The 137,855-nt window shown below is 34.0% G+C and overlaps 8 protein-coding genes, 1 long non-coding RNA gene, 1 other non-coding gene and 1 pseudogene across 16 annotated transcripts; 7 read left to right on the top strand and 4 right to left on the bottom strand.

Annotated features, from left to right (window-relative positions):
* Window positions 1-26,247: 26,247 nt before the first annotated feature.
* LOC147399673 (transcriptional activator DEMETER-like) lies at window positions 26,248-37,580 on the top strand. Of its 2 annotated transcripts, none has more exons than XM_086445128.1 (20): window positions 26,248-26,407; window positions 26,937-27,596; window positions 27,769-30,204; window positions 30,288-30,674; window positions 31,794-31,884; window positions 31,989-33,459; window positions 33,568-33,647; window positions 33,756-33,840; window positions 33,943-34,034; window positions 34,113-34,181; window positions 34,318-34,354; window positions 34,454-34,536; window positions 34,944-35,387; window positions 35,673-35,709; window positions 35,805-35,862; window positions 36,124-36,263; window positions 36,360-36,425; window positions 36,533-36,647; window positions 36,735-36,773; window positions 37,107-37,580. In XM_086445128.1, exons 2-20 carry the CDS (start codon window positions 27,026-27,028, stop codon window positions 37,241-37,243), a joined length of 6,438 nt encoding a protein of 2,145 aa, XP_086301254.1. In that variant the 5' UTR covers window positions 26,248-26,407; window positions 26,937-27,025; the 3' UTR covers window positions 37,244-37,580. The 2 variants fall into 2 exon arrangements, with proteins under 2 accessions (XP_086301254.1, XP_086301253.1); XM_086445127.1 differs by having other exon boundaries at window positions 26,256-26,407; window positions 26,924-27,596.
* LOC147399672 (uncharacterized) lies at window positions 32,871-41,697 on the bottom strand. 2 transcript variants are annotated; one of them, XR_015179108.1, is made up of 3 exons: window positions 41,564-41,697; window positions 40,797-40,878; window positions 32,871-35,408 (listed from the first exon to the last, which is right to left on the bottom strand). It is a non-coding gene; the product is annotated as an uncharacterized LOC147399672 (long non-coding RNA). The 2 variants fall into 2 exon arrangements; XR_015179109.1 differs by having other exon boundaries at window positions 40,797-40,875; window positions 41,564-41,687.
* A 2,680-nt stretch (window positions 41,698-44,377) lies between these two features.
* On the top strand, window positions 44,378-46,394 carry LOC147399671 (S-adenosyl-L-methionine-dependent methyltransferases superfamily protein). Its single transcript, XM_086445126.1, has one exon. It carries the CDS (start codon window positions 44,451-44,453, stop codon window positions 45,852-45,854), a length of 1,404 nt encoding a protein of 467 aa, XP_086301252.1. The 5' UTR covers window positions 44,378-44,450; the 3' UTR covers window positions 45,855-46,394.
* Window positions 46,395-64,590: 18,196 nt separating this feature from the next.
* LOC147399670 (serine/threonine-protein kinase CTR1-like) lies at window positions 64,591-74,517 on the top strand. Of its 2 annotated transcripts, XM_086445124.1 has the most exons (17): window positions 64,591-65,482; window positions 66,260-66,561; window positions 66,656-66,800; window positions 67,316-67,419; window positions 68,196-68,404; window positions 69,797-69,832; window positions 69,906-70,346; window positions 70,513-70,553; window positions 70,715-70,783; window positions 70,921-71,021; window positions 71,146-71,230; window positions 71,441-71,539; window positions 72,133-72,201; window positions 72,311-72,442; window positions 72,795-72,889; window positions 72,994-73,199; window positions 74,076-74,517. In XM_086445124.1, exons 1-16 carry the CDS (start codon window positions 64,853-64,855, stop codon window positions 73,100-73,102), a joined length of 2,667 nt encoding a protein of 888 aa, XP_086301250.1. In that variant the 5' UTR covers window positions 64,591-64,852; the 3' UTR covers window positions 73,103-73,199; window positions 74,076-74,517. The 2 variants fall into 2 exon arrangements, with proteins under 2 accessions (XP_086301250.1, XP_086301251.1); XM_086445125.1 differs by lacking the exon at window positions 69,797-69,832 and having other exon boundaries at window positions 64,593-65,482.
* A 2,595-nt stretch (window positions 74,518-77,112) lies between these two features.
* Window positions 77,113-81,152, top strand: LOC147399669 (heat stress transcription factor A-3-like). 2 transcript variants are annotated; one of them, XM_086445123.1, is made up of 4 exons: window positions 77,113-77,887; window positions 78,729-79,704; window positions 80,113-80,219; window positions 80,871-81,152. In XM_086445123.1, the coding sequence occupies exons 1-3, from the start codon at window positions 77,228-77,230 to the stop codon at window positions 80,136-80,138; spliced, it is 1,662 nt and encodes a 553-aa protein (XP_086301249.1). In that variant the 5' UTR covers window positions 77,113-77,227; the 3' UTR covers window positions 80,139-80,219; window positions 80,871-81,152. The 2 variants fall into 2 exon arrangements, with proteins under 2 accessions (XP_086301249.1, XP_086301248.1); XM_086445122.1 differs by lacking the exons at window positions 80,113-80,219; window positions 80,871-81,152 and having other exon boundaries at window positions 78,729-80,088.
* A 1,699-nt stretch (window positions 81,153-82,851) lies between these two features.
* On the bottom strand, window positions 82,852-84,453 carry LOC147399668 (putative phytosulfokines 6). The gene is made up of 3 exons (XM_086446609.1): window positions 84,272-84,453; window positions 84,107-84,174; window positions 82,852-83,144 (listed from the first exon to the last, which is right to left on the bottom strand). The coding sequence occupies exons 1-3, from the start codon at window positions 84,375-84,377 to the stop codon at window positions 83,037-83,039; spliced, it is 282 nt and encodes a 93-aa protein (XP_086302735.1). The 5' UTR covers window positions 84,378-84,453; the 3' UTR covers window positions 82,852-83,036.
* An 8,293-nt stretch (window positions 84,454-92,746) lies between these two features.
* Window positions 92,747-94,332, bottom strand: LOC147399667 (arogenate dehydratase 1 pseudogene; annotated as a pseudogene).
* Window positions 94,333-97,761: 3,429 nt separating this feature from the next.
* LOC147399666 (U6 spliceosomal RNA) lies at window positions 97,762-97,860 on the bottom strand. Its single transcript, XR_015179543.1, has one exon. It is a non-coding gene; the product is annotated as a U6 spliceosomal RNA (small nuclear RNA).
* A 3,014-nt stretch (window positions 97,861-100,874) lies between these two features.
* Window positions 100,875-104,011, top strand: LOC147399665 (factor of DNA methylation 2-like). The gene is made up of 7 exons (XM_086445119.1): window positions 100,875-101,028; window positions 101,258-101,447; window positions 101,988-102,169; window positions 102,648-102,869; window positions 102,969-103,181; window positions 103,321-103,567; window positions 103,731-104,011. The coding sequence occupies exons 1-6, from the start codon at window positions 100,945-100,947 to the stop codon at window positions 103,558-103,560; spliced, it is 1,131 nt and encodes a 376-aa protein (XP_086301245.1). The 5' UTR covers window positions 100,875-100,944; the 3' UTR covers window positions 103,561-103,567; window positions 103,731-104,011.
* Window positions 104,012-104,161: 150 nt separating this feature from the next.
* Window positions 104,162-114,313, top strand: LOC147399664 (PGR5-like A protein). Of its 2 annotated transcripts, XM_086445120.1 has the most exons (7): window positions 104,162-105,853; window positions 105,957-106,019; window positions 106,112-106,198; window positions 107,268-107,505; window positions 108,506-108,579; window positions 108,736-108,834; window positions 113,951-114,313. In XM_086445120.1, exons 1-7 carry the CDS (start codon window positions 105,620-105,622, stop codon window positions 114,041-114,043), a joined length of 888 nt encoding a protein of 295 aa, XP_086301246.1. In that variant the 5' UTR covers window positions 104,162-105,619; the 3' UTR covers window positions 114,044-114,313. The 2 variants fall into 2 exon arrangements, with proteins under 2 accessions (XP_086301246.1, XP_086301247.1); XM_086445121.1 differs by lacking the exon at window positions 106,112-106,198.
* Window positions 114,314-119,971: 5,658 nt separating this feature from the next.
* On the top strand, window positions 119,972-127,329 carry LOC147399663 (telomere repeat-binding protein 2-like). Of its 2 annotated transcripts, none has more exons than XM_086445117.1 (10): window positions 119,972-120,382; window positions 121,660-121,878; window positions 121,969-122,686; window positions 122,803-122,985; window positions 123,092-123,154; window positions 123,254-123,333; window positions 125,123-125,364; window positions 125,635-125,907; window positions 125,990-126,053; window positions 126,935-127,329. In XM_086445117.1, the coding sequence occupies exons 2-10, from the start codon at window positions 121,798-121,800 to the stop codon at window positions 127,115-127,117; spliced, it is 1,887 nt and encodes a 628-aa protein (XP_086301243.1). In that variant the 5' UTR covers window positions 119,972-120,382; window positions 121,660-121,797; the 3' UTR covers window positions 127,118-127,329. The 2 variants fall into 2 exon arrangements, with proteins under 2 accessions (XP_086301243.1, XP_086301242.1); XM_086445116.1 differs by having other exon boundaries at window positions 119,976-120,382; window positions 122,803-123,003.
* Window positions 127,330-137,855: the final 10,526 nt, after the last annotated feature.

Here is a 137,855-nt window from a genome sequence, read left to right as displayed (position 1 = left end):
CTTTTGAAAAAAATTTATTCGTCTCTAGAGAAGGGTTTGAAAGTTTTTTCTTTTCTAGAGAGAGAATATCTGTCTTCTCATAGAGATTGATCCAGATCCCCTTTAAATGAGGGAGGTTTTGGTATTTATAGACTTAAGTTGAATTACCTTTCCAACTATACCCTTGACTTAAAGGATATGATTGGTTGGTTTAAAAGTTAAATTTGTTCAAATCCTATTTTAAGGATTCTATGGATTATTGGTGGGTCCAACTTATTTATTTGGGTGTAGGACTCAACACTTAATATGTGAATCACTTGATTTTCTTTAAATCACGGGATTTATCCGTGAAAGTCCAAATTCAAACCATATAAGGTTCGTCTTGATCAATGGGTCATAATTAAAATGTGCAGCCCAAGTCTGATTTTAGGGACTTTTTGATAATTTAAAGAGTTATAAGATCTCTTTTAATTTTTTATGCCTGCAGGTGGTATCTAAACTTACATCTGACTAGTGGGTCTAACTGGTCTCGGACCCTCAACATTCAAACAAGGAATGATTTTTTAACTCAATTTCATGACTATCTATTATCTTCTAAAGGAAATTTTGTCTTCTATATCATTTTTACGCTTATGAGAAACTCGTTTTAGGGTTTCTATGAAGGACTTTCAACTTTCTTTAGAAAAAGTGAGATTAAGATATTGAAAGATTCTTATCACCCATGGAAGTGACAATCTTGCCGAATCACGTAAATTCTCTGTACTGTTCTTTCTACTTTTTAAGTACGATTTTGATTATTTCTCGTAGACGATTTTCTCACTTATAAATTGACCTTTCTTAAAATAAAATTAAAAAAATTGTCTTAAAAGCCTTTCTAAATTCAAAGGAATTAGAATTTATTGCCTCACTCATCACACTTGAATTGAAAAAATATCCACATATATAACACATGGTAGATAGGTATGAGTCAAAAAAAAGATAAAGGGGCAACTCCTTCATTCCTTACTATAGTTTATCAAAGTCAAGGGTGAAGGGAGGTAGTTATACTTCAAATCAAAGGAGGCACATATAATTCACCTAATTAGGAGGAGGTAATTCTAAATAAAAAAAATCCTAAAATAGGGTCTACTTGGTAAATTGTATTGGTTGTTTGTGTGGAAGGTTTGACTAATCCTTGCTTAGATATAATGAAGAAATAGTTGGTCACTCTTTATAAGGATTCCGGTTGGGAATATCTATCAATTTAATAAAATCATAATTTGTTTGAACCAATGTTATAAGAATTGGAGTGATGATTGGACCAAAAATTTGTCAAATTACTTCAATCGCAGCCCTGGTTTATTTATTTATTGACCAATTTATATCTACTAAAAGAATAAAAATATTACCTTCATTTATTTGTACAAAAAAAAAATCACAAAAGCTCGTGGTTTACAAACCAATCCAAATATGGTCACTAGATGAAGCATGGAGATTGTCATTTTGTAAAAAGAAAAAAAAAATCAACTATTTTGCTACTTTATATCAGTGAGATTGTCCCTTTGAATAAGTGTGATCTCACATTTCATGTTTTGGGAATTAAAATCAACAGTGAGTCAGAATCGAAATTTCGTCATATTCAACTCATGAAATGGTAATTTACCTTTTAGAGTATTGTAAACCCCTAAAGAACATATCCAAAGATTATACCTTTATTGATGATTTATGTGATTTACAAGATTTCGATACAATCATTTATCATTGCAATTCAATTCAATTAGTGCTTGAGTGTATCTCCATGATAATATGAACTTTGAGGTGATAGATGTACGTGAGAAGAGTAAGCACATTTTAAACTCATAATGTTACTAAGCTCTTAATCTTTCTTTGAAGCCCCACTTGGGAGTTCCATATGGTTATCATGTCAGATGATCTAATTATATTGTGACTTCTGTTAAATATGATAACTATTATTCATGAAAAACAGTTCATTCTGATATTACTAACTATACAAAATAACAATTTAAATGATAATTTTTAATTTTAATTTAATTTTTCAAAGTCAGAATATTAAAATAATTTATTCTTTAAATAAATGGACTCCCAATCCTCCAACATCAGATCCATGCATACCCTACAACAAAGAATACAATACTTTTTAGCAGCAATTCTGACTGAATTAGGGAATGGGTCTCCACATCTTCTCATGGGCTAATAAGAATCCATACTCTCCATCATCATAACCTTTTTCCTCCCAAGGGGCATTCTTATGTCAGTTGTGGAACCAATGGGCTTCTCTCTTTCTTCAAATCAACCAAAAAAAAATTCCCAAAAGACAAGAGTACTCTATTTTGTAGATACTAGGCTTTTTTGCATTCAAACTCAGGTGAATCATTTTATATATATTTTTCATAGATTTGGCACACAAAAAATGGAACATAAATAGCATGCCAATGATTGAAAGCATCTTTTGATTTTAAATTGTAAAATATGAAATAAAAACAATAACTTTTTTTAAAACTTTTCCAAAAGATTTTGCCTCTTTACTTTTTGTCCCAAGTCCTACTTTTTCGATAATTTTTAAGATACCTCGTAGAAAATGCCACATGTTTTAGAAAGAAGAGGGTTCTACCAAAATTTTCAAGTAGGATTGCAACTTCAAAGTTATTTCCCCGAGTCCAAAATGAAGGAGGGTTACGTCAAGTTGACTATATGTCATCTTACATGAATCTCGATCCTTCTTTCAAGATTGTTTAATTGACTTCCTATAAAAATGTTACAGTCATCAATAAGTGAGTGTCTGACAATCAACCTCGAGAATTGATTACGATGGTTAAGATACTAATGAAAGTTGACATGTGTCATATGACAAGATTTTTTTATATTGGATCATCATGCCCCAAATATGGGGCACCCTCATGGCATTAGAGGGCCATTAAGATAAGGACTTTTCTAGTGTCCAATATCCTGTTGTTGGACACTATAAATCTTTTTTGAAATAAAAGAATCCCCAGAGAATATCTTCTCGTTTCAGTGATCCATTGGTATTTTGGTGTTTTATATTTGTTTTGGGAGATTTTTTTTTTTTTTTTTTTGATAACCGGGTATCCTTGTAGACAATAGGCCGAGTTCGTATCTTTGCCCAATCCATAGACCATAATTTTGATCAAGGACTGGTCCTGGGGCACATGCAACACCCATGCATCACATACAACAGGTAAGTGAGGATGCGCCCTTGCGGGTGGCCCTTGAGGAATTAATGCTCATATTGAGGTAGAATTATGAAAATGTAGATAAAATTTTATCAATTTACATAATTGATTATTTTTTGAAAACATTTACATAAAAAGACACGGACACACCTATATATACAATGTCAATTTAAATTTACCTTAATACTCCTAAACACAAAAATAAATTAAATTTTGAAAAGTGCAACATTTTTAGATGAAATTATCAAAAAACCCTTATGCTAACTTATAAAAATTTCGATTATTGGGTTAATGATGATTATGAAAAAATGTCATTGCAAATGGTATTTTTGTAGTTAAATTGAAATAGTGCTCATTTAGTCTAATTAAATGATAGGGGTATAAAAGTAAATTCATATTTTTTACAAAAAAAAAAAAATTATTCTACAAACATTTTCAAAACATATCCACATATGTAATTTTTAAAAGGTTATATCCCTTTCTCCACTTCTATAATAAGCTGAATTAAGTAATTCCCCCAACCACCTTGCAACTTCTTTTTTTTTTCTTGTATGTATTGGTCCACTTAAAAATGGGCCTACATGAGTAGTGGAAACAAAAACTATATGTATGGCGTTGTTTTGACAAAATCCTAGACAACATTCTTAACAAAGTTTTTTTGTCTTATATGAGTTAAAAATTTCATAATGGGCCGAATTTTTGTGAGGATGATCTCTATGATAAGAAAATCATCCTCACAAAAAATAGCAAATTCTGAAATTTCTAACCCTAGTTTATAAGATGAAGAATCATGAACCGTCAATTTTTACCATTAGTTTGTAATCACTTTTCATGGGGTTAGATGTTTCAGAATTGGCTGATTTTTGGTGAGGATGATCTACTGACTATAGAGATCATCCTCACAAAAAATCATTCCATTCCGAAACTTTTTAGCCATATAAGACAAAACTTTATCTAGAATGTTGGCTAGGATTTTGTCAAAAGAACGCTACCCGTATATATGTGTGTATGTACACATATATTTACAGCATGTTTTGTCTTATGTAGGCTAAAAATTTAGGATTGAACTGATTTTTTGTGAGGATGATCTCCTCATCATAGAAATCATTCTCACCAAAAATCAGTTCAATCCGAAACTTTTAGCTCACTTAGGACAAAACACATTATAGAGATAAGAGTAGATATATGCGTACATAGATCCTGATCCTATATATATAAGGTCGGATTATTTATACAAAATCCTAGACAAAATTTTATCTTATATGACTAAAAAGTTTCAGAATAAGCTGATTTTTTTATGAGGATAATCTTTATAGTTAGTAGATCATTCTCACAAAAAATCAACTAATTCTAAAACTTCTAATCCCATTAAAAGTGGTTAAAACTAACGGTAAAAATTTGATGGCTCACGATTATTTAGCTTATAAATTATGGTTAGAAATTGTAGAATTGGTTGATTTTTTATAAGGGTAATTTTCTCACCATAGAGATTATCTTCACAAAAAATCAACTCATTCTGAAACTTTTTAGTCATATAAGATAAAATGTTTTGTCTAGAATGTTGTATAGGATTTTGTCAAAAGAACGCTACCATATATATATGGATTATGGAATACCCACAATCTCAGGTAACATCTTGGGGAAGATCACTGGGATCATTTGAAATCTCTGGAATCCCCCAATCCCAATTGAATTTGGATAGATGGTATGGATGGTGTGAAAAAAAACCAAAGCAGCAAAGAGAACAAAAATAGTACACAACACAAGAATTTACATGGGTCAATAGTTTGCTTACATCTATGAATCAAATTAAAACCAACCACTATTTTCTTTCCTTGGTTTTATAACCCTAGACATTTCTATTTATAAAATTGGGAATTGCTAAATGCATCTATCTCCCCAAAAATGGAAGCAACCTTTAAAAACAATATTACATAATTGTTTTTTTTTTTTTTTTTTTTGTAATCCTAAAAAAATTGGTTATGGGGCTCTGCTCTCAAGTCCTTGGGAAGGACTCAATCTACCGTCACCAGAATACAAGACATTTACACAACATATGGACAATTTTGAAAAGACCTGCAATTCAAAAACGATCAATATACTAATGAGATTGTGATCATAGGATGGTCATTAGAGGAGCTAATGCTTTTCCCTATACTATGATCGACACGTTTATGATTATTGGTATCTTGGCCACATAAGGAGTAAGCATGGATCAACCTTGGCATAGTAAGGTTGGTGGAGTTAGCTTTCTAATCCACCATCGTTATCGAAGCCTCATTATCAAATCCTTATCCCAAAGATTTGAGGTCAGCTATTTAATCATTAGGACGCACGTTAAGAGGTGGCGGATTTTAACATTGGCTATCAACCTAACGCAACCATCCTCCATGAAGGGACTGTAGTCTTGTCCTTCCTTGACATCGACAACACCTGTCAATGGCTTGCCCAATTGGTGTACTCGCCAATGCCATCCCACAGAAGATCTTGCCATGCATTGCTCGCAAATCCATATCCTTGTATGGGTTTCCAAGACTTATCCTTGATGCCTTTGTCACTAAAAGGAGATAACGAGCTCACCCTCTCATCACTAACAAACACCCCAACATTATTTTTTTCAGTAAACTCCTTATTTTTCTATGGTGGTTGTTGCTAGTTGGGCATGTGTACCTTATAATTAGGAAAACTTCTCCATTTCCTTTTTGCCCATTTCACCAAATGGTAGACAAGTAAGTAAAGGAGGTGGGCCTTTGTCACCATAGCCTTCATGTTCTCTCTCTCTCTCTTTCTTTGTGGTCCCCTCACCTTTGAATGCCTGTATAGATAGAGATAGGGTGTGGACTCAATTGATGGTTGGGTGCAGTTTTTGGGCCCCACCCAACGTGGGTGTACTATCCATGATTTAAGCTATTACTTGGACCAAACCAACTAAGAAGATTAGAAAGTGGTTGTTGCCCACATACTATGTTGAATGAAATATCTTAAGAGTCGTGAAAATATGACTCCCACATGTGTCATATTCAAAATACTCTCTTGACATGACATGTGTTAGAACCATAGATTTTATGTTTCGGGATACACATCTGCACATCCTTATAAATATATGCAGATGTGTATCCCGAAGAGTAAAGATCTCCGATTCTGGCACATATCACATCAGGAGAGTATTTTGAGTATACCACATGGGGGAGTTAGAAAATCATTACTCATATCTTAATCCTAAATCTTTTTTGAGGACCACCTATGTAGTACTAGGGTGTTTGTGAGACTTGTCTTCTTTCTTTTAATTTTTTTCTTTCAATTTTCAATTTTTTTTTGTTAGGTTGGATAGAATTAATTAGCTCTTCTTTAAAGTTGCAATCCACTTTATTTACTTTTTGGTTTTTGGGTGGGAATGTGGAATCAAATCCATCTTTCTCCCAAGTAAAATCACATTCACTCCAATATATAAATAGTACCAAAAGTATGGTTGTAATGAACCACCCATTTGTCCTTCATCTTATATCAATGTACTTGTTTTTAGATATTTTACAACAATTTCGATCACACGTGCTTCAACAGCTGAAATCCATTTTCCGTTTCTCTTGGAAATTCTTTTGGCTCCCCCTTCAGTGGCCGACTAGTTTTCTGAATCAACAAACATAAATAAAAAAAAAAAAAGAAATTCAAATTTTTCTATGAAAAAATATACTTTCATAAATCTCTTAGTTAAGCAATTTTTCTATCATTGTCCACTAAAAATAAATTAATGAATAAAGCCATAAACTATTTACTACATAATTTTGGGTGATTAAGCAAAAAAATGTGCCTAATGGTCTAGAGAAATACATAAATATTTCATGAATCGAGATTTTCTGACGCCCCTGATGTGGCATGGGCTAAAATCATAGATTTTTTCTCCCGGGATACATAACTGTACATCCACATAAATATGTGCAATTGTGTATCCCAAGAAAAATAATCTATGGTTCTAGCATATGACACGTAGGGGGCGTAAAAAAAATCATTATTCATATTTCATAAATTAGATGGTAAAGATCACTTTACTATGTAGGTTTCTTTTCTTCTCTCTTTCTTTGTGTTAGATGAAGCAAATCACAAAATATAAAATGCCTCTTTGTCAATGGTCTCTCACTTTTGACCACTTTCCTTTCATCGGTAGTATGTGATGCTCTTGGACACATTAATTCTGATATTTTATGCCTCATGTCTTACATGTGACCCACCAAATCATCAATTTGGAGTTCAATCTGGACTATTCGATCAATCCACCTCATCTGGGAGATTGTTCTGTTCCCAAAGACCTAACAGAATGACTTTGACCATCTTATGACTTTGACCATTTTTAGGATTTCTTTTGTTCTCTCTACAAGGTCAAAGTCAAAGGTGAAGGGAGATAAGTGTAGTTTTTAAATCAAGGGAGGGATATTTAATTTATCCACATGAATGAGGAGGTGGGTTCAAGAACCGATAAAAGGGGTCTACTTGTAAATTATGTTCGTGGTTGATAAGGAAAGGTTTGACCCATTCTTGCTTAGGTATAAAGAAGAAATTGTCGGTCACTTTTTATAAGTATCCCCGTGGAGAATATCTATCAATTTAATTAAATCATAATGGGTTTTAACATTCAAAGATAATATTATCAAGAAAAATAAAAGAATTCATCTAAAAACCTTAGTCAAGACTCCATGATTACAGGAATGAAAGGTGTTTCTTATTTGATTTGCTTTGGTCCTTGCCCACCTTGATTTTAGCTATTAAATTTGACATTATCCTAGTGGACAAGTTCTAGTATTATATACATGAATCATGATTCTCTGACTCCCCCCCCCCCCCCTCTCCTAACGTGACATGTGCATAGAATCATAGATTTTTTTCTCAGGATACACAACTATACATATTTAGGATGATGTGCAATTGTGTATCCCGAGAAAAAAATCTATGTTATGTGTACATGCCATGTTAGGAGAGTATACGGGAATCAGATTATCACAACTCAATCTCTCTCTCTCTCTCTTGATCTTTCTCGACGTGGCATGTGACAAAATTGTATATTTTCTTTTCTCAAGATGCACAACTACACATCCCCATAAACATGTGCAGTTGTGCATCTTGAGGAAGAAAAATCTATGACTTGTCCCATGCCATGTCAAGGGAGTCAGAAAATCATTATATATATATATATGGGAAATGTTCAGCACCCTAAGTTTTACCACACATTTTAACAAACGTTTTTTGTCCTACATGGGTTATAAGTTTTGGAATGCGCTGATTTTTGGTGAGGATGATCTCTATGATTAGAAGATCATCCTCCCCAAAAATCAGCCCATTCCGAAATGTTTAGCCCCATGTTTACACGTTGAAAAATCGTAGACCGTCCATTTTTTGTAAACCATTTTTTATGGGGTTAGAAGTTTTGGAATGAGCTGATTTTTGGTGAGGATGATCTCCTCACCATAGAGATCATCCTCACCAAAAATCAGCCCATTCCAAAACTTCTAACCCATGTAAGACAAAACACGTTTGTTAAAGTGTGTGGTAAAACTTAGGGTGCTGAACGGGACCCTATATATATATAGGGTCGGGTTCCTGCCAACACACATTGTGACACACATATAGACAACGTGTTTCTCTTATATGGGCAAAAATGTTTGGAATGAGCTGATTTTTTGTGAGGATGATCTCTGTGATGAGGGGATCATCCTGGCAAAAAATCATCCCATTCCAAAACTTGTAACCCCATCAAAATTGATTTACAAAAATTGGACGGTCTATAATTTTTCAATAAAAATTGGACGGTCTAGAAGTTTTGGAATGAGCTGATTTTTGGCAAGGATGATCTCCTCACCACAGAGATCATCCTCACAAAAAATCAACCCATTCCAAACATTTTTGCCCATATAAGACAAAACACGTTGTCTATATGTGTGTTGAAATGGTTGTCGTTTGAACCTGATCCATATATATATATATAATTTCTTTTAGAAAATGTGCGTTGAAAACATCACATTGGAAATAATTTTTGAAATCCCCTAATTCTCCTCAATTATTAAAAGTTTGATATTTTATAAGGACAAAAATCGTTAGTTTCTCACTTTTGACATTTAATTTCTTTTTTTTCCGAATTATAGACTGATGTTTCCTTGTAACAAGTATTAACATCTATCATAAATACATAAAGTTTTTAATCATAGTTGTGGGTCTATTTTTTTCTTTTCTTTCTTCCCCAAGAGTTGAATCTCTCAAGTTTTTCAATGTTCACCTCCCCTAATCTACTGGGTAGATGTTGATCTTCGGAGAAGAAGTCCCTCCAACGTCAAAGTTCTTTGTTACATATGGTTTCTTGCATCAGAGGGTAAGCTAAGCTTTATTTGCAATATAGTTGGAGTAATTTTTTCCCTACAATAGTAATAGTAGTTGAAGTAATAGAGCTAACAATTATAGTAACTATCATTTCATCATTTTTTTTTGGACATGATAGGTTTTATGGTTTGTTACTAGTTTTACATCAAGTAACTTTTTTTTTTCCTTTTATAATGTAATTCTTGGCTTATTGTTGATTACATGAGGTGTTTGATGACAATAATACTATTAGTAATGTAATGTTATAGGCTTGGCCCATTATTGCTATTTTCTTTCAGAAAAGATGATATTTTTTATACAAGTAATTTGATTGGATGAAATCTTTGAAATACACCTATAAATATAGTTCAATGCCTTCGATAATATAAAATGTACATGACAATTTACATCCCCCTTCCTTTATCAAGGTTCGCTTGTTGACTCTCCATGCTATTTTCCCAATCGATTTTGATTTATTTCAACTAGCTTTATCTTTGGAGGTGGAAGTAATGACTCCATGGTGGTAATGAAAATGGCCTAGCCTATCTTGAGGGCTCGCCTCAACATCACCCACTTCACTCTTTGAGTAAGAGATACTTTAGCTTTCGAAAATAAGTCATCTGCAGACTACTACGCTTCGCCTGCTTGCCATTTACCTCAAGGATCGCCACTCATGGCAATGTCCTCTTGTTTTTCTGGTCATTATGTAAATTGACTTTGAATCTCATGCCATGTTGATCGTCTTCAAGAAAAAATTCCACAATGCATTAAAGATGAGTAGTTTTAACTCTTATAACTCGAGATTCACTGTTCAAATTGTGGAAGTCATTTGATTTTTTTTTACTATTGCCTTTACTCTTTATCAATGAAATACTTGTAAATTTCATTCTAACGCTCAAATTAATTTTTAGAGTAGCAGAATATTAATTTAAAATGAGAGAAATCACATATCTCCCTTCAATATCACTTGTTTTTTATAAGGGGTTTACTATTAACATCCATAAATTAAATTGAGTTCAAAGACCACATCTTCATTCTAGTTTTATGATTTTCGAGATTTGTTATGGTCACTTACCTTTACAATTCAAGTTGACTAATTCTTGAGCAAAAACTTGATTTGACTAGTGCTTGGTTGTATCTCCATCATTTGAGACACAACCCATATAGGGAGTACGATCTCAATCATGATTGCATGCCAACTTCAAGGTTGATTTCAGATTCAAGATCCACTTACGAGACAAGAGATGATATTTTGAGAATCTCAAGGTGACTTGCACGTTGGGAGAACTCATTCTACACGCTTACATTAATTATGTTCGTAGTCTCTATTTGTACTTTTGTTTTTGTGGTCCTTATTTGTACCCCTTCATGTGAGGTCCGCATGGACATTATGTAAAGTAAACCAAGCAGATATTGAACCAGGCACGCCATGATGATCACTATCCTTAAATGGGCAATCTAAAATTTTCAACATGTCTCCAAAGTTTTAAAATGATAAATTGTATTGTGTCTACCAAGATAGCCTCTTAAGTTATGGATAATTCATTGTACGACGAAATCATCCAATATGATATCTATATGGACCCTACAAGTAAAAACATAAGTATAGAGTATCAAGATACTTTTAGCAGTAATAACGAATCAAAATGGTGCCCACATCATTTCTTGGACTTACAAGAATCCATTCTCCCCAGTAATATAACATTTTCCCAAGAAACATAAAAAGATTGGACCCCCTATTGCACTTGGTTTAATGATAATCTGACACTTTTTTTTTTCAAAAGCTCCCCAACCTAACAGTTAAAGAATTATAATTTTTTTTCTTGTGTATCCCAAAGCAAAGGATCAACGATTCTGTAATGAGAACATACAAAGAACATCCGAAAAAAGAACGTCAAATTATCATAACTCTTTCACTTGTTATGGCACCAATAAGGGTCTCACCTTCTTCCAATCACCAAAGATAAAATAATATAAAATCTCAAAAAAAAAAAAAAAAAATTTAATACTAATAATTAAATAGAAATTAACTTTTTTTACATTAAGATCAATCATTTTAGAGTCATCTTGAAGTGACCTGAAGATTGTAACTCATATCTCACTTTTCTGACATGGAAATATGTAGGAACTATAGATATATGAGTAACAATCTCGAGGTCACTTCAGCATTATTCATCATTTTTATATATTTTTTTTTTGATAGATTTTGCCCAAACACAAAAAAGAATGAATATAGACATACTTGAATGATTGAAAGTATCTCCTTTTAGTTTTAAATGATTAAATAAAATAATTAGAAATAGCCCAGGAGAAAAAGTTCACGTTTACCAAGAGATTTTGCATTTTACTTTCCACCTCGAGTCGAATGTTACATCAAGTTGATGACACATCGCCATCCTACCTTTCATTTTTATTTATTTATTATTCTCACTATTGTCAAAATTTTCTATTATCATTATATAAAAAAAAATTTGCAGAAATGTTTAAATCATCAATTACTGTTTGTCAGAAAATCAACCTCGAGAATGGATTGCAACAGTTTAGATATTGACGAATGAAAGCTGACATGTGTCATATGCCATCCATGGGGCCATTAAAATAATGATTTTTTTTTCTCACTCTTTGATCCGTGCCACGTCATGCAAGTAAGGGTAGTTTTGTAATAAAAAAGGATAGTCTAAAATTAGGGATGCCATTCCGTACACGTGGATAAATGTGATTGGTGGATCCCAAATTTCTCTAAGCTATGTGAGCAAAAAGAAAATTTAGTAAAATAAGAGTGATTTTTTTTTCTCATAAAATCCTTGCTCGGGTGCTCATAGATTGTGATGGATCCTGGATTTTGAGATCACTCTGAGCCACAAAAAAAAAAATCTTTAATTAGGGATTTTTCAAATAGGCAAAACTACCTTATTGGATACTAAAAACATTCCTTTTGAAACCAAGAATCCCTAAAGAATCTCTTCCCATCTCAGTCATTCATTGGTGTGTCTAATATCATTAGACATTTCCAAAATCAATTTGAGTGTTGATAGAGTTGATCTAAGAATAGATCCCTTGCAATAGAAAGAACACACCTAAATTTATTGAGTCATTTATATTTTTAGTTGGGCAAGTAAGATTATTGATAAGTAATTAGTAGTTGATGTCGGGTTACACAAAAAAGAAATGTAGATCTAAACCAACTAAATCGATCGAATTTTACAAAAATCAACCAAGTCGAATAGAATATTGATTGAGTTATAAGAGTCGATTTTTATGTGATTGGGTTGTTTGGACTCCTCGAATTCCATTCTAACTTGGCCAAATCAAATTGGGCCTGGCCGAGTTTTATAATCAACCCTCCCCTCACCCCTCATTCCCCCTAAACTTGTCTACTATCATAGGCTGGCTTGAGTGAGAATAACATAAGACCAGTGGGTGTACTTTCCCTTTTAATTGGGTTGGCTTCTCTGTCTTTATCTCACATTTTCAAATTTTTTTTTGTCCCAAAGTTAAAAGCAGACCAAAATGATGCCCTCATTAACATATCGAATTATAAAATATCTCTTATTCATCCAAATGAATTACTCAGATTCTACTTGATCATCTCTCTATTTCATTTATTTAATATAAGTATGACCTAAACCAACCAAATATTTCAGGTTCAATGACTCGTCGAGTGTTTTAAAACAATCATATAACTCCATCAACACCAAAAAGCTTCATATCCCCCATGAAAAATGGATTTTTCACTTTCTTCTTGTACCCACCTCGTCATATCATTTAGTGGACTTATAATGGACCTATAAAACAACAACAACAACAACATCATCAATTTGGGTACTGCATTATATATGATCAAGACATGGTCAGAAATCAACCACTAATAATGTACTAATCTAAAATTAGAAATCACTAATCATAATGATTTTTTATGCATTAATTTACTATAAGATTGATGAAGCATGTAAGTGATCCTTACTACAATGCAGAGGGTTACATCAAGCTTTTGCAATAAGGGGAACAACAAAATTTGCTCTTAGGATGTATTGGTTAGTGTGATTTTAATCCATACAGTAGTTTTATTCGAATCTCTTTTTACGCTTAGGGTATATGGTAAGGGTGTTAATGGTTGCCCCTCTAATTGAAATTTGAAACCAAACCAGCATCAATAGTACGATTCTGGATCCCTTTTTATTGGAATTGATTATAATCAATTCTCTTATAAATGAATCAATTGACTATTAAAGCTATATTTGACTCGAATCAGGATTTTTTGTTTCAAAATTTATGTGCTAAGCTAATGAATCAATGGAATGCTGTCACATGTATTGAAAAGAAGTAAATTCTCAACACTTAAACAGTTAAATTCCTCGAAATGTTTCTCTCCACTAATAAATCATTTTTGTATTTTCAACATGTGTGGCACCGTGCCATTGGTTCATCGGTTTAGCATATACAAATCATAATAGCAAATATTGTTCATTTGACTCATGTCACAGCGTGACTTACATATTTATATAAGCTTTAGTATTATATAAGTGTAATGATTTTGTAACTCAACATAATAGGGTAACTTAAAAACTCAACTGACGTGTACCCTACAAGAATTGTAGATTTTCCCTCGGGATACACAACTACACATCTCCATAAAACATGTGTGATTGTGTATCCCGAGAGGAAAAATCTACGATTCTTGCACCTACCACGTAAGTGAGTTTTTGAGTTACCCTATCAAATTGAATTACAAAATAAGCACTCATTATATAATGAAAGAAATTGGAGTAGAAGTGGTTGGACACCGAAATTCGAATTTCAAAAATACCCCCTCCTTAACATTTAAACTTAATATAATCAATATCATTTTCGTTTTTTTTTTTTTATTTAAAAAATTGCACATTTAAACCCTTGAGATACATGTCCCTTTAATTAAATTTAAGTCAAAAATATTAAAAATGCAAATATCCTTTTAAAAATGACATCATTAATTATTTGATGCAGCTAGACCTGATAAAATGACGAGCTGTGAAAGAGGAATGAATTCAAGTCAAATCTTTGACCACATGTCTTGTCCATTAGTCAAACAAGTTATTTGGGGTGACAATTAAACCCTAATATCTTTTAGGAGTAAAAACATATAAATTAATGAGACTTATTTACCATTCAAAGCAATAAGATTTATATAGGAGCTGCAGGTGGAGTACAGCCATGCAAAATTTCCAATATGACCCAACGATCACGTGGTTAATTTGAGATACATGCATCCAACTTTCACATTTGCCATTATTTTCAATATCAGTTACGAATTTTCCTCAAATTTATCATTATTTTTTTACTATTTATGAGAAATAGATTTTCAGTATATCATGCTATATTTTCTTGTAAATGCTAAAATCGTCCTCCATTTAGAAATATATATATATTCTCCTACTAATTGGGAGGAAACTCCACACAATCATTTCTAAAATATATAATTAAAAAATTGTTTAATAAAAAGGAGACTCGTTTCAACACCTTCGATCAAGCTAAAGAAGGATTTTGTTTTGAATTTTTTTCTTTTGAATTTGAATTTTTCCAAGGAATCTAGAGGGTTTTGGTGTTGATTGCCATTTTGATAATCCATGTGGGCCCCAACAATCCTTAGTAAGATTTGAAATCTTACTAAGTTAGTCATGTTAGCTTGATTCATAAAGTAAGATTTGTTCATTAACAAACTTGATATAGCAAGGGAGTTTTTGTAATAAAATTGCAACATATAGGTTTGCCTGCTAAATCTCTCTCTCTTTTTTTTTTATTACGAAAATTATATACAAAATTGTTGAACCAATGGAATGATGACACATGTATTAAAAAAATGGAAAAGTGATTTGTTAAGTTGAGAAAAAATTGTGGGAGAAAATTTCTTAATGGTTTAAGACAAGTGTTTGGGTTTTACTTTATCTTTATATGCATGGTGTCTTGATATTGAATCATCAGCTTAGCACAAAATTTTCATAACAACAAATCCCGTTATATTTATAAATTAATGGAAAATGCTAGAAAGTCCATGTTTTTCTTCCCATTTCAATCGTATGTCTAATGTTAGAGATCAAACTTCAATGGAGGTTATAAAGAAAAATGCTAAATTGACCTACTACAACACTGCGCTGACGTGGTGGCATGCACAAAATCACAAATATTTTTTATTCTTCAAATACAAGTGAAAAGCATCTATGATTTTGTGCACATCACCATGGCAATGCAGTATTGAAGGTAATGCTATAGGAAGGCAGTGTAGCACGACTCATTTATATAGAGTTCAGATCATATGCGCCTAGGGTGAAGGTTTAAAATCCTACTCCCAAACCTCAATATATGCCACGTAAACTATATTTTTTTAATAAATTTTAAAAAGGAGATTCTTTAAGCATTAATTACTTGTATTGTGACTTATGTGGCATGTATTGACATGTGGAAGGAGAATTTCAATCCTCCACCCTAGGTGCATAAGATCCAGACTCGATTACAAATGGTTGAGATAAAAAGTTATAGAACTTGTCTAACCTCAAAAAACAAACATAACAAATGAGATGGGAGGCAAAACACTAATTTTCTCCCCATCAGTATATGTTTATAGGGATTTGTTTGAATTGGGAATCCTTAATGTTAGCAATCCGAATAATGTGGATGTGTAGATACAATCGAAAGAGAAAAAAAAAAAAAAAAAGCAAGCTATTGAGGTTGGATTTCACAACCCCATCGAAACATTGACCTAGCAACCCAATAAAAAAAATTATGCTTAATTATGAACCTAAATGCAGCCGTTCGTTTGATGGAGAAACTCAAATGTAGTAGATCATCGACTAGAAGTTTTGCCACATCATGAAGATAATCAATATAATTGTGGTGTGTAATTTTTCTTTATCTTGGTATTCAAAACACCAACAATGAGAAGAGCTTTCTGACTATCTTCTCAATCGTCTTGGTTTCGATTTTGATGGATGCTGGCAAATTCAATTCCTATGTCTAATCAAGTTTCTTTTTAACTAACTCAAGTTCTCAAAAATTGCATGTCTTTTTTCTTCCCCTAATTTATAGAAGCCCCATAGTCACTTATGGATGCCATGCCCTGGTGGTTAGGACATGTCACACATGTGTGAAAGATATTGTTATGGAAAATTATTTAATGGTCTTTGGCACTAACTTTTCTTTCTTAATAGTTCTTGACTTTTTAGTTTGAGTTAAATAGACCATTTACTAAGTCCCTCTTTGGTGTACAAAGTGCCGCTCAACCAATACAAAAGGTGTTAGGAAATATAGATTAAGGATTCAATGTGACATGCGTACACTTGTAGTTGTGTTCACTTCCTTACTCTTACAATAGTTTAAATTCTAGATTTAATAGAATAAGTCAAGCATAAGTAAAATAATATATCCTAGATACATAATCTAAATAAAACTACATATATTTAAACAAACTACTAACCATAATTTATATACTTTCTCAAATTTTGTCTAATCAAACTCCTATAAGACATGATCGATCCATAACTGATCCGATAGGTTATCAAATTGGAATCTTATTGGATCAAATCCTTATATGCATCCGAACCCAAATCACTAATCCATAACTGAAGTTATTGGGTGAGAATGTATTAGAATTCGGGTCTGATCACGATCCATTAACACCCCTAATTATATGGATCATCAGATAATTACATAAACCACATGTATCCTATAATATAAGAAGGGATATTTCCGTCATTTACGAAAAAAATTGAGGGTTAATTCATAAATATTAGTACAATTCGAAACAAATGATCTCCACCTAATAGAAACGAGACACGTTGGCATCCTTGGTTAGTTTTCAACTAGCTTCCTTGACCAAGTCTATTCAACTTGTAACTCACGCAAAACTTCTAAATCGTACGGTCAAAACCGAATAAAAAAAATGGACAAAATTAAATATTTGTAATATTATATAATAATAATGACAATGATGTTCATATTATAATTATAATTGGGTAAAGTTAAAAGCGTCAGAAGCAATTTTACCTTATCTAAATGGTACATCCTATAAGGGGGTCTATGTTAAATTTGTAAAAGTTAAAAGAGAAAATTAGATACTTTTAAGAAACACTTTATATTTGGATTTCTTTTTAATATTCAAAGGTCAAATGTATTTATTTGTTTTTTTATTTCTCCATTTCTTTTTTTCTGATTTATGACATTGAGAAATAAGGCTCTATAATTTAATGCATTAGATGATTTTATTATTTTTCTTTCTAATTTATTTTGAATTTATGAGAGACTGCACTCCTTTTAAAGTATGCCATTTGGATTGATTATTGGAGACATTTCCTAAAATTATTATTATTATTATTATTTATATACATTAGTCCATGATTTTCTCATGATCAACTAGTTGCACATCATCTTGTACTTGTTGCACCCCATTTTTTAAACTCTCCACGTTCACCCCATTCTATAATTGTATTAGAAAAAGGATTTTACGTTCTTTTTTAGTCTCCTTTTTTCTTTTCGTGACACACCACGTGAGGAAATTTTCTTCTTTTCACTTATACAATGAGATATGTGATGTTGAATAATAAGGTACTATCTTCCTACTTAGAATTCTGGCAGTGTGTTTATTTATTTTTTTAATTTTTTAATTTTTTTTTAAAGAATTATAGAAAATTACGCACCTTAAGACTCAATTGTTACTCTTTTAATAACCTAATGGAGGGTTGTTGACATTTCATCACAATCATTATGTATTTTACACATGTTTCGAAGTTAATGAAGTCATGTCAATCCTCGCAACTTATTGGAGTCGTTTCTTTATTGGCATAATTGATATCGCATTGCTTTGTATTCCAATGCATTTCTTGAGATGTTATTTCTTTATTAAGTTTTCCTACATGTTCTATGCAATCACAATCTCTCTATTAGATATTTGTAATGTTTTGAACATGCATGATGCATCATCCTAGCGCTAGAGTATCCAGAGCTTATCTCTAGAGTTGATTAATAGCCGTAAAAGCTATCTTCGACTTATAAAACTATTTCTAATGTCAAAAATCGAAAGGGCAATCTCCAAATTAATCAAGTCAGGAATAAAATAAAATTGAACTCGTATCTCGATATACCACATCTGAAGGTAATTACTATTTTCTTTACTCTTGAACACAATATAAATATACTCAAACTATGCCGAATCGTTTGGTGGACCATCTTGACTAGTAATGACATTTAATATAGGCTTACTAAAAAACCTCTACTCTCATATTTTAAAACTTATAGTTGAACAGTCCAATCGATGATTTTGTTTAAATTGCATTTGATGTGAACATTGAACATAAAATTCAAATAAGAGAAAAAAAAATACAAGTTCTACAAATTATAATAAATATAAAAATAAAAATAAAAAATTAAGATTTATTTTTATGAGGATCTTTATAAATAACTTTTCATCTAAATTCTATTTTTGCATCAATCATCATTTGGGACTATAATGTTCCCTTTGTTTAATCTTCAAGAGTGGTAATTTCTCTGGCCCATATGTATGAAAGAGTACAACACTATCTTCAAAAACGCTATAAATGACATACATCAATGTTGTCAGATTTACTTCTTTTTACCTTGAAAAGAGGTGGATCTAGATAGATGGAAGTGGATCCCTCTTTCCATATCTTTAAATTGACCAAAATACCCATTTATCCATTGGGAGTTGAGCGAAAATAACGGCTTTTCCGTACTTTACCGGTTTCCTAACTGTAGTAAAAAATATATTTAAGATGAGTAATTATAGTGTCCTGTGGTCCAACACCATTAAATTTGAAACGACCATTCGAATCAGAAAATATTTTAAAAAACAATTATGCAGTCTTGGTTATATGACTCCCCAGGTTGCATACTCAAATGACTCCCATGAAGAGATAAATTTGGATACCGTAGATTTGAACGCCTCGAGATACACAGTTACACTTCATCGTAAAAATGTGTCCCAAGGCATATATATCTATAGTTCCCAAACTTGTCCATGTCATGGAGTCATTTGAATATGCCACCCAAGTCATTATTAGGACTCATAATTATAACATCCAATGGGCAATGGTGTTGGTCAAAAATATTACATAGCACCATTAGTATATATATTTTCAAAGAACAAATCAACTTAGAATTCAATATTGTTAAAATTAAATATAATAAATTTAGGAAAAAAAATACATGATATATATATGAGATCAGTTGACTCGTGAGAAAACACATGATCCTTATAGTTTATATACAAAATCCAATAGTTGATAGTTATGCGTATCTTGATAAATTTCAACCATTGGATTTTGTATTAAAATAGTTGGCATCATTTGTTTTTTCCATGAGTTATTCTTCACCAGTCAAGGGATCTGGTCCTAAAAAAAATTAAAAACTATGAAAAGGATGACTTTATCATACACTTGGTGGTGTTGGATGTTTTGTGTTCGACGACATTAGACAATATAATTATTTTCTATAAAATTAGTTTATAGTTGGATTCAAATCTAGCACAAAGACCATTATCTTGACCCAATTATGACAAAGAAAGGGTATTATTATTATTCTAAAAGTAAATGATATTATAGGATTCTTTTTTTTTTTGAGTGATAAGCATTTTTTTAATGAGTTTAGTAACTCGGTGTTGGTAGGATTTGAACCCAGGTCTCTAGTATTATCACCCAAAGATTTTACCAACTAAACTAACTGGCACCTGCAATATTATTGTGGACTCTTACTATTGCATTTTTTTTTATTATCAATAAGCTTATTTTTAATGAGTTCATTAATTTGGTGTTGATAGGATTTGAACCCAAATCTCTTCTATCATCACCGAAAGACTTTACCAACTAAGCAAGCTGACACTTGCTTGTTGCATATATTGTTACTCTTCAAAATATATATTTTATTTATATTATTATAAATAAATGATTTTTAAGTATAATAACGAATCAATCAAAAGGTATTTGTAGAATTTGTAAGTTTTTATTTAATATGAATTTTGGTACTAGTACTCACCCATCTTCTAGAATAACGAATCTATTAAATTCTCATCATGGTTTTATTTTATTTATTTTATTTTGTAGGATGATGGGGGAGGGTACTCCCCATCAGCTTACAAAATAATCAAAGAAAACATCTCTAAACTCTTTAAAGACTTTACATTAAGAGAACATAAGGGCTAAAATCGAGACCATAATCTCTGGAAGATTGTGCTCCTTTCTTTCAAATACTCGATTGTTCCTTTCTTTCCAAATCTCCCAACAAAAAGCAAAGGGATTATGCTCCAAAGCAACCTTCTAACCCATGCAAACACGAAACCTATAGGAAGCCAAGACTCGGACAAATTGTGAACGAATCTTGAGAAGCACCATTCTTAGAAAATGCGACCAAATCTCTTGAATTATCATATAATGGGGAAAGAGATTATTTATAGACTCGTCATTCCGTGTACACATCAAGAAAAAGTTAGATCCATAGATTCTCCTTCAAGTCAAATTATCCATAGTCAAACTTCTTCTCAAAGATGTTTGTCCAAATGAAAAAGGAGATCTTAGATGGAACCCTCAGCCCCCAATTAGTCACTTTTCGGAATGTAGTCGATATGTCACTCAGTAGGCCCCAATCCCAAGTACCATTTAGATATTCTTCCCTAAAGTTCAAGATCTTCTCTCCAAACCTTATTTTTTCAATTTAATTACAATTTTTTTTCCTAAGAATTTATTATTTTTAAGTGATGGTATGATTACTTAAATGGTTTCAGGTATACATTGCAAAAGAATAATTATAATCTCAAATTATATTGAATACAAAATATTGAACACCATTAAAAAATCACTATTTTTAAAGACAAACGTGTCCCTCATTTTTAATTGAAACACTAAGATTGTGTTATTTATATGAAGTAAACTTGAAAATCCTACTGGATGTATGACCATGAATTGAGATCCCAGAATAGCTATTGGATTCATCTCAACATATACCATTTTGATGACCATCCCCGGGAGCTTAGAAAAAATTCCAAAGGATCATAAGGCGACCCACGAGATGTTGAGCTCTGACTTGGGGATCACTACAAGTTCAAAACGCAAGATAAGCCCAAATTCTTAAAATCATGTAAAAAATTAAGGGTTTTGATCATGATTGAATTCGACCAGGAAATAAATCAAAGAAATGTAGAGGAAAGATACCCAAAAAGAGGATGATCCCAAGGTATACAAGAGGTAAACTTGTTAATTTTAAGATTGATTGATTTCGGTTGAAATTAAGTTGTAAAACCAACTTAAGCATCTAAATTTCTTTGCAGGTATTGTACTGATACTTAAACAAAGATTTTGCAGGTTAAATAGAATGCATTGTGAATCTCAAGGTGGCATTGTAAATTTTTACACCTTACTGCTTTTTCTTAATTTTATTTATCTTTGTTTTTTTAACCATTGCATTCTAAAACACTGAAAAGAGTGACAAAATTTTGTCTTAACTAATTTTATTTTTTAACGATTAAAAATATAGTTCTTTAAAAAAAAAATATCAAAATAATTTTATTTATGTAACTTTAGAACTTGATTTTTGAAAAAATAATAAGCCAAAAGCAACCAAATATAACCTGAATTTTTATATCTACATAATAAAACACAACGGTGGTTCCTACTCTTTTTTGTCTTTAAATTTACACCCCGTAAAGAAAATATCCCGATAATAGATGTTAATTTTTTTTTTCATTTTCTCTTCTTCTTCCCAAAAATCTATCATTTTTCAATTTTACCCCCTCCTATTTTATTATCTTTCCTCTTCTCCCCTCTCTTTAGAGGGGTTTGTTAACGTGTGCCTTAACAAGTTAAAGTGCAAATAAGCACACTTTGGGAATAAGCATTTGGGAATATTTAGGGGTACAAAATCAATTTTTTTTCAAGTGTATTTGTATTTTAACGCGTGCCCTTAGACACATGTTAACAAAACCCTTCTTAATAATACCCATCTAAAGAGCACATGTTAATAATACCTATCTAACTTTATTATTTTTCCTCTTTTACTCCCTTAACCCCAATGAGGATGATCGTAGGCACGGACAAACTCTAGTTTAATATACTAATGGCAATACATTTGAGCATTATTACTTTGCAATGCTTCAATGGTATTCAATATTATGAGTTCTACCTTGTACACAGTTATTAGAGTAATGATTTTCTCACTCGCCCATGTGGCATACTCAAAATACTCTGATGATGTTGCATGTGATAAAACCATAGATCTTTTTTACCTCGGATACCCAATTGCACATATGTATAGAGATGTACATGTGTATCTCGAGACATAAAATCTATAATTCTAACACATGCCACATCAAGAAAGTATCTTGAATATGCCACGTGGGAGAGTCAGATTATCACTACTCTAATTATTATTTTGTAATTTATTTTAAATCCTTAAATGATTTTACCGACTAAAGTGGAAAAATAATATTTAAAAAGAATTATAATTAGATTTGAGGTCTGTCACTAAAAGATTCGTAAAAAAAAAAAAATTAAATAAAAAAGAACTTATGATAACGCAATCTTAACAGTAACCGTACTTTCCGTACATGTTATATTAGGTCATCACCATTGGATGCGATATCAGACGATTATTACAATGTACTAATCGAACGAACACCATAAACACTCCAAAGCAAAACGACAATCCGTATCAATTCTCTAATTTACTAACGACCACTACTGTACCATAGTGGGGGACCAGTAACGACAAAACAAACCCCTCCGTTAAATCCTTTAACTCTCCCTTTAAGGCGGGAAAACTAAAAACAATAAATGTACCCCCCAAAAATAATACATCTCAGTAGTACAATAACAAACGGCGTCACTGATTCCGTTATGATAAGTGAAACCCTAACGTGAACCAAATTTCGAAACTAGTTCACGAAATTAGTAGCTTTTAGTCCTTTGTTCGATCACGTGTTTTAGTTTCATCGCTTCAACGCTTCACACGCCGCGTCCTTTGGGCTGCTTCTCTTACTCTATTATTATTCTCTCTCCGTCTCTCGTAAAAAAAACCCTTACGTTTCAAAAAAATTACAAATCAACCTAAATACTACTTCCACGTTACTACGAAGCTCTTCTAATATTATACGATACCTTATTCATTGTTTTTTTTTTATTTGATTTAACGTGATTTATTCATACACCTTTAGATTTTGGTTAATATTTAAGACAACCCCTTTTAGTTACCGATGACATATGCCCTTTGACTTCGGTCTAATTAAGAGATTATAAACAATGACCAAAATACCATCACCTTAGTTGCTAACCAAGGAACTTTTGACTTTTTTATCCAAAATTCTTGTTGACTCTCCAAAAAAAAATTTATTTTTATGTAGATGCAAAAAATCTTGCACTACCTAGAGATACTTAACATCTTTGTTGATACTCTCATGCTCTAACGTATCTTCTTAAGAGTACCTACACCACAGAGTCTCTGAGTTCTTATTCATCTTTGCTTAACCTATGAACTCGGTACATCCCTACTACCACTGACCTCACAAAATCTCAAGGTGACATGTGTTGTAATCTTGTGGCTTGCAGATCCGAACCTCCACATTTTTCATTAATAAACTAATCATTTTAAAAAAATTCGAAAAATCATTACGCATTCATAACAATTGAAAGTTAAATGAGACAGAATCTCAAGGTTGAAGATGAGAGTAAAAAAATTACCATATTTGAAAGGGGGTGAGGTTTGGGGATAATAAGAGGTTTTTGACTTGAGGTTGAAGGGTTTCTAGTTAATTTTTTTTTAATTTCAGATTTGACCCTCCACATTTTTCATTAATGAATTTATCATCTTTAACTTTCCCGAAAAATCATTACACGTTCATAATCTGTGAAGGTTAAATGAGACAGAATCTCGAGGTTGAATATGAGAGTAAAAATATTACCTTATTTGGAAGGGGTGGGAGTGCGGGTGGAGTTTGGGGATGATACGGAGGTTTTGACTTGAGGGTGAAGGATTTTTAACTAATTTTTTGTTTGAGATTCAACCCTCCACATTTTTCATTCATAAACTTATCATTTTTTACTTTCCTAAAAATCATTACGCGTTCATAAAGTGTGTAGGTTAAATGAGACAGAGTCACAAGATTGAAGATGAGAGTAAAAATTTCCTAATTGGGAAGGGGGGGGGTGCGAATGAGGTTTGGGGATAAGGTGTACTTTCCCGAAAAATCATTACGCGTTCATAACGTGTGAAGGTTAAATGAGACAGTCTCAAGGTTGAAGATGAGAATAAAAATTTTCTAATTTGGAAGGGAGGGATGCAGATGAGGTTTAGGGATAAGGTGTACTTTCCCGAAAAAACCATTTCGCGTTCATAACTGTGAAAGTTAAATGAGACAGACTCTCAAGATTGAAGATGAGAGTAAAAATTTCCTAATTTGGAGGGGGGTGGTGATGCGGATGAGGTTTGGGGATAAGGTGCACTTTCCCGAAAAATCATTACGCATTCATAACGTGTGAAGGTTAAATGAGATAGTCTCAAGGTTAAAAAATTTCTAATTTGGAAGGGAGGGGGGTGCGTATGAGGTTTAGGGATAAGGTGTACTTTCTCGAAAAATCATTACGCGTTCATAATGTGTGAAAGTTAAATGAGACAGAGTCTCAAAATTGAAGATGAGAGTAAAAATTTCCTAATTTGAAAGGGGGTGGTGGTGCGGATGAGATTTGGGGATAAGGTGTACTTTCCCGAAAAATCATTACGCGTTCATAACGTGTGAAGGTTAAATGAGACAGTCTCAAGGTTGAAGATGAAAGTAAAAAATTTCTAATTTGGAAGAGGGGGGGGGGGGGGTTGCGGATGAGGTTTAGGGATAACGTGTACTTTCCCGAAAAATCATTACACATTCATAACGTGTGAAGGTTACATGAGACAGAGTCTTAAGGTTGAAAATGAGAGTAAAAATTTCCTAATTTGGAAGGGGGTGGTGGTGCGGATGAGGTTTGGGGATAAGGTGTACTTTCCCAGAAAATCACTACGTGTGAAGGTTAAATGAGACAGAATCTTGAGGTTGAAGATGTGAGTATAATTTTTTCCTTATTTGGAAGGGGGTGGCGATGCCGGTGAGGTTTAGGGAAAATAAGGTGTTTTTTACTTGAAGTTGAAGGATTTTTAACTAATTTTTTGTTTCAAAGTCGACCCTCCACAATTTTAATTAATTAACTTATCATTTTTAACTTTCCCAAAAAATCATTACGCGTGTTCATAACTTGTGAAGGTTAAAGGAGATAGAATCTCGAGGTTGAAGATGAGAGTAAAATTTTTTCCTTATTTGGAAGGGGGTGGCGGTGGCGAGTGAGATTTGGGGAAGATAAGGTGTTTTTCACTTGAGGTTGAAGGACTTTTAGCTAATTTTTTGTTTCAAATTCAGCCCTCCACATTTTTAGTTTTCCCGAAAAATCATTACGCGTTCATAACATGTGAATGAAGGTTAAATGAGACAGAATCTCGAGATTGAGGATGAGAGTATAAAATTTTCCTCATTTGGAAGGGGGTGCGGTGAAGCCAAGGTTTGGGGGAAATAAGGGGTTTTTGATTTGTGATTGAAGGGTTTTGAACTAATTTTGTGTTTCTTTTTAAGAAGACCGAGGTCAGGGTTATGTCCTCAGTTAAAAACACAAGGGTATCTAAAATAGTCACCAAACCCGGAGGGGTTTATCTGAATAACCGTATTTAATTAAATTACTATGTTATCAGTTCAACTAGGAGAAGTTGAGAGTTAATAGAAAAACAAAGACTTTTATTATTTTACTTTTCTTCCTTCCTTTCTCTTACTTCTCCTGCAAAATAAATTTTTGTTTCGCAGTGAGGCCTTCAAAGATCGACTCCAATGGCATTGACTACAATCTCCGGTACGTAACGGCACTTATGGGAACCTCTAGTTTCGGCTCTAGATTTGTTTCTTATTTCGTTTTTTTTTTTTCTGTTTCTTATATTTCTAATTTGTTGAAGAACTTCAGACGTTGTATATATTTTGCTAGATCACAAGATATTGTGAAGATTCCGGGATTTTTTCTCCCACATTCCTCTTCAAGATTAAAAACCCAATTTCTCTTTTGCTGAAATTCAGCAAAATTAAAGACCTTTTTATTGTTTTTCTAATTATATTGGTTTCTGGGTTTTATGATCTTTCTATATTTTTCTGTTTTTTTAATTTTTTCTCTATGATTTCCAACAGTAGTGATAGCTGGTGTTTGATTGTTGAAGATCTGTTGGTTTAAAAAGGACTTTTTGAGTGATTTCTCAACACTCTGTTCTGCTGAAAAAAAAAAAGGCATTTTTTTCCATTCTATGTTTTAGCTTCAGAGCTTGTATTTGTTTCTCTACCCAAATTGGGATTTGATGTATAGGGAGAAATCATAATTCAGGTGGAAATTGTAGGGCGAATCGATTTCTGTTGTTGCTAAAGAACAAGTAGAAGCGAAGCGGAGGAAGAAAGATCCAAATTTTACAGGTCTTGAGAGCCAGAGATGGACATCAGAAGGGGGGCTTCTCTTCAAGAAGAGAACGGGTTGAATTTTCAGGGTAATTGGATTCCTGTGACTCCTGGAAAACCCGTTCCAACAACAATCTCGGGTAGAACAAATTGGCACGAAGTAAACGGACTTGGAGCTCAATTCAGCCAAGGCAATCCGATTTCTAATGGAGCAGTTTCAGTTCTTAATTCGATGAGTTCCGTGGATCAGAATACGGGACTTAATAATTTGGGGGCAGTTTTGACTGGGAAGAAGAGAAGCTCGGATCACATTGTTGGCTCTAATGCACAAGCGGTTAAGAATCAGAGTGCTAGGTGGAACCACAAACGTTACGCGGATTTATTAGCTCTAACTAACACCATGGTTTCTGAAGCTTCGGCAACTGCTTCAAGTATAGCACAGAGAGGGAACAATAATGCTGCAGGAAGCCCCCTTCCCATGTCGTATGCTCAGATTCAAAGCAGCCGACAACAGTTCAACTCTGGTGGAATGCCACACCTGGATCAAAATTTCTCGATGAGCTCAAACCTGAGTAACCGAAGCTGCCCACCCCAGATTCCGTACTGTAAGTGATAAATCATATTACCTGCTTTTTGATTCCTTGATGATCACTTATGGAGGACTTATCTTGCAAATGAAATCTGGCCGCACCAAATTAAAAACAAAAACAAATGTCGATTGTATATATTTGATTATTTCTGTGTGATTAATTAGGACGAAATATTGTAATTTTACAGATGGATTTCCTGTTCCTTACCATTGCAAGTACAATGATAATTCTTCAAATAGAACAATAGCTGATGCTGTATCAAATGGTACTATATCATTCCAGCTTACACCAGTAACACCGGATAAGAGCAAGGAAGTGCAGAACAAGCAGAAGTCTGAAGTAGCGAATGGTTTCCTGAATCAAAGATCAAATCAACAAACGAATATGGTGCAAGATGGCATCGAACTCAAGAGAAAGAATGCTATCAAGGTTCATTGCATAGAATCTCTCGTACAAACAAATGTGAACTCATCATCTGCCCCATCGGAATCAGTCTCACAACCTGTGATGGACCCGTCGTCTGCTGTTCTATCAACCCCATTAGAAGCAAATCAAAACCCTGAAAAAGGAGAAGAGAATGGGGTTGACCCGAACAAGGAAGCAGAACATAAACCTAAGAGGAAGAAGCATAGGCCAAGAGTTGTTAGAGAAGGCAAACCAAAAAGAACTCCGAAGCCAAAAGTCGAGAAAGCAAATACAAAAGAGAAGAGGAAGTACGTTCGGAAAAATGGAACTAAAGCCTCAAACACTCCGTCGGCTGACGTAGTGGGGGTGAGTACTGATCCAACGCCTCGCACTAATGTTAAATCTTGCAAGCGGTCTTTGAAATTCAATTTAGAAGGGGAAGTGAGAGATGAAGGCCAGGAGGGGCTACTCCACGGCTGCGTTAACAGCTCTTCGTGCAGGTTGGCTTGTAATTCCAATTCAGCAACCCAAGCCCAAGATTTGTGCAATGGAACTAATGGAATGTCTGGACACAAATCAACCGTGACGCTCACCCAAGGACCAGAAGTGATAGTAGAAAAATCTCCAGCGGGCATTGTATTTGACCTAAATCATTCCTTTACTCAGATGCCGGATGACATCTCATTGCCAGAAAAACAAGCCCCTACCACCCCACAACCGGCAAGGATCGTCCTGCCAAAGATAATCGCCTGGAATGTAAATGACACGGTGACAACAGATGTCCGTCAACATAGTGGAAAAAAAGATTATCCTCAAACACTTCAAAACATGAATGTAGAGGGAGTAAGACATGCAGTTTTACAAGCTGAAAATGGCTACGACCATAAGAATGAGGTACACTCGAAGTTGCAGAGCAGTGGTCACTCAATATCCAAAAGCCTAAACAACTCAAATTGCAACCAACATGTAGTGTTGGTTGAGGATGAACAAGCAAAGGGATCTAAGAGGGGACACTGTCATGTCACGGGTGATACAAATGTCCGGTCCATAAATCTGCTCAGGTCTCATTTCATTTCTTTGCCAGAAAATGGCTACGACCATAAGTACGCGGTACAATCGAAGTTGCAGAGCAGTGGCCACTCAATATCCAAAAGCCTAAACAACTCAAATTGCAACCAACATGTAGTGATGGCTGGGGATGAACAAGCGAAGGGATCTAAGATGGGACACTGTCATGCCATGGGTGAGACAAATGTCCGGTCCATAAATCTGCTCGGGTCTCGTTTCATTTCTTTGCCAGAAAATGGCTATGACCATAAGAATGAGGTACTACCGAAGTTGCAGAGCAGTGGCCACTCAATATCCAGAAGCCTAAACAACTTAAATTGCAACCAACATGTAGCGTTGGTTGAGGATGAACAAGCAAAGGGGTCTAAGAGGGGACACTGTCATGCCACGGGTGAGACAAATGTCCGGTCCATAAATCTGATTGGGTCTCGTTTCAATTCTTTGCCAGTCTACCAGGAAATACTTCGGGGAAATGAATACCAGAGAAACAACGGCAATGTTGGCCTACACTTTTCAGAAATTTACAAGAAAAGGAAGACTGAGGTGGCTCAAAATAAAGTCATGTCTAGCACACCATCTTCGATGGCAACCATGGAAAATGGTGCAAGACAAGCAACAGCATACAGAGAGAATCACACCAATCCAAACCTTTGCACCAAAAACCTTAAAAATGGGGCTAGTAACTCCATACATGAACTTTACTCTCAGTCCATGGCGGCAGGACACCATTGTCGAGTGCAAAGTATTCCTGCTGAAGTGCTTTCACGGATAGAGGCACAAAGTAGGGCCAGTCTTGATAAACTGCAAGCTTCAGAGATTTTGCGAAATATTGGTCAGACAGGAATAATGATGAAGAAAATGCCAAAGGGACCAACTCAGGTCCACGACTTGGCATCCCTAACAACAAATGCAGATCGCAACACAATTCCCTCGACTCCACCCAAAACAGCACCAATATCCGGTTATAGGCAAGGAATTGAGATTTTCCGGAGACCTCAAGCCTTGGAAACCCTAGCAGTAGATAACCATGAGGCATCAAGGAAGCAGTGTAACGGGGGACTTGCTCTTGTCAATAAAGTGTCACACTACAGTGCAAATGAAGTGAAACTGCATGGACGTGATCATTGGCAATCCTTAACCAAATCTAGAGGCACTTCCCTTGCGCAGAAAAAATTGGCTTCACTTTTTTATATGAATTCCTATCTGAATATCAAACTAATTATATCTTTACAGGGTCATCTGATGCAGGTCCATTAAAACTAGCACGACCATTCAACATTTCCATTGTTGATGAGATAATTCAGAGACTTAACTGTCTAAATATAAATGGTGGAACCAACATGATTTTGGCACAAGAGCAAAAAGCACTGATTCCATTTGGTGGAGATAGTCGAATGGTTCCTTATGAGGGGCCATTTGATCCCAGCAAGAAACGGCCGCCACGGCCGAAAGTCGACCTTGACCAAGAAACAGAGAGAGTATGGAAGTTTCTGATGGGAAAGGAAAGCAACAATGGTGATGAAGGAACAGACGCAGTTAAAGAAAAATGGTGGGAAGAAGAAAGGCGTGTTTTCCGTGGAAGAGCAGACTCATTCATTGCCCGCATGCATCTCATCCAAGGTATGAAAATATTAAGTTTACATATTTTTGAGGGATATAGAATTTGTTGCATCTAGAATGGTGGCCCATGCCTCCTGTGTGAATTATTTGAACTAATATGGGATTTGATCATTCAAGCTTAGAATAGGGTTATAACCATTTAGTCTCAACTCTCAACCAGCCAAAAAATATTAACACTGCCAATTTCCCAGGTCATCTGCATTAGAGTATATATAAAGAAGAAAGAAAAGAAAAATGAGGGAGACAGAATCCGACCTCACAAAAGTAATAAGGAAACCCAATTAATTTCAAAAATTATGGGTGTCATTAGGAAGGGGAGTATGGGAACTAAGACCTACTTCAATATCCGCAAATGAAACATTGAACGTCAGACTGGTAACTTACAGAAGTGGAATGACAGACTCCTTCCGGTTTGTAATAGACCTGAAGGCCAACATGAAAACATAAAATCAAAATAATCGTAAACCTAGAGAAATGACCAAATTTTTTTTTTTTTAAATGACAAAATAGCCAGGTCCCGAATTTTTATTTTATGAAATTCTGTTATATTTTATCAGAGCAAAGTTGGTGTCTATCTGGGACAAAAGGTCTAAGAAGAACAATTATGTTAGGACTCTACATGTAGCTAAATACAATTTGTTAAAGGTTGAGAGAGGAGGGTGACAATTTAAGAAAAATCACCAGGATCTTTTAGCCTCATTGTAAGAACCAACACAGGAGAAAAGTTCAGTTGAAGTGGTAGCCGGGGTATAAAAGTTTTCAGATCCTTTACAGTTCATTGTTTCAAGCTAATTCTAAAATAAACCAAACACATGGTGTAATGGAGGATATGGCCCTCGATGGACTGGAATAAAATAGGAATTTCTGTGTAGACAACCCAAAAGAATGGATAATGACAATGAATTTAATGCAAGAAAACTCATTGATTCATGCTCTTCATGGCTATTTTAGATGCATCCTTTCAACTACTTTTTTCTTCATAAGTTTGGGGGGAAATTGCTTTGGATCGCATCGAGAAGCACAAAACCATCAATTTCTTATGGGATTTGCATTCTTCAGCATACCTATAAAGTAAGTTATAAATATAATTATTAATATAAAAGTATTGCTTCTTAGCAGGGGATAGGCGTTTTACAGAGTGGAAGGGATCCGTAGTGGATTCAGTAATTGGAGTCTTCCTTACTCAGAATGTCTCTGACCATCTCTCGAGGTAAACTCAAGTTTCTATAGTAGATTGTTGGAACTGAATTGCCTTCAATAATTGTAGAAGAAAGTCACTACAACCAGAGCTTCACTTTTATCCTTTCTTCACAGCTCGGCCTTCATGTCCCTTGCTGCACGATTTCCCCTCAAGTCCACGGGCAACAACACACCGTGCTACAAAGAAGGGACCGACATGTATGTTGAAGAGCCAGAGGTGTGTATACTAGATTCAAATGATCCCGGTGGCAGCCCGGAAGACAATCCAAAAAGCGAGAAATTAGACATCTGTGAAAACGGGCTTTCAGAGTGCCATGAATTACAGCAGAACAGAAAAGACGACAAAACCACAGGTGCAGGGTGTGCAAGCTTGGTAGAAGCTGACAGGATTGCAATAGAAGATTTAGTTTCGTCTCAGAGCTCTGATGTTTCATCTCAAAATTCCATAGACTCAACCATTCTTCGAACAACTGAAAGGACCATGAACGCAAGGATGGGAAATGCAAATTCTGCAGACACTAAGGACAGGAGTGAACCGGAAGATGTAGTTTCATCACTAAACTTCGTTAACTCATCTATCCCTCCGACAGCTGAAACAATAAGATCATGCTCAGATTCCTACTCAGAAACCGAAGATCCAGTGTTTGAGAGTATATCAAATAGTTTAAATGGTTCTACTTCGTTTATGGAGCTTCTACAGATGGCAGGCACCACCATGTTGCAGGAAAATTTCGGTTATGGAAGTGGGGGCATTGGACTCCCTTTTACACAGGGGCCCATTATCCCTACCAGTAATTATAGTTTGCACATCACTCCCAACACTGGCGTACTGGAAGTGGAGTTTCCAGAGGTTCTGGAAGACAAAAGTAGATTTTCTTTGCCATTAAATGCTTCTGGAATCACACAGATAGACGATGTGGACTGTATGAACAAAAGAATTGGTCTAGTTGCAGGAAGTGTAAGTGAACCTACAACTCAACAGAAAGTGAAATTGAGTACTAACCACTCCTTATCATCAAGCAAGCAATCAGTGCAAACATTAATCGACTCAGGACACCAAAATTTCCATGAAAAACAACTGCACTCTTGCAACAATCTTCATGGGGACGTGAAGGCCTTCCAACATGAAGACACTCCAACTGCAGAACCTAAAATCTCTGTTGATAAACTGGATCAAAGGGGTAACAGTAGCATACAACAAGCCTATTTGAATTTACCTAATTTTTCAGTAGAGACCTTGGATGTGTTGGAAAGCACATGTTTGGAAGATAAGCAAAAGCCCATAGAGAATAAGGTGGTCGAATCATCAAATTCAAAACAGCAAAAGTATTCTTCGGAAAAGGCACGCACTGGGGAAACCACCGAAACTTTGAAAGAAAAGGGAAAGTTTAATAGGGAGAAAAATAATGCACCTGATTGGGATAGTATAAGAAAGGAGGTGTTCCGCAAAAGTCCAAAAAAAGAAAGAAGTAGTGACAGAATGGACTCACTGGACTGGGAAGCAGTGAGATGCGCAGATGTTAATGTGATTGCTGATACAATCAAAGAACGAGGAATGAACAACATGCTTGCAGAGAGAATCAAGGTATGTCCCCCACAAGTTAAAAAAAAATTTCTTTTCAGTTGATCTCACAAATCTGGAAACACTCCTTAGATGTCTTCAAAGATCTTAATGTATCTGTATTCTCTGCAGGCTTTCCTCAACCGATGTGTTAGAGATCATGAAAAAATTGACCTTGAATGGTTAAGGGATGCCCCCCCTGACAAAGCAAAGTAAGTCCCATAAACATTTTACATTCCATACAAACATACACAACATACCGAATCGGCAAAGTTACAAAAAAAAAAAAGCTGATCTTCAAAGTGTTTTGTTGTTTGTAGGGAGTACCTATTAAGCGTACGAGGGTTGGGATTGAAAAGCGTGGAGTGTGTGAGGCTTTTGACACTTCACCATCTTGCTTTTCCAGTAAGATTTAAATTGAAAGAAACCAAACAGTTATATGCAGTAAGCTAAATACATGAAAAACTAAAACTTACACTTAGTATCACTGTTTGTATCTTCATTAAGGTTGACACAAATGTTGGACGCATAGCTGTGAGACTGGGATGGGTCCCACTCCAACCACTACCAGAGTCCGTTCAGCTGCATCTTCTGGAAATGTAAGTATTATGTGCCAATAAAAAAACGACAAAATTTTCCATTATATGAAACATGCTAATCTTATAATCCTTGTATAGGTACCCAATACTGGAGTCCATCCAGAAATATCTTTGGCCACGGTTGTGCACACTTGATCAACGGACATTGTAACCCCATAAATCTTTTAAATTATTTGTGTTAATTGCCAACTGCATTTACATATAAATTAGCAAAGCTGAGAACTACATGAACGGTCTTAACTCCATATATGTTTTACTGATTTAATATATCATGTAATCACAGGTACGAACTACATTATCAAATGATTACATTTGGAAAGGTATGTTACCATACGAGAATTATAAGGGACATCTTCTACTAACATGTGATTGATCAAAAACAACACTAAAAGGGAATGGCATGCTCGATCTTAATGCAGGTATTTTGTACTAAAAGCAAGCCGAATTGTAATGCCTGTCCAATGAGAGCAGAATGTAAACACTTCGCAAGTGCTTTTGCAAGGTCTGCTTCTCCTCCACAACCTTAAAGTTTCAGCTTCTTTACAGACAAACCAGTGTGTGTGTGTGTGTGTGTGAGGGGAAGACCTGGGTATTATTGATGGGAAAGGTGTACTGGATGAAAAATCTTCCCAATAGGGTGATCATATAATCACAGTTAAGAAGTATACAAGTAGTAACGAGGGGAAAAAAATTGTGTATCAGATGATTAGGATCATCAAATCAGATTGGTATTTGACCTTGGAGATTTATCTGGAAACTGTCAAATGGAGGGTTCTAAACCCTCTAGATGAGCCAAGTGAGGGCTTAGGGAAATGTGAATTCTCACTCTCTCAAATATACCTCTTGTTTCTTGACATACATGATATATTCTCATAATTTAGATGACTAATGAACCAAGTTGGGATACAGTGCGAGGCTTGCCCTGCCAGGACCAGAGGAAAAAGGTATTGTGAGTTCAACCGCTCCCATCGCAACGAATGAAAACCCAGGAGTGGGTATCAATCGAGTGCCAATTCTTCAGCTAGAAGCAAACAAGCACTTAGAAACAAGGTCCATAATCAATAAGAGTGAACCTTTTATTGAATTACCAGCGAGTCCAGATCCTGAATGTACAGAAATACCAGAAAGTGATATAGAAGATGCATTATTCTATGAGGATCCTGAAGAAATTCCTACAATCAAACTCAACTTTAAAGAGTTTGCATTGAACTTACAGAGTTACATGCAAGAGAACAATATGGAACTCCAAGAAGGTGATATGTCAAAGGCTTTAGTTGCTTTAACTCCAGATGCTACTTCCATCCCGACACCAAAGCTGAAGAACGTGAGCCGGCTTCGAACAGAACACCAAGTGTAAGTAGCCCTGAGTGGACACTCCATGTTCACATAATTAAACTAAATTTAGTACTAGGATCAGAACCAACTCTCTCATACTCAGATGATGCAACTGACCATGTTCAAATACTGTACCCTGGGAGATGATTGTTTACTACAGAAATAGCATATAAAATCTTGTCCTAATAATTATATATCAACAGTACTTATAGCATCAAAGAAGCTAAGACTCTCAGGAAATTATAATATAACTAATCAGCAATAACATATTGGTCTTATACTAACTTTTCTCGCTGATTGTAGGTATGAACTTCCAGATTCACACCCTCTATTGAAAGGGGTTAGTTATTCTCCCAGTTATTGGCCACAAGAATAGTTCTTGACTATTATTTTACAAATCTCTCCTAACTCGTTTACATTTTCGACAATTTTCAGGTGGAAAGACGAGTACCTGGTGACATTTGTTCATACCTTCTTGCTATATGGACACCAGGTAAGCATATATTTCACAGTAAGCCCGATTTGGTGGCTCGCAAGCTATATCACCCCCTCCTATCCAGATGAAGATGACAGTCCATGGTATTTGAAATATGGCAGACAAAAGCAACACAAATTCTGGTAGATTATGATGGCATGATTCCATCGGTGTGATTAGCAGGACTATAGAATCATCAGATATTATTCCAGGATTATAGAATATATAATTTTGCTCAGTATTTTTTGCTGATTAGTAATTTCCAATGCTCAATTTCAGGTGAAACTGCAGAATCTATTCAACCGCCTGAAAGATGTTGTAGTTCCCAGATTTCGGGTGACCTATGCAAGGAGAAGACATGTTTCTCATGTAATAGTATACGAGAAGCAAATTCTCAAAAAGTCAGAGGAACACTTTTGGTGAGGAATTACAACTGATAACTATCCACTAGAGAATCTAAATACAACTTGCTAGCCATTAGATGATGATTGATACTTAAAACATCCTATGAACAGATACCATGCAAAACGGCTATGAGAGGGAGTTTTCCGTTGAATGGCACATATTTTCAAGTGAATGAGGTAAAATTTTATTACTACTTTGTACTCTCATTCGTATTCTCCCCATGCTATAGAAATTGGATTATCAAGTCCAGCGGTACCAAACTGAAAAAATCATTTCTACGTAGGTGTTCGCTGACCATGATTCTAGTCTTAACCCGATAGATGTTCCAAGGGCCTGGATATGGAACCTACCAAGACGAACCGTTTATTTTGGAACCTCCGTAACAACAATATTTAAAGGTGAAAAGGTTTTATACATGTGGTTGGTTTCATAATCCACTAGGAGAGATCAAAACAACTGACTTAAACCATTGTTTTGTGTGCTAGGTCAATCAACAGAGGAAATTCAAAGCTGCTTCTGGAAAGGTATGAAATCGCACCAATTATTAGTCATCTTAATTGCTTTGGCTAACCTCTAGATCACATGGGTATGATGCAAAAAGATGCACTGAAATGACTGGAAACAATTGAAAATGGGAAAGATAATGATGAGCATCCTTACACTTTAGAAATTATCTGAGACTGCTCCTATTTAAAGTGGATATTTTAGCATGGATACTATCAGGTTGCAACTAACTCATAAGATATGTTAAACCACACATTTGATGGCTCAAACCTCAGACCTATATTAGTATTACCCATCTAGAAGAAATAAGTCTAGAAGTTTTTGCTGACATTTCCTCTAAACATGTCTTGCAGGATATGTTTGTGTACGAGGATTCGACCAGAAAACCCGTACACCCCGTCCACTCATGGCTAGGTTACACTTTCCAGCAAGCAAGTTGGCCATGGCAACCAAGTTGGCCAAGAAGAAAACAAAACCAGCTGAAGTGTAGGCCATGGTGCAGAGAAAACAGCTAACACAGTCCTGACTGGGATCTCTGTTTCAAGAACAGATCATTGGTCGACATGTTGCTATTCATTTAATGATGCATCCTCTAATGCAAGAGGCATTCACCAGTTGTGACCAACGCAGGCAGCTCGGAAGGCAAAAAGGGAAAGGTCAAGTTAAAATGTAAGAACCCAGGAAAAATGGGTTGTAGTCTGTACATGATTAACATTATGATTTATTTCATTTAAAGCTCGAAATTGAGCCATTCTTACAATAACCAAGGTTACATAATGGTCAAAATCAATCAATAAATAAATATACACAAGTAAACCTTATCTGCATGCTAAGTTCCATTTACATTAGTTCTATGACCCAAATATAATTGCATTTGACTAACCCTAATGGTTTTGTCTAATGGTATTCCTATCAGCATTATGTTGTATGTATAAGTTGACGAAGGAAGATTCAATTCAGAAATTAGTAGGGCTAATTCTATTTTAAAATAAACTTTAGTGTCCATATAACGTAATAGTGACTATTACAAATAACTTTATCCACTTAAGCTGCTCCTGGAAGAAAGAATAACAAGACACTGGTAGCAGCCAAAGGGCTTTCTTTCATCAATTTCAAAACTACCCACATGAAGTAATCACAGGATGTGAGATCAACAGTTTATAAGGCAAAAGACTAACATGACAATTGCCACTATCTGGTGAGCTGTTCAGCCATTTCAATCCTGACCATATGCAATAACCGCAGGATGTGAGATATACAGCTTATAGGACAAATGGCCAAGTTAAGTGTAGATAAAAAATAAAAAATAAAAGGAAACCCGACAAGAATCAAGTTACCCCACTTAGTTTTGACACAGTTGCTTCAAATATTCCCCAACCAATGAATATGTCTTATCTTTTTAATCCAAGGAGAACAGCTCATTCCACATTGCAACTGATTGATTTCTTTCTTTACCAGCAAATGTTCAACACAGACCCATTAGTCTTACCAACGGCCATTGTAATCAAGCATGTCTGGGTTCCCATGCATGGCGTCACATGATTTTTGATAGGCAACATAACAAAATTAAATGCTCAAGAAACTGCCCCGAGTGAAGCACAAATCTTATGGATGATTTTCATTTTTTTTTAAGACTTGGTCAATTACACCTAAACTTGGGCTTTATCTAGTTTTATGACTCACCATCATCTATGTCATCAAAGCTTTATCCCAAAATCTGGGGATGGCTGAATAAATCAAGAACTTGCATTCTGTTATATCTGACGTCATGTCAACTGTTATCCATTTTCAAATCTACCTCCACTACATCAATTCATATTCTTTTTGTACTTTCACGGTTCACAATCTACCTCCACTACATCAACTTGCACATTTCTTGTAATTAGGATTGTAAGCAGTCCACATTACGCATGACCAAACCATCTTAATCAACTTTATTTTAGCTTATTAGCACCTATCAAGGCTATTACTACATTTTCATGAAGAAGTTCATCTCTAATTTTAATTTCTTAGTCTTTCATTCGTCCATCTCTTGAATTCTGCCACACTGAATATCTGAACATGTTTCTTGATAGTCCAAAATTCAGCCCCATAAAGCATAGCTGGTCTTACTACCATATTATACTTCTCTCCATTTAGTTTGATTGGGATATGTCAATCGCATAGCCTTTCAAAAGCACACCACCTTAATTATCCAACTACAATTCTATGCACAATAGTCATTTCAAGGTATTCCCTGGCCATAAATTTATTGCCGTTCCTCTCAATATGTATCCTTATTAAAGCTGCACAATACACATCATAAGTTGTCACTGGTTAAAATTATTTTGAATTAAAAATTATCAATACTCGCAATTATTAGTCTATAACCATTGGGCGTAACTGTTGTATCCTTCAGTAACACCTTTTGTGATTTGTATCTTTTTTTAAAGCACCCCTCCATAAAAAATGGTACCTCTTTGCATTTAGCACCTCTCTACAAATTCCAATAAGTGTGTTTTCCACTTTGCTTTCAAAAATTATGTTTTTCTTATGTTTAAAGGTTGTGTTTCCTTTCTTTTTCTTTTTTCGCATTGGAGTCGTTCCACCCATACTCAAAATCAGGAACTCCCACATACAGCAATACTACATCAACACATGCCTGATTGTCTATTTATCTTATAGTCATAAGTTCTTTAAGACAGAACAATACCCAATCTATTTTCCCTCTGTTGTGTTACACTTCTACACTCCAATGTTTAGTATTTTTGAAAATATTGTTCATCTTTGGGGAGCCATACTTATTGTTTGTTCATTCTAAAATTGAAACCTAGTGTTGCCCTCTCAAGGTTGGGACCATTGAATCCTGATAGAGTGATGCCTAGACATTGTCGGTACACGAATAGGGGCAAATTCTACCTTTAGGATAGCGTGCATAGTAAAATTATGAAAAAGGTAATTGTGTGTATATATATATAATTCATTCACACACACCATTGAGTATTGAATATCCATACCTGATAACATGTTGCCACCCATAATCATATATGTTATGATGCTAAAAAAAGTCTATTCATCAAGATATGAAAATAACACACTGTCGAAAAATCTATAAATCATAACGTCAAGACATTATCATTAAATTCCGTAGTAAACTATATTTATAAATCATCAAATCATAGGATTTGTGTATCAAATCTCACACAATTCATCAAGAACCAAAAGGCCACAACAATAATCACAAGCTCACAAAAAAAAATGTGTTCTTTTATATATATATATATATATATATATGGGTCAGGTTCAAGGGCCGTCTGAGAAACCGTCTAAGAAAACTTTCGACGGTAAATAAAATTTTAAAATATGGGTTAGAAATTTTGGATTGAGCTGATTTTTTGTGAGGATGATCTCTATGATGGGAAGATCATCCAAAAAAAAATCAGCTCAATCTGAAACTTCTAACCCCGTTAAAAGTGATTTAGAATGTGGACCGTCGATTTTTTACCACTTTTTATCACTAATTTGTAAATCACTTTTGATGGATTTACAAGTTTCTGATTGAGCTGATTTTTTGTGAGGATGATCTTCTCATCATAGTGACCATCCTTGCAAAAAATCAGCTCAATCCAAAACCTCTAACCCTTATTTTGAAAAACGAAAGTTTTCTTAGACGGTTTCTCAGATGGCCCTTGAACCGCCCCCTATATATATATATATATATTAATTGTTTAAAACATAAAAAATTGCGACTTTTTGACAAAAACGAGATTTTTATCAAAAATAAATAAACACATTTTTACTTGTTTTAATCGAAAGAGGTATAAAAATCATTTTAAATGCGAATTTAAAATTGTGACTATGGTTTAACTATCAGGCAAAAGAGAGATGCAAGCAGGTGTTACAGGTAAAAACATGCAAAATATTATACTTACATACTTAAGACAGCAAAATGAGGACTTAAGCATTTAAATGGGGCCTTTATAAAATGATATCAAGTGGAATCCTAAGAATTCAGAAATTACTTAACATAAATGTATAATAATTTGCTAAGGTAGAGAACATACGATAAAATCTGTATATTTTTGGCTCAACATGAATTTCACCCAATTCCATCCACGATTTCGAGCATGTATCAACATCAATCTACTGCAAATAAAATTCCAAACACCAAAATTGTGTTCAATGAACATATGCAATAGCTTGTGAGCAGTTTGAAATCTCATGTAACGTTCACAAATATAATTGTCAAAGTTGCCATGAAATTTTACAGGGGAACAGTTAGAAAATGGATACAAGTTTCAGTTATTTTATATAATTTTTCATGGACAAGTTTAATGGTGAAGGGAAATAATGACAAAACAAACCCATTACCAATAAATCTTGAATAAAGAATTAGAAAATTACACAATCAAGCTTTAATTTGATACTTTTATTGAGGGTTAGCTCATTCAATTCCACCCAAATCCCATAAATATTCGAATGATTAAGAACACATTAGTCAGATTTGTCACTGGCTGATTCAAATTAGGGATTGTGACTTTGCGATTGCAATAAACAGATTCTAACAGTTATAAAGTTTGGAAAACAGATAAACCAGATTAAAATTTTCGATATCTACCCAATATACATTATTTCATGATCCATCAATGAACCAATAAAAATAGGCAGAATTTTAAACAAAAATAATAAACATATATGCAATCGCAAGAGACATTTCTGTATGAAATATCAATTACGGAACTCAAATCTTCAATGGAAAAGAACATAGAACTAGTGTTTCAGAATACGATCTTGAGTAGAAACCCTAATAAAGGTGGGTAACGAAGCATACCTGTCACTTGGATTGACTCCGAAAATGAGAAGAGCGAGAGAGAGCGGGAAAGAGAGGTTCTATGGAAGTCGAGGGCTTTCGAAATGCTCATGTGTGGGTTTCAACTGCGTTTCGCCATTTTGCCGCCATTTCATCTTCCCTCCTTTTCTATTCTATAGGGGTGATTTACACGTGTCCTCCATGCTTTGGCGAATATTTGAGATACCCCCTTGTGTATTTCAAACTGATGGCACCCCTTGACCTCGGTCTACTATGGAAGGTTCACAAAAATTAACTTAAATGCCCACATCTTTTGACCTCTCACCCTTCAAATTATTCGAGTTCTTCAACCTTGATCGTATCACGCGCACCCTAGACCTGGTGTGTGATGTGCGGGCATTGCACATGCCCCAAGACTAGTCTTTGGACAAGACCATGGTCTAACTTAAATGCCCATGTCTTTAACCTCTTTACCCTTCAAATTATTCAAATTCTTCAACCTCGATGTATCACATGCAACTTGGTGTGTGTGACATGCCCCAAGATTAGTCCTTAGACAAGACCATGGTCTAAAGACTGGGCAAAAGCTAGATATGTGCTTGATCCACTGTCTACAAGGATACCCAGTTATCAAATAAATATATCATTTGACCTAAATTTTAATCCACCATTTTTCAACCTTATTTTAATCTCTTGTAGAAACCCTTGAGTTTTCTAACCAAAAACCATATCTTTCTTATTGAGGATTGAAGGCTAAATGATGTGGTCCTTACACATTTATCCGTGTTTTAATGGAACATTTGAATTTAGAGGGCCCCTTCTTAGAAGAATCATAAGGCCTTATCTTAGAAGAACGAAGAATGGTAAATTATTTCCTAACTTTAGTCTTTATCATGATTATTTCCTACATTTTAGTTATATATTAGTAATGAAATAAATCATAGTTATCTTTTAGTGATTCATTTTTGTTTTTCCCTAAAAAACATTTTTTTGTTTTATTTAGTTTTTTCTAAAACGATCCATTGGGATCATATCATTTGTTTCGTTCGTGGGTACAATGGTTGATGGTATACGTCTCCAAAGGATTGAAACAAATATTTATTCCCTTGATTAAAAGGTATGAAGATACTATACAAATTAACAATGATGAAGGGGACAATTCCTAAATCAAACTCCTAAAAGTGCACTTTAAACTTTCAATGCTTCGTCGAACAAGATTGCAACTAACAAATAGTGTATAAGAAATGGGGAGAATCCTATAAAGGGAGGGAAATCGGATGGGAGAAGCAAACTTTTTTTTTTGTGGGGTGGGGGGGTTGGATTCACTTTCCAAATACATTAACTTGGTTTCTATCTAATTTGAGTGTCGGAGGATTTTTTATAGATACCACACTGGTGCAATCGAGCAATTGGAGAAGCGAGGAATCATCATCGAAGATGCATATCAAGTTGATAGAGAGGTAAGCTCTGAATTACTTCTACAGGTAGATATCATATAAAGATTCCAACCAAATGCTTAACGATTTGATGGTGGAGTTTTTATGGATGCACTTAATAGGAGATGCAATCATTTTTGGCCTTTTTGAAAATGAAGAGTTGAGTAAGGCATTGTGTAGGTTAAGACAAATTGCGAAGTTTGAGATTATCAAGTTCGATCAATTCGTGATTAATAGCACAATTCGACTATCCAAAAGCTTTTCCTTTTGATGGGTGAGCTGGGCTTGATCCCACGATTTCAAAGTAATTTTTGCAACGTGTCAAAACAATTGAGCTCTAAATCTATATGCCTAACCACTCAAAAACTTTGTAGTTCAGTATTTATATTAAACTTAAAAAGACTACATAAAACTTGGTACGAAGATGTTTCATGTTGTAAATTGGGCAAACCTTCCAACTAGCATCGCTTCAAGAGGAATCAATCACAAACAATTGATAATTCAATCAATCCTTTATTATATGCAACACTAACATTCACATCGACACACCATACTACTACAAGTAGGGAAGATCTCATGTTTTGGAAGAGGGGAAGTAGAAGAAGATCCCAAGATAAATGAATGAATGATTCAATTACTTATGCTTTAATTACAATGAGAAACATATTTTGGACCATTGTTGTAAGGCTTAATTAGCTATTTTCTAATACCCTAGAAAGGATGAAAATAGGATGTCGATCCTATGAAGAAGACTTCCATTCTCGGGACAACAGTTCTTAGCTGGGTCAGCTTTTGGTGGAATCCCTAACTCTATCAATGATAATTTTTTTATATTTTTTTAAAAAATAATGCTGAAGTGAACGTCAAGTTTAGACGTCATTCTGCACACTTTGGCGTAAAAGTGCATGGAACCATAAATGTTTTCCTTTAGATATGATTGAAAAAATATTTATAATTCATATTCACTTTCATGTCAAGATGTGCGATATGATGTCCAATATCGAGGTCACTCCAGCACTACTGTTTTTTTAATTAGGTTATTTCATGTATTTTGGTTGTTAGTCATGCTGGAGTGACGTTGACTTGTTTTGCACATTGGTGTGCACACAGTCATATATGCTTTTAACCTGCATTTATATGAAAAGTATCTCTGATTTTGTACACATCCAAGTCAGCAATGTGTAAATGATGTCAATGTCAATGTTACGTCAAAAATTTTCTTTATTTATATATCATATTAGTTGCAGGATTGGTCGTAGTTACAAGTGGCAGATACTGAACACGCAGCTGGATCAAAGTTATTCAGCTTAGCAGGAGTGCACATTTATCCCACTGTCATAACTCACAACCGTTGGATTTAGATCTCCATCGCAAATCATCTGCTCAAAATCAACGGGCCTCTGGGCTCGACTCAAACCCAAATCTATAGGGCTTCTCGTCTCCCCTCACAGAAGCAGAGAGAGAGAGACTCCATGGCCATCGACAGAGGTACATTCGAAAACCTAAATCCTTTACAATTCATCTCCTTAACTTACCCAAACCATTTCATCAATCCCTATGGCGATTTTCTCAGAATCGCCATCCTTGACGCGCCCATACAAACAACCGATCCACCACAAATCGCTGCGATGTTAGTCCCAAAAGATCGCGAGAACGATTGGATCTTCAACACGGAAACTGGACACCTCCAACTCCTCTACAACTCGCCTGGAATTTCTCGGCTAATCATCATTGGAAACCCCCCTCAGGACGCCGATAATTTCCCCACGATTTACACTCGTCCGATATGTGACGATACGACGTATCGGAAGGAATTCGAGGACAACATAACCCCTCTCCTTTTCGCCTTATCACCAAAAGCATCGTTCGTTAACGGTGTTCCCGAAATACAGTTCGTAACGTACGAAGATAACGTGGTTCGTAGCGTACCGGTCGAGATATTCGTAGGTTCTCCTGTCGGCGAAATGCTAGTTGAAGATGTCGAACTTGAACTAGAGCGTGACGATAAGTTTGAGAAATCTCCGGTACGAGAGTTTCGGAGAAGATTGAGATTTAAACGAATGCCTAATTTGGTTCAAACGGAAATTCGTATCGTTCCCGATACATTACATTCAGACTCAGAAGTGAAGTTTCGGCCTGATATGAGTTGTTTGGTTCATCCTTACTTGCCACCCATGGTGGCTAGTCTATCTTTGATTGCACCATATCTCGAGGAACAATTTAATTCCAGTTCTAGGCCAAGGGTTCTCTGTGTTGGGGTTGGTGGTGGAGCCTTGCTTACATTCTTGCAGACCCAATTTGGGTTTAAAGTCTTTGGGGTGGAGTGTGATGAAACGGTTCTAAAGGTTGCCAAGCAATACTTCGGGTTGGTTGAAGGCGAATTACTTCGGGTTTATGTCGAAGATGGTATTAGAGTTTTGGAAAAATTTGCAAGAAAGGGTATACGTGGAAATGTGGGTACTGAAGATGTAGAGGTTGATCAAAATCTGGATATTGTTGATGAATGTAATTCATCTGTCGATGTTATCATGGTTGATTTGGACTCGAGTGATGCTAGAAATGGCCTAGGTGCCCCACCATTGGAATTTATTCGAAAACCAGTGCTTTTAACTGTTAAATTGGCTCTTAGTGAGAGTGGGATTCTTGTGGTGAATGTAATCCCCTTGGACAAATCGTTTTACAACTGTTTGATTCATGAATTTCGGGAGGTTTTCATGGAATTGTATGAAATAGATGTCGGGAATGGTGAGAATTATGTTCTAATTGCGACTGTTTCACCTATTAGAGTTGGTTTGGATGGCAATCGGAATTCGATTCTTGAGAAGTTGAAGCTGATCATTTCGGGGGAGTACATTGATCTTATAAGGAAAATTTGATTGTATTATTGGAAGGCGAATTACTTCGTCTTTGTGTTTGAGATGGTATTGAAGTTCTAGAAAATTTTGTAGGGAAAGATATTTGTGTGAATGGGTTCATGTATAGATTGATCAAAATGTGGATGTTTTGATGATCACAAATTCACGATTCTTGGTTTGACATTTCAAAGTTGATTTGAACTCTATCTATGCTAGAATTTACCTAGACATCTCACCATGGAATTTGTTTGAAAGCCAAATTTGTTCTTTGTGTGTTTGGTATTCTTATGGTGAATGTAATTCCCTGCGATAGATCTTCAGTTTAATTCATATATTTTGGGAAGTTTTCTTAGAACTGCGTTCTTATCGCTGCCTTGTCAACTATAAGGGTTGCTTCAAATGATAATGAGAATTATGTTCTTGAGAAGTTGAAGCTGACCATTCCAAGGCAATTCGTTCAATGCTAATGGGAACGACATTCAATAACATTGAACTTCTTAAATTTTCAAGTGTAGTTCTAGTTCAATATCAATTGATGATTCCATATTGTATGAAACCAAAATGAACAAATATCCTATTGTGCCTAGCCTATGCTTTATATCTTAAGAGAATTGAACCAGTTTTGCTATACGGCTTGAAGATTGTAAACCCAAAGAATAGGAAAAGCTTAGGTTGGTTTGACACATTGCCAAGCAACTTTGACGGGTGGGGTTCAAGTCCAGCTTACCCGTCTCAAAAGAAAAAAAGAAAGATTAGCGATCTAGAGCAGTGTCCCAATCTGTCTAGGGCTTAAGAGTTAAGACCCATAGCTCACTTGGTTTGACACATTGCAAAACAACTTTGAAGTTTGTGATATTTGTATGGCATGTTTTGGCTGGAGATTAAACACATTGGGCTGCACAACTTTGAAATCGTGGTTGTTGACAATCATTAACCCAAAGGATCGATTTGATGGGAAAGACCCAACTATGAATATAAGAGGGTCATGGATCAAACTGAAGCACATGACACCTAAGAGCAGAGGCGGATAACACAACACTTAATAGTAGTGTTTACGTGGCATGTTTTGATTGGAGATTAAACACATTGGACTGCATGCAATGTAAAAAATGGCTTGGTTAGGAATCTAATGTGTTTTAAGCTCCTACCAAAATGTGTCACGTAGACCTTACTTAATCTTGATTCTTAAAAAGTAAAAAAATGCCTGATCCCAAATATCAGTGTCATGTGGAGAATAATTCTACCTGACATTAGAGGCAGGGGTGCCTCTCCCTATTTCTTTATGTGATTCCATGGGATCCTAGAATGATCATCTAGTGTTCTTCTTTTTAAGGGTCAGCAAGAATCAAGCCTCATCATTGCCCTCAAGTGATTTTGTTATAAAATCACACCATAAGAGCATCTTATAAATCATAATTTAAGTGCATATATATATATATATATGGGGTCAGGATCAAGGGACATATGAAAAAACAATGTAACATTAATAAATTTTCAAAATATGGGTTAGAAGTTTTGGATTAAGCTGATTTTTTGTGAGGATGATCTCTATGATGGGAAGATCATCCGAAGAAAAAAATCAGTCCAATCTGAAACTTCTAACTCCATTAAAAGTGATTTGGAATGTGGACCGTCAATTTTTTACCAATTTTTGTTAATAATTTGTAAATCACTTTTGATGGATTTAGAAGTTTCAGATTGAGCTAATTTTTTGTGAGGATGATCTTCTCATCATAGTGACCATCCTAGCAACCAAAACCTCTAACCCATATTTAAAAAAAATATTGTTTTTACATATGTCCCGTGAACCGCCCCTTTTATATATATATATGCTGTTAAAATGTGTCCTGACACCTAAATTATACATGCTGAAGAAGATGGCATGAAAGGACATAATGCCCTTCTTATAACTGAATTATACATGCTGTTATATATATATATATATATATATATAGGGTCCCATTCGGCAACAAACATTTTGGCAAAACATTTTTCAAAACATGGGTTAGAGGTTTTGGAATGAGCTGATTTTTGGTGAGGATGATCTCCAGAGCCAAAATGTTTGTTGCTGAACATTTCCCATATATATATATATATATATATAGGGAAATGTTCAGCACCCTAAGTTTTACCACACACTTTAACAAACGTTTTTTGTCTTACATGGGTTAAAAGTTTTGGAATGGGCTGATTTTTGGTGAGGATGATCTCTATGATTAGAAGATCATCCTCCCCAAAAATCAGCCCATTCCGAAATGTTTAACTCCATGTTTACAAGTTGAAAAATCGTGGACCGTCAATTTTTTGTAAACCATTTTTTATGGGGTTAGAAGTTTTGGAATGAGCTGATTTTTGGTGAGGATGATCTCCTCATCATAGAGATCATCCTCACCAAAAATCAGCCCATTCCGAAACTTCTAACCCATGTAGGATAAAATGCGTTTGTTAAAGTGTGTGGTAAAACTTAGGGTGCCGGGACCCATATATATATATGCTGTTAAAACGTGTCCTGACACCTGAATTAAACATGCTGAAGAAGATGGCATGAAAGGATATGAATGCCCTTCTCATACCTGAATTATACATGCTGTTAAAATGTGTCCTGACACCTGATGTGAGTGTCAGAATGTGCTCCAACAGATAACCTGATAATTTGTTACAAGATGTGCACTCTAGTAGATACTTTCCCCATTGTCCACTCTTTTTCGCTGTGAAGTAGTTCTGTAGGAACCTGTTCGCAATGGCTTCTCCACCACTTGGCCCGGACTTTTGCTTCCAATTATTCTCCATTGTAATGTTCATTGATTCATTCATTTGGTGCCATGTGGTAAATGTATTTCATGTATCCCGGAGTTTTGGGCGAGATAATAAGATATGGTGTTGCCAATAGCCTTGCCCTGGCCTATAGGTTCGGACACCTTATCATAAATAAAAAAAATTCTTGATCAATATATATATATATATTTTTTTAAATTTAACAAAGAAAAAAATTGTAAAGAGGTATATAGATAAATGAGATTTTTCTTAAAAAAAATTCTTCCTACCTCAATTTTGTATTGCCATATCTTCCTTATTCTCCCCATATATTTTATGGCTTCACCATCAAATGATTACCATCATCCATCATCTAAAAGCAACTCCAGTGGTAATGCCCTACTTGCCTTTTTCAATTTCATTTTTCAAAACAGTAAAGTGAAAAAATGCTGTATTTGACACATGTTTCTCCAATACTTCATCTAAAAAATAATGTTGTTAAAAAAAATAAAATAAAATAACACTTTTTTCAATGCAAAAAAGACAATTTGGCAAATTTTGAGATATTCTGATAACAATACTAAATATAGCATTATTTTTAGTATATTTCATTTTTGAGAGTGCATGTGACATTTTTCTCATTTTTCTCTTCGTCCTTTTGACAAAAATTTTAAATGAATTGTTGAATGCACATTCCAAATTATACCTGAATTTATCCAGCGAATTCTCTCTATATACCAAATTGCTAACTATGATCGATAATAACATTCGACTAAGTAAAGCAGTGTTGCATTCACATGGCCCCTCTTTCATGGGGCATTTACCCATCGTTGCTGATGACACGTGACAGTTGATATGTCATCCACATGGCAATTCATCTGTCTTCATCTAGGGTTAGTAGTGCCATGCCCAGTCAGAGGGTAAACCTCCAACAAGGTGGCCATTCCTCATGCAATCTTGAGTGGCATATACTTTGAGTGCCAAAAATTCAAGTTATATATTCTGATGATTCAGTCAACCTATGATAAAGTGTGCCCCAAGTGAATGAGACAAAAATGACTTCAGTTCTATGAGTTGAGGTTCAAATGGGCCTTAAAGAGTAAGTTATTGTGCTTCTAGGGAGAGAGGCAATGACCACCTTGGCATCTCAAGTGCGCAAGCATTAAAACCATAAAAAACTAAGATATAAAAGCGAAATCATCCATTATTCCATGCCAAATTACTAAAAATAAAATGAAAGCAGGCACATAGGTCCCCATCTAAGATGATGATTCTGTAGCAAAATCAAAATCCCAGTTGGTTGTAAGACCACAAGATTATAAATATGGGGAGGATCACTGGTCAACTATATTAGATGATCATTAGAATAATAAATAAAAAATCTCCAATTTTTTCAAAAATTCGATAAAATTCATTGAACAAGAGACCCCACGAATCAACAATTTATCAATCAATGGTCATGTATAGATATTTTTTCAATCTTTTGTGCGGGTAAAAAAAAAAATGTATTTGACACGTGGCATGAACAAGAAAAATCACAATGATTAGTTGTATAGCAGATTCAATGCGTATCTTGAGCCATCATCGATATATTTAAAAAAATATTGAGATAAATATGTAATTTTGTCTAAATAGAAAATCTCCTCATTAGTTAGGGGCTCTCTATTTTTGATTAATGACAGATTGTAAATCCCTTGATTTGAGGGAAGATAATGATTGATTAATTTTTAAATTAGTTTTGTCTTTTTCTATTTAAAGAGGGGGTTATCATGTAGAGGGGAGGGGAGATCATGTATTGTAGATCTTGTAATAACTTCAAGACCAATAGAATAATTCTTCAGAGTCTAAGGGTGTGGTTTGAATTTGGGATGAGCCTCAAGAACAAATCTTGTGTGATCTCTTCTCTTCTTTTTGATCATTTTTTATGTGTAATATTGGTTGCTTGTATTAGGGGTGCAACTTGAATCGGTTTGAGGTCAAATTGGAACCAAACCAACTCAAACCGAATTAAGATCGGTTCAATTATATCGGTTGCCAATAGTTTATAAATTGGAAGTAACATATTTTTAATGAAAATATATATATAATAATAAACAAAAAAATTCATGCAATAAATCATTAATTTATATATCAAAAAGTTAAAATATATTTGAACTCCTAAAATAGTTCATAATATATATATACTACATAAGGGTTGGGTTCTCGGTTTGTTTCAATTTTATCTATACAAGCTTGATTTGATAACCGAATCAAATTGACCAATTCTCCATTTTCTTAACCCGGAATCAAATTGCAACTTGTTCCAAACTGAACCAAACCATTACAAAACTATCGGTTTGGTTTGATTCTCTATTTAAACCAAACCAAGTTGCACCCCTAGTTTGTGTGCATCAATAATAATAAAAGTTTTATCATAATTGTAAAATTTTATGTTCTTCAATCTTCAAATCACAAATTAAAAAAAAAAAAAACCCAAAAATATCATTAGTATAATCTATGAATTTGCTTATCTGAGTTAACCAAAACCGAACCCTGGAACAATAGTGGAATTTGAACTTGGTTACTAGCCATTAGCAAGTTATAACTTATAAGTAATTAATTAATTACTTACCCCCACCCCCCACCAACCTCAACAAAAAAAAAAAAAAAAAAAGGAGAAAAACCTGATATATATATATATATATATATATATATATATATATGTGGGACTAAGAACTGAGTTGACTCAACGATTCCAAATTCAATTCCAGCTACGCCTACTCCCCCTTCTACTACCAGAGAAGCCATAGTCAAGTTACTATCAGACACGCAGAACAGGCAACAAACTTCCCTAAATCCATCTATTTATAAAATAAAGCATAAAAACCTCATAAAATTATTATTAAAAAAAAAAAAAAAACTTCATCGTCTCTCCGGATTAAAACATAGATAAAATACGTTAAATAATATGAGAGACGGAATTTAAAGAAAATTCCATCTCACCCGCTCCTCCATTCTCTTACTCACGACTCTCAGCAAATATTTTCAGCTCTGAAGTTTCTCTTTTTCCGCCATTAATGGCGAATTTTTCGTTTCTGCATGGAGGTTGGAATCTCGAAAAAAGAACACAGAAAACATGTTCACTGCGTCCTTGGTTTTACAGAAACTCTCGATGATCTCTGTCTAGTAAGCCTTTTCCATGGCTCCATAACTGAATCTCTGTATCTGTACGGCAACACCTGACTCCTTCCCCGTTTCGATCTTACGATCGGAGATATGTCCTCGAAACCTCCGCAGAAATCCAACATCCAACATCGATTCCTTTTCGATCTGCTAGGCATCGATTCGTTTTCGGTTTTCTTCTGAGTTTCCTCTTTTGCTTCGTGTTCTGATTCGTCTTCGAAGTTTCCAGAAATCACTCTTGCAGCTTCGACGAGTAAACCTAAATATCCTTCACTATTAAACTCTCTCGTCTCGGATTTTATTTCTTGGATTTCGTCGTCTTCTTCTTCTGATTTAATCTCGCTCAGTTCTCCATCTTCGATTTCTTGTTTAGTTTCGATTTCGGTGCTTTGGATTTGTAGATTTGTGATCTCAGAAAATTCTTTAGTTTCCTCTTCGATTAATTTTCCTTCTTCTTGTACAACGTTTGCTTCGATCGCTGGAAAATCTCCAGATGAGTTCCCATCCTCCTTTGGATCGCATTCACTTTCAGCACTCTTTTCCACCGAAGAACTACAGTTAACGATGATTCCACAAACCCTACCATCTCCATCTCCAACGCCACTACACGCACTAAAACCTATTTTCTCTGTCTGATTCTCCGATTCTTCAGTTTCAGCCACACAACCTAAACTAAGATTCAAATCGATATCAAACCCCCGTTCTCTAGAACACAAATCACTCCTTTTCTCTTTCCAACCTTTCACTTCGGATTCGAATTTCGGATACAGAGACAATCGTTTCGAGTTTTCACAGGGTTGAATCGAAGAAGGAGAGGAGATAATATCTATGATCTTTTTCAAGCACATTTGAGCTTTGGAACGACTATGATATTTATCAGAGAGAGAACGACGTACCTGATTCGGATTATTGAAGAACAGAGACGACGCCATTGTTGCAGAATCCAAGCTTTCTTCAGTTCTACCTTTGATCTTCTCTGTTGGCCATTGAAACTCTGAAACCAGGGATTTACACGGATCTCGATGAATTGAGAGGTAATTAAAAAACAAAAAATAAAAGTATAAAAACAGAAGAAAAAGCAGAGAAAGATAGGGGGAAAAATATTAGATGAGAGAGACAAGCCAAAGGACACCCGCGATTCCTTGGCTTTTAATTATCTTTCTCTCTCATCATCGATCATCAAATGCTGCTACTCTTGATGACGTGGCGTTTATTTCCACGTCAGTATTCGGGTGTTGAGTTCTGGTTGGGTGTCGATGAAACAGTTTGCTACGTAAAACCCTAGATTAAAGCTCTTGCGCCGAATGGTGTTTTCCTGTTAAATCAATAATAAATTGCCACGTGTTAGAAAAAATGTAAAACTGTTTCCAAATGAGAGAAAAAAAATTGTGGGTAGAGAGCACTGATAGCCGACTCGAAAAACGATCCTCTTGTATCCCAAGAAGAAAATATATGCTTCTTTCATCCATGCCTTATCAATAATTCAGAATATGATAAAATTTAATACATGAAAATTTTGAGTACTATTCGATTTTGGGTGGGATTAAACAAAAGTCGTAATAAAATTCAGTAAAAAAAAATTGATAAACAAAGATTATGCGATTTATACTTCATACGTGTATTATTTATCTCATTTCAAAATTTTAAAAATAAAAAATTCTGTAATAATATAATGATGTTAATAGTTATAATGAAAAAGTGATGATAAGGGCATTGATGTTATTATTCTATTAATTTATATAAAAAAGACCAAAGTCAATAGAGATTTTTAATGTACATGTGGCAATACTATGTTAATTTTTAATATACACATGACAGTATTATGTTAATTTAATAACTTAATAGGATTATTTATTAAAACATATCTCTACTCTCAGTCAAGGAGACCTCTCTACCAAAGCCCAGGCCAATATCCAAAACCAACCCGATACGTGGTCAAGCCTAGATGGTGTGCTCAAATCAATCACAAAAATTGTCAAATTTTGGAAAAGTATCAGCGCCAACTAGTCAAATAAGTTGAAAATTTTCCAAAAATCTCAGTGTTTAAAAAAAAAAAAAATTGGTTATTTAAAATTAATTATTAATTATTTAAATAAAAAAAGATAAATTTTTTTAGGTATATCCCTCGGCCCAATTTTTTTTTGCCTATCCATCCCTCTATCCAAGATTTGTCAAGCTTCTTCCAGAACTTCCTTAAATTCATCCAAATTGACCCTGCCAAATAATTATCGAATCCAAACTTAATTACTTTCCTTAGCACCTGTAGAGTGAGGTCGACTTGGGATGTTGGGTCAAGTTTATTGGATTGATCAAAATTTGTCCAATTATATTCTAGTAAGTCTACATAAATGTAATTATTGATGTATTTAACGATAAATACAAGGTTAAACTTGGGTTAGTTGGGTTGCCTAAGATCTCTGCCAAAATCGAATCCAAAATCTCATTCCAAGCTTCAATCCTATAGGTTCAAGCTCGACCCAAGGCCATTTACAATGTGTTTGGATTAAGAGAAATGGAGAGAAGAGAAAATAAATGAGTTTCTCTCCATTTCTCATTTTTGAATGGTTAAGTGAGGAGAAGAGAGAAAATAATTTGAGAGAAAAAAAAAATGCAAGTTTTCAGTGGAGAGAAGAGGGGAGAAATCCTTTTTAAATATTTTATAATGCCAATGCTACTCCTAAATATCTTTTAAGATATTTTAAAATTTCAAAGTTGTCCTAAATTCTCTCTAATCAATCCAAACATGGTGGAGATAAATTGAGTTTCTCTTCTCTTAGAAAAATGGAGAGAAGAGAAAATAAATGAGTTTCTTTCAATTTTCTTGTTTAGATTGTTAAATGGGGAGAGAAGAGAAAAGAATTAGAGAGAACATGAAAGAAAAGTAGGTGAGTTTTATTTCTCTCTAAAAGTAGAGAGAAGAGGAGAGATACAGAGTGAAAGTCTTTTAAAATATTTTATAATTTCAACTCTGTCCCTAAATCTCTTTTAAGATATTTTGAAATTTCAAAATTGTCCCAAGTTCTCTCCTATCAATCCAAACACGGTGGAGAGAAATTAAATTTCTCTTCTCTTCTTTTCTCTCCACTTCTCTCAATCCAAACATAGCAATGAGTTTCTCTTCTTTCCATTTCTCTCAATTCAAACACGGTCGGGTAAGGTCGGTCCAAGTTGCAGCCCTGTTTCAGCCACTTACTTTGTTTCACATTAGATGAAAACTCTATGGGTGAAAACTGAGAGAGAAAAAAACTAAGTGGTCCTCGTAGCTTTGATACGTTACAATAGTACATATAGACGTGTAGTCTTGTCAGCTTAGTGTTGGACTTGTTGGTCCCATTTAAGAGACCAATCTAATAGTTTGATCAATATCTTCTAAAAGTTCGATAAGTACAACTGTTCTATAGTTTTTTTTGGCCCTCTAAAACAATACAATCGATGGTTGGTTGAGATTATTTCTACGGATGATGATCTAAAAAAACCTCGTTGATCAAGATCATCATCGTTGAAGCCTTATAACAATGATTTGGGGTCGATACGGATTTTGTAAAGAGCCAAGTGTTTTGTCATTAAAGGGGTGTGTTCGTATATGTTTTTTACTATCCTCATCTACAAACTTTTGGACCCACTTCTCGTTCCTTTAGAATATTTAATTTGATTATTTCCTTGACTTGGGACCATCGTTTTAAAACTCATTTTAACGTGTCATCTCGTCCATGGTTTGAGTCGTCTCGTTCAACAGTGAGAAAAATGAGCTGTGATTTTAAATCTCGTCTGATATGTTTGACTTGTCTATCCGTCTTGTTGGTGGACGATACCGAGATGTATCGGACGAATCGTACCACAAATTGTCCCAAGTGTTCCCAAAAGGGGCGATCGGTACGTATGAGGCCTTGGCAAGTAACAAGTAAAGATGTCGTGATTAGACATCGTGTGTTTCAACGATTAAATGAAATATAGAAACTATATCTAGACATTGACACATCATGTGTAGAAGAACTTCCACAAAATCTCGAAAAAAAACCAATGTTGTAATTTTCTTTCTTAACATGTTATAATCAAAGATTTCCAGGAACTATATGACTGAAGAAAGTAAAGCTAAGTAAATTTACTTAAATATTTTCAATTATTTTACCAAAATTTTTATTGACTTAATGATGTAGCATGAAACAATAGAAAAATAAGAAAATTTGAATCCACAAAAAAAAAAAAAATCTTTCAAAAAGATATTTTATGAAATTGAATATGATTTTTTTCTTTTTTGCATTGCAGTTACAATCCTTTTATAGAAAAAAAAAAGTTTATAATCTTAGTAAAACACAAAAATAGTTAAAAATAAAATTTTATTAAAAATAGTAAAAACTACCCAAACATAGAAATAGATACTATTAAATCTTAGAAATAAGGTAGAATCAACAATGTGAGATTCTAACTTTTATAACTAGAGTTATTAATAGAAAGAAAATTTTCTAAAATAACAAAATCTTCTAAAAAAAGAGTTAAACAAAGGAATCAGACCAAAAAATGAAAAATTCACAATCTTCCTTAAATCTTAAAGATTTCGACGTTTTGATTTAAGAATGAGTCTCCATGGATAATTCTGACTCCGACACCCATCCAGATCCCTAGGATCACATGATTTGAATTATTCTGCAATTTTTCATACATCACTCGATCAATAAAATGTAATCATAATCAAACTGAGAAAAAGGAAATTGAAGATGGATGAGAATTTGCATCCTTAAACATGTACATAAGTGGAAATGATAATAAGCTGGAAGAGTCAAACTGAGGGGAATTTACCAATCAGGCCTAATTTTGATGTGTACTCCCCACCGAAGAGAGTGGGTCAGAAATTGAAAAGATATGCCAAGTGGCAAAAAGAATATATGGAGTCGAACAATGTCACAATAAACCTGGAGTACAGGATCATGATGTATATGGGTGGCCAGGTGGGGTGCCATCCCATTGAGGGTCCTTTTTATGGAAGTGCACATCAATCCGTAATTCGTTAATGGAAACAGATACGGAGATAAAAAGTTCATGGGAGCTGGGCCACGTGTATGGGTGGGTGAGATGCAATACTGGGATGGACTCGGTCCTGGTCAAGTTTTCTTGAGCCCAACTTGATGGATATGTAACCCGGCCAAAATGCTCAATCTTGGCCCAGTTATAGGTCCGTTACATTCCATTAGTTTTGGATCAGGACCAAACTTAGTTTATTGAAAATAAAGCCCAAACTCTATCCCTCAGTCTTTGTAAGACGTGAAAATGATTTTTTGTGGAAAATGTGATTTTCGGGCATATAGTTGCATTTTTCCTAGAAAAACAATCTTCCTCCCTAAAAGGATTTTTCCTCAGGACATGAAACCAACCCAATCCATTTGGAAAATTATTTTCCCAAAATTAACAATGAAGTACAAAGTTTATGACTGGGACAAAAATTTTGTTTTGTATGATAGACTAGCGGATGCCCGTGACTACGGCATGTGTGCACACATATTCCTCACCGGTTGAATATTCTTTACACATTGAAAATTTAATTAAATAAATAAAATATTAAATTAAATAAATCAAACTATTAACATTAAAAAAGCACATCCCTCTTAGATTGAATGGAAAAAATAATTTTTTTTTAAATAGACGTAAAAAACAGAAGAAAAAAAACACTTTTTTTTTTTGGTGTTTGACCAAGTTTAGGAGTTAACTTTTTCATAATTATTTCAAAAATCATAGCTAATGTTCAAAAAATTCCAACAAAAAGAGAGAAATTACTATTGAAAATAACATATTATTATTAAATTATCATATGTATGCTTGAGAAACAAATGTCTCTGATAATTACAAAAAGAAAATATAAATATAAAAAAATCACAAACAATCGCACTCACAAATAAAAATCACAACCCCCCTCTTCCCCAAATAAAAACAAAATGAGAGAGAGGCATTTCCTCCCTCCAACAATTTTCATGTGATCATTTTTTGAAAAAACAATTTTGGGTTTAAAAAATGGAGAGGATGGTTTAAGATAAATGGAAGGTGAGGTGGTTTCAGGTAGTTAGTTGGTTTTAGGTAGTTTTTTTTTTTTTAGAGTGAGAAACAATATCCACCTTAGGATCTTGCCAAATAGATTTAACACCGTAAATTATGTTTATGATTGGGACAAAAATCCCACTTTATATAATAGATATATATTATCTTAATGAGAAAGAATAATGATTTTCTGATGCTCCCCTCTGACACACGCCCTCACAAGCCCCCTGTACAATTGCGTATCCTGAGAGAAAAGTCTATGATTCTAGCCCAGGCCACGTTTGGGGGGGGGGGGGGGGGGTCGCCCTTTTTTTCATGTCTAGTCTTTACTATCATAATGAGAGAAGGCCAAAATTGGGATACTAATAATGCCCCCCATCTTAACATTCATGTCTAGTCTTTACTATCATAATGAGAGAAGGCCAAAATTGGGATACTAATAATGCCCCCCATCTTAACATTTAAATTTAATATAATCAAGGTCATTTTGGTAAAATAAAAGAAAAATCCAATCACACATCTCTAAGAACATGAGTTTGTATTGTTGCGCATGGAAAGTGAGAGGAAAAATGACTCACCAGGAAAATATAATTTTCTGCCATATAATTGCATGTTTTCCCAGAAGTCCAAGAGAACCATCTTCTTACCCAAAATAATTTTCCCTCAAGAGAGGAAAATATGTTCTCTCCCATGATTACCCTTGCCCACAAAACTAAAAACCAATATTTCTTTTTCTTTTTATGGGCAATCGAACACCATAATTCATTTCTCGAGAAATTCATATTTTATTTGAAAGTGAATTCTCTGCAATCATAGAGATCCTAATTTCAAATTGGAAGCAATATATTAAGTTTGTGCCATCTTGAGACTTTAGTAAACTGAAAAATTAAATAATTCAAAAGTCATGATCATTAGAAATTTAAAAATAAGAGATGTACATGCATACTCACACTTTTAGAAACTTTAATAAAGAAGTTGAAACAATCCATTATAATGGAATAAAGCAAGAACAACCTATGGGTATTAACTTGATTTTTCTTCCCCCAAATTATTATCTTTGAACTCCTAAACCGTGTTTTCAATCTATCCATCCTTCAACATCTTGTACACAAATTTGGAATTTTTTTCCAAAAAATTCCATCGTGTTCTACGTTCCAGAGAATCCTATCCTTTTTCTTGAGTTTTGAAGCAGAAGGAGATGGACCTTATGGTTGACGAGTGAGGGAAAAAGCAAGTACCCCTAGAGGTCTAAGACATTTTGACGAAAAATTTAACAAATTTTTTTTAGGTTAAAAGATGAAGACAAGGGTATTTCAAATATTTAACAATTATCACTATGTGGATTAGGATACATGATAAGAAAACAAGTGTAATCGAAACAAGAAAATATATCTAAAAACTAAATATAAGATGCAATCACACAAAGATTTTACTTGATTCCCTCTAGATTGAGGTACATCCACGGATCACATTGATTCCACTATGAAAGAAAAACTCGTAATTACAAATTTTCACCTTTTCACCAAAAACGAGAAATATAATTCCATTGTGAAGGTGTGGTTTGATTTACAATACCTCTTTGTTGACCAGTACCATCTGGCTCCACAAACCACAATAATACATATAAATTACCAATAACTAGATTTCATATTTAACGATCAAAGATTTTTTCATGAATCACTCTTTCCTAACATTTTCCTAATTATGCATCTTTGTTCACTTTTGAATCTAAAGACAACTTGTAGATTCATAACTAACATGTCGGAATTAGTGACTCATTGAAAAAAGACGTATTCAATGATCATAATTTATATGTATCTTGATACATTTTCCTATGATAAATCTTAATAATTGGATTTCTTGAGTCACCCAATCCTTACCCAAAAGGAAAATGATGAAATAACATTGAAATTGATATTGTTTCAGACATTTGCTGACGTGGATGCATCTATAGAATCATAGATGCTTTCATCGAGATACAAGTAAGAAATATCTATGGTTATGTGTACACCAATGTCTCAAACGATGTCAATTTCAATGTTACTCTAGAACGGCACTACCCAAAACTATAACCATTAAGAAAGTTTTGTAATGTAAATCCGAAAGGAAAAATGAGACTTGTGTTTGTATGATGAAAAATATTTGCAACCACTTCAATGGAGACAACTAAAAATTTAGGGTACCCTACAACATAATGAAAGGTTGGATGAGAATCCACACCAGCTTATGTATGATTGCACAATGGATGGTTGAGATCAATTCAATCTATTATATCTCAATTGTCACTAAGTCAACTATGATATAATAATTAGTGATAAATAAGAAAGATTCCTCGACTCCTCCTAATGATGTATCACGCAGGCCCCAAAGATCACCACTATACAAAAGGTTCATGTATCGCAGCCACTTCACTACACTTCAATCGCTCGCTCATACTTGAATAACTAAAGATTTAAAATGTGGGGTCGACTTTATTCTTACCCAACAACGAAAATACTTTATTTCATTTTGAATTTTTCACAAGTTCCCACCAAAAAAGTAAAGTTCCCGTAAAAAAAAACAAAAAAAACAGGAGTGTTGCGAGTTGAAAATAATTTACAAAACATCAAATTAAATATACATTATTTAAAAAAAAAACTATTTCTCTGAATAGAAAATGTTAAAGATACATTGTTTTTATATTAAAATAAAATATAATTACTTTAAAAAAGATAGAATTTATGAAATAAACGGGATTTTAGAGATTCTTAAGAGTTGGTGAAATGGCCAAGACCACATCGGTCTTAGGAAGCTGAAGTCTTGACCATGATTGATGCAGTAGTTATTTGAGTGAAGGGATCATTGTTTTGAAATTCATCAAGATGGTCATCGTGAATTCTCCATTACATTAACTCATCTTATATTTTGAAAGTAGCGATCAAGTTTAAAACTCAATTGCAAAAGCCTAACTTTGTATTTTGAAATACCTGACAATGTGGCAAAATGTTCATTAGTTATCACATTTGGGTGGCATTGACACATGTCATCGGTATCCTATTCAGTCCAATCATCGATCCCATGCCAAGGTAGTGTGGGCCTTCATTAGTACATCGATTTACACATTTAGAATCTGTTAAATAGTTCAGTAGGTCAATCACTTCATGTCAGGATCTATCAGATCGTTTCTTAGGCCGATTCCAACCAAATTATTGTGTGCCTAAGATCCAAGATTTGATTAACCGTTTTTATCATTCGATCAAGTTAATCTAACATACTTCATCACCACAAATCATCAAAAGTTTGATACATAGACAAGGTAGTAAACACGATCGTGCAATTTTTCATGGCCCGCAGCCTCATGAGATTTTAGGCACACAATAATGACACGCACGGTGGCGGTTCTAAGACAATTAAAAATATTTTTTGAAGTAGAATAATGGCACTTGGTTCTGGCCCGTACGGCACAAAGAACGACTTTTGAGGACAATTTGAGATTCATCGAACATCCCCTTCTCTCAACAGTGTATGTCGGCCCCAAGTGGCTGTTTTACTCTTTACTTTTCTCGTCCAATGCTCCCATTTCAGGAAACCAATCTTTATTTATCCAACCTCTTAATTGACCAAATCCTATGTCTCAAATAAATATTTTAAAATAATTTTAGAGAATTACTATCACCACACCAATTTTTACTAATGCTAAATCAATCGTGTGCAATTCTCTAGTGATTTACATAGGAATTGGTGTGGTATTAGTAAAATTTGGTGTGGCAAAAACAAATCTCTAATTTTAATGTACATTTTTTTTTTTATATTTTATTTTGTGAGTGTGGGTGTGGGTGTGGGTGTGGGTGGAGGGGGGGAAGCTTGTTTTTAACGGATTCAATAACTTAGTGTTGGCGAGATTCATCACTCAAAGACTTTATTAATTAAGTTAGTTGACACCTGCAATTCGTATTAATTTAGAATTGTATTCTTTTTCATTTTTCGAAAAAAGAGTCACATTTCATAATGAAGTCACATTCCTATAGCAACAAATAGTGTCTACATGGCATTTTTCGATTGGAAATTAAATACATTGGGCTTCATGCTATATACAAAATGATTTGGTTAGGAATCTAATGTGTTTAAATACTAACTCTTAAAGAAACTTCACACCCCATCTTATGTGACGAGGATGGATGTGTGAATTTATAAGTTATAATCACTTTCATCGATGTTAAAAAAACATGATTGGTTCAATCATTTTTTTAAAAACACACACCCATTTTCATAAAAACATGATTTCCTATAGTTATTATTGTATAATTGAGCTTTGCAAATATAAAAATCCCGTGCAAGTAAACTCATAAATTGAATTTGTAATCATCCATATGTACATCTAAAAGTCTACATAATCTTAAAGATACTTTTGCGACACTAGAGCTTTTTTTATACATAAGAGGTTGTCATTATTTTCTGGTTATTGAATCAATCCATCAATTTAGTGATGAGATATTGACTTTATTAGAGTGTTTTGGATCGAAGGGAACTATCCATACTTGAGGAATGACAGAGACAAAACTAAAAACCTAGATGTTCTGATACCATAAAAGATGCGGAGAAGTTGACTGCTCAGGAAAAGAGATAGAACACCTCAATTATTTATATGTAAAAATAGAAACAAAAATAGAAAACTATAGAATAGATAAAAGACATGACGCTACTCCAATACACTCTAATAGACTTCTCATTGATTTTAACTTTGTTTTCCTCGTAAAATCATCATCATTGAAGGTTTATTTCAAATATTTACGACTAATTGAAAAAATAGCTAGAGATAATCGATTCATATAATTTTTTTGTTCATATCTACCAAAGATTGTGAATTTATATATGAGTGTCTCTCCATAAGTGTGAAGATGTCAATCTTTTAAAAATAATTTTACTATTTTAGATTGAGAGTTGTTATTGGCACCTAACTTTACTTATTATACCTAATGACAAATAAAGAAAACAAGTGAATGATTGAAAATAAGTAAAAGTTGGAGTGTAGATAGAAACTCTCTCATTTATTTGTTTGTTTTTTTGTTGTTGTTGTTGTTAGATTTATATTTTTTGAGTTTAAAATTTTATATAAATCTAATTATAATTGTAAGCAACTATTGAAATTAACGAGTATTATAATGTTGAGGTTATAATTTGAGCCAAGCCTTTGTAACATTTAAAGAGCATGTTTTAATTGTAATTAAAGTATGATAAATAATTTAAGAAATTGAGGTATAATAATTAAAAGTTGTGGTGCCAATACCATCTCTCTTTAAATTAAATAAAACATTTATTTTGATTCTTAAAAGCAAAAAATACATATAACACAATAACTTGGTCGAGGGAAGTGGAGAGAAGAGAAAGAATTGATAAGAGAGAAATTGCGATAGTTTAAAATTTTTAAAATGTCTTAAAAGGATTTTAGGGGTAGAGTTGGAATTATAAAATAGAGAAAACTCACATTTTTTTTTCTTCTCTATTCGAGTAGGCCCAACGAGCTTTAAAACGTTTTTTCACGCAATTATATGCATACGTGGGTGTGTATTTTTTCTAAATATTTTATAGAATAATTTCTTTTGCCCACCTTACTAATGAGACAGACTTCCACACTTTTCCAAAAATTGACTTAAAAGACTCTCGCACTCAGACTATTTCAAAACCGTGAAGTTGGCCCCAATAGTCAGCATTTGCTCCTATCTTAAATGACAAAATTGCCCTTGGATTCGGTGAAAATGATATTTTTCTTTACAACTAGGTTAACCCATCAATTGTACGATATTACTTAGTCAACGGTAGTCTTTATACTTCCAATAACTGCTAAGGTCCATCATAAAGTTTCATTTTATATTCCCTATTTATTAATTTGAATTTTTTTTCTCATTTTTTAAAATTATTATGTCTCTTTGAACCATTGTTTGAACATTATTTTTATGTATTATTTATTTGATAATCAAAAATCCCTATGAATAGTGGATCGGGTCAGTAGTTGGGTTTTGCCCAATTTATAGATCATGGTCTTGTCCAAGGACTAGTCTTAGGGCACGTGCAACACCCTTACATCACACACGCACACAAACACACATTTCAAATAAGTGAGGGTACACCCTCACGAGTAGTCCCTAAGAAATTAATGTCCATACTGAATATTGAACTCACGACTTAGAAATCATTAGTACTGAAGATTTCTTTATAAGAACATTAGGTGTCTTTAGCCCTAATATGAAAAAAAAAAAGCTAGATTCTTCATCTTTCCTTATTATTTTTTTTTTTGTTTTTTTGCTTACATTATGACAATTAGATTTGAGAAAAAATAAAAAAAATATTTTGTTTTTGCTACGATGTTAAAGAAACATGCATTAAGTTCAAATTTTATTGGATAGTAATAGAAGATTAAGTTCAACCTGGTTATTATTCGAATCCGAATAAGATATAATGTTTTACATTTACTTGACGTCCAAGTTGAATTCAGATACCAAATAATTTTTTATTACTTGGAGTTTAATTTAGATATCCATTGACAACCCTATTTTTAATATCACGTCCTTACAAATCAATCTTCTATACATTAATTTTGATGTACTTTGCATTGGATGTATCTCATAAGAAAAAGAAACTCAATTAATTAATTAAAATTAAAAAATGTCGAATCTAATATGTATTAAGTATTTGTAGGATCGACCTAATTTCATAATTCATTTATACAAAACCAAAATCCTAAGCACTAGAAGGAATGTTTTATTTAGATTTATATTTTTAATATATGTATATAATATCAAAATGTAATCTAATATTTGTTAGAAATTTATTTTAGCTGACAGAGAAGAAATTGTCTTACGGACGAAACGTTGGTTTTATTTTCATATTTGTGGGACAGAAGACTATTGCGCCGGACGCCAAAATTTTGTAAAAATTTGAGAAATTTTCGCCATAGGAAATAATCGAACCTGAATCTCCCACTCTCTCTCTCCGACAATACAAAGGTCTGTGAGATCAAGACTTCAAACGACCTGTAAAAATGGCGTTTTTTTAGGGTTTCTAGGGTTTAAATTTAATAAAAACCCTAAATATTCTCCATGGAGATTCCCGGGAGACGATCCGATTATTCTCCTTTAAGCCAATTCCCTGAAGATCATCAACAGCAACACCAACAGCAACAGCAATCGAAGTTCTCTGGTGGAGCTCCATCTTCTCTTTATGAATCTCTGTCTGCAGAGAAGAACAAAGGGAAATTTGATAGGGGTTTTGATTGGGATGCTGATCATCGATTTCAACTACAAGGACGGATGGCGAATTTGTTTCCTTCGATCGGATTGCAGAGACAATCGAGTGGCAGCAGCTTTGGGGGAAGCTCATTGTCTGGAGATTACTATGTGCCTACGTCGTCGATGGGGGCGGCGAATGATCCAGAGATGTTTGGTTATTTACAGGAAGATGGGTTTAAGGTTGGAGGTGGAGGAGGAGGAGGAGGAGGAGGAGGAGGAGGAGAGTTGATGGTGAGGGCGAGAGACGCGGTGGGATCTTCGTCTTCGAAGAGTTGGGCTCAGCAGACAGAGGAGAGCTACCAATTGCAGCTTGCGCTGGCTCTTCGGCTTTCAAATGAGGCTACTTGTGCAGATGATCCCAATTTCTTGGATCCGATTCCAGACGATTCGGATGTTAGATCTTTGTCTGCTTCGCCCAAAGCTTTGTCTCATAGATTTTGGGTAAGAGTTATGTTCATTTTTGGCTTTTAATTGATTTAGTTCGTTCTTGCTTTGTTTGAATTTCAATTAGTAGAGATTAGTTGTTTGGTTTTTCAATTATGGGTATGGAATTGTCTTTCAGCCAATTGAGATTGCGAATTCATTTAGAAGTTCTTAACGGAATGTTGTTATCTAGATAGTTCGATCTTTCCACTTGTTTTCTTTCTAGTCAAGCTTAGTTTTTCAGTATCTAGAATTGCTGAAATATTTGATGTTTAAAGAAGATTGGATTCGGTATATAATTTAAAAACACGAGAGTTCCCAACAGGTTTTCTTAAATTGGGTTATAGGTTGATTGAGGTTGTGAAGGTTTTCATTTTAGCTTACTGCATCGGAGGTTCATCACCTTACATACATCTACAGACATGGCTAATGACATTTTTTATAACGCCTCCTCACCCTTGATCAAGTAACAATATTGTCTGCTTTTGATTTCCCCTTATGACTTTAAAATGCGTTGTTACGCGGTAAGGGAATTGGACTACCTATAGCCCAGAATCTCGAACGCTCTTTGGTCGATGTGGGACTAACTTCACCCCCTCCCTGCTATTCCACCCCGCAAACACGAGCCCAATCGACCATGGGTCCAGCTAGTAGTGCACTGGCAAGGGTGTGACGTTTTTTCAGCAATGTAATCAGCATTTGTAGATTTTCTTTCATGTTTTCTTCTTTGCCGTCCATCTTAACATATAGTTTGAGTTTGACATACATTTTTTTTTTAATCTTCATGTTTACTAGGTGAATGGTTGCTTATCTTACTTCGATAAGATTCCCGATGGGTTTTACTTGATACAAGGGATGGATCCATATGTGTGGACCCTATGCACTGATATCCAAGAGTATAGCCGGGTCCCATCAATTGAATCATTGAAGGCCATTCATCCTCGTGATGATTCATCATTTGAAGTGATTTTGATTGATAGACATAGTGATCCGGGATTGAAGGAGCTTCATGATAGGGTAATAAGCCTTTCTTGTAGTTGCATTTCCACAAAAGAAGTGGTTGATCAGCTGGCAAGGCTTGTTTGCAGTCATATGGGGTGAGTTTTCTACACCCCTTAAATAAAAAACTGAGCCTGGATTTATCTGGTCGTTTGTGCTTCTGATAACCAAACTTTTTCTTACTATCACAAGGGGTGCAGCTTCTACTGGTGAAGATGGTTTGGTTTCCCATGGAAAGGACTGCATTGAAGTTTTAAAGGATTGCTTGGACTCAGTCGTTCTTCCAATTGGAAGCCTATCTGTTGGTCTCTGCAGACATCGTGCTCTGCTCTTCAAAGTAAGCGTCATAACCCTTTATATATTTATTTTTTGTGGTCAGCATTTTAAGTTGTTCCCGTTGAGGTACTTCAAATCTGTTTTCTCACTGGTTGCTAATTCGTTTGTGCATGGACAAGCTGCCATGATCCCAGGATTCAATGTTACCATAAGTCCATGACCCAAAAATGCCACATGGAACACTTTTTTTTAATGTTTATTATCAAAGAAAAAACCTGAACTCCTGGTCCATGATTTCTCAAATCCGATGGCTAGAAATAATTTATCAGGCTAAGCTTTTTCTGTAGGTCCACCTTTGGGTCAGTGGGCCCAGCAGCTCTCAATATGACATTTTTTGAGATGTGGGTCCATTAAATATTCAATGACCTGGGGTCATTTTAGGATTGGCCACACTATTCAATATGTTGTTTTTGAAATCTTATTTAATCGATCATATATAAATCCTGTAGATTAAATAAGTTCTTCTTGTAAAGTTTAATAACAACAATTGCTTATATTTAACTATACTTTTCACAGGTTTTAGCAGACGCAATTGATTTACCTTGCCGAATTGCCAAGGGCTGCAAATACTGTAGGAGAGATGATGCTTCTTCCTGTCTCGTTCGTTTTGATCTCGACAGGTATGCTGTATTGAACTTTTGACTACTTTCAAAAAAATTAGAGGCATTATTTCATGGCAATGCCTTTTTTTTTTTTTTTTTTTTGTCATTGTTGTTCCATTATCTTACTTTGAATTCAATGGTCACAAATCATTGTGACAATCTACTCCCTCGAGGAATTTTTAGTGTTTTTTTTTTGAGGTGGGCAATTAGTTCCTTGTGCAACTGTCTCCCGAAGAGAGTGACCCTGAAATTGTGCAACATTTGCATTTTGTGTTACTGATATCATAGGTGGATTTACCATACTGCAATTCAATTTTTTTATTATCTAATAGTATAAGCTTGCAGAGGTGAAAAGCTTTGTTTTGACCCTGTTGTCTGATTTATAAGTTTGAACTACATTATTTGCAGTTCACCCTGTACAAGTTAAATTAGGTGTCATCCACACTGGCTTGTTATTTTTTTGGCTTGGTTTTTTGTTTTGTTGTTGTTTGAGTTTTGAAACTATTTTCTAGAGTTTTTTTTTTTTTTTTTCATTCCTTTTTTTTTGATTAATTTCTAGCAAAGGCTTGTATTCTGGATAGGGGAATTATGTCGAATTGATTTGTACTTTATGACTGGATCCATGTAGAATAAACAACTGCCTTACTAATTTGAGTTAAATATACTTCAATGCATTATTTTGCAGATTCTGACACTGATGCATACATTCTAGTCTTTATTGAATTTTATTAGTATGATATTATTAAGGAAAGCCCCGCTTTTTTAGGTCACTGAATACGCTTATACTTTGGCAGGGAATACGTAGTTGATTTGATTGAGAAGCCAGGGTGCTTATGCGAGCCTGATTCCTTACTCAATGGTCCATCTTCCATCTCAATTTCATCACCTTTGCGTCATCCAAAGTTTAAACCAGTTGAAACAACTGAGAATTTCAGGTCATTAGCCAAACAATATTTCATGGACTGTCTATCACTCAATCTGCTATTTGATGATGGTTCTACAGGTGAGTCCCTGGTTTCTTCATGCAGTCTCTCCTAAAAAAGAGAAATTAATATCCATTATTAGAAATTTTGTCTTAATTGTTTGGAACATGCATTTCTTTATTGGTGCACTTACTAATTCTTTGAGCAATCTGATAGCATCCAATTAGACCTGCAACTGTTACATCCTAATATACCATTTTGATCAATGTTTGCATGATTCTAATCGGTTGGTACTCTTTTATTTATTTATTTATTATTTTGGATGGCACTGGGCATTCAGACACACAAAAAGAAGAAAAAAATGAAAAAGAATTCATTGACTATAACAAAGACAACTCTTCAAACTTCATATATGTTTTCGAATTTGGTGATGTGCGACTTGCATATGATGTGTGCATATGCGACCTTTATAATAATTAATTATATTTCCAGGTTTAACAAGTATGTAAGAACACATAAACTCAAAGAATTTGGAAATAAAACACATGAAATCTTGCTTGTTGAATGTTGCAGAAGCCTTTGAAGCTTGCTTCTTGAGCTTGATGCAAATGATTTGAGGAATAGAAAATGTATAGAATGTCAAAATAAATAAATAAACTAAAACTTAGAAGAGAGCCAAAATGAGAGTAGAAGTGAGTTAAAATTAGAATAGAAATATGTTATTGTTTTTTTTTGTGTGTGTGTGTGTGTGTGTGTTGTGTTGTGGGTGAGATAATGGGATATTTACAAAAAAATGTTTTTGCCAAATAATCAAAATTTTGACCATTTAACACATAAGAGACCGCATACTTACAAATGCAATGACATAATGACCTGATCACATATGCAATTATATGATCCAAGTTGTTTTGATGTTGATGGTAGTTGGGTCTATGGATTGTACTTTTTCTCACATTAGATATAACACATATGTTATCAAGTATTGTATTATAAAAGAAACTTGGTCTCTGATGTATGAGGGGGGCCTTGGGCACATGTAAAAGTAGGGTACTACATCTGTCATCGAAGGAAATATTGGCTCAACGAGCCTGGGGATGTAGGTGACGATTTGAACGATGAACCCAGTAAAAAATGGGTATTTTGTCTCTATTTCATTCTTGATGTTCGTTTTCGTTATGCTCGATTTAATCTTGAAGACTCGGGATGAACCCCCCAACAGATTATTCAGCCTAACTATTAAGCATTACTCAGTATCCCATCAATGAAATCCACCATTCTAACTTGAAACACCCATGTCGTATTAAAGACGGGTTGAGGAAATCATTTTGGCAGTGAAAGAAAGATGGTTTTGTTGTCTCCTCGTGTTACACATCATATAAATGTTATGTGATAATGAGTTTCTGTCCATGGTTAACGTGGTTGCACGTCAAGCTTTTGTCCAACAGTCTTGAAAATACTGCTTGTTTTTACAGTTCAAATAATGGATGAACCATGGATCAAATTACAAGGTTTGTATTATCATTTTGAACTGATTTTGTTTAAGGGTTTTGATTCTGAAGTCATTTGTTTTAATCATGACAGGTATAGCTGGTGATCAAGAAGATGCGGCAGATCCATTGTTCTCTAAACGTTTTGATAGGAAGAATGCAGACATGAACGTCCCAATGCCTGTTTCGGGCAACGATGATTCTCTGACACCTTTGGCCCAAAGAGTTGCTCAGTCAAATGACCGTGATAGAGATTCCCAGCTGCCACGCTCTTATAGTCCACAGAATGCAATAAATCCAACACACTTGGTCAAGGATCCCGTCCCTAAAAAACGCATCCCACCCAATAAGCATACAGATCAACATTTTTTAGCATTGTCCAATCGAAGGGCTGATATGAGTAGAGATCTGCGGTTCATTGAGGGAGGTCAAGTGGTATCAAATAAATCAACATCAAGTAGTGAACTTTCTCTTAATGTGGAGGATTTTGTCATTCCATGGAGTGATCTTGTTTTAAAAGAGAAAATTGGAGCAGGTATTATTATTGTTATTATTTCAAAAATATATGAAGAGCATTGTAAATTGCAACTATCATTCTTGTTTTTTCTGGTTACATATTTTTGTTCTCTCATGCAAACTATCAAGTCCCATGATAATCTTGAAGGATATAACTGAAAAGGTATTGATGGAATGTGTTTCAGGTTCTTTTGGAACTGTCCATCGTGCTGATTGGCATGGTTCGGTAAGCATTTAATTATTGTTGTGTATGTTGTTTTCCATTTTCCCCATGTTTATCATCCAGTTTCTCGTGGTTCACTGAAGCTGAACTATACTGGTTAGGTCTATGGTTGTTGGACTTTGTAATACATTTGTTTATAATCATATGGAGCCTGTAATTGTCAGGATGTTGCTGTGAAGATTCTTATGGAGCAAGACTTCCTTGCTGGGCGCTTTAAGGAATTTTTGAGGGAGGTATGTCTGAGATAACTTCTGTCTTCAGTTTGCTACTAGTCTTACCCCTTGTATATTAATGAAGATCTTGAACTAACTTGAGAAAATATTTAGGTTTTTTTTTTCTCCCCTTATTTTATTTCTTCTGTTTTTTTTAGGTTGCATTAATGAAATGCCTTCGGCATCCCAATATTGTTCTTTTCATGGGTGCTGTTACTCAGCCCCCAAACTTGTCCATTGTCACGGAATATTTATCAAGGTCTCCCTCTGATTCTTGCTAGATTTTTGTTTTGTTTTGTTTGGAGCAATGAGTTCTTTTACATGACCAAAACAAGTGAAATCTGTTGTGAAAAAGTAATCAGCCTATTGGCTTCGAATTGCAGGGGCAGCTTATATAGGCTATTGCATAAATCTAGTGCAAGGGAAGGATTGGATGAGAGGCGTCGGTTAAATATGGCTTATGATGTGGTACTCCTTCATAACACCGTCCCATATACTCTTCCGAGTTTTTGTATATATTTTTACTATCACGTATTCTACTACTTATCTTAGGTTAGAATTATGTCCAGAATTCCTACACTACATAGGCATGTGAGCTGGATATAGTTATAATTTTTCTATTTGGATATGCAACTTTACATTTGGGTCTCTTTATTAGCTTGTCATTGCTCTCTACAGGCAAAGGGAATGAATTATCTTCATCGGCGCAATCCTCCCATTGTTCATCGAGATTTGAAGTCTCCAAATCTTTTGGTTGACAAAAAGTACACAGTGAAGGTAAGATTCATGAATTTTATTTATTTATTTATTTTTTGATAGATGTATGTGTGAAGGTAGTGTTTTGCCCCCCAGATTTGTGGTTTAAACGCTCAAACTGTACTAACTTGGCAAGTTGGCACCTTAAAAAAAGTGTCGTTAAGACTGTAAACTTCATTCTTTGAAGGGATGGTGCATGATTTTCTAATATTATGAAATAATGTTGCACAACTCCTTTACTTTTACACATATTAACACAATTTCTTGTACACAAAAAGAAGCTTCTCCAAATGTTGATATCTTTGTTATGCAAAAGGATCTAGATAATTCTGATACTTTTACCTAACGTAACCTTTTTAGTTTAAATTACTCCAAGAAGCCCACACGTAACCTTTTTAGTTTAACATCTGGCATATTTTGACCAAGTTGACTGTACAAATTTGAATTCTACCATATAACCTTTCATCATTCACTCTAAACATCGGTATTTATTAGTTGAAAATTTTCTGTTTCCAAGTTCTTGCGTTCTAAATTTTATGGTGAGCTTCAATTGGTGTTCGTGTGTCCCTACTCACTTTATCATTTGTATTACAATCTTATTTGTGATCATTTAGGTCTGTGATTTTGGCCTTTCTCGCTTAAAGGCAAACACTTTTCTCTCCTCTAAATCTGCGGCAGGGACTGTAAGTTTTGTTTCTTTAGTTATGATCATTATTCAGTTCTTTCCCAGTTTATCGAGGAAGCGTGGGATGCTTTCTATTGCATATTATGATTTCATTTTTCTCTCATTAGCCTGAGTGGATGGCACCAGAAGTTCTTCGTGATGAACCATCAAATGAGAAGTCCGATGTTTACAGCTTTGGTGTAATTTTGTGGGAACTTGTGACTTTGCAACAACCTTGGAGTAATTTAAATCCAGCACAGGTCTGCACACTGTTTCTTTACTGGAAGTTCTCTAGTGAAATATAAAATGGAAAAAATACATAAAACGACTTAAATGTTTTAATGCTTTGCTTTCAGTGTACTTGTGAAAGCTTGACAAGTATATATATATATTTTGAAGGCAAATAATAACTGAATTTGAACTAGTTTTTGTGGCAAAGACCGAGGGATAATAATGGGTTTACACATATGTTCATTCATTACCTATATATTTATCTTTTTATTGTCTTTTTTTTCCCCCGTTAAATTTGACATATGGATATAGCTCCATTCATTTTAAATACTTTCACTTGTTTAACTGTTGAATTATAGCTTAATAACCCTTCTCTTGTAGGTGGTAGCTGCTGTTGGTTTTAAGAACAAAAGACCTGATATTCCAAGCAATACCAATCGTCATGTGGCTGCATTAATTGAGGCTTGCTGGGCAAAGTGAGTGGAAATTCTGAATCCTTTTTATGCACTGTCATGCTCTGATTTTACCTATCAATGTTTTTCGTTTCTTACGAAAGTGAAAATCAATGGTTAAACTGCAGTGACCCGTGGAATCGGCCTTCCTTCTCCGATATCATGGAAGCCTTGAAGCCTTTGATAAAACCCCCGACACTTCCGCCGGTTCATGCAAACATGCCACAACTAACCTGAATGGGTGGAAGACCATTGAAAATTGTCACGTGCATACCTGGCATTCTTTTGTTTTTCCATTGATTGGCAGGAGCCCGAGTTGCTCAAATCATCTCAGGTACGTCTTTCTCAAGTCTACATCATTAACCTTCGCTTCTACTATCTAATGTCAGGTTTTAATCATCCAAGCTTAAAATGTGCCCTGGTTTAAAGGAAAATTCGTTAAAATTGGGAAACCATGGAAAAAATTCGGGAAAATCGAGCTAGGTTAGGGCTTTGTAAATGTTCCTATTGATGGGGTGTTCTCATAGTATATCATCAAGTTCCATATTAAACTAGAATGATAAATGAAGAATTCTCATTTTGATATCATTTATGCATCCACAACAAGTAATCACAGATCTACAACATATTCAAGGTTTATACTATTCAAAATATAAAAAAGATCATAATCATGAGTCCGAATTAGGATTTATTAACAGATTATAAACATTAAATCAATGTCATTCTCATTTGCATACTCATTATTTCGCATTAATCATGAAGTTCGTGATTTGATCGCGAAGTTCATAAAAGTCACGTATCTTAAAAAGTTGTGATTAAATCAGTGAAGGAAAAAGGCACGATTTAATCGTGATTTTTCCAATAAGTTGGAGACCTTGGCTGACTATGGAAACCACCACTGTTTAACTTCTATGAAAGAGAAGCAAATGAAATGCTTTCATGAAAATTCTCGTAGAATTGAGAATAACGTTTTCATTCTGCACATGCCAGATCATGAATTAGTAACTGCATCCAATTTCCAAAAAACTCCCAATTGTCTCGAACTTCCTATTTTTGGAATGGGATATTTACAGAAGGACGAAACATTGAGGAGCAAGTGTGCAATTACTCTGTGCCTTCAAACCTAGAAAGTTTCAATGTACCATTTCCTAACTGGGACTTATCACATGTACTCAAATCCTAACCTTGGTGCGCATATGATCCATTGCAGGGTCTTGTACATACTAACTCCTATTGCCGATCAAGATTACAGAATTTTAACACACCACGAAATCGCCATTGGATTTCGCAAAGTTACTCCTTTCCCAAGTCTCTTATAACTTTGTCATCTCGCCGAACATTCTGAAATCCTCTCCGGGTTTGCCATCTTCTCCACGTAATTTTGTATGTATCATCACCATGTTGTAATTCAAAGAGGTAGTTTAAGGGAACAAGTGACTTCACCAGCTGTACATACAGCTTGAGCATTGCTTTAAATTTAGGTCAAGTGATGAGGTTTTTTTTTCTTCAGTTGGTTGCCATTGTTTAGTGGTTCCATTATTTGCAATTAATATCGATCGGATTATTGTGGTTATTAAATAGTCTTGACATGGTTTCGCTGACTGTATATGTGACATTGATTTATTCAATATGAGGAGGGAAACTTTATGTGATGATATTGGCTTTGTTGATATTGTTCATTCAAGTTTACCTTAAAAAGAGGGTTGGATTAGTTCTCATGTATAGTTAATAACACATCTCGTCTTTACCCTGCTTTTGAACACTAATAAACGTGGGCAACAAATATTTGTTATGAGAATCATGTGTTCTTCCCAAACAAACATCTTTGGGTCTTTTAAGATTAAAATTTTGCAGATTGCCATTTTTTTCAAAATCGAAAGACAAGCCTAGTGAAATATTCGAGTTTTATTTGATTTTGGGTTTCGAAAATCCAGTAAAAAATCTGGTAAACCGGAAATACGTGGCATATCCTTTATACTTTTCTTTTAAACGTACGAACATAAAAATTTCTAAAACAAATAATTCAGTATGCTTCAAAAGAGAGTCGATCTATATAGTAAGATAATTATTATAAGAATAATGATGAATGCCTGTGATCTTGGTACGTGGCAAGGGTACATCTTTTTCCTGTTTATTCAGATGAAAACGATCTATGATCTATGATTCTGTGTCCTTGCCACATCAGCCGTGTACCCAACCGTGTGCATTCATCACGACTCTTATTCTAATCCAATGGTCAGTGGCCCTAAAGTTTGCCAAACATTTTTCAAAACATGGGTTAGAAGCTTTGGAATGAGTTGATTTTTTGTGAGGATGATCTCTACGGTTCGGAGGCCCTAAACGAAATTCACTCCAAGTGTTAGTTTTCGAGGCCGTCAGATCTGGATACATCCGACGATTCAGGTTTAATAAACCGGAGCGCAAGACACTTTTGCGTACAGATTGTTAAAAATTAAAAATTAAACTCTTAAAACCCCTAAAAATTAAGAACTAAGCCCCTTCCCCTTTCTTGTTTTAAGTCTTCTCTGCGATTTCTCTGTCGAAGCAGCTCTCTATCTAAGAAGTGTGAGTAAAGAAGCCGAGACCCAGCTTCCGAACCTCTTAGAAACAAACATCAAGTTTCCCTTCTTAGATTCTTCTTAAGAATCTGAGTTTCCATTGAAAGTCTTTTGGTTGACATGGATAAACTTGAAAAAAAAAATCATATAATTCCTTGAAAATATTTGAACAATCAGAAACAATTAAATTTAATTAAAAAAATTATTACTAAGATTTCAAACAATTATCAAAAAAATCCAACACATAATAAACTAAAAAAAAAATTCAACAAAATGTATGAATGATCCTTAAGTTTCTCCCAAAAAAAAAATCTTTTGTTTTTGACCTCAAAAATATTTTATTTTTAAACCTCTTCAATCCATCATCTTCAACCTCACTCACTTTTGTTTTTGAGTTCTTATTATTAAAGAAATATATTTTAGATTAATAACTTTTTTTAATTAAACTTTGATATTAATGTGATGATAAAATACTTAGAAAAAAATAAGTTACATACATAAAGCACGTTATAGGGATGTATTAGAGATTTTCTACCAACATGCCAACTTTTACTTATAACACACCAATTTATATGTAAATGATCATTTAATTAGTGGTGTGTTATTAGTAAAAATTGATTATTTCAATTTCTGCCCTAAACTTATATTACTTTATGTCTAACAATGATATATTACTAGCACATTCTAGCTTACTCGACAATCAAATGACTTGTCGGCCAACTAAACCGGTCAATTTTGACTTCAACATCCAATGCCATGTCGGTTCAATTGTCTAATTTGACCTGTTTGACCGGTTTTTCTTAATAAAGCAGGTTATTAACGGAGTTAAAAGGATCCACACAACGACACTCACACATCCATAGTAATTGAAAAAAATGTTGAAAATGATAAAAATATATATTAAAAATTATAAAAAATATATAAAAATGATGAATGCATGCGGTCTTGGTAAGCAGTTGGTACAAGGCTGACATGGCTAGGGCATAAAATCGTGCATCTTTTTCCTGTGTATCCCGATGAAAATGATTTATGATTCTGTCTTTATCACGTTACTCTCAAAATATATACATCTAATGAAAATTCATAAAATCAAGTTATTATCATCAAATCTCATATTTTTACGTTTATGATTCATCTAATTCTATTATATATCAAATCCCACATTGAAAAAATAAGAAAGTATTTAATTTTTTTTCCTGTAAAAAAATGAAAAAAATCATGAATAAAATGGTATTTTTTTTTTTTTTTTTTTTCCGGTCACAAATTTAAAACATCACGTTTTAATCGTCAAAAATACAATATAAGACGCGTTTTAAACGTTTTTATTAAAAAAAAAAAAAAAACCTACGCACACATCCAAGTAAGATGACCGGTTCAACCGTTTTGTGATGGTCTGGTTTTAAAATCACGTTGAATAAAGACAGCTGATATGCCAAAAATGGTAGGTCACGTGCTTGCAAATATCCTAGAAAAGACAAGAGATGTTTCAAACAGTGAAACGCGTTAATTGAAATTCACCGTTAGATTCAATAAAATCAACGGTCAAATAACCTCCAACCGATATAACTGTCTTATCAACCAATAGCATTTCCGCGGTTTAACAGCGCCAAAACCCACCGCCTTTAACCTTTTAGGAAAAGATCTCGCAAAGGCGGCAAAACCCCCCAAACTATAATATAATTATATAAATACCCTCTCTCACTCTCTCCACCGACTAAATCCCCCCCTCCCTCTCCTTCGAATCTCTCGCTCACTCTCTCTGTAATTCAACCAAACATAAATCCTAATTTCATCTTCTGTACCGATGGATTCCAGAGATAAACGCCCAATTCATCCAATTAAATCTCCATCTTCGCCTTCAAATCTTCCATCTGTGACAGATTTCAAGGGATTTTCTGCTACTGATGTCTCCTCTGTTCCATTGGAGTCTGAAATTAGCTCTCCCCATGAAAAAATAGGGTTTCCTTTAATGAAATCGGCTGCATTGTTGGTATGTCCACCTTCTTCTTCTTCTCCTTTAATGGAGTTTGAATCGTTTTCTACTGTGAAACCTTCGTCTTCTATGCTTATGGAATCTAACGGTAGTTCTTTTGGAGAGAATTTGAGTTTTGGGGGTCCATTAATGAAGTTTGAACCGTCTTCTTCTATAATGGTTGAATCCAAGGAAAGCTCTTCTGGAGAAAAATTCAATCTTTCCTCATCTCCTATTTTATCTGTTGAAATTGGAGGAGAGAACACAGGGGTTCCTCAGCCACTTGAATCCCTACATGGTACTCCAATTCCTCCATTCCTTTCGAAGACTTACGATCTGGTCGACGATCCTTCGCTGGATTCGGTGATCTCGTGGGGATCGAACGGTGAGAGCTTCGTGGTTTGGGATACCGTGGAGTTCGCTAGGGTTTTACTTCCTCGGAATTTCAAGCACAACAATTTCTCCAGTTTTGTTCGACAGCTAAATACTTATGTGGGTATTGCCGTAACACAACCGGCCATGGCTGGTTGTAATTTGTAATGTGTTCTTGTTTTTTTGTTTTATTTCTTCTGTTATTCTGTAATTGGATTTGAACAAGACCCATCACTTGTAGATTACTGAAGAAGGCATTTTTGTGGAATCTCCATGTATAATGTACAATTTCTTGAATTGGGAAGAATTTAGGTGTATTCTTCCCTCTCAATTGTAAAAGTTTTACACACTTTTTTGTGTTCATTTATACTTATGTTCTTTTACTGGGATGTAATTTTGTATTACAATTTAATCTTTAATAGAAAGGTTTCCGCCATTATGTGTCGTATTTCTTGCAACGTTTCTAGTTTGGGTTTGAAATTCTTTGGCCACTTCCCCTGTTTCTTAGTTTTCTATGGGAAAACAGTCGATAAATGTACTATTTATCTAATGTAATTTTGTTCCAAGAAACTTCTTTTCGTCGTAATAAATTTGGGTTTCAGATGCTCACATTATTTGCTGTAAAATACTTCCCATCTGCCACAGCTCTTCTAATTATGACAGGAGGAGCGGGCAGTCTCATTCTTTAGCAGGAAGTATTTCAGGTTCTGAAGAAAGGTCTTGAATTTTGGTAATATCGACCTTTCATAGTATATTAGTACTACATTGTCTCCCCTCATTTTGATATTTTCTTTTGAAGTAATTGGTTTAGTAGTTTACAGATTTTCTCTATAGAGCCAAATTCTTGGGGAAAAGGCATTTTATCTATATCGACAAATCTATATCATGTGAATTTTATTTAGTTTCTATTACGATCCTTCTTGTTCCATATTCATTCTTTAGTTTCTGTTGGCTTATTCAGGGGTTCCGAAAGGTTGAGGCTGATCGATGGGAGTTCGCCAATGAAGGTTTTCTAAGAGGGAAGAGACATTTGTTGAAGAACATTCATAGGCGAAGGTCGCCTCAAGGGCAGCAGACTGGGAGCTTTGCCGGGTCTTCTGGTGAAATAGCGAAATCTGGCTTGGAAGGCGAGATAGACAAACTAAAAAACGATAAAAATTTGCTGATGCAAGAGCTTGTAAAATTGCAGCAGGAGCACCGTGGGAGAGCTCATCAGGTACAAGCAATGAAAGAGCGGATGGACACAGCGGAGCAAAGACAGAAACAGATGGTCGCATTCTTGGCCAAAGTATTTCAAAACCCGATGCTCTTGACCCGTCTTCAGCAAATGAAGGAACAACGGGAGATTTCTTCTCCAAGGGTGAAAAGAAAGTTCGTCAAGCAGCCGCAGCAAGTTGATCCAAGTAAATCCGGTTCATCCATGAAAGCTCAGCTTGTGAATTATAAACCCGATTTGGGTAGCACATCTACGTCTTTGGGAACACAGGATTTAGAACCTGTTGCAGATGAACAACTTTCCGACTGTCTCTTAGAAGATATGGTTGGGAAATTAGGACTTGGTGTGGCGGGCATCCAAGGTCAGGTTGCATTGGATGAGTTACAACAGGAAATTGTGGGATCGGGCTTGGAAACTTTGGGTTATGAGGATGCCTTCAAAGGAAAGAATGAATATTTTGTTTCTTTCCCGGAGGATTTGGGGAAGGAGGAGGCTTTTCCAGACTTTATGTTCCCAGGAGTGGAAAGTGTCGTTAAACAAGAGGATTTAGGGAACATGGGTTTCGATACGAGTGTCTGTCTGGATACTTCTAGCCACGATATATGGGGTAATCTCATGAATTATGATGCTCAAGAGCTGGGAGTCAACGTTGGATTATCCAATCTATGGGATGCGGGATCACAACAAGCAGCTGAAGGTTCAGGAATCGACAAATGGCCGGGTGATGAATCCTTCTTCGACGATTTTGAATTCCAACCAGGACGGCTAAAAGATGATAACTCTAGGAATTCGGGTGCATAGGGCCTCATTTGCTTCAGCAGTTGATGCCCTTGGAGATCATCTTTTCCTATTTTAGTTTTATAGTCAATGGTTTCCTTGATTATGGATGATTTATTATAATATATTCAGTGTTTGGTTCTCATTCTTTTTTAACTTTTTATTAAATTTCATTTCTGTGTTCCTATGAGAACCCATTTCTTTTTATTAATTCTATCAATTCAAAAGGATTTTTTTTTCCTAATAATTGTGGAGGATCCTTAAATGTTTAACTAGATGGGTCATCTCATCTTATTAGCTATGTCCATCTTGGAGTATTCTAACACAAACTTTGGAGTGTTGAATTTTGCAGGTTTTTGTGTGGTGAGATTTACGTGACTCTTTCCTTTGGGATCTGTGGACAGGCGTTACAGCTCTTCTCAGCATTCCAGCATCAATTTTCACGGAACGAAGCTGCTGGTAAGACTTTATTGGTTTGTATTGCAGTTTTTCATGCTTGTTAATTGAGTCGTGCTGGAGTGACATTGAAATTGACATCGTATCACACATAGGTGTGCACATAACCCTAGATGCTTCTCCCTCGTTTCTTGATGAAAAGCATCTATGATTCTGTACACACATCCATGTCAGCAATGTGTGAAACGATGTCAATTTCAATGTCCCTTGAGCATTTTCCTTGTTAATTTTGGAGAGTTGCATAAAAAACTTGTTTCAATATTTGAAAAATAACAAGTTAAACTCTTCTACTTGATGAACAACAAATCTCCTCCACTAGCATATCGGTGGGCTTACCTAATGAACTTCATATGTGGATTTTGTCGTTATTTTGGGTCTTACTATTTTAGCATCAATCGTAGTAATGTAAATATCGTTGGTCATCTTAGTTTTTATATTCCTCTACATCTCATTAGTGAACTTAATTTCTGAAAATTTGGATGCACTCGGCAATTTTTTTACCCGAAATGAACTTGTACGCATGCCAGTCCATGTCTGTTTGATTATTTTCCTTTTACTACTATATGTGTCGCGTGTGAACAAAGCATTTAAATCCAAAAACATGTGTAAGCATGTGTGTACATGAATATGATATGTAAAATCGTGGTTTTGCAGGCATCTATACTCCCTCTACATACTTTTTGTTGGATATCCTTCAATTCTCTGTAAGAGTCAGCGGGAACCCATGTTGAATGCTAAATGAGGTTGTTTGGCATCCCGTTGATTCAAGGGAGAGAGATATGTGGCACTGATTTATGCCCCCTGGTCCAATGGCTTACATGTTCTTATGTTTAATTGTCACCTAACTTACCATGTAATTGGCATTTGATAGTAATTTTCTTTTATCCGATTGCCATCTATAAATTTTAGCAGGAACGTCGCAAGTTATAGAATCTATTCCTTGATACATCAAATTGCATTGTGTGCATGTATTGGAGTTCAATTTCCTGAGTTTGAATGTTAATTCTCCCACTTTGGACAATTTTGAAGTTTGCTATTCTGTTATATTATAAATTTGAGTGTGCACTTAGCAGAGCAGCAGAGGTACAATACATGCTGGGTTCCCTGGGCCTAAAGAAGGCTCTTCAATGGATGATCAAAGAGTCTTACAGGTCCATCTGTTCCATTGGTTTGGATTCTAGGATCCAATTCTTGCATGTTCATAATCCGATTATTAGCATATTATTTTTTGTTAGGATTATAAAAATGATTCTCATCCAAAATCAGGAATCAGCTGAAATCAGAAACAGAAGGATCAGTGCAAAAAAAAAAAAAAAAACAAAGAAAAATGTCATTTCTAATAGGAGTCGATGAATGCACATTGTTGACATTGTAAAAGCACAGAACCATAGAACTTTTTCATCGGGATACACAGGAAAAAGATGTGTGGTACTGTGCCCTTGCCACGTCAGCCGCGTACCAAAACCTCATGCATTCATCATTATTCTTCTATTAGCAATGCCATCAATTCTGGATTAAATTCCGCTATTAGATCTTCACATATACACGTGATGTGAACCATTTTGGAGAATTTGGGCACTCACTGAGGCTCAAATCATGTCATGGAATGCCATCCAAGGATTATGAGAATCTAGAAGATGCAACAATGGTCTGGTCTAATGCGTAAGAGTAGTAAAGTTATGGCCTCATAGTGGGCTGAGCCTATAATTTCTCTTTATGTTAAGATGGGTTTCAGCTTTCAATTGCTACTTTCACGCCTACAAATATTAATTTCTTTCGATCACAACATAAGCATATTTGGTTTGAGGAGAGCTTCTCATAGTCGATTACGCGCATAGGTCTGTTTAAGATATTCATGATGAGATCGCCTAAATCTGACAATCAAGCTGAGTTTTAGAATATTTTAAAAATCATTAAATAGTTGTTGTAGATCTCTGCATGATCTTTCTAAAGCATCTACTACTGGTAAAAACGACTTCAGACATCACTTTTTAAATGATGTCTATAAGAAAAAGTGCTGCCGATTCGACGGTTTTTAGATTCTGATTTTTTCAAAATCAATGTTTAAGGATAAAAAAAAAGTCAATGTTTAAAGTTCCGCCCCTTTTTTGTACGATCCCTCCGCTCACGAAAAATACACTTTAGATTTAAAAATTGATGTTTATTTAAAAGAAAGTGATGTCTAAAGTTGTTTCATAGTAGTACGTAGCGACTTCCCAATTGAATATCCAAGTAAAGAAGTTCTGTTCTTTTTTTCCTTGTTTTTGGATTGAAATAGATTTAAAAAATTGTATAAGACCAAAATGACTTGCCCGAGTTATCTTAGTATTGTTCGTGAGCAAGACGAGACGTGAAACTGGAATTTAAAACCATGCATGATGGACTAAATGAGGAACTGTTAGTTATCTACTCCAACAACAGTACCAATTCTCTTAAACTCATGATTGTTAATAAACTCAAAATTTTATAGTCTGATCGACCCATCCTTATATTACTTCCCCCACAAAAGCAATTAGAGTTTCCAAACTTGCCCATCTAAAAAAATATGGAGAACCATCTAAAATTTCCAAGTTTAAAGTCTTTTCATGCATATAAGAAAGCCATACCATTTAAATTAAGTCAAGATCACAACAAATTGGAAGAAACAATAACATTTATTATAGTATCTAATATCTATATTATGGTGCCACACTTCCATTTTAATACAAATAAAACTCTATTCATTTCCATCCAACATAGTAACCTATTGTATTTAAGTATTTCAAGGGGACCTATTAAAACCAAAAAGAGTACTATTGGGAGGAAAATAGTTGATGAAATCTAAGGATTATGCTGTTGGGTGTAAATGTAGTCCAAGTGAGCCTCTGAAATCATTCTCCTCTTTAAGCATTTTTCATCTCCATTGTCACAATCCTCCACTCCCATCAGCTGTAAAAAAAAACAAAAAAATCATGAAGAAAGTCATATAGGGTTTTGGAAGAAGCTCAAAAAGCGCTTCTAGGTTTAAATTGATGTTTCATAACGAATACGAGAAGTGATTCTTGATGACCACAAATGCTGAAAATGGACAAGAAGTGAGAAAATGCCCAAACCAACTTTCCACTTCAGATGTATGACGGAATCAACTAAAAATTACAATTTTTTTCAGCTGATTATACTTCTTACTAATTTTTATTTAATAAATAAATAACTTCATAGTGTTGCTTAAATATTAAACTAAAATTTATCTAATAATTATCAAAATGTTCAAAGAAACTCATTCAAGCAATTAATGGAGAATTTTTTTTTCCTGGAAAATTACTAAAAGAGGGTTTTATATTTTAATATTTACAAAAAAAATCTACTTTTTAGAAAATTATCAAAAACGAATTAAGTATCTGTACCATCTAACGTTTTAAAAGGAGACTAAATTGTTGAGGTGTTAAAGCAAGCTATTAAAATGTTGGATAATTCAACTTTCAATGTTTTAAGTGTTCAGAAGGCATTTTTGTTAAATCAATGTATTTTAATACATTAAAATGCAAGATAGTCCGATGAGCTACTAAAATGCTGAACTGACTTAATTTGTTTTTGGTAATTTTAAAATGCTGAACTGATTTAATTCCCTCTTTTTCTTAGTCACGAAAGTCAACCAGGATTTTAAAGAATGTCAAATGACCAATGGCATCAAACCTAACAATGAGGGTAGTTTTGTAAATTGGGAATGGTCTTAATACATTACATGTGATATTGTGTAATTGGTTCATTTGAGATTCTGTGAAATCTTGAATTGACTTTTCTACGAATAAATTTTATCTACGAAAAAAAATACTTCCATCGGAAAAAAATACAACCGAGAAGCACTTTGTCAGAACCCAAATAAGACCTGAATGTCTCAAAGTCCATCATACCACTTGTTCTACTTCCAATGTAGGAACTGTCAGAGGAAACCCATCAGCATTCACCATGTCTTCTTCACCTGTAAACAACACAACACACCATTAGTCTCGTAGGAAATATATGAGAGAGAGAGAGAGAGAGAGAGAGAGAGAGAGAGAGAGAGAGAGAGATTTCACCTAGTTTGGGTATCAAAAGACGAGATGCTGTAATTGAGTAGGAGTAAAGAAGGAAAAGGAAGAGAAGAGAGAGTAGAGGTCCATGAAAATGAAAACTTTGCTTCATGGAGCCTTGCTTGAATTTTCAGGTAGAATAGAAGAGAGAGTGAGTGAGAGAGAGAGAGAGATGTAAAGGGAGGGATAGGTGGCGTTGGTGCAGGTGGCAGCAGATATAAATACATGAAACGAGGCAACAACCAACTACCAATCACTAAATCACATGAAACCCTAAAGTACGCAGCTACAACAACTCATCTCGTGAGCCGCCCAACACACCACTTCCCCTGTTATGCTCGTGAGTCCAACTATCTTGACGAACTTAGTAAGATTTGAACTCTTACTAAGTGTTGTAACCTCACCTTGTGGCATCCAAAAACATGATCTGATCCAAAGGTGGCAGAGGACAAAAATTATATGAACTTTAAAAGAAAAAAATCAATATATATATATATATATATATAAATAAAGAATGCTAACGTCCAATACTTCTTAGGGCATCAGCATTATCCAACCCTTTTTTTTCTTCAATATTACTCCTCATTTTTTTTAATAATATATATATATATATATATATATATATATATATATATATATATATATTTGTAATTTAAATTTAGGAGCTCATTGAAGTTTCGTAGTCGTTTAGTTTCAAAAATCTTGGATGAAGCCAAAAAAAAATTTTGAATATTTTTTTTTGGTATGAGTTTTTCCATTAAATCTATAAGAGTATGGTGTTGATTGCCCGTGAGATAATCCATTTAAACAAAACAATCTTTAGTAAGACTTATTAAGTTAATAAGGAAAGTGTTTTTCTTTGATATCACACGCACATGCCAACACTTCCTTAAGTTATTATTCTTTTTTTCTTTTTTATAGTGACTCTTAAGCTATTATTCTAGTATGCAACATCAATGGAGCTTAGAAAAGTCCTATAAAAGCATTTCTAATTTCGTGTTGAACTCAGTCATGGGTCTTTACTATTTAGCCAGAAAGTAAATGTACCGTTACATGTCAATTAACCAAAAGAAGGGCCCATAGTCCCAAATGTTAGAAAACTTTAAATATTTGGCTTAAATCATTAACTTGAAGCCCAATTAAGAAGTTGTTTATGTGGCCTAGATGTAGATGATGATCGAATGGTGTAGCTTTTGACAAGTAGAATATTTTTTGGTCTTTTTTTTGGAGTATGTAACATGTCAACAAGGAGATGGAAAATTGATACTTTTTACTAGTCACGAGAGCATCAATAAATTCTCAACTTCCTACTTTAGTAAAAGTGGGGTCGATGATAGTAGGTTTTGATAAATGGATGTTTATTCATTGAATTAATGGTGGTCCTGTTCAATCCTTTTTAAATAGGAAAATGTTGAACTGACTTCATTGGACACTGCACTCAACATTGTGTTGACGTGGTAGTGGTAGTGTATAGAGAATCATAGATTACTTGCCTTGTATCTTGAGTAAAATAAATTATGCTTCTTTGCACATTGCCACGTCAGTATAATATCGAGCGAAATCAGTTTAGAATTACTCTTTTAAATATCTTAGAGAAAGTTATGTTATAACCTCCCATACACCTATTTAAGATAATATCAATAATCATTTTCAGGGCAACATTCTTCAAATATATATATATATATATATATGGATCAGGTAGAGATGTACATTTGGGTATATCCGAATCAAATTTTCGGGTTTGGTTCAGGTAAGGTTGAAACCGAAGTCGAACAAAAGTATTTCGGGTTCAGTTTGGATTTAGGTTTTCGTCCAATGGCTAAAATCGAAATCAAGACTGAACCGATTTTTTAAGGTATTCTTCGATTTGAGTTCGAGTAGAACAAAAATTCATATACTTGAATTTGAAATATATTTAAAAAAAAGTAGGATCCAAGGAGACGAACTTAAGGAATGGCTGAACCACCACGGCTTACCACCATGCCAACTAAGAACTTGTGATAATAGTAATATAAATAAACATATTATATCGGTTCAGTTCAGGTCCTATTTTGGTTCGGTTCGGGCCGGTTCTCAACGGTGGAATTTGAACCTAGATCAAAATCTTTCGGATCAGGTTCGATTCAGTCCAATTCGATTTGATTCCGGGGTCGGGTTTCAAGTAATGGGTAACTTGTACATGCCTAGGATCAGGAGACAACCTAATTTTGATAACCATTGTCTTATATGGATTAAAAGTTTCGAAATGGACTGATTTTTTGTAAATATGATATTTATAGATATGAGATCATTCACATAAAAAATCAAATCATTCTAAGACTTCTAACCTTATCAAAATTAATTTACAGGTTAATGATAAAAATTGATAGTCCATGATTCTTCAACTTGTAAACCACATTTGATGGGGTTAGAAGTTTTAGAATGATTGTCTCCTGAAACAAACTTTAACCAACTTACAAGTCGGTACCTTCAACATTCATGAAATACTCATTGAATCGTAAAAGAAGAGAAAAAGAGTTATGCATGCAATTTTGACAGGATTCATATTTTAACGTTATCTTTCCTTTAGCGGACAAGATTTCTCTTAACAACCATTACAAGGCTTGGATACAACTTTGATACAACCTTGGATCTTGTTCGACTAATCTCCCATAGAGTGATCAAAGTCTTGACTAATAGTTTTAAACTTATGATTGGGTAGTTTCTTACACAAGGATTGAGTTGTTTGGTCTCCACAAATATTAGGTGATTGATGCATGAATCTTGAGGTCATCACCAAATTAAATTCTAAATTTCTTATATTGAGATTGTGGTCGAATGAGTCTCTCTACTCTCTACTCTCAAATATAATTCTTTTATTGAGGTATCACGTGTCCGGTCCAAATTGAATATACTTCGTTATACTCAAAAAACTACTACTACTACTAATAATAATTCAATTCTATGAGACCCAGGTCGATCATACAATAATTCAAACTCATATGGTCCCAACAACTAACACATATAGTCTTAATGAAATAAATATCTCCTCAATTTCTAATGTGTTTGTTAGTGGTCTCCATCACATGCACAACTTCCATTGAATTGCCTATTATAGAGGTGTTTTTTGTGAATTCCTCAAGATCTCCCTTCCAGCGATTTGATGCACTGCAACTTCTGGAAATCGTCTCTGATCCCTGTTCCACAGAGCCTTCGATACCTAAGTTAGATTTTATGAAATTGTTAGTAAAGATTAAGTATTGAGAATTTTTGCATACCTTAGATGTGGAGATCCATCCCTATTTATAGAATAAGGATTCTTATTTTACACACAACCAACCTTATCTCCTTTTATTTTGGGATAAGAATCGTACATGATCCTCTCTTCAAGAGTCCCCTTTAGTTTTGTCACTCAAATCCTGAAATCCCAGGGATTATAGTCCTTTTTTATTCACAGAATTATAGTCCTTCTTGAATCATACATTCTTGCTACATAACCGAGCGACCTCTCTATTACGGTCAAAAGAGAGATAACAGTGAATTTCACTATTCCTAAATGACACATGGCGTTACTTCATAGGTTGGGTATGAGCTCTTGGAATAAGATAGCTTAAAAAAGAAAGGACGTAGGTTTAACTCAACTTAGAAGAAGAAGGTTATGGTATACGAACTATGAAATATTGGGTATCCTATTGGGCCCATTTACCTATAAAGGCTTGGACCATACCTATAGAGTCCATGAAGGAAACAAAGCACATACGAGTTGAAATGGGTTTCCTATTGGGCCCATTTACTTCAAGTTGATCTCAACTACTAGTTGAAATTAAAACACCACTTTCTTTGAAATCTGATAATCTTCTATAACACCTAAATTAGGACGTCTAAGAAAACTTCTCTCCAATTGAAGTGGTTTTTTCTAGTTTCATACTAAGAATCATGATTTTCTGATTCCCCTTGACGTGGCATGTTCTAGAACCATAGATTTTTCCCTTGGGATACACAATTATACATCCCCATAAATATGCGCAATTATGTATATTGAGAAAAAAAAATCTATGATTCTAACACATGCCACGTCAGGGGATGTGTGTCGAGAGAGGGGGTGGGGGGAGTGTCAGAAAATCATTACACTCATTCGAAAGCATCAAACATACAACTAACATAAGAGGAAAAATATATTTTATAGAGGTCAACATGAATTTCTTGAGGGTTCTTTTTTCTAAGGAATTCTTTGATATACCCATCTCAATCATATAAAGAAGCACTAACAACCATTTTAGACCATATAAAATTAATTAATATAACAATTAATCTAAGTAGAAATAAAATAAAGGACATGGGTTTCTATTATTTTTATGAGACAAGTAGATCATAGGCCAGGGATCGAGCGAATACGTCATTGGAGGTGAAGACTACGTCATCAGAGTGAAGTAGCTTTCAATCTCCTTTCACAATGGACCCCTACCTACCTCCCATTTCTTCTACCAAACCCCCTTTGTCATAAATAAATAAAATCAAAGTTCAAGTCAACAGCGGCTTTTCACCAACACCATCACTTACACTCAACCTTTGAACGTTTTGTTTTTTTTTTTAAATTTACTATCATATGTGTTTCAAGTGTCAACTATTTTTGTCTTTTTATTTTTATTTTTATTTTAAAGAAGAATTTAAAGAGTAAAAAGTGGATAAAATAATTGGGTTGGGATCCGTTGACTTTGTTGCATTTAGTCGCACATCGAACATTAATTGCATTGTCTCCCTTTTTATTAACCTATGTGTTTCTGTAGTCATAGCCAATTGATTTTGAGTTGGATCCCCAAATTTATCATGATATCAGAGTTGAAATTTCTTTCTCTCATATTATCTAATTCATATCTCCATATGCTTTGGCCTAGTCCAACCCACATGTGCGGGGGTGTATTGAGTTTCGTGCGCGATTGTAGTAACTCCCTCAAGCATGCTCCTTGTACAACCAAGCAAAATTATTTATTAAGATTGAAACAAGTGAGGAATGAGTGATCACGAGCTCCATTTAAGCGCTCGACATGTAATTAGCTCAAAACATGTTTATCATGTGATCAAGCGAATCGCACTCATGTGAAGCAGCCTAACATCACTTTAGATATGCCAATTAGTTTTGAGTTGGACCCCAAATTTATCAGACTCCTAAGAATAACTCATGAAAAAAACACATAATCCCCACTCTTTAAACACAAAATCGAATGGTTGAGATTTACAAATATCTTGATAGACAAATCTTGGAGATACTTATCCCAAAGATAAATCTCAACCATTAGATTTTGCATTTAAAGAATTGGGATCATGTGTTTTTTTCATGAGTCATTCTTAAGAGTTAAGGGATCCTGACCTAAAATAATTATACTATTGTCCTTGTTAATAATAAAAACTAAAATTTGTGATGATATCATACAAAATTTTATATTACAAATTTTGTATTTATTTATTTACCTGTGAGTGAAGTAAAAATTGCAATTAAAGGTTTTCTTAGGGATTCTAATGCTACACCAACTTTTGCCAAGAGCATCCCAATTCTTATGAAATCACCCAAGCGTTAGCACACATTTGGAGTGCTCTTAGTAAAAATTGGTGTGGCAATAGAAGCTCTTGGTTTTTACCTATTTAAGAGTTGCGTTTTTATATTTAATTTGCAAAGCAGATTTGTAAATTAAAAGATTATAATATTTTAGTCATTAGTATTGCACTAATAAATAATCAAATAAGATGAAAATAATATATAAAATGATATTAAAAAAATTAATTAAGCCAAGGGCCATTTGATTTGATAACACATTTAAGCAGTTAATATGACCACCTCAGCAATAAAAGTCATTGTTCCCCACCATGGGAAAGAAAGTGTTGCTTAAGTAATTGTATTGCCTTTTTTTTTAATTAAAATAATTGGATTTTTTTTAAGGTGTGCCGTTAAAGTGCAATAACTACACTTTGAAAATTGGATTTTGTTTAAAGAAAACCCTTAAAAAATTTATATTTTATCAAAATACCCTCAGATTCCAATTTTAAAAATATATTTATTGCACTGTGCCCTTGAGGACATACATCAGAATAACTTTATGACAATAAGTTTTTGGGTTTTGTTAACTAATGCTCTTGCTAAAATGCAATAAATATATTTTGAAAATTGAATTTTATACCTAAAATGCACAAAATTGATGAAGTTTTTAATGATATAAAATTATGGTACTTTAATTTTTTTTAAAGAAGATTAAATCAAAGACACTTGGATATGATTGATTACAACTTATGACCATGCTTTACGTTGCAAATCATTTGCAAAAGCAAATAATAATTCTTAAAATACATTGTATAGTTTGTGATGCAATTCAAATAATATGTAAGAAATAATATTATACCGACCAACTTAATTCTTTAAAAATTCAATCAAACGTTTTTCTGTGCAAAATGTTCTGCAAATCATTTGTAAATATATATTCTTTTTTTTGGAACATGGTATCTCTGAGTCTAGTGGATTGATTGTGATTCATTAATTTTTGCTCAATTTATAGGACAACCTTATCCATCAGAATTAATCCCTAAGCGTTACGTCCCACCCAACACTTCTATTATATTATTACTGTAGAGGGACATAAAGATTTGAAATCAAGACCTAGGGAGCATACTTAGTCCTTTCTTATCATTTACAAATATTATTTGACTTTAACCTTGTGCATTCGAGACTCTCTCTCTCTCTCTTAGTAATATTATTCGACTTTATCTACGATGAACATTTGATAACAAACAAAATCATCATAATTCTTCAAATAATTTAGAGATAAATCTTTTCTATTATTTTTTCTTGGATATCAACAAAAATCACTTAAATACCATCATTTACAAAAAGTTGGATCACTAAATGCAATTAATTTAGTACTTTTGCGAATCTTAATTACTTGAGAAATGTCTCTTTTTGTTACTTTTACAAAACAATCCAAAAGATGGTACAAACCTTATTACAAAATTGATATTTCTATGAAATTAAAAACTTATCCTTAATTTATTATAAATTTTAAAAAAGATCAAGAAATAATTTGCCAAAAATTAAAATGTTATTAGATAGATCCGCTTTCAGTGGAGCTTGGTCTTGTCCTCAAGAGTCTCTTTTTTTTTTTTTTTTTTCCAACAGACAGCAATAGAAAGCGTGATTGAACTTGTCAGGGGAATAAAGCAATATATGATTGATGGAGAAAGACAAGAAGACTACAACCAATGAATTGGCAACCATCAAATATGACACAAGTATGTATTGTCTTCGATTGAATGGGTGTTATATAACCTTTAATTTGGGAGAAAGAAAGAAAGAAAAACGTGACTGAAAAAGCTTTAATTTTTTGTGTTTTATTTGACATGTAAAATCTAAGATTAATGCCAATTTTGAACCTACCCAACATGTTGTTCGGTCGTTCTTCTTTTTTATATAAGAAGTAAAATGAGAATGACAGGATCTTAATTATTTTTAATAATTCAGAGTGATTTAGATAAAATAGTGATAATCTAACTTATCCACATGGCCTACTCAACCAACACCTCTGATGTAATAGGCTTAGGAATTATAGATTTGCTCACTTCAAATACAAAATTATGATTCCCCTATAAAAATGTACAATTTTATATTTTGAGAGGAGCTGTTTTTTAGTCTATCATGTCAGAGGTGTCGATTGAGTATGCCACATGCCTAAATTGGATTATCATGGCTCATTTAGATATGTTCTCGTTACAAACTTACAATTGTTGACATACCCCATCTTGATGACCAATGAAAATGACATAAAGACCCTCATCATTTTTAAAGCCCACACTAGATATGGATTGAATTGTCTCATAATATTTTGAACTTAGTTCACGTACTGCTTTAATAGGCGAACAACCCAATCCTTGGAACAAACTACACCCCTAAGTGGTGAAGAAATAGCATCGAGATGGCAAACATTTTCTTCGATGAGGTAGAAAGCAAATGCCTTTGGGTCTGTCGCTTTTAATGAGAAGACCTAGGTCAAGGGCTATGTCATTAACTTGATAATAACCCGTCATCTTAAATATTCACAAAAAAATGTATTGAAAAGAGGCATTTAAAAGAAAAATACTAAATTATAGTCAACTTTTGACTAAATTACGATTCTAGGTAACTATTCATTTTAATTACCAAAACATGGACGAGAAAATCTTGCAGGTTTTAAAGCTACAATCTCACAAGTTTACTATTTTTGGCGAGATCATCACTATATAAATCAGTGAGATTGCCATTTTGGAGAAAAAAAATCAGTAAAATTATCACTTTAAACTTGAGAGATTGTCACTGGAAAAATTTTCGATCTCGCACGTTCATGTTTTGAGAATTAAAATGAACTGACTGTCATAATATTAATTTCATCAAATTCGACTCAGGACATGGTAATATACCAAATATACATATAATTTATCATTAATATGGAGAGAAGATACTGAAACTTTATACAAAGAGGAAGAGAGGCTGCTCAATTTGTTCTTCCTTTTTATTTATCTTCTTCAATAATATCCCCCTTTTTATTTTTATTTTTGGGTAATATTCACATCTAATAAGATTGTGACACATGAAAAGTAACTACTCATACATGATTTTATGTCTCCAAAATCCAAATACACACCCAATTACCCATCCAACGATTTGCTGGTCTGTGTTTTGGGGTTTTAATTAAATATAAAAATTAAAATTTTAAGGCTCACAAATATTTCTCAATCTCCACCACTAGGAATCCAAGGCGTCATATCCATGGGATAACTTCCCAAAACCCTTAAAAACGATGTGAACTCTTGAACCTCGGCCAACGCATTTTGGGCTCTAACCTCAGCCATCGAAGCTTCAAAATCTATATAAAACATGTATTCGAAATGCTTCGCTGTCCCCACAGTTGCATCATCAACCAATCTAATCGGACGGTTCCTATGAGGTCTACTCTCGATCTTGGTCAAACTTATTCCTCTGAACGAGAAAGCCGACAAAACCTTGAACAACACAGACGTACCTTCTTCATGAGCGAAAACGATACTTGTCTTGAAGGGACGATCCGTCCTCGGTATTATTGGCTCGCGAGCCAACATCACGAACCGAGTCACGTTTCCTGAATCGTCTTGGATCCCATCAGCCAAGATCTGTAGTCCATATAGCTCAGCCGCTCGAGAACTAGCGATCGCAGCCGTGTCTCGAAGGTTGTTTGCCGCTACAAACTCTGCCGCACCTGCTGTGTCATCAACGGCTTCGCGAGTTACATTTAGACCAAGTTTTGTCAGAGTCGACTCGCACTGAGCTAAAGCTTGTGGGTGGCTTATGACCCGAGTCAGGAACTCTTTTCTCACTCCAGGTAAAGCGAGGAGACAATGGTGGACGGGAAGCTGAACTTCTCCAACGATGTGGAGACGATGGCGACGGAGAAGATCGTAATTTCGATGAATACTACCACCAAGCGAGTTCTCAACTGGTAACACGGCTCGATCGGCTATCCATAGCTCGACGGCTTGAAACGCGACTTCGAACTGATCACAAGGGATGGCTTCGCAATTAGGGTAAGCTTTTGCAGCTGCGGCTTCGCTGTAAGCGCCTGGAACACCTTGATAAGCGACGCGAAGCTGAGATCCGTGCATCGGCTCCGGGGAGAGATTAGCGATTGTTAACGGTTTGGGGAGGTTTTCGATGGGGACAATATCTAGGGTTTTGTGATCGTTAACGGACGTTAAATCTGTGTTGGCGTTCTTCTCTGTTTCTTCTTGTTGGCCGATGATTTTACTGGAGAGGATGGCGCAGGAAGTCTGCCAGTCGACTAGATTGAAGACGGCGCCGTCAGAGAAGTGGGTCGAATCTGGGCGATATGTGGATCGAATTGGAACCATTCGGAACTTAGTCTGGTAAAACTGGCCATTGGGTCTTGCCCTAATTAGGGATTTTAGGTTTCCACATTGAGATGGAGAGATTGCCTGCATGATTGCTTAGAACCCAAATAGTTAAAAAAAAAAAAAAAAAATTAGAAATTAAAAATGGGGAAGAGAGACGAAAGCTTGTTGTTCTCAAGCTGAGAGAAAATGGAGGTTACGACAGGGTTTTATATTTGAGTCTTGGAGAGTAATATTGGTGGATAAAAATCGGTGGACAAGGGGGCCCACATAAGTGGCAGGTGTGTCGGTCAATCCCACACCTACCTGTCCAAGTTACTTAGATAAGAACGTCTTTAAAAGCCTTCATCAACGGAAATTCTCTATTCTAACTTGAGATCTGGGTAAAAAGTTGGCTAAGATGAGAGGAAAAATTAAAATTTGATGAAATGTTTTTATATGAGAACTACTAAGAAATTAAAATATTCTTTTTCATTTTCAAATTAATAGATTTGGTTTCTTTTTTTTTTTTGTTTTGTTCAATCTTCGTTATTCGTCTTGCAAGTCACATACTGAAGTGGTTCATCCTGTAAATTAAAAAATATTCTCCGACGACTAAGTCAATGTTTAGAATAAAAAAAGAGTTTACTAAAAATTAAGTATAGAATTGATTTAACAAATGTTCAAATGATCTCGACCCTGCATATTTTTCATGGTCTATTAATCAACAAGTAGAAGAGAAGACTGTGGGTCGATCTATTGTCGAGCCGCTGCCGCTCTTTCGGGCATTTTTTTGTATAGTTCTTTTTTATAGTGTCTTAAAGGGCCAATGGCGTGGAGATGATGACGCTTTGCTGAAATATCCTACTGGACCGGGATGGTAGGAAGGCGCTGGGAAAGTTCGAATCTTTGTGATTTTGAATGTTTTCAATTATTTATTTACGTTCAAGATTCCTCTTGTTTATAATGGATGTTTTGCTTTCATGATAAATGTTCCGATCGTATGCGCATATTTTAAAATATGTGTACGAGTTACCATTTAATTCGGGCCACACCATCTTGTGCATTGTTTAATAAGGTGATCATGCATTATTGGTCTACCTCATGTTATCTACTAACGTTTCTGCCTACAATCCTTTTTCGTCTAAACTTTTTTCGATGTACATTATTGTTAGGTCTTCATACAAAATATTAAGAATAGATGGGGACCAAGATAAGACTATTAATGAGATGAAAATTTTATAAATTTAGACAACTTTATGATGGTTTGATTTATCTCCCTCATATGAATCCAAAGATATTACATAATTATGGTTGTAATTAACTCGTTTAATAATATCGTGAACTCTTGACATTAGATATGACACAGAATTGAAAGGAGGGAATATGATTTATTTAGTCAAGCACGAATTATTCAGATAAGACTCCTAACAAGATGAAAATTTTGTAAATTTAAATAACTTTAAGATTTTTTGAATTATCACCCACATATAAAAGTTATTGAAGTAATTAGTTATGTAGCATAGTAATATGGTGTACTACAATACATTGTATCAAATCTATTGAGATTAAGATAAGGTTAGATTAATTTAGTTGAGATTTATTAAGGATAGAATTTATCTAAATATGATTTGGTTTCTATAAAATCATATTAGGATTACTGTAATTATTATCTAAAATAATTAATAATATCTCATTTTTCCATAAAAGTATGGATGTTATGTAACTACCCCCCTCCGTAAAATTATAAAACTACCTTCCACATTGAGGTTTTTATGAAAAAAAAGAAAAAAAAAAAAATAGAAATAAGGACTTAGTTATGATTTTGAGACGGTGAAAGTACTCAAAAAAAATCCTTGACTCCAACAACATCGCTCATACTTCAACTAAAGGCATATCTTTATTAAGGTTTCTCCTTTGAATAATGCTGAAGTGACCTCGAGATTGGACCTTACATTGCACACCTTGACGTGAAAGTGGATAGGAACCATAGATGCTTTTCCTGAAAGATAGAGTGAAAAAGCATCTATGGTTCCTATCCACTTTCATGTCAAGAGGTATGATATGAGGCCCAATCTTGTGGTCCAATCTAGCATGACTTCTCCTTTTATTTTTGTTGCTATTTTTAACTCTCTTTTTTTGTGGTAATTTTAATTTATTCCTAATTTTTCAACTCTTCGTCTTGGATAATAAAATTAAGGATTTCAACAAATCTTCATTGAAAATAATTAAGACAATACATAGCCTAATTTCTAGAGATTGTCATAAAAAATTGCCCTATAGCATGCGATGAATAAAACAGAAACCTAGAAATGATGATTTCTTTTTAATTATATATGCTTGGGATTTTAAAGCGTTTCATCCTTCCATTAATCATAATGCTTATTACATCTAGTAAAAGTAGGCTATTTATCTTTTATATCAAGAAATCGAGTTCTCTTAGGCATTTCTTATAGTATAAATGGTGTCTAGTATTCAAGAAATGATAACTATTTTGCATAATTTGCAAACTTAAAGAAGTTTGAGACAATCATGATTGAAATATCCTTAGTTAATTATTTGTTCATAAAATCTTATTAAAATTGAGTAATAAAGATGATTTTGATAAATGGGTATGTAGTCGGGTTATGTGAGTAATGAGCTTGATAAGGTAAAAAGAGTTGAATGGAGGAAAAAGATTCATTCGACCCATTTTAGAAAAAAAAAATTTGATGATGTAATGATGATATGGTTCGAGGTAATGTGAGTGATTAAATTTTTAATGATAGAAATAGGACAAAAGAAGAAGAAAAGTCGATACTCGATGGATGAAAAAGTCTTTTTTTCTCACTTTTAAAGAAGGGAAAGTGTAATTTTTGATCTTTAGACTTAGAGAATGGGTGTTATTTAGGTGAAGTTCGCTTTCAAAACTTATCATCTAAAGGTTGAAGATTAAGATTTTGAGGATATTTTTATCAATTTAAACTCGTTTACACGCATATAACATTCATCGTGATTTCTCATAAGAGAATTGACTTGAGTCAAATTAAAAAATCATGAATTTGACTTTTTGGATGTATCTCAAATATATGTCAAAATGAGGTACATCAACCATTAACACTGCCCATTTTATTAAGGAAAATGGGTTGAGGATCTCCATCAACATGAATGTTAGAGATTCCCAAGAAGAATGTATCACTAGGAAAAGGTGCATCAATCGTTAAAAGTACAAAACCGATCCCTAGGAATTATACTTTGCCAACTAAGCTAGTCAATACCTTAAAAAAAAAAAAAAAAAAAAAAAATTGATTTGTTTATCAATTGAGAAATTTCCCAAAACATGATCAACTTTTGACGAAATTCCGATATCAGCTCATCGTTCATTTTAATTCTCAAACTGTGAACAATGAGATCGCAAGTTTTTCAAGTGACGATCTCGCAGATTAAAATGACAACTCACAAGTTTGAAGTGACTATCTTTCAGATTAGCTACTTTTAGTGAGATCATCACTATATGAACCAACAATATTGTCACTTTTAGAAAAAAAAAATATATCAATGAGATTCTCACTTCAAACATGTGCCCACTCGTCTTTCACGTTTTGTGAATTAAAATGAACAGTTATCCGAAATTGGAATTTCTCATATTCAATTTACGAAATGATAATTTACCCTTATCAATTTTGCGTGTCGTCCTTGTGCAGGGTCCATGCTAATATTCTTGTACTCTCTAAAAAAAAAAAAAAAAAAATCTTCTTATAATAAAAATTATAATATTTAAAAATGAAAAAAAAAAAAAATCTTGAAAGATTAATAGCTTTATCAAATCTTGTGTGGATGTCTTGAGTCCCAAACGTGAAGGTCCATCATAGGTTCGAAGTTACTTGGAAGTTTTCTTAAATTGCTTTTCCAAATCTTTTAAGTTTACTTTTCTTTGACCACCACCTGTTCTATTAGTGCCAAAAGTCTGTTTGGTGAATATTTGAGAGACCCTCTAATGTTATCAAAATGATGACATGTCCCTAGACCTTGGTCTTTTCTTATAGACTAATAAAAAATAATCTAAATGACATCTTCTTTAACTCGTAATAAAAAACTCTTAATTTTTTTCTTAAAATCAATTATCTTCAAGCACTTCAATCTATGGTAGATTATTTTTAATTTATTAAAGTTTATCTTCATTTCATCATATTCTGTCTCACCTTAAACCCTTGTTTGTTTTTTTTTTTTTTTTTTCACACGAAATTCCTCTGTTCTCCACTTCAAGAATCCTATCGTATTGTTGAAGTAGATAGAATCTTAAAATTAAAGAGTGAAAATTTATCGTAAAAAGTTAAAGATGATTGATTTGGAAAAGAAAAATCAAGGGTTTTTATTTACAAGTTAAAAGATTGAGATCTCATATTTAAAATATTCACAAAAATGAGGGGGTTATGTCTAAATCACCATATTATTAACATAAATCTTACCATATTATAGTTCAAGTTATAATTATCAAAAGATTAGAACATTGAAAATATTCATATTTTGTTCCTTTAAAGGGTACATTAATTGTGTATCTGACCAACCTAGAAAGCTAAGCAATCAGTTTCCTTACATTTCTTTAAAAGGAGGCGATTTCAAAGGCAAATAGTAAATTATGTTCTTATATATATATATATATATAGATATATATATGTAGGTGGGAGCTCTATTAAGTATCCAACTTGGTGTGACCTTAGAATAATCCTACCTAATGTGTCTGAATTAAATGTATTAAGCTGAATCACACAAATTAGTAGGTGATGCTTCCAAAAACTTGAGACTAAATTAGTCCAAATCTTATTGTAAATGGATTACGTTGAATCTCGAAAATCACAACAAAAAAAAAAATGATTAAATTGAATGAAAATCCAATGAATTAATGCTAAATAATATGCCCCGAAGTCCATTTTGTGGGTCTCATTAATAAAATAACAATAACAAACTTTAACGTACATATAAATTACGAAGAATAGAACAATAAAATAAACCTAATATCTATATTAAAATTAAAAATTACCCCTATTTTAGTTTAATAACTACAAATGAACATATATTACAATATTACTATATAAATTATATAATATTGCATCCTGGAACAATTTTTTTTTTCCACATATTTATCATCAAATTTATTAGTGTCTATCTCATCCATGGTTTCAAAACTCGTGAGACCAAGATGTATCACCCAAGTCGTCTTGGTATTGTCCAACAACGAGATAGACAGACGTGTTTTTTGGATTTTACGGAATCTTATGAGATGAATGATATGTCTTGGACAAGATATCGAAAATCTCATTCGAGATATTTGAGACGAACGAGATATATCAGTTTTCATCTCCAAACCCTATCATTTTCACCCCCAAATTGATTTTTTCTCCTTTTCTCAACCAAGTGAACTACAGAATATAGGGGTTTGGTATAAAAAAAAACACTTCATCTTTCTCCTCTAAATCACGAAATAAAAGAGAATTTTCAGGATTAATTTTTTCAGATTTTTCTTGATGGTCTAAAACCATTGTCTCATTATCGAACGAGACAAGATGACTTGTCCAAGACAACTCAGTATTGGGCATGGACGAGATGAGATATGAAATTGAATTTTAAAAAAATTCATGGTTTTGTAAATAAAAATTACCGCTACAAAAATATTTCTAAATTTATAATTGATGTAATTTATTACCTACTACGATGGGCACATGTAAACCTTCTCCCATTGTTATTTTAGTTACGGCTGCGTAAATTTTTCTCTCAACTACAAGAACAACATGCAATAGTTCAATGAGCCATGAAGACTACTAAATCTTCAACAAATTGTGTGCATTTAAATTTAAACACAAATTAAAAGTCAAGATATCATCAAATGGTCTACGATCGATCCAAATCATATTGATTTCAATGCTTCTTTCCTAATAAAATTGTGAAAGGCCATACAAGCTACAAAGATGTCCTTATGTTGACAACTCGCGTGAAGACATTTATTTCCAAATTGAGCATCTTGTCTTATTGAAGAATTTAGATACTTTTAAATATAATTTTTCTTTTCTTTTTTCACAAAAGTCTCTCCAAAACTCTTGAAAATGATATCGAACAACCATGTCGTCCAATGATAATAAACCTCTCTTCAATGGATACCTAGTATCAATCACATATATTTTTCTCTTAATGAAAGAGATTAAATTATTAATTTTTATATATTTTATTAATTAATTTGTAAACCAACTTTCTAATTGATGTGGGAGTTATGAGGTGTGAAATAAATGGGCTTGTCATAGAAGTCAAGAGTCGTTCAATGAAAAATCTTTATCAGATGTGACCAATTAGTTACAATAAATAGAAAAAGGACCAACAATGACCCAAAACTAATCACAAAAATAGAAACACGTCAATTGTAAGCAAGTTAATGGGCCAGCCCGTCCCTGGTGCGATTTTGGGCTTTGACCCATCCTTTGTTTGGCCCAGAATTGTGCTTATTGGACCGACTGCGGATGTAGCAGATAAAACAATCTCTTTCCCGCCAAATTAAACTGTAGATCTAACGGCAGAACTATTATCCTTTTAATCAACGGTTCTAACACTGCCACGTTTATCATCGTCTACTCAGAGAAGAGAATAAGATCGTATACGGAAGTTATTCTCTCTGCAATATTCTATGATCAACGGTTCTAACACTGCCACGTTTCTGATCGTATTCACAGAGAAGAGAATATCGTATACTGAAGTTATTTTCTCTGTAATATTCTGTTAATGGCAAAGCACGACTTGTACGTGTCAGTTCTTCACTTTCTTCTGCTTTTCTTTTTAGAATATTTAAGCGTAAAATGCATAAAAAAAAGCTCCAATTACAAAGATTTCAAGTTCGAGAAAGCTCGAACAAAGGACACTTCATAGACGCCTTAGCTCAGGTTGGTAAAATCTTTTCCTCTCTTTTTTTTCCTTCAATTTCTTGCATAATTTGTGTGTTTTTGCTGATGGTGATCATGATTCATGAGTGTTTGAATGTGAATTTTGTATCTTAAATGCCTTGTCTCCATAATTTTCTTTTGATTGGGTTTTGATTTTTGAAGCATTTTTTTTTTAAGGATGATTTTAATCGAGAGAAAATGTTGTTTTTGAGCACGATTTGGGTTTTAGGGTTCCTTAAGAACGATCGAAATGTACGGAGAATTACAAAGACTACGCAATCTTTTTAGCAATTTGGCTAAGGAAATCGATATAAAAAATCAGAGGTTGGAAGAAATGGAACAGAGGTGTAATGAGCTTTCGACATCCCTTAGTAGGACAATGGAGGAGAAAGATAAGCTTCATCAAGGTTACATTGAAGGTGAATATTCTAGAACTAATTATTGCCTTTGTTGTGGTAAACTTCAAGAACTACTTGTTTTTTAATTCTGAAAATAAACTTCTATCTGTAAATCAAATTCCCAATTGTAACCATGACCCATTCATCCTCTATGGGTTGCTTAAAACCCACTCGATACCATTTAATTTAATTTAATGTTTTATATGCTTATGTAAACATGGTTTTAAAACTCGGTTTGTCCATGCCAGATACCAAGTCGTCTCGGTCGAGTTTTCCGATACGTTTGAGATGACTCGTACAACAATGAGAAAAATGAACGTGGGGTTTTAAATCTTGTCCGATACATTGACTTGTATGTCTTGTCCATGCCTGATACTGAGACGACTTGGGCAACATGTCTCGGTCTTGGATGAGTTTTGAAAGCATGTATGTAAATGAGGTTTTTGGAAATTTATGATTGGAATTTGACCCATGGATCAAAATATTGACTTTTTAATTGTCGATTTAGATTTTACCTTACCTTTGCAATCAAACATTTCTAAGTTATCATATTTGCGACAGAAATGAGGAAGATGCAGTGCGTTGCATATGATCGTTCTCTTAAGTTTCAACAAGAGAATGAAAGATTGAAGTGGAACTTAGAAGCTCAGAAGAAAGAACTTGACCAGCGAGTTAAAGAATTGGAGAGGCGTGAGGCACAAATTGACCTCAAGAGAAAGAAACCACTAGTTGTGATGGAGAATGTAAGTTCACTTTTGAATCCAGAACTATGCTCGACCTGTCCTAACTTGATCAAACTTGTTTTTGAATTGGACTATTTCTTTAAAATTGTTTGACATTACACTCTTAATTACTTATATCTACTTAAAGTTATTCTGGTATAATAACTAACTATATCATAAGAAAGAGATTACTCACATTCCTTGTTATAGATCATGCTTTGTACTAAAGTTTGGAAATGACAATGCAAATAATAATTTTAACTTCTAACACCCATGGTTCATTTCTTAGCATACCAAGCATGGTTCCCATAATTCTTTGATATTAAGACACTAAATTACAATCCTGGTGTTTCTCTTGCTTTATTTATGCTCCACTATTAGTCCTGTTTTATACCTAAAAAAAACTTTCTTTTTTTGCGTAAGTGTGTGGCGTGAAAATTAAATTTTTGTATGCAAGTGAAAACCATTGAACCTCTCTCTGATTGCATCTTGAATGCAGTTGAACATAAAGCTAGACCCAATGCAAGGAAAATTTTCAGGACTAAAGCACATGGGAGGTGATGATAATTTCAAGCTTCAAGAGAAGGTTGATGCTTTGATCAAAGAAATGGATGAGAAAGGAGATGAAATTGAAGATTTGGTAACCCTTAATCGAACTCTTATGATCAAAGAGTGTAGAAGTAACCATGAGCTGCAGGAAGCACGCAAAGTTTTGATTGATGTAAAGATTGTCTTAATAATTTTTGCATAATTGGATTCCTTGAAGAATTAGCCCCAAGAAACCGATATTCCTCAAAAGCAACTTTTTATTGATTTTCAGGGTCTGCGTGAAATGTTGACTAAACGTGCGGCAATTGGGATCAAGCGACTAGGGGAGCTCAATGAGAAACCTTTTCGAGATGTGTGCTCAAAGAAGTTCTCAGATGGAGAAGGGGATATGAAATCTGTTGAGTTATGCTCAATCTGGCAAGACCACATAAAAAATTCAAATTGGTATCCCTTTAAAAATATCAACATCGACGGAAAGCTTCATGTATGTAATCAAATCTCTCAAAATTTCTATTGTCACTTTTTTTTCATGCCCATTTGAGTACAGTTTCATGGATAGCTTTTGATCAGTCTTTTATGTAATGAGTCATAGATAATGACTAATAAACTGTTGAGAGGTGTAGGAAATAATAGATGAAAAGGACGAAAAACTAAGTGAGCTAAAACATGAATGGGGTGAGGAAGTTTATGATGCGGTGACTATGGCGTTGTTGGAGATAAATGAGTATAATGCAAGTGGGAGATACTCAGTTCCCGAACTTTGGAATTTCAAAGAAGAAAGGAAAGCCAGTTTGAAGGAGGTCATCCAATACATCTTAAAGCAAATGAAGAGCCTCAAGTCTTTTAAGCGGCGGAGATCTTAAAGACAGGGTAAGCCAAAGACTTAACTAATATGGGAAATCTGATAAAATAGTTATCTATGCTTACACTCTAATTAAATTTATGTATAAAATGCCTATTATTTTTCTTTAACAAGATATGTGATCTGATGAACCTAATTTTTTTTTTCCCTATTTCTTTCATCCAAAACTAGGTACACATTTTCCTTGGATATCTTGAAGAGGCGAAAGTTGAAAATCAATGGAAAAGTTTGAGAGGCAGAGTAGAGAACCAGAAGAGGACAACTTGTACATATATATCGAAATGTTGGGCACCTCTGGTTCAACCCAGTCCATCGTATCGAGCAAGCTAAGTTTTGAACTAGTGAAACTCTTAAAATGTATTGAACATTTTCTGGTGAAACTAAGCCCTTTTGGATACACATAAAAAAATAACTATTTTACTTTTAAAAGTTAAAAGGCTTGTTTGGATTCATTTTAGAAAATTACTGATAAAAAGTAAAAATCTTAGCTTTTTAAAATGCGAAAGGAAACTACTTTCTACTTTTTCCCAAAAGCTACTTTCTACTTTTTATCTTCTGCACTGAATGGTTGGTTATTTAGTGATCTTCTAATTCCATACTTTTCATCATACCACACAAATTGATGAAACTAAATACAACATCAAATAAAAATAAATGAACCCAAAATATCTTTCCCTTAATTTTCTTTTTCTAGGATTTTGTTTGAAGAAGAAATCATAGTAGAAGATTTCTGTTTTTGTTCAAGAATATCAGAGAGACTTATAATTACTGAGAGAGAAAAAAACTTCACTTCATGATTGGTTATGTAAATCAACCAATATGCGGTTCTGACGTTGGGATCACCATTTATTTAACTCACTCCTTTCTTCTTTTTCAAGGGTTTTTATTTAAGAGAAAACCCTCTATATTCTCTCCTCTTTCTTTTGGTGGGAAAAAATGGTTATTGCCATCTTTGGGAAATTTATTTAAGTGTAATGATGTGTGATAATGAAACTTTGGTGTGGTGTTTGGTTTGGCCCAGGCGCCTCTACTCTCTTTTAGACAGGCCACCATATAACTTGGGTTGAACAATGTTGTTATGACCCTGGGTACCTAATCTAAAAGGCCACGAGACACTGTTTCAGCCCGCACTGACTGATACATATTGAGAAATTTTTTTGCTCATAGAAAAGTTAATCTGGGATTTTACATAATCCGTGAAATTCCGGATTGATCAATAACAAGACACGGTATGTATTGAGGGTATCCCCAACATACTAAACAATACCCACATTAGGAAAGAATTCAGTACACATGGCGTCCTGTGATTGGTCTAATCTATTTAAGATTCTTTGATATCCGAATTATCTTTTCTAAGGGTAAAAAATTTCTCTATATGAACATGTATAAAAGCATTAGGTTTTAGACCAACATGATTTCTATAGAATTCACCAATCAGACTGATTTGGGTTGTGGACCTACATCAAATATTGTGCCACATGATCAGTGAGTTGGAGTATGCCATGTTGCATTTTCTTATAGGATCGTAAGGACAAAAACTCAAACTTAGCTTTGGGGGCACGCCATGATCGACATTTCGTGTTGGAACCTTATAATGATTTCAAGTTTTCAACTACAACTCCATGAATAAGATGTTGGAGTTTCATTTTAGAAGAGTTGATGCTGAAAGTGAAAATAGGTATAATTTCTTTGGACTATCTTGGACAAAAGAAATTGGGTCCACTATATTCATAAGTTTAGGCCCACCATTTTAGTGGTTATTGAAGATTTTCCCAAATAGGAAAAAAAAGAAAAAATCACATTTTATGTGGATAAGCATCTATTTCATGATTGTTTTGAGTTTTTATAGTGGGACCCTTGCTTGCTATTTTCCTTTTTGAGGTTATTTGGGCGTTTACGTGTCAAATTTTAAGGGGTCATATGAAAGGGTATTCTCGTCAAATCACCTAATAAATACCCGCCCTTTCTGTGGCTGAGTTTCATTTCAACTGCTGAACTCGCACTCCCATGTCTCTTCCCCTTCAAGACTTCAACACCAATCCAACAACACTTTGGGTTTCATGGCCGGCACGAGCACCTTATCTCCGCACGTGTCCGGTCCTACGTTTGATATCTCAAGGAACAACAGCATCACAGCTCAAATCAATAGAACCCTAAGAATCTCGATGAAGATCAACGGCTGTAGTGGCCGCAGTTCCCACTCTGGACTCGCCTTAGCCGAGGGTCCCTCCTGTATCTTCGTCGGACCTATTGAGACCGCAAGCAAAGATACCCTAGAAGCCCTTTATCGTCAAGTATGTTCTTGTTCATCTTCCACTGCTAAATTAGGGATTTTGAATTCTAGATTTTTCATTCAAGGAGAAATAAAATAATCGATTTTTATTTGTTTCCGGGTAGGCACGCGATGCGTACTACAGTGGGAAACCTTTGATTGTTGATGACATGTTCGATAAAGTAGAGGTAATAATGCACTTGAACTTTTCTTGTAAATTGTAATTGACATTTGGATGAATTTTTTCTAATTTATGTATTTTAAAACAATGGGGGAACAGCTGAAATTGCGGTGGTATGGTTCGAAATCTGTCGTAAAGTATCCTCGTTGTAGCCTTAGGCGACACTCGACCTATGCAGATGCTGAGGTAATTCTCTTTTGAATGATGAATTACATAGAGAAACCATGAACGAAAACTTACACTCATACCGAATATTTGGTTCTTCAATCCTCACATAACATTGGTGACAATCTTAGTGGGTTCATTGGCCAGCTCAAAAATCTGGCTCGGCTATCCTGTCCTACCTAGCCTAGCCAGGCGAAACAAATAAAGAAAAAAATCTATTCAACAAGCAAAAGAAAAGAGAGTGGGATTCAAACCCTCGATACTTTGTTGTTCAGAACTACCAGAGCTATCAACTACTCTGCCATCTCTCCAAAAGACAATCTCCCTGAATAGAACATGGTCATATGATCATACCAGTACTATCTATAGAAACATCCAATATGTGAATTTGGATCCAGTACAGCATGCCCGTTTGTTTTGTGAAGTAAATCAAAATTCAATTGCATGTCCAAATAAAATCAAGCAGTAATAAGTCCTATAGGGTCACTGGGTTAATTGTCAAATACCTCCATAATTCATTTTATTACAATTTTTTAGTACTTAAAAGCAACTGGTTTATTGGGAGAGAAGCTTCTCTCAGAGTCTGGTAACTCATTTATTAACAAATCGCCATTACCGTGGAACATGTTTGTGTTAACATTTCATTGCAAAGTCGCCTCATTGAACGTTCTCTCTTTTTTCCCAATTAATTTTTTTTTTTTTTCATATGTAAGTTATAGCTTTGGATTAGAAGATTAAGATCCTCTGTTTAGTTTGATTTTGTCCTATGAGCCTATGGCCCCACCAGTTGATGTTGTGGATTATGAGTTGCTGGGCAACATATGATGTATGAGCTTGGGCTCATCAAAATAGATCTCAAGTTCATTGTGACTTCTTGTCAACAGAATCTCATCACTATCATTTATGGCCCCTCAACGCAGTCTTGTTCCTTAATTCTATTAAAGGTCATATCTTTTGTTAATATGTGTTTCTAGATCTTTTCGCATTACATTAATTTCAAATATTTTCTTGGTTAATTCCCTTTACGTACTACATAGGAGCGCTATTTTTTACTCGACTTGAAGATTGAAAATGACTGGGTGTAGGGCAGGAAGATCCTTCACAGGTTTTGGCGTTAGCAAGCGTCTGGATCTTATTACTCACTTTTGGCGGTTTAGCCTTTCTAGTGCCTACCATCTACACAATTGTCTTGGCTTATCAGGATGCATTCAACTCAAGACTTTACTCAAACAACACAGTATCTGCATCAGAATTTCTTGCGACGGTGAACAGAATTCTCCTCATGACAATGGGGTCTGTGATTGGTTTCCCCATTGCATTAGCCTCTGGTAACAATATTCATTCAATTTCCTCAATCTTGCTCATCTTGGGCCTATAATTCTATGCAGTGTGGTGCTTTATGCAAGATATGAGTCTTTCACATGACTACCATAGGTTGAAGCAGTCTTCCTGGCCATTTATGTATGATCTGAAACAATGAGAGAGCTGTTATTGGCATCACAACTTTTGCTAATTACACCCCAATTTCTTAAATTATTTATCACACCTTAGCTAAAGATTAAAACACACCATTGAAGCACAGCAAAAGCTTGGCTCAATTTATTTCCTCAATGTTACAAAGCATTATAACACATTCAAACAACTTCAATGATTTTTTACAGTTAGGGGCACTGGAAGAGTATTTTAAATTTCTTCGTTTATCTTGGTTCATATGGCTTAATAAAATATCAGATGCTAATGTAAGCATCATCTTGACATTCTCGTGAACCATTATATGAAAGTAAACATATTCTTCCAGGATGTCTTTAACTTTTCATGGGAAATAGAATTATGTTAGTTGATGAAATAATTTCTATTTGCCATCTTAGAGGGTTGTATGGTACTACATTGGGTGAGTGGATGCAGCTCATGGAATAGTGCTGCAGTCATAGTAGGTGGAACATAGATCAGTGAATCATGCTTATCCAACTTGATTTTTACAATTTTTTTTTTTTTTGCATTCTTCTACTTGTACAACCTACCATAAAGCTGAAAACTACCCTTGGTTGTAAGCAATTGGATACATGAATAATGGTTGGAAAGGGCCTATGACCTTGATTACTGTAAAATTAAATTACCAGAGGGTTCATTACATTAGATTTCTTTTGGCAAGTTTCAGAAACTAGGTTGGGCCATGTTGGTAGTTGACCCTATCAACTCTGATTTTCTCTGAACCAAGTATTATGTTTTGTGCATTTCCATCAATTTGTTATGGATATGGCCGTATCATGTGGGACCTGTGTTTTTATTATGATCTGAATGTTATCACTTGACCATCACTATTGACAGTTGGAGCGCTTAAGGGATTGTGGAGGAATGACTTGGTGGCATTGAAGGGGGCATGCCCAAATTGCGGGGAGGAGGTATAATATGATAAATCACTGTTCTTATTGGTTTAAGGGTTTCCAAAATCTTTTTTTCTAATAATTGTCAACCTATTTCTTCATTCATGTTTAGCACAAAAAAAAAAATTTCAAGGCATCCCATTAGATGCTACTTTACTTAGCATTTCTTTTCAGGTCTTTGCATTTGTGGGGACAGATCAATCTAATCAATCTCTCCATAGAACAGACTGCCATGTTTGTGAAAGCTTTCTGGAATTCCGTCCCAAGGTCGAGGTAATGTTGTTCTGCTTCTGTTTCTTACCTCCAAATATTTTTGCTTAACTGAACTAATATAGAGCCTATTTTGCTTGCACTAATCATTCTTAATCGAAGTTAAAGTGAAAATAGTTTTTTTTATTGGATTCTTTTATAGGCACTGAATAATAATAATTGCGCCATTTGGTACTTCCTTTGTTTTGAGAAATCTTTAGGAAATTACCATCATCAACAAAAGTGACCCTTTATGTGGCGCCCCGCCAAACGCTAACACAAATCCCAAGGTACTAGGTGGCACCTCGAAATTTCGGCATGGTCTCCTCTATTTATGTTAGCGTTTCACGGAACTCAAACCTGATAAACCAATTTATAACAAAACCTGTATATAAAAATGTAGATACAGGAAAATAACAGCGGAAGACTAATTACATCTAACATGTAAGTAGATCAGAGTGCGGAAGATTTATCAATATACAGGCTTACCAAAACACTCTCACTCTAATAGAGGCCTAAACTCTCAAATCCAAAAACTACATACATCCTGGATGAAACTGACAACACTAAGGGATGTGGTCCTAGTGCTCACCAGGCAATAAAATCTGATCGTCGATCTGATCGACCAGATACTCCTCAATTACTGCCTCTACGCCTGCCTCGACAGCTGCAAGTGCTGAAACTAAAAAAAATAGGAAGGAAAGGGTGAGTAACAATGGTTACCCAGTAAGTCCACAGCCAATTCCTACTAATAACCCTTCCTAAGCATGATCGAATAAAGCATACTGAACATTTTAATACATGCAAGGTTTTACAAGATAAAATACGATCAACTGGTACATATAGCCAGGGATGAGCAACTAAACAGTTTAAAAATTACACATAACATCAATTATCCATACTCATTATACATTTTCCATTTTATGCAAATAATGTTGACAACATTAAAATAATAGACATGCTTCTCAGTTTGTAATTCGAAATATAACAACAGATACATAATACAAATGGTGGAGTATTGGAATTAAAGAGTTGGGATTCACGACTGGATCGCTCCCAGTCGGGACATGATGTTACAATTTCTCTCTGGCTTTTAGTTCCTGATTTTGTGGCCGGTCGCTGCACTTACCACATTGGTGACCATTTATCCGGCTCAGGCTGGCCGTTTGACGTGACCGTAAGCAATGGGTCTCTTTTCGATGTGTCAGAACGTTCTACTACTACTAGATTGTTAGTGATCACTGACTAATCATCTTCGTCTATGCCTATCGGGCGTGCATGTGATTCCCAAATGACACTCCACTCGTATACGACCACCTTTACAATACACGTTCACTGGTAAAGATAAGAAATGAATGGACCCGGATTCCAGTTGTGACTCCACTCTCATACGCGTCCCATACCACGTATGAGTTTGGTGGTCCTTACCGTACATCCCAGGATAGTGTACCCCTCCGGATGATGTGACACACTATCCCTTCAGGCATTCACAAATCCTTTAACAGCTCACAAAATAGCTACGTACATATATGATTTTTCATTTAAAACAAAAGAGAAATTAACAGAACAGGGTTGAGAACGAATATCCAGTTCCTACCATGCAACCGTGGCCAATCGGCCTAAAATAAATAACAGTACTCAGCGCAAGCGCTAACATAATCGGAAATAAACATGCAACCCTTTCATTAATAACCTGGATATCCTTTCACCAACCTACACACAACATACAATGTAAAACGCAGACATCACCTCTCGGGTGTGATTCTGACATTTTACTGTTCATTCCCTTTTCCCATTCTCTCAACATTCTCATTTTTCATCCTTTCAAATCAACCATTCATTTTCAATCTTTCAAAGTCATTCTTTTGGTCTTTCCATTGAAAACCTCCGAAGTTTATTCAAAAACAAGGTCCCAGCGATGCTCAGGACCAAAGCTGTTAAAAATAGAGAAAGCTGGTGAAAATTTGGCTAAGTGTCAGAAACTCAATTTTTCAAAGTTCTCGAAATTGAAAACGGGTTTTTCGAAATGAAAGTCTCGATCATGAGATTCGACACCATATAGTTTTTGTAATCTAATTCAAAGAAACGCGAAAGTTATTTCATTTTGAAAACTTGCCGAAAACGTCGAAAATTACGTTTTGTTCTTTAAACCAAAATTCGGATTTTGATCCTTTGAGATTTGGATCTTAAAACCATTCCCATTGTTCCGAAATGGGGGGTAAAACCTTAATTTCATTAAAGAACTTAAAGTAAATGGACATTTACTTAAATGTTTTTAATAAAATAAAGGGTGGAAAATAGTGTATAAGGTGTGAGGAGGTCAAGCCAAGAGTCAGAACACTGTTCTGATCAAAACTGTGTCTGTCGGTGGCTGTCGGTGGTAGAACCAGGATTCTGTCGGTGGAACCGACATATTGGTCATCGGCAGATGTCGGTGGGACCGACGGTCCTGCCGACAGAACAAAATTTTCGGGTGCTTCTTGATTTTGTTGGCGGCAGAAGCAACATTCTGTCGGTGGGACCGACAGAATGCCTTCGGTAGGTGCCGGTGGCACCGACCCTTCCCACCCACAGCCTGAACCTTACTCGAACCTTCGAGTTTTCGATCCATGTTTCGGATTCTTCTTCCATTCTTCGAATCATTCAACCCACCCACGATTTTGTTATCAAAATTCGATAAAACATAAACAAAACACCTACTTCTACCATGAATTTGAAATCAAACACCAATTTCTACGATTCAAAAGCAAACAATAAGTTTTGTTTCCAAAACCCTAAATGCACATTGAGAAATCTAAAGTTACCAATAGAAATTGAAAGTCCCCTACTTGTTTGTGAACGCCACGGGTACAAGCTAGCACTACAACTCAAGGTTGGATGGCTCAAGAGTCGAGGTTGGGCTGACTTGGATGCGAAACGAGCGAGGGTTTGCAAGGTATCCGACAATGACGTTTTCCTTCTCCTCTAAAATGAAGCATAGACCTATCTCCTAACTTGATGAAGCCCTCGGACGGAAGATGTGGAGGTTTACTCGAGCTACCCGGCTGGTTTTGATGGAGGATGGAGAAAACAAACAAGAATGAACAACCAAAGGTGGTGAAGTTGTAGCCCTCGTCGTGGCCGACAACTTTGCCTTCTTCGTCGAGGTTCAACTCGGCTTCGTTCGCGCACAAACTTGACGGAAATGGGTCGAAACCCTAGGGTGGAGAAGTGGCAATCGTTTGGGGTTTTCTTAGAGAAGAAGAGGAAAATGAAATAAAAGAAATCAGATCCCTTTTTATAATAAAGCTGAGGGGCATACTTGTAATTTCCCCCTTATTTCTAGTTTCGATCGTAACTTAACTATTCGGACTCGGAAAACGACAAACGAATATACCATTTCGAATAATTTTTCGATTCGGATCTAATGGTGTCATCAAATCTTTTCAATTCTCGCTCTAACGAAATTCTACTGTTTTGGGTCCCACTTAACACGAAATTCGAGGATTCTATAACTTCTCTATCCGAATTCGAATTCGGACTTGCTTACAGGCTAATGTATATATTTCGATCCTTTTGAATCTAATGGCGAAGTCGATTTTCCTCAAAATTAATCATAGCAATATTCGAGTATTTTACTCTAAATCTCTCCTTCGACATTTTCTTCCAAATCTCACCATTTAATTTCCTCGAGATATGAGTTGAAAATCCGGGGTGTTACACTTTATCATAATCAATCTTGATCTCAATGGGTTCAGTGAAAAGTGATTCGTTTTGATCAATGACTAATAAGCATATATGCTTTAGGACATTAGGTTTCAATGCCTCCCAATAGAGGATCCTTGAATTTGGCATGCTACAGCTTTTCATCTATTTTTATGAGTCTACCAAAAATCAGGTGTGAGAGTTCCTTCTGTACGAAGCATTTCTATGTACAAAAGGTTGAGAAGATTTATGTGGTGATTTCAAGTTTTGAACTATTGAGTAAGTGCTTTAGAATTAAATGACAAAGCTGTTTTATCGTCTCTAGAAACATTACAGAAAAGGTAGGTTTTGCTTCCTAAAATCTTTTCTATTGCTTTAAAGAAGATCGCATCCAAAGATTGGCGCGGGGGGGGGGGGGGGGGGGGGATTCCCTATTCTTCTAAGAGTGAAAGCATTCATCTCCTTTTTCGAATAAAATTCTTTGGAACAATCATCTCATTCATAGAACTCAGCTAAATAGTCATGCCATGCATCAAAGACACGAAAACAAGATGTAATGTGCCATTTATTCACCGGGTGATAGGAACATCACCGCCTAGTTGTCACTTTTTCTGGCCTCTTGGATATTTTAGGAGATTCTTAGGCTTGGAAAGGTTAGGAAGTAGGGGAACTCAACAATTTGTTTATACTGTTATAGACTTCAAGAGTCACAAATGTCTGTATCAGAATATTGTTGCCTCACTTATCCCAAACTTAGCTTAACTCCATGGTAATCAACTTTGACTGTGTTGTACATTGCTAACATCACTTGAATCTTGAGTAATTAGTCAAGCCACTTACATGATTGATTTCTTTTTCATATAATATATATATATAGGTGGCATATTGTAGGGTTGAACCATGGTTAGTATTGTGTTCAAGCATGCTCGTTATCATCCTTAATGATTACTAGCTGACTGATAAGACACAAATGATCTAAATTTATAGAATCTTTAAACATGGGGGTATTTCTATTCTCTGGATATTTGTGATCATTTGACATAATTCCATCACTTTAAAGGTGAAAAAAATCTTGAATCTTCTCAAAATTGAGGAAAATTTCTGTGTTAGAAGATTTTTCTGTGTATACATGGATCTTTCATCCTCCATATCACTTGTATTTGAATATCGTATGTGTTATAAAGGTCAAATAGCATGTGTCAGGTATCACACTATATTTTCTAGTTGGTTCAAACTTGGAGATTGAATTTACTTAAACTACCCACAAGTGCATCTATTACTTTAGGACTTAGATAAGCTTAGAATCTGCGGATTGCGGGATCTTCAGTGTTGGAACAAGCAAAAAATAATTTAATTTTGTCGTGTATGAGCTCTACCCACCCAGGCCTCATTTATCAATGTTCAAGACAAGTCTTTTTAACATTCATTTTATTTGGTGAATGGGTCTTTCGTGCAGCAATCGAATGCAAGACCCAAGAAACGATGGGTCTATGGCCGCATTTATCTGGTCCGGAAAAAGAGAACAAACCGACTCCAAAGATGGATGTAGGAGCCTCGGAGGGATATTTTGCTATGGCCGATAACCTGATTTTTGGGATCTCTTGGCTTATGTACAGCAGTCTCATTCTTTTCCTCTCCTTAGCAAAATGTATTATTGACATAAAACCACATCTAATCAGGTGTAGACGCCATGTTGGAATCTAACTGATTGAGCCATTTTGTATGCCAGATCTAATTTGAGATAATTTTTTGGCCATTATAAACAAGAAGTAAAGGGTCATAAAATAAGCGAAAAAGGGCATGTTCGATACCTTGAATCTTTTATTAAGTTGAGTGTGCGTGCATGGAAATATCAACCAATAAGAATAGTCCACATGGATTGTAAATTCAAACTAAAAAGATCAGAGTTGAAAAAGTCTGAGATACCCCGTGAGAATAAATTGAATTGCACGATCCAAATTCCAAACTCATGCAACATGACCCAACTCTTAATTCCCGTGAATTAAAGAAACTTAAAGGAACAAATAAATTTTCATTATTAAGGTCTTCCAAAAATTAATTTCTAACTTGAGCATCAGAGAGGTGGTTTTGCAAGAAACAACACCTTCATTTATCATCTGAGTTGAGTCGACTCAAAATTCACAATTCTTGATAAGTTTCATCGAGTAAATATCATTGAAGTTCGTGTGATTAGATCAAGGCCTCACATTATCTATTACAGATTTATTTAATTTTCAGAATTAAATTATTAGAAAGAAAAAAAAATATTAAGTGTGGCTAACCCGATTAGTTTGTCACTTATAAGCCAAGAAAACTCCACGGTTTCCTTAAGTTGCAAGCTTCCTAATTACCTTCCCCATCCGTAAGAATCTAAAATCTGAATCTTAAGATACGAGTGGATGCCTTTCTTTTTCTTTTTCTTTTTTTAACTTTATAAATATCTTCAAACATAAAAGAAATTGCGTAAACAGCGCCACAATAGAGCTCACTCTTCGTCACGTGGGACAGCTAGCGTGCGTGACAAAGCCAAGCTAGCCCACTTAGTCATCACGTGGGTTATTCCCCTGTAAGGGTAACCGTTGTTAGATGTAACTTATGATTTGATCTCACCAATAATGCAATTCTCACTAAACATACCTATATGTTTTGCCAACTCATACTATATAATTATTTAGGGGCTTAAATCATCCTTGAGTCCAAATTGATGATAAATTACTATTGGGGTAAAATTAGTAGAATGCATGCAAGTGAAAATGAAAATGCAAATCACATTCACCGAAAGATTATTATAAGTTTTAATGAATCATATAAATTTAAAAAAAAAAAAAAAAAATCCATGATAGATTTTTATGAATTTAAAGTGGACAAAAGAAAAGAGAGCGAATAGGAGTTGAAGATGACAACTTAACTGAGTAATCAGTAAGGCATGTGGAGAGTTGATCCCACTATATAGGTTCGAAATCTGTCGAACTCAGTTTCACATTGGCCACTAACACCTTGCTTGCCTTATTCTATTTCAATTTTGATTGAATAAGTGTCCAAAATCAATTAGGGTATAATTGAATTATTTTATTTAATAATTTGATATGTATTATAATAATTAGCATGGGTTGTGCTTTTCTCCTATCAATTAAGAGTCGTAACCAAACTCAAGTTTGGTAGGAAAAAATATCTAGAGTTCTAACCCTATGTATAGAGGGTCGTCGTCCCTACTCTCCACGCTACTTGCATTTTATTTTATTTTCTATTTTTGCTAATCTCTAAATGTTATACATAAGGATTGGGGTAAATCTCTCTCTCTCTCTCTCATATTGTTGAAGAATCAACTTCCAAATATTAAGGTTTTTCTCCTTTAGACTTAAGGAGTAATATTTGCAATTGAAAGATATAATTCTCCCCCCTCCCTCCTCCCTCCTACCTCCTCCCTCCTCCCTTTGCCTTTCTTTGATTAGAACAAAGATTTGTTATTTTGGAATTTATGTGCTAAGCTGATGAACCAACGGTAATGTGCCATGAAGATGCCAACTTAACAAGTTGGTAAGACATGGGATCTTATGTTCGACTCCCTTGGAACCCAAGTTCATGATTACTTTCAAAAAAAAAAATTGGCATGATGCCATGCCTATTAGAAAAACAAGAAAAATCCAATCATTTAAACCTCTCAGAAAGTTTCTCGCCTAATTTTTTTACCGCTAATCAATCACTTTCGTTTTTTTCCAATACCCGTGGTGCCAATGCCATTGGTTCATCAGCTTAGCACATAAATTTCGAAATAACAAATCTTTATTTTGATCAAGGAAAAGGAGAGTGGGAATTATAAGAAAATAAAGAAGGAGTGGGAGAAATAAAGGAAGAAAAAGAGAGAGGAAGAGATAACAGACCCAGTATAAATAAAAAAAATGAAAAGGGGGAGAGAAGAAGGTGGGAAAGAAAAGAAAACAATGTAAGAAAAAAGATGGAAAGGGGGAGAAGGAGTGTATAGAAAGATAGCACTGCCACCAGCTTTTTTTATTTATCTCCATGGCCTTATTAGCCTATCAGAGTAAAAAAAATGTTTTGGAGTAATTTGAGTAGAGTAAATTGATAATTATCTAGACCCCAAGGAAGATTACAAACATCATTTTAGAATCCATAAGTAAAACTCCTCATCCCTCCCTTTGTGCAATCAACTTAATAGTCTCGATACCAAAATGATAGTTGGGCTCACTTTAATAACGATCATCGAATGATGATTTAATTAGAAAACCTACATATTGACATACATTTAAATGAAACATAGACACCACTATTGAATGTTGACACATGCTCATCTTGCTAAAAACTTATATTAAGTGCTTAAACCTAAAAAATCCATATGCAACTATAATCATTCGATTGGATTGATATAGGCAAGTTGTTATATAATCAAGAATTTTAGAAATCTTCATAAAAATGAGTAATGAAGACGAAAATACATAATTTTTTTTTATTTTATTTAATATATATTAACTTTATCACCCTTCATCAAATTGTGATTATAGGACCAAGAAGATTAAAGATGAGAGTAGAAATTATCATTAAAAAAACAGAAAGAAAATTGAAGTTGGAAGAAAATCTAAACATGAAAAAGAAAAGAGAAGAAAAATCATAATAGAGAGGTAGTAAAAAAAAAAATAGGGAAGATATTTGATGTCTTTATTCTTCATTGGAGGGCTAAAAAAGTGGTAATAGGGAGAGAGAGAAAAAAAAAAAAGATGTCTGGCGTGAGAGAAGTTGTTCGAGTCATATGGCCAAGAAAACTAAATCTGTTAGGAATCTCGTCCAAATCAAAGTCGCTAGATCGGCACTGTCGCTATTATTTTTTTTTGGTGTAGTTCACATCACATCATATAAATGTAACAAAAAGGAATCTATGGGATCTAAAGCTCACGGGATCATGTATTCATGTTAATTACAAATTAGATTCCTAGTTAGTTTTTTTTTTTTTTTTTCTTCTTCGAATCATTCACCATGAGCTATGCCTTAACAAAGGAATGATCAAAATTATGATTAATAGTTGAAGATTTGTTGATATTTTTCACTAGTATCTCGAGAAAAAGTATCTACAATTCTTATATGCTTTTGTTGGGGCGTGCAATGTGAGGTCCAATCTTAAAGTCACTTCAGTAATATTTTTATAATAATGAAATTTAATAATAAATATAAATCATTCCACCAATAGTCTCTTAGTGAGGTTGGTGGGCAATTGAATTTGCCACGTGGTACTATCAGGAGGAGGGACATCAACCTCTTTATATGAAAAACAGCAAATCCGCACTGATAACGTGTCGGTCTTCGAAAGCGACTGAAATTAAAAGCGATGAACATCGAAATTCACACCAAACCAACCAGCGATAGGAGAGGAATCTCAAGGAAGTTGTGAAGCATCAACTTTATATTAGACGGTTGGATGGATGATCATCTAGGTAAGAGAGGAATCTCAAGGAAACTCCATCGGTATGGGTTAGGGACGACGTTCTACCTGATCCTAGGTTCACACTAATCATTAAAGAATTTCTCTTAGATCTATTCCTCACGTGCTTACAAGTTACAACTGTATTTAAACATATAGTTGAGGTGCGAGATTATCCCCCTGGTTTTCTGACTAAATTACGAAACCACCCTCTTCCATTGCTGCTTTTTTTTTTTCATTAAATTTTTTTTTTTTTTGTGGTAATTTAACAATATTCTTTGCAAAATTTAGATTTACCCATTGCAAAACACTAGATCATATTAATCTTTTTAACTAAAAGTCAACATTTATTTATGAAAAATGCTGAAGTGAACTCATAGATTGACCTCATTTTGCACTTTCTTTACATGGAGATGTGTACGAAGCAAAAAAAAATTTCATCAAGATACGAGTGAAAAACGTTCATGGTTTTGTGCCCACCTCCATGTTAGGAAAGTGCGAACTCCAGCATGTCATTTCTTTTTTTATTTTTATTTTTTTATGAATTAACAAATAAAATTTTAATTTGATTCAAAACGTCTTTAAAAAAATCACTAAATAAAAAATTTGAATAGAATACAAATTTCACCATTAAATCATCAATAAAAGTAACTTTTGATTAGGGAATATATAGTAAATCTAATCTTAGATCGTGAATAAAGTAAATCTAATGTCACCACTTTCATAAAGAGATATTTCTAACGAGTTGGGAACCAATGACTTGTGAGAAAACACATACTTGGATAGTGCAAACACGGAATTCCACAACTAATATTCATATGTATATTGATAATGCACATTTCAAAAATACTTATCTTAAGGACAATTCCTATCTGTTGGATTGACCCCAAACTAAATTATATAAATTTTTTTTTTTTTTTTTATTTATAAAAATTTGGTTAGAGATTTACATTTTACTAGAGATGTTTCAAAATATATACATTTTAACTCTTAGTGCATTCAAGTAGTGCTACGATATCAATGGATTGGATTAGACCTGAATTTCGATGTGTTCCGATTCAATAGCTTTGACTCTGGATCAACATTTTGGATTTCGATAAAGTTTCAATCTGATATCCTATTAGATCGAATCTAGATCAACCATGTCCTAATCCGATAATACTTTTGAAAGTATATAAATTAAATTATATATTTGTTGAAATATATATAATTTATTTAGATTTTATATATAAAAATTGGATTTGGCTCAATCCAACTATTAATGAATCAAATCTAGATCTTAATATTGAGATACCATAAAAATCTAATCTGATACATATAAGATTAGTCCTAAATCCGATTTGATCTTCATTGGATCGATACCAAATTGACCTCAATCTGATCCGGACCCAATCCATTGAAAGTCCTTCTTGACCTTGGCCATGTAAAAAAGAACATGCCCGTTAGATCCATATTTTCTCATGTGGTTTACACAAATATATATATAAAATGTCTAAAATAACCTTGGCCTCAAGAATTTCCAAGACTATTCTGTCATTAGTTTTCGAGGATATTGATGTCCATTTCTTAAACTTCTTCACATTCATCATTTTTTGTCTATCCTGTGCCACGGCACGAAAGTTTAGGTTGGGATCTGAATATTTAATTCGAATATTCTTCTCATTGATACGTGTACGACAAAAGCTATTTACATTAAATAATTAATATGGGATCTGTTTAGTCATTTATGTATGGCTATTATTTAACGAGAAGTTTTAACTTTTCACATCCAATCATCTCTCGAGATTCTCGTCAACAAATCTGAAGACCATCAAAGGTCCACACCATTTCCGTCATTTACATGTAAGAATATGAAATTATTTTCTAGTTTAATATTATTTTTCCTTTTAGGGAAACACAATTTCAAATAGAATTCTTATCGGGTCTCTTTCCGAAACTTTCGCAATTTTGCAAATTTTTTTCCCTCCTTAAGAACCCAACGTTTCCTCCGAAACCATTACGTGCTTATCAGACCAACCAGTAGAATCCTAGAGACTTCCACGTGGCAATATGTAATTCGTCAGTAAGAGGAGTGGATCACCCGAAAGAAGGAACCGGTCTAAGTGGCTTAGATGACTGGCTGTCGTGGGATGACTCTTGGTGTTTACCAGCTGGTCCGGTTAAACGGGTCAAACGTATAAAAGCAGGGGTTTAAGACATGGTTGGCGGTTTTCAGAGGGTTTTGGTGATCACAGAGAGAGAGAGAGAGGGGGGGAGGATAGCGTTCTAAACACTTTTTCTCACAAATGGAGAGAAATTAAAGCGAATTCTGGATTTGCGAGATCTCATTAAAGTCTTCTGCAATTCTCTAATCTTACACTCGCCGGAATTCTGAAGCAATTTCGCCGGATTTAAATCTTTTCGGACCGGTTTCTTCTTTAATTTTGATAAATCCGACCAGGAATCGTTCCTCTGGAGGTAAATCGATCAAATTTCTCTCTTTTTTCATAATTCGACGACCTTGGATTTTTCTTCAGGTTTTATCGATTAAATGTGGAATTTTTTTTATCTAGATTTATTTTGATTCTGTTTTATTCGGTTTCTGATGAATATGATCTGAGGCAGGGTACGTTTTTTTTTTTTAGTGTAGAAGCAATTGAGTTCTAGAAATTTGATTTTTCTCTTGAACTTTGTAGAGATGATTGAGATCTGATCGATCTTAATGTAACTAATTCAAATATTTGAAATTTTATTGAGTGATCTTGGTATTGTAATCTAAATTTTGTTTTCTTTTTTATTTTACACAATTCTGCTTGTTTAAAACTTATTGTTTTGATATCTTCTATCCAAGGTTTTTTTTTTTTAAATCGAAATAAATTTGTAATTTTTTTTCATCAAATTTTCAGAAACTTCACAAAAAAGATATTTGAGATTCAATCATGCGGGATTCTCTTCCACTGATTACCGAAATCTAAGATTCAGAGGTTTTCAAATGTAATAGCTTTCATCTGCTTCTGCTAAAACATTTGCTATTTTGTCATATCGATCATGGATTTTATTTTTTTTATATAAAATCTCTCTCAATCTGAGAACAGTGATAATGCTTTAGAATTGGGAGGATCCTTCATCTGAGGTGAGATTTAAATTTATTTCATCCTCTTGTATAATTCTCATTCTTTGATTGAATTCCTGGTCTTTCGATTCATCTCTTTGGATCCTTCCTGGAGTTTTCAATTTCTTATTGTTTATCTCCGGATCCTCGCAATCTGGAGATAAACCACTGAAACAGATAAATTCCCTTCTATGAAAAATTAAATTTAAATGTCCTAGAGAAATTTTTTGGGTAGCTTCGGATCAGGATTTACCAACTGATTTTTCATGTCATAATGTTTTGCATTCAATTTTGCTTTTTGGCCATTTGTGTGTGTGTGTGTGGAAGGAACTCTTGTGAATGTGGATTTTTTTTTCCTTTTCTTCTTCGTTTTTGCACCTGAGTCATTTAAAAGTCTCAATTCATTGTGAATTCTATTCATTCATCTCTTTGATTTCTTAAAGATAGCATTTTTTGGAGAGAGATATATACCAGTCTTTGTTTTATGCCATTTAACCCCATCCATTACCTTCCAATTATTTTCAAATTGTTGTAGACTTGATTTATTTGTTCTTATTATATGATTGGAATTATGTTCAATATGCACAATTGACAAATTGGAAGCACCTGAACCCTGTCATACCTCATCTTTTTCTACTCACAGGTTTTCATTCTCAACATCTGCAAACTAAAGCAATGGATGAGTGGTGTACTTCTTGGATTTATGGATATTGAAATGGATCTAAGAATGCTAGTTCTCTGTGCTTCGTGAGTCTTTATATTTGGTATGCGTCTCTAAAATATGGTGTTGCAGAAGAGATTAGACTATGGATTCAATGGCTACCAGGTTCCTGCTATACCCAAAGCTTCCAGATCATCAAGGGTAACTATTATGTCAGTTGTTCCAATTTTCTCTGTTTTCCTGAATAATATTTTAAAATTACTAATTCTTTCTTACTTGTTTTACGTGAAGGGTTCACATAAAAGGAAAGTTGAGGACAATCACATGGGTGCATTTGAATTGCTGGCTACTGTAGCTGGTAAACTATTACTGGAGAGGGAAACTCCCCCAGCATCTAGTAATGTATCTGCTGGAAGAGCTCAGCGTAAGATTGTTGAAAATATCATTAAACAGGAACAAGAAGAAGAAGAGAAACCACTAAAATTAGTAACTTGTGATAAAGGCAGCTGTGATGCAAGTTCAGGACCAGCTTCTGTAATAGTTAATTCTGATCTTTCAGAGAAGGTTGGCTGTGTTAAGGAGTCTGTGATTGATAAATGCAGGAATGATTTTGGACTTTTTCCCTGCAAAACAGAGAGTGATTGTTCTGGTCGTGGGGAATCTTACAAAGGAAATGTACAGGATACTATACCTGATACTTGTAGTTCAGGGGATCCAATGGAATTGGATTCTAAACGTCCTGCACTTGTCAGCTCAGACAGTAGTGTCGAGGTGCCTTTGTGCAGGGATCCCATTCCTCGAGGCCCTTTTCCAAGGTTTCAGGATGATGTAAAGGTAGATAGTAGAGATGATGACGAAAACTCGTATGGGTGCACCCAAACTTGCACGGTAACTTCGAAGTCCTTTAGGGTACTTTCACATACCGGAGATCGAAGGATAAAAAAATTGTTGGCATCAAAATATTGGAAAGTAGCACCAAAATTGAAGGGTGGGGAACTTTCTAACAGTGGTAAGTTGCTTTCTTTTTTGTTAATATCGGCTCCCCACGCTTATTAGTTGCTATTTCATCGAATTTGATGTCAATGATGTCTGAAATGAATTGGAGTTTTTTACTGATTTTTCTAGATGGGGATATGAAGCCTGTTTTCAGCAACAGGAATGCCCGTTATACACACCAAAGATCTCAGAGGAATTCTCCTTTTAAGAGGAGGAAGCAAAGCTCAGTATCAACATCTAACCGAGGTATTAGTAGTGAAGGCATTTATAGTTCACCCAAGAAGGACATCAACACAATTGAAATTGGTTCAGGTGCAACACCAGATAGAGGTCAATTTATGTCTTATTTTATTTTTTATACTTTATTTTTCCTGGTTATCTGTAGTTTTTGCTAAATAATTGTGGCTCATTTGTACAGCAAGTGGGGCATCATCTTCAGTGGATAGCCAAGAATCATCCTTACGATCGAGTGATTCTCATGGTAGGACTTCCTTTGATGAATTGATGTATTTGTGCTTATCGTCTTAATTGGATCCTTAATTGAGGGGTTCTTACACACAATGTCTTTCCTTTTACTCAGTGAAGCTCAATATCAAGTCCTTTAGGGTACCAGAATTCTTCATTGAGATTCCTGAAACTGCAACTGTTGGATCACTGAAGGTATATGACCATCCAATCTTATTTTTAGGATATAGCGCATAGGCTCATTCTACATATTGCATTAGACATGATCAAGTTTAGTGCCTTTGACTAGAAGAAAGTAAATAAGGAGGTTTCAAACTATATTTCACTTTAAAGTTTGAGTGGAAAAAAAGTCTCCAAAATAAATATTCTTTTTTAATACTTATTACCGAAAAATGAGTTTTTGTTTACCATTCATGTTCTGTACCCTGGAAATTAAGTTTGCATATCATTGGTGGTGGAACTGTGGAAGAACTGAAGTAGGCGTTTGGATAGGACTTCTTGGCTACTTCTGACTCTTGCGGGGAGTTAGAAGTCGTTTGGATGCGTTTGTATGAACTACTCCCTCGAAGAGTTACTCCGCGCAAGAACAAGAAATTACTCTTTATGAAGAAGTCAAGAAAACCTATTTCTCAAAACTCTTCTTGCGGGGAGTCAAAATCTAATGGTTCGTTTTACCAAAATACCCTTAACTTTATTAATTTTCTATGAAAATATTTATAATTCATTTGCCGTTAAATCAAACAAAAGAAACATTTATTAATATTAAATATTTTTTTTTTAATTTTGAGTATAATGGATTTAAACACATTATATTAATATTTAATATTTAAAATATTATATTATATTATATTATATTTATAATTAAACACATTATATTAATATTTAATATTTAAAATATTATATTATATTATATTAATATTTATTATATTATATTATATTAATATTTATAGTTAAAATGTCAAAAATAATATAGTTTGAAGGCATATTATGACACTAAAAGACAGTCTGTCAATTTTTTTTTTAATTTTGAGTATAATGGATTTAAACACATTATATTAATATTTAATATTTAAAATATTATATTATATTATAATAATATTTATTATATTATATTATATTAATATTTATAGTTAAAATGTAAAAAACAATATAGTTTGAAGGCATATTATGACACTAAAAGACAGTCTGTCAATTTTTTTTTTAAATATTATGTCATATTATGTCAAAAACAGTCAGTCAAATTTTTTTTAAAATTTTAAGTATAATGGATTTAAACATATTATATTAATATTTAATATTTAAAATATTATATTAATATTTATTATATTATATTATATTAATATTTATAGTTAAAATGTCAAAAACAGTATAGTTTGAAGGCATATTATGACACTAAAAGATAAAAAACAGTAACTGGTATAATATAAGGGTATTCTGGTCTTTTTTCTAGAAGTCATGAAAAGTCAGTATGGTTCCCAAACAGACTTCCAGCACAAAAGTACTTCTGCCAGTACTTCATAAAGTTGATTGCCAAACGCCATTTCTGCACAGAATTACTTTTCCAGCTCCTCCATAGAGTACTTCAGCTTCTGTTCTTTAGAAGAGTAGTTCTGCTCCTGGTATCCAAACAGGCCCGAAGTTTCTTGTCTTTCTAAGGAAACTTTGGGTATTTGGATGGAATATATCTCAAATTTCTCCCGGATGTTTTTAGTACATTTTGTGCATATTTCATTATTTTGGTGCCCCTATAAATGGGATTTTTTTTATTGGGAGCAGCACCAAAATTGTGCAAATCAGACAATCCTGCTAGTCAGTTGTTGTACATATACTTCTACCCCAATCTTTCGCCTTCTTGGGTCTTCTTAACTCCACCCATCTTTTAAGTGAGACATTACTTGTATGTTAACAAATGGGGATGAGTTTGTTGGCCATGGTTGCTGAATCTCTAATTATGTATGCTTATGGTATGTAATTTGTTGTGTAGAGGATGGTAACAGAGGCAGTGACTACTATATTTGGCGAAGGACTACAAGTTGGTTTACTTATTCAGGGGAAGAAGGTCAAGGATGACAACAAAACTCTACTGCAGACTGGAATCTGTCAGGATGATAAGCTGGAGAGTTTGGGTTTTGCATTGGAACCCAACCTGGCAAACACTCCTCCACCTCTATGCCCTGAAGAACCTCCCTTTCTGCGTGCTTGTGAAGCACCTCAGCTGCTAACTAGGTAATCCAAATATGGTCCAAGTTTTCTATAGTTTCCGATATCTGAATGGAACGGAAACACCCTATTGTGTTTAATATGAACCTTTTCATTTGAATGTATATGGTAAATACATATCATTTCAATATGATTATCAAAGTGTCCTTGGAGTACAAAAACTAATACAGAACTAACTATGAAATAGTTTTCTATTATTTCTGACAGACAATCATCAAAATTCACTCCCCATTTGTTTTTTTTGTTTTTTTTGTTTTTTTTAAAACCTATTATCAGGTACCCGATGACTCCAATGACTAATTTGGACAACTCTGTCAAGAGTGACGATGATTCGGTTCCCACTCCCACTGACATGTCGATGGACAAAATCGTACCAGATTCCAGAGCCCTGGTTGTTGTTCCCGCAATGAGTGTGGAAGCATTGGCTGTGGTTCCCTCACACCAAAAATCTAGGCGATCAGAACCTGTTCAGCGCCGAATAAGAAGACCCTTCTCTGTCTCTGAAGTAGAAGCACTTGTTCAAGCCATTGAAAAACTTGGAACTGGAAGGTGTGGGACAGTTACCACTCTCCAATTGAGTGGGATTCTAATTCACACCATATGGAGTTTTAACGCTCTTCTTGTTTTGCAGATGGCGTGATGTTAAACTACGTGCATTTGATAATGCTAAGCATCGTACATTTGTGGACTTGAAGGTATGCAATGATATCTTCATATTTTCATATTTTCATATTTTCATATTTATGTGCCCACAAAGAGATCTAAGAGAACGGTTGCTTTACCCAGTAACTACGCTTCTACCACCTCACAGTATTTACATGACACTTATTTTCTGTTCTGTTTTTTTACTTTCTTCTAAACTTTTATTAGAAGACTCAAATTAAAAATTGAAACATTTGTAGCAAAACTGACAGTCACTTCCTTGTTCTCAACTAGATTCTCTTAAGTTTTGTAATTTTGTTCCTTTGTGACGGCATTTTTATTTTTCTCCTCTTATAAACTATGACTGTTTTTTGTAGTTCCTTGTCAAATCCTCCACGCGATTAACTATCGTCTAGGATATTCCTTGTGAGGCCCTGAATGGAAAGCTTAGAAACTTTATTCCGAAAATTCCAAAACAGTAATTTTTTTATTTTTTATTTTTGGGTGAAGGAAAAGGAAAAAAAAAATATCTAGATTTTTTATACATGGCCCTAAGTTTTTCTTTTATTCAATAATAGTTAATTAAGTCCTAATAGGTAGGTCCATTAGAGCTCACAGTTGGTAGATTCATCATTGCTTGTATTTCTGGTGAGCTAATAGTTGGTCTTTGCTTTATAAATAAAGCAACTGGTCCCAAGGAATCTTAGGAATTTTAGTCACACACGTTATCCCTTTTAGTAAATGAGATTATCCTCTTGTTCTACTTGTATTTTTATTATATTAAACAACCCTTGAATCTTTCTTTGGGTAGAAAAGCAAAACTGCTTCATAAGTTTCAGCTTTATATTATATTATATATACTCGAAGACAATATAATATAATATTGTGATGGACTTAGAATTAAACTCACATGGTGGTGTGGGTGTGTGTGCAGGATAAGTGGAAAACGTTGGTGCACACAGCAAAAATAGCCCCTCAGCAAAGGAGGGGAGAACCAGTTCCTCAGGAGCTCTTGGACAGGGTCCTATCTGCCCACGCTTACTGGTCTCAAAAACAGCCCAGACAACATGTCAAGCAGCAGACCGAGGGGGGGACAACAGAGCAAATTAAGGGGTAGAGAAATGTATCACTGATTGCTGATTATTCTTTTTTATGTAAAAATTTGATGACAAATGGGGAAACAAGGCAGACAGATAGTTTGTGTAATATTGTTCGTAAAGTCACTCGCAATGTGTTTCATTGTAGATAGGTTGCTGGCACTTGTAAATGATGATGCGTAAAAAGCATGCTAACAGATCTTGTTCTTTTAATTAGATTTGATTCATTTAAGTTCCATTCTTCCAAAAGAATTCTTTTTTTTTTGTTATAATTGATTAATAAGTTTTAAGGTGCATTCTGACATGTCATGTTATCTCTGTAATTGTTCAACATTAATGAAAGAGTAGTGCTACACTAACTTCGTTCGACACTGCATTCAACACTGCACTGATGTGTGATGTGGCAGTGCACAGAGAACCATACATAGACTTCTTTCCTCGAGATTATTTATTTATTTATTTATTTATTTATTTTTCATACTCCAATAGAGTTGAGGCTACCTTAACATGGGTTTCTTCTTTATTGTTGTTAATTGAAATCAGTCAGGGACAGGATTAGGTAGGTTGTTGGATAGGCACGTGGGAACCACATGGGTCTTGCTAAAGAGAATCTGATGAGCAAATGTTTGATCAACAATAAAAGAGTTTTGTTTCGAATGAATTTGAGTGACAGATAGAAATGGAAACACACAACAGAGAACTAAAATAAATCAAATAAGATGAAGTGATATATTATATGTTGAAGATCTACACAACCACGTACATGACCAACTAGAAAGAGAAATCTTGATTTGTATATTATATAAAATTTTAATATATAGTTGAAGGAAAATAGAAAAACAAAAATTCAATGACAAACCCACCGGGGGTTAGCTGAGATGGTAAGGAGCAACTGGGTTTTTGCTTTCCAAGTCGTGTCTTCGAATCTCTACATACCCCTCCACAGAAATGTGGCTACTTAAATGCCGTATGGTGCATGCGACCCCAAGAAGATTAGTCTCACCAAAGGTGAGGATACTCCATGTGCTACCCACAAAAAAAAAAAATTCAAATGACATGTTAGGAGTTTCCAAATAAATCCCAACTAAAAATCCAAATAAAAAGATTGCAATCAAGATTCTAGAAAGAGAAATCCTGATTTGTGGGCTGTTCTTCCTATTATGATTTTGATTGATTAACATGGAAATCCTTGTAGTGTATTCTATCCAGATTTGGTCAATAGAGAGATACAAAATACATGTATAAGTGAGAGAAGTACCAAGTTCCTTTAAAAAAAGATATTTTAAATAAAAAAAGTATCGTTAGCCTGATATATAGGTAAATGAAACCCACCCTTCCCTCGTCTCTCATTATAGAGTTTTTTAATGTGGAATGTGGCCCACCAACAGGCCCAATATTGAGTAACCAAAACAAGAGGCCCAATAAAAGGATTAGCTATGATAAAGAGTAAGAATCTGTTTGTCACGGCTTTTTTAAGCAACATTTTGGGCTTTGAGCCGAAAAGCATGTTTGTTGGTAACGATGTCTATTTCAACAGTTTTTGCGGGAAGTCCAAAACTGTGTTTTTGAGAAGCCTTACTGGGGCTGCTTTCGTGCAAGGGCCACTATGAGAAGCTAACACCGAAAAATGTTTGGCTATGAAATGACGATTTCACCCCTCATTCTTCTTAACTCATCGATGAGACAATAGAATCAATTCGACCTTCTCTATTACTTCTTCTACTACTTTTTTGTCAGCTTCTGTACCAAGCAAGATTCCCTTGGATGCAGCTTCCCAAACTCCGAGCTTCTGCTTCCCCTACACACAGAATACTAGGTATTTGATGATAATAGAAATATTTATGTACTTAATTGTTGTTTTTGGGTATTTTAGTCTTTTTCTCTATATTTTGTTTTATGCCTTAGGCCTGATCTCATAGCGTTCATTAGCCGGCATAAAGTGACTAAAACTAATCCTTGAAACCCACCCTTCTCTCATCTCTCATTATAGAGTTTTTTCAAATGGATTGTGCCGACCAACAGGCCCAATGCTGACTAGCCAAACCAAGAGGCCCAATACAAGGATTAGTTATGAGTACCTTGGGTTAGGTTGGTGTTTGGATTGAGCATCTTAGAGGCCTGACCTTGAATTTGATTGGGCTTGGGTTGAATGCTTTAGAACTTAGGTTGGCCACTGATTAGACCCCAAACATCCAGGTCAAATCATGATTTTCAAACTCGTTTCGACACCTCGACTCGTCCTTAAAAGAGACCGAGTCATCTTGGATGAGTTTACCGATACATTTGAGTTATCTCGTTCAACAATGAGACAAATGAACCATGCTTTTAAATCTTATCCGATACGTTTGACTTGTCTATCCGTCTTGGTGGACAATACTAAGATGTAGTCGTCTCCATCTCCAACAAGATTTAAAACCATGGGTCAAATTATTTTTGTTTTTCAAAACTACTTTTTCTTATTTCTAACATAATTTATTTTTGTTAATTTATCAAAACATGCATTGAAGATTGAAAATTTATCAAAATGGTACACTATTCAAATTAATTTCTAAAATGATACTCTACCGTTTTTGGGGATAAGTTTTTTTTATTATTATTATCAAAATCTTCAGAAATAGGATGAATTTTTACAATTTTTGTACCCAACTTTTTTTTTTAATTTTATATTAAAATTACTTAATTACCCTTTTTTTAAATTTACATTTGAATTACATTTATACCCTCATATCTTTATTATATAAAAGATTTAGGTTTTGATAAATGTGAAGGGCAAAAATGATAAAATGGTAGAAGAAAGAGAATGGTATTTTTGTTATGAAAAATGTAAAAATTACTGTTCATTTTATTTCTTACCACTTTGGTAAAAAAACTTATTCTTGAAAAAGATAAATTATCATTTTCGAAATTAATTTGAATAGCGCACCGTTTTGTGAATTATTCAAATTTTCTGCTCTATTTTTGGTAATTTCCTCATTTATTTTTCAATTAAAAAAAAAAAATTGATTAAATATTATTAAATATCATTAATATCTCTCATATTAATTGAAGCCGATAATTAAAATTGACTATTGAACTCATAATCCAGTACGAAAATGATTACTAAACGACCCCTAATAAATAAGACATAATTTTAATAAGTCATTTGCATATGTAGATGTGCTTTTTCAAACTCACCATCTTATATTCTTATGAGATTTCTTGGTCAATAACAAAATAAGAAATAAAGAGTAGTTTGAGTTTCTTTCCATAAAAATAAAAATAAAAAAATAAGAAGATAACTTGTGTTAAAAAATCACATATGTTAAATATGTTTGAAGTTGAAATACTTCTGGAAACATATCTGATTATGACAGAAATTGCCATTGAATTTCACATTCAATGTACTAACCTTGATTAGGACATTATCATTATAAGAGACAATATAAAAGACATAATTATTTGAAAATAGTGAGAAAAGTATAAAAAGAAAGTGAGGAGGGAGAGAGGACCTGAGATTCCTGGGATGACTAAGTGATTTCCCCAACAACTCCAACTGTGGGGTTTCTTTTTCCACGTGGCATCTATCGGTTGGCTATGTAATGGGAGTTTCTTGATTCATCATTTTGTTTTTTGTTTTTTTTTTTTGGGTTGAGTGGGATTTTGATTCATTGCCATTGAAACATGCATGGAGGTAATAAGCTTGTCAATGGATTGGATTAGACCCGAAATCTAATCAATTTCGATGCGATGACTTTGAATCTAGATTAAGGATTTGTGTCTCAAAAGGGATATGATTTGACAAATTAGATCAATTTTTTTTTATCAATTATATTCTGATTAAATAAAATTCTAATTTGATAAAAAATGAAAATTTGTGAAAATTATATTATACTAGAGTTCGTCCATACCTATGGCATAGATATCCTTTATCGGGTTAAGAGGGATAAAAATGTAAAAAATAAAATTGGAAAGGTATTATTGAAAATTTTTAAGATTAAAAGGGTAAAATACAAAAAATAATAAAGTGGGTTAAAGGAGTAAAAGAGAAAATATAGGAAAGTTATAGAGGTGAAGTGTAAAGAAAATCAAGTGGATTTCATAAAATTATAACTTGTTGGGAGAATTAAGAGAATAAAAAATAAATAAATAAATAAAATTTGAAAGATAGTATTAAAAAAATTGAGATTAAAGAGGTAAAAAAAAATGAAAAATGATAAAATAGGTTAAAAGAAAATAAAGTTATAAGTGAAGAATAAAGAAAATAAAGTAGATCCAACAAAACTATAGTTTGATGGAAAATTTATCACCCACCACATACAAAAATGTAACATTATGAGTTCTAAAGTCAGGTTAAAGGGGGTAAAAGTGAAAAATAAAATAAAATAGGAAGGGTATTATTAAAAAAATTAAGATGAAAAAGATAAAAGATGAAAAATAATAAAATAGATTAAATGGGTAAATGAGAAAATATAATAAAATTAAAGGATATGAAAAATAAAGATAATAAAGTAGGTCTTACCGTTGTCTTAAAAAAATTGAGGTTAAGAGATAAAAAAATAATAAAATTAATTAAAATTAATATATAATAAAATTATAGAGAGTGAAGAGGAAAAATAAATAAATGTATTGTAGGCCGATGTGACATTTGTCCAACCACAAAATTACAGTTAAAGAGACATTTATCCCCAATTCAAAAAATACAAAATTATAACAAATTCAGATGTGTTATTATATATATTTTATTTAAATATATGAAATTTATATATGTAAATGTAAACCCAATCCAACAAAGGTCTAATCTGATCCTTACCATATTGGTTCTAGATCGACCTTGATTCGAACTAGACCCGACTTATCGAGAGTCATTGGAGTTATGTACATGAGACATTGGAAATGAGTAGTAGTTAGAAACTTTGACTTAATTCTTGGCTTCATGCTCAAGTAATTAACTATTTAATGGCTTTCCTCCATGAATGTTCATTGTTCAAAGGCCATGGACCCCAAATTTGGATTCAAACATCTAGGAAGAGAATAAAAAACCAATAACATCAATCTTTTTGAAGAAATTGACCTAACCACACCTACAAAAATCCAAGAAGCAAGTCTGATTGCGACATAAATCAAATATTGATCCATTTAATCGACAAATACCGGAGTGGGCACATGATAGAGTTTTGGATAAGAGATGAATTTAAGACTAAGATTCTTGATTTTACCTTTCAATGAGTTTTTCTCTTTATAGTTATCAAATCGAAGTCTTATCTCAAAAATTGGTAATTTAAATATTAACTATCATTAATAAAAGAAATGACGATATAAAAATATACGTATAATTAAGACACGTGACACTAATCGATAACTATGGTCCCACCATTCTTTAGATTTTATGGTGTGAATGGTCTATATTTTGTGATAAATATCAGAGTGGGCCATATGAAGGAAAATTTCTCCATTCCCCTTTATCTTAGAACCTTATATTCAAAATTAAAGAAAAAGAAAATGAATAGTTAAGATGGCTCCATCGAATTCAACAAATAGAGATTGATTAAGACTAATGATCCAACACGGTTCCCGTTCTTATAAAAAATAAGAACAGTGTCTATGTGTCATGCTTCAATTGGAGTTTTAAAACAGCTCCGACTCCTAATCAAATTGGGCACGCAGTCCAACAAACATATTCTCCAATCCAAATGTGCCACGTAGATACCATTTTGGATCGTGACTTTTTATTAATTGGAATCTACATATGTAACATTTAAATTATAATAATATTTATATTACTTAATAAAATAAAGTAAGATTAAAAATAAAATTTTAAATTATTTAACTTCTCCCTGAGACTGGTCAAAAGCCACCACACCTTCTGGAGAGGTGGCTTAGTTTGACCAGTCCTTTTTAACTGCCCAATGAAATTAATCAGCTTCCATGGTGTGTGTAATATAAGATTGGCCCAATAACAAATGTACAAGTAAATCTCAGTTGTGTAATACAAATCTTTATCTTATGTATACATCATGCCTAATATTTCCACGTGGCAAAAAAAGCTTTAGGATGAACTACATTATGACTTCAAATCCCTACGAAAAATTGTTTAAATTATGATTAAAAATCAATAATCAAACTGATCATTTGTGTCATGGCCTCTATAGAAATATCTTTGCCCTTCTTTTTAAAAAAAATATATATATATATAATGATAGGGTTGGATTCCGTTGACCCAATAAATTGTAGAAGATCTTGATCGTGTAAAAACAAAATTCAATGGTTGAAAATTATCTTCAAGATGAGCATAAAATCTCAACAGTTGGATTTTGTGTTTATACAATTAAGATCTTATGTAATTTTTTGAGTCATATTTCTTGAGTCAAAAGAACCTGACCCATTGTTATAAGTGTTTTTGAGGTACTCATATAGGTTTTAGTAAAAACTAAGTTTAGTCTTTCATAAGAGATTAAATTAAAATTATCAAAATACACTCATCATCAAAAAAAATTTCCAATAATCCATCATCTTTGATCACTTCAATCTCTAAGGTAAAATTTTATTTGTTTCTTTCAATTTTCAAACCTCAATAATAAGATATAATTTTTCAAAGAGATTTAAGGTGATAGACTTTTCAACAAGTGGTTAAACAAAATAAATATTTTAGGGTAAAAATAAATAATTATTTGACAAGGGGTTGAAGATTAAGGTAATTAGATGATTTTATATTAGATATCTTGTTGAAGACTCAAGCCAAAAGGAACATGTCATCAGTTTGAAAAGTTGGTGGCTATCTCCAATTTTCACAAAATCCAGAAGGGGACCTCAGAATTATCCTTTATATATTAGGGTAATTTTTCTTACTTTAGATCATCAAAGAATTGAATTAGTCTTCTTGCTTGCTCACCAAGCACAGACAGACAGACAGACAGACAGAGAGAGAGAGAGAGAGAGATTAGTGACGTTTTCATATGTTACCTTGAAAGTCAAAGCATCCATGAACGCTCAAATCCAAATTTAGTACCATGTGGTCAACTTAACATTGACACTTTGATCCCTTAAAAGGTCACATGACATTATTTGTGGGTCCACAACTGACACTCCTATCCATTGATATGTATTGCACCAGTGGATAGCACAAAGGACCATCATTAATGCATGAAAAGAATATGAAAGAGAGATGCATGTGAGGGTGGAAGTATGGGGAAATAACTAGTTTGATTGGAGAGTAAATTTTTAAATAATTACAAAAAACTTTTGGTATTTTTGAAATGTAACTAATATTGAAAATGTCATAGTGTAATATTGACAATTTGATAATATTTTATGAACTACGCGTAATAATTGTGTCGACATATTTAACACTTTAGATATTTTTAAAAATTTTAGTAATTATTTTGAAATTTACCCTTGATTGTATTTCTTAAAAAAAATGATTATATTTTAATAATATTTCATATAATCAATTTTAAAAATATAATATATTTTTCAAAATATTATAAAATGAGGTATTCATATCATTTGAATATCTAGATTAGGGGTGACAATGGGTCGGTTCCTAAGGAATTTAGAACCATAATTATTATATTTAGTTCGGTTCCAGGTCCGGTTCCAAAATAAATGGAATTGAATTCGGAACCACCAAAAATCAGGGGTACCCATCGATTCTGATTTTCAATGATCGAATGAGAAAAAAGTATTTCAAATCATTATAAAAAAAATTCATTTCAAAAAATTAATATATTATCAACAAAATTATTAACTTAGTTATTATTTGTTATACTAAGATACAAATTAATGATTCTTTTCAAAAATAAAAATTTATCTTAGTTAAAAATAATAAATTTTTAGAAGAGTAATTCATTTAAACTCCGATTGGATAATTTATATGAAAATTAAAGAATTTTGTATAACATTCATTTATTTTAAAATTTAAAAAAAAAAAAAAAAAAAAAAAAAACCTTAAATCATCTATAGTATGGAAATAATTGACAAAATAAATTGGTTCCATGTACCTGTGGGTACTCATTGGACAGAACCTAATGGTTCTGATTCCAGTTTCTATCGATTCGGTTCCATTTTAGACTTGTCTCTAATCGATTCCAATAAAAAGAGATTCGGAACCGGGGTTTTCGATTCTGATTTCAATTTCGATTTCAATTAAATGGGTACCCATTGACATCCCTAATCTAGAGTAGCGGTAACCAATTGATTCCTTAGGTATCTAATAAAATTGGAACTATCATTTTTTTTTACTGGGATTCTTATTTATTCAAGTTTCGATTTTGAAATAAGTAGAATTGGAATTGTCAAGAACCGTGGGTACCCGTCGATTTCAGTTCTTAATAATCAAATGAGATAATATATATATATATATCAAGTGATAGTAGAATTTTTTTATTTATTTTTACATGTAAGTCATTTTCCATCACAAAATATGATAAATATAAATTTAAAAAATTCCTTCCATGAATCATTGTTTAAGAAAAGAAAATTCAATAACACAACGCACTTGTTACTTGTTACTTTTTTCTTATCACACACGAACTATAGAATTAAATTGATGTCCATGGAGCGATGGTGGTTGGGGGATATTTGCTCTTTTTTTCACCATCCACACGTATCATCTTCATCAAATTTGAAACTAATGAAAAGGGAAAGAGGGAACTAATCTAAAAGAAGATAAAACCTAAAAGAAGAATTAACCTTGAAGGAAAAGAAATTAGAAGAAGACCTTAATAAATTGAGAAGGGTAAGGATTTTCTTTGAAAAAAAATATGGAAAAGATGTTCCAAAAGCAAGGGAAAATCATAAAGAAATGGTTCTTTATAAAGAAGAAGAGATAGGGTTCTAATGATTCTAAAAATAAGAAAAAGAGACATTCTCAAATCTTATTAAAAGGAATTGATTATAGGTGACATATCAAAAGTCAATGATTTTTCTCACTTATGATTTTATATTCTCTAATTTCTATTTAACTCTTAAAATGAAAGTGATCTTTCTTTTCTAAGATTTATTCTTCAAAGAAAATCATTAGGAAAAATAGTAAGAAGATATTTAGGATATAACTATCTTGATGTTTTATTCTTATTTTGTGTGATATATTCAATTTTATTTATTGGTGTGTGATGAATAATTTGATATGTTTATGTAGATGCAATTTCTTGCACTACCATACGATTCACGCGAACTACTTGATCTCTGCAACTCTTGAATTCCTAGGTGACGCCCAAATCAGATTTAGTACAAAAAATGGCAGAGTATTAATAGGAAAAAAGAATGCACCTTTTGATGTGGTTAGCCATGTATTTATAGAGGTGAATCTTCTTAAATTTCGCTTTCTAATTCTATCTTTATCTAGATTAGAAAGTGAATCTTGTTTTGAAATGTATTTAGTCAAGATCTTATCCTTAATTAAGTCATTCCTTTTAGGGATTTTCCTTTATCGAAATCGTATTCAATTCTAGAGGATTATGGTTGAATTCGTATCTTCCCCTGAGTCCTTGATTTTTAAGGATTTAGATATTTGTTTGTCTTTTCTTCTGCCTTTACATTTTTCTCCCGTCCATCCCAGGTCCCGTCCCATCTTGGTAGGATCTTCTCCAAGGGAACTCATTCTTTTATACTCGAATGTACATTCTTGAAATTTGTCAAATTGCACGAATCCAAATGTGCCATGTGTCGTAGTCTGGTGCCTCACGAAAAATATCCTCCAAAGTTTATATAAATTCTCTATTTTAGTTTAGATTTAATATAAGGGATCCCTTTCATAAGGTCCCCACTCCAAAGATGCCACTAGCATGAAGTATCCAAGAAAGTAGTTCAAGACCATTGATTAAAAAATAAAAAAATATACTGGAATCCTTCTAGATACATATCTGATTGTGACTGAACTTTCTGTGGGTCACGTTCAGTGTACTATCATGTATCATGTTGTGGGACATCCATGAAGGAAATATAATGAAAAGTGACATTAATATTTCTTGACTCGTTTTTTCTTCTTTTTCTTCATTTTTTTTTCTTCAAATTTCCAGAGTATTGAGTTCAAATCTCTAGTGAATCTAGTCAAGTTGACTTATCCAAGACTATTTTTAAACATTTATAAGTAAACAAAAATAATATCTACTTTTTATTCTCCACAAAAATATTATATATAATCAAATAATTTAGATTGATTTTTTTGACCCACTTCTGTTCATTTTTTGTGTTGGATCCCCACAAAATTCAATCGAGTCAAATCAACTCGGACAAATTTGAATTCGATTCAATAAATTTAATACCATAGAAACCATTAACAAGACAAACAAAACAAACAAAAATTACTGGTGAGATAAGGAAAGAAAACATATCTAGATTCCATCGCGCACAGAGAAGAAAGGACAAGAACGAGTATTAAAAGTTAAAACAAGTAATAAATTTTGGACCGCACTTCTTGAATTTAGCCTTCAAATTTTACTATCTACCATTATTCTTCAGTCATCATACCTTTAAATAAATTGTCTAATATTAAATATAATAGAATATCACCATATATAAATAATAAATAATTTAAAATATAGCACTCATTAAGGGCTCGGGACCCATTATTCATTAGGTTCATGGAACGTAAAACCTATAGTTGACCGTTCTGCATGATTATTTTTTTCTCAACCAACCGCCATGATCTACAACTTTACCCAAATAATAGAGTGGGTCATCGAATTGCTCGTTATCTTAGAATCAAATATTCAATTAAAGAAAAAAGATAGAATAATTAAGATTGTTCCATTGAGTTCAACTTTAATGTGATCTTCAAGT

This window comes from Akebia trifoliata, chromosome 6, assembly GCF_017979445.1.
Source record: "Akebia trifoliata isolate Shusen 1 chromosome 6, ASM1797944v1, whole genome shotgun sequence".
Lineage (NCBI taxonomy): Eukaryota > Viridiplantae > Streptophyta > Magnoliopsida > Ranunculales > Lardizabalaceae > Akebia > Akebia trifoliata.
This window is presented reverse-complemented; position numbering and strand designations above follow the sequence as displayed.

Coding starts and splice junctions, on each gene's coding strand:
- LOC147399664 (XM_086445120.1), top strand. CDS start 105,620: ATGGCCGGCACGAGCACCTTATCTCCGCACGTGTCCGGTCCTACGTTT. Junction 106,020..106,111: donor ACATGTTCGATAAAGTAGAG/GTAATAATGCAC, acceptor ATGGGGGAACAG/CTGAAATTGCGGTGGTATGG. Junction 108,835..113,950: donor AATTCCGTCCCAAGGTCGAG/GTAATGTTGTTC, acceptor TCTTTCGTGCAG/CAATCGAATGCAAGACCCAA.
- LOC147399665 (XM_086445119.1), top strand. CDS start 100,945: ATGCATAAAAAAAAGCTCCAATTACAAAGATTTCAAGTTCGAGAAAGC. Junction 102,870..102,968: donor CACGCAAAGTTTTGATTGAT/GTAAAGATTGTC, acceptor ATTGATTTTCAG/GGTCTGCGTGAAATGTTGAC. Junction 103,182..103,320: donor ACATCGACGGAAAGCTTCAT/GTATGTAATCAA, acceptor TGAGAGGTGTAG/GAAATAATAGATGAAAAGGA.
- LOC147399663 (XM_086445116.1), top strand. CDS start 121,798: ATGGTGTTGCAGAAGAGATTAGACTATGGATTCAATGGCTACCAGGTT. Junction 121,879..121,968: donor AAGCTTCCAGATCATCAAGG/GTAACTATTATG, acceptor TTTTACGTGAAG/GGTTCACATAAAAGGAAAGT. Junction 126,054..126,934: donor GTACATTTGTGGACTTGAAG/GTATGCAATGAT, acceptor GTGTGTGTGCAG/GATAAGTGGAAAACGTTGGT.
- LOC147399668 (XM_086446609.1), bottom strand. CDS start 84,377: ATGAAGCAAAGTTTTCATTTTCATGGACCTCTACTCTCTCTTCTCTTC. Junction 84,175..84,271: donor TCTTTTGATACCCAAACTAG/GTGAAATCTCTC, acceptor TGTTGTTTACAG/GTGAAGAAGACATGGTGAAT. Junction 83,145..84,106: donor CATTGGAAGTAGAACAAGTG/GTATGATGGACT, acceptor TTTTTTTTACAG/CTGATGGGAGTGGAGGATTG.
- LOC147399670 (XM_086445124.1), top strand. CDS start 64,853: ATGGAGATTCCCGGGAGACGATCCGATTATTCTCCTTTAAGCCAATTC. Junction 65,483..66,259: donor CTTTGTCTCATAGATTTTGG/GTAAGAGTTATG, acceptor CATGTTTACTAG/GTGAATGGTTGCTTATCTTA. Junction 68,405..69,796: donor ATTTGATGATGGTTCTACAG/GTGAGTCCCTGG, acceptor TTGTTTTTACAG/TTCAAATAATGGATGAACCA.
- LOC147399673 (XM_086445128.1), top strand. CDS start 27,026: ATGGACATCAGAAGGGGGGCTTCTCTTCAAGAAGAGAACGGGTTGAAT. Junction 34,355..34,453: donor AAATGATTACATTTGGAAAG/GTATGTTACCAT, acceptor ATCTTAATGCAG/GTATTTTGTACTAAAAGCAA. Junction 35,388..35,672: donor CTTCGAACAGAACACCAAGT/GTAAGTAGCCCT, acceptor CGCTGATTGTAG/GTATGAACTTCCAGATTCAC.
- LOC147399669 (XM_086445122.1), top strand. CDS start 77,228: ATGGATTCCAGAGATAAACGCCCAATTCATCCAATTAAATCTCCATCT. Junction 77,888..78,728: donor TTCGACAGCTAAATACTTAT/GTGGGTATTGCC, acceptor TGGCTTATTCAG/GGGTTCCGAAAGGTTGAGGC.
- LOC147399671 (XM_086445126.1), top strand. CDS start 44,451: ATGGCCATCGACAGAGGTACATTCGAAAACCTAAATCCTTTACAATTC.